Here is a 121,896-nt window from a genome sequence, read left to right on the forward strand (position 1 = left end):
ACTGGTCTTTTGATTCCATTTTAGGGTGTGCTGGATCCATCAAGTAACAGGGGTCTGGGTCTACCCTCTCCTGGATTACATCAACCCAGGTGCCAAGATAATTTTCTTTGCAACTGTCACCCTAGTACTTAACATTTTCTACTTGCTGGGAGAGGTCCTGAATAACTACATTTGGGATACACAAAAATGTAAGTATTGATTTCAGAAGCACTAACCAATAGGATTACTCTCTTAGGGCTTGATCCTGTTCCCATTGAAGTTAATGGAAGTTTTAGGATTAAAACATGGGGGAATTGACAAGATTTCATTGTAACTTTTCTTTTTTCCTCTTAAAAGAAGTCAAATGAATGAAATGTCTGCCAGGTAACATGATTAGCTATGAATATGTGTTCATTTTTATAATTTCTAATACTAATTTAAGAGCTGTTGGCAATTACCTGAAAGATTTACAACCCACTCTGTTTTATTAGCTGAGGAACCAGTAAAATCTAGCTAGAATAAAGTGCCATTCTATGGAAATTGTTATGCTTGAGGTTAGGAAGAGAGATTGTTTTTAAAGGTATTTTCAACCATAAGGTACTCATCTATTTATAAATCAATTTGTCCTATGAAATTAAATATATCCATATCCAACAGTCCAAGTAATAGCGATAACAGACAACCATGCTGCAGAATTCTACAGAATCAATATCACTAGCCTATTTAGATTACCCATCACTTGCAACTAGGCATATAAAATGAAAGGCACAAAACTTAGTGGATTCCTCATAAATAACTGCTAGATTTTTTTCCCTCCAAACCATCCAAATAGATGAAGTTACCCCCATGCCAAGTGATGAGCAGATCATGATTTGAACTACTTATAAAGTTCTTTCCCTGTTTGTGGCACACGAAGAATTCTCCAAACAAAAAAGGTCCTTTTTCCTCTCATTCCCCTGAGCAAGGGAGTCAAGAGTCCAAAAGGAAGAAGAAGGACAAAGGTGGTCAGTCTCTTAGGCAGTCTTTTTGGTTACCCCTTTGGAGTTTCGCTTATTTGCAGGTATAGTGTCTTGTTATGGCCTGCCTCCAGCTCCTCCTTTAAGGATACCCCCACTTCATATCTGGTTCATACAATCTTAAGGGCAGTCAACTCTGTAGCTATGTTCCTAGTTGCTGCTGTGTTCCTGTAGCCAGCAGTCTTCACACCTCCCCTTCATGTGGAAGTCTTTTCCTTAAGCTTCTTCCGTCAGGCAGAGCAAGCCCTATAGGTGCACCTGATTGGTGCTGGCTAAACTCAGAAGAGCTCCTTAGTCTCCTCTCTACCAGAGTGAGGGTGTGCCCTCTCACATAACCCAGATGGCCTTAATCATCCCGCTGGAACAGCACCAAATTGGGTGAAATCTTTGCCTCATTGAAGTCAATGGGCATTTTGTCATTAACGTCAGTGGGGCCAGAATGTCACCCTTAACTTCTAATTAGAATCTGAAACAAAGTTCAAAACCTGCTTTTCTGTGTGCCTCATGTGTCCCTTTTCAATATTAGAGTCCAGACATCAGGCACCTCTTTTCTTAACTGTAGAGCATCTGGTCATTTGGCACTGCATTTATGGCTGGTCCTGAACCTGTAATTCAATTTCATGTTAATGGCTATTTAAACCACTTACCTTTTCTTCTGATAATGCAGGAAAGGTGCTTTAAAGAAAGGTTATCCAAAAGATGATGGCTTCACTGTGAATAATTCCATATGATATAAAACATAATAATAATATGATGAAGCAGCACATGTTCTTATTGAATTCACAAACAAATAGCTCACGGAAAATCTCCCTCACTGTTCCATAGTATGTATGATAGAAACTTTATCTCCTTTGGTTTCTCATCCCAGAAGAATTGAGGTTAATCTTGCCATAGTTTCAATAGGCTCAGCAAGGCCTTTAGCTACTCTTCAATTTTCCCCCCAGTTGGTTAGGAGACATTGACCCAAATTTTTTCGGTTCAGCGACATGCAAGCCAGCAAATGGCATGAGTCACCTGCTATGTGGCCATGTATGAAGCGTGGTATATAAATCAGATCTAAAGTGTATGATAGGAACTCCACAACCATAAAAAATGTAAAATTATAACTATAAGTAAGATTTGGAGCAAAAAATATTTGGAAGCCAAACCTTTAAAAGAGGCCTTCAGATTAAAACAATCTGACTTCAGAAGGTTTCATATATTTCTGTGAGCCTTTTCCTCTGGGGGTGCATTAAGAAAAAACCCCACTAGTGACTAAATGATTTTGTAGTTAGTTTTTCCAAACTAAACCACAAACATGATAGGGAAGGAAAAAATTGCCCTTTCCTCAGGCCTTCTCTCAGTGTTGAAGATACCTGCATTCCTGCCAAATTAATTGATCCATCTGCAGTAGAATACCTCAGAAGAAAGGAAAAAGGCTCTTTTTAAAAGACAAATACAATGCTTTAATTAAAACCACTGGGTAAGTTCCTCGCAGCAGAGGACACAAGGGACCTGAGGTTGGCTCTAGAGCAGATTTTTAGGCCAATAGTGTTCTTTTGGAGCCAGCCCATTTGTTTTGTTTTTCAGACCTTTGACTTTGGCTATCCCATGGTTGCTGACAAACCAAAAATACAACACCCATTGTATTCAGACTGCTGGCAATGTCTAGAGCCATTTGTTTCCTTATGGCTTCTTTCAGTAAAGTCTCCTCTGTAGATATTTTCCTCCTACTCCCTATCTGGGTATTAAAAGGTACATTTTCAGAAGGACCCATGGGAAGAACTAACATCCGCACACATATTCCATTAGTAGGTAATATCATCTATGGTCGGATTTCCCTTTTGCTGCTTTCAGAATGACTTTCCATCGGCCTTATATTCTGAGAAATCTTTCTTCTGTGATTTGCAACAGTCCAGGAAACCTCCAAAAGAAACATTTTCAGACTATCTTTGATATCTTGAGCAGGGAGATTTAGTCAGAAGAAACAAAATGGACAAAAGAACTACACTTTTGCTAGATTATAATAATAAATTAATTGCCCAGGAACAAGCATCTGAAAGAGCTGACTTTTCATCACCAGGAGAACAACCTGTTGCCCAACCCAGCTGCCTTTAAGCACAGACAACAGAGAGCAGTTCTGCAGCAAAGACAAATCTTCTAAAGAGAATATATACTGTGCTCATGCTACCTAGATTACTAAAAGGAATGGACATTAATGAGAAAAAAACTCTATTAGCAATAATTGATTCTTTGTGCACTGTCAGGAAAAATGACTTCTACTTATGATTATTTTTTTTTAAATCTGACAATGGAAAGAAAGGGGAAAAAAACCTGAATGGAATTATCAATAATAGTTTTGAAAATGTACTTTAAAAAAATGTCAGCTGCTTAGCTTCTGCTAATGGTAGCCATAATAAAATCTGCTCTGTTTTGTCTGTATGTAAGCAATTGGAACCCCAGGAGACAATTATCTTCATTCTCCTGAAACAGTCAGAGTCAGAGCATGCTATAAATTCAGATTAAGATTCTAAAAAGGGTCCTGGGGAAGGAAAGGGTTAGGTAGGTCATTACCAGACAACTGCTGGTTTCAGGTATATAGATGTTCTTTTCCTTCACAGAAGGTCAGATAACATGACAGAGGCTGCTAGCAAAGAAGAAGAAAGATTAATGTATTAGGTTTCTAAGTAAATGATCAGTTTTTCATCACTCAGGTGTTTTCCATATTGTTTCAGGTATAGAAGAAGGAAAAGAAAAACCTAAAATGGACTGAAAATTGAATGCAACAAGGAGAGTTTGCTTTTTGCTCCACGGAAAACTTTTCAGCTTGAACAGATGCTGGCAGGGAAAGGAATCTCTTGGAAAAAAGTTTATATGGACCATGTACCCAATGCAAGGATGCTTTCACTTTTATTTAGAGGAGAATTGATTTTAGCTAAAAACATTAAATATGTGTTGATCCTCCTCTTTCCAATATTTGTACATATCATATCCATGGAGATATGTACATTAATTATCTCTACAATGTTCTCAACACGTATATCAGTGTAAATGTATTTCCATTTATTGTGAGAGGAATGATGGGTCCATTTGTGTATCATTTTCAGAAAGAGGTTAAGCAGATAGGCCTACTGTAGATAAATGTAATAATCCTGTATATTTCAGAGCATACTGTAAAGATCTATTAAAAGACCACTACACAAGCTTACCTGAAGAAATAATCTAATCAAACTATGATATATTAATGTACCAGTGTATAACACTTGCCTTAAGTAGGCAATGTTAATAGTAATTATATCAATTGAATCAAACCCTAATTGTAATTAGAACCTATGTGCATATGATGGAACTTTTCTTAAATATAAAAGCACATAAATAAAGACCACAATATGCCCAGTTTTCTGCTTCTGAATGCTGCTTCTCAGAATTCCAAATGGATAGATACAGCATGTACTGTATAATCTATTTCCAGTTTTTGTTATGTCACCTGTAGATGATGGCATTTCTGTGTTAAGTTCTTTCCTCACGATTTCTAATACAAAATTGACTGCCGTATAATATGCTGAAGTCCTGAAACTGGGTAGCCAAGCCCTGGGCTCTTAACAGATAAGTGGAAGTACATAGTGTACCAGAGAGAATGCATTCGGGCCCCTTAGGTGTATTGGAGCCTTAGTTCCTAAGTACTCGTCATGGTCTATGCTCTTTTGGATTCCAAATGACAACCAGACAATTAAAAGGGAAATGTTACAGCCAGGGGAAAGATGTGTGGGATTAAAATTAATGAACCAAATTATTTTTAACAAGAAAATGTACTTAAGAAAAAATAATCTTCCAAATATGCAAGTACCTTGATGTCCAGCTCACACACACTTTATAATGATATTGATTTTTTAAAATATACTAAAATGTATTTACACGCTGACGGTATAAAGTTGTACATGTTCAATATATATTTAATGAGAGGGACACCGTCGGGGGGTTGATTTAGAACAGTGGTCCTAACCTGGAACTAAAATTTGTTGGTGTGTCCATTCTGGATTTAACTGCAGAACATGACATGCAAGTTGCAATGTGATTTACTATCGACAGATTGGTATACATACTCTATGATAAGAAACATTGCAGAAGTTGGGGTTTTTGAGGGGGGGGTGTTAAAATAGAGATTTTGGGGTGTGGCGGTTGGTTGTTTAAAAAACAAGGATCTATTTAAAATACAGTTTAGGAGTACAATTGGCGACACATTCCAGACGGACTAAATATTAAAATACCATAGGAAAAGTTTTAACTCTTAAAACTTTCACAATGTTCCTTTAAATTTCAAAAACAGGGAAAATCCAAGTTAAATCTCCACCATACACTTGACCTACTCATACCTATTTGCACTGTTGTTGTAGCTGTGTTGGTCCCAGGATATTAGAGAGACAAGGTGGGCGAGGTAATATCTTTTATTGGACCTACTTCTGTTGGTGAGAGAGACAAGCTTTCAAGCTACACAGAGCTTTTCTTCAGGTCTGGGAAACTAAGGGCATGTCTACACTATAATCTTAAATCAACCAATAATTGCTGTGGTGGCTGATGTCCATACTACTCTCCTTCTGTCCATGGTGCATGTCCTCAGCAGGAGCACTTCCGTTGATTGAAGAGTGGCAGTGTGAGGGGCTGAGAGTCAGGGTTCTCAGCTCTGCGAAGCTCTCCACCTAGAGCACAGCTGCCTCCCAGGCTTCTAACCTTCCTGCTTTCAGCCAGGAGTAGGGAGGAAGCCACCCAGAGCCTCTTGCCTCTGGCAGAGAGATCCATGCCTGGAGTCTGTCAACTGGCAGGGAACCGAGTGCCCAGGGCTGGCAGCCAGGCTCCAAGCTGGGAGCTTCAGTGCAGCTCGGCTCCCTGTTGGAAGCAGGGAGCCAGGACCCCAGAGGACAGCAGGGTTCTCAACAGGAAGTGGGGCGCCTGGTGGCAGCGCAAGCCAGGAGCCTGGGTGGCAGCCCAGCTTGGAGTGGAGACCTGGCAGCAGCCCGGTTAAGGAGCTGGGCTTTCTTGTCAATTTCATGGCTCCAGTGGAGCTGTGAAATTTACAAGATGGCCAACAGTCGATGTAAGTAACGCAGTGTCTATATTGATACTGCGTCCTCCTAACTACACCAACATAAGCCCTATGCCTCTCATGGAGGTGGAGTTATGATGTTGGTATAGTAGGGCACTTACATCAGCTATAGTGACAGGTTTCAGAGTAGCAGCCGTGTTAGTCTGTATTCGCAAAAAGAAAAGGAGTATTTGTGGCACCTTAGAGACTAACAAATTTATTAGAGCATAAGCTTTCGTGAGCTACAGCTCACTTCATTGGATGCATTTGGTGGAAAAAACAGAGGGGAGATTTATATACACACACACAGAGAACATGAAACAATGGGTTTATCATACACATTGTAAGGAGAGTGATCACTTAAGATAAGCCATCACCAGCGGGGGGGGGGGGGGGGGGGAGGAGGGGAAAGGAGAAAAAACCTTTCATGGTGACAAGCAAGGTAGGCTAATTCCAGCAGTTAACAAGAATATCTGACAGGTTTCAGAGTAGCAGCTGTGTTAGTCTGTATTCGCAAAAAGAAAAGGAGTACTTGTGGCACCTTAGAGACTAACAAATTTGCTAGAGCATAAGCTTTCGTCAGCTACAGCTCACTTCATCAGATTCATCCGATGAAGTGAACTGTAGGTCACGAAAGCTTATGCTCTAATAAATTTGTTAGTCTCTAAGGTGCCACAAGTACTCCTTTTCTTTTTAAGAATATCTGAGGAACAGTGGGGGGTAGGGTGGGGGGGAGAAATAACATGGGGAAATAGTTTTACTTTGTGTAATGACTCATCCATTCCCAGTCTCTATTCAAGCCTAAGTTAATTGTATCCAGTTTGCAAATTAATTCCAATTCAGCAGTCTCTCGTTGGAGTCTGTTTTTGAAGGTTTTTTGTTGAAGGATAGCCACTCTTAGGTCTGTAATCAAGTGACCAGAGAGATTGAAGTGTTCTCCAACTGGTTTTTGAATGTTGTAATTCTTGGCGTCTGATTTGTGTCCATTCATTCTTTTACGTAGAGACTGTCCAATTTGGCCAATGTACATGGCAGAGGGGCATTGCTGGCACAGGATGGCATATATCACATTGGTAGATGCGCAGGTGAAGGAGCCTCTGATAGTGTGGCTGATGTGATTAGGCCCTATGATGGTATCCCCCGAATAGATATGTGGACAGAGTTGGCAACGGGCTTTGTTGCAAGGATAGGTTCCTGGGTTAGTGGTTCTGTTGTGTGGTTTGTGGTTGCTGGTGAGTATTTGCTTCAGATTGGGGGCTATCTGTAAGCAAGGACTGGTCTGTCTCCCAAGATCTGTGAAAGTGATGGGTCGTCCTTCAGGATAGGTTGTAGATCCTTGATGATGCATTGGAGAGGTTTTAGTTGGGGGCTGAAGGTGATGGCTAGTGGCGTTCTGTTATTTTCTTTGTTGGGCCTGTCCTGTAGTAGGTGACTTCTGGGCACTCTTCTGGCTCTGTCAATCTGTTTCTTCACTTCAGCAGGTGGGTATCGTAGTTGTAGGAATGCATGATACAGATCTTGTAGGTGTTTGTCTCTGTCTGAGGGGTTGGAGCAAATGCGGTTATATCGCAGAGCTTGGCTGTAGACAATGGATCGAGTGGTATGATCTGGATGAAAGCTAGAGGCATGTAGGTAGGAATAGCGGTCAGTAGGTTTCCGATATAGGGTGGTGTTTATGTGACCATCACTTATTAGCACCGTAGTGTCCAGGAAGTGGATCTCTTGTGTGGACTGGTCCAGGCTGAGGTTGATGGTGGGATGGAAATTGTTGAAATCCTGGTGGAATTCCTCAAGGGCTTCTTTTCCATGGGTCCAGATGATGAAGATGTCATCAATGTAGCGCAAGTAGAGTAGGGGCATTAGGGGACGAGAGCTGAGGAAGCGTTGTTCTAAGTCAGCCATAAAAATGTTGGCATACTGTGGGGCCATGCGGGTACCCATCGCAGTGCCGCTGATTTGAAGGTATACATTGTCCCCAAATGTGAAATAGTTATGGGTGAGGACAAAGTCACAAAGTTCAACCACCAGGTTAGCCGTGACATTATTGGGGATGCTGTTCCTGATGGCTTGTAGACCATCTTTGTGTGGAATGTTGGCGTAGAGGGCTTCTACATCCATAGTGGCTAGGATGATCTTTTTAGGAAGATCACCAATGGACTGTAGTTTCCTCAGGAAGTCAGTGGTGTCTCGAAGATAGCTGGGAGTGTTGGTAACGTAGGGCCTGAGGAGGGAGTCTACATAGCCAGACAATCCTGCTGTCAGGGTGCCAATGCCTGAGATGATGGGGCGTCCAGGATTTCCAGGTTTATGGATCTTGGGTAGCAGATAGAATACCCCAGGTCGGGGTTCTAGGGGTGTGTCTGTGCAGATTTGTTCTTGTGCTTTTTCAGGGAGTTTCTTGAGCAAATGCTGTAGTTTCTTTTGGTAACTCTCAGTGGGATCAGAGGGTAAAGGCTTGTAGAAAGTGGTGTTGGAGAGCTGCCTAGTAGCCTCTTGTTCATACTCCGACCTATTCATGATGACGACAGCACCTCCTTTGTCAGCCTTTTTGATTATGATGTCAGAGTTGTTTCTGAGGAGGTGGATGGCACTGTGTTCTGCATGGCTGAGGTTATGGGGTAAGCAATGCTGCTTTTCCACAATTTCAGCTCGTGCACGTCGGCGGAAGCTCTCTATGTAGAAATCCAGGCTGCTGTTTCGACCTTCAGGAGGAGTCCACCCAGAATCCTTCTTTTTGTAAAAAGAAAAGGAGTACTTGTGGCACCTTAGAGACTAACAAATTTATTAGAGCATAAGCTTTCGTGAGCTACAGCTCACTTCATACAGACTAACACGGCTGCTACTCTGAAACCTTCTTTTTGTAGTGTTGGTAAGAAGGTCTCTGTGGGTTAATATGTTGGTCAGAGGTGTGTTGGAAATATTCCTTGAGTCGGAGACGTTGAAAATAGGATTCTAGGTCTCCACAGAACTGTATCATGTTCGTGGGGGTGGAGGGGCAAAAGGAGAGGCCCCGAGATAGGACAGATTCTTCTGCTGGGCTAAGAGTATAGTTGGATAGATTTATTCATCTTCTAGTTTTTGTAAAGTCCAGCCACGAGGAAGTTTGTGTGGAAGGTTGGTTCTTTATGAGAGTATCCAGTTTTGAGAGCTCATTCTTAATCTTTCCCTGTTTGCTGTAGAGAATGTTGATCAGGTGGTTCCGCAGTTTCTTTGAGAGTGTGTGGCACAAGCTGTCAGCATAGTCTGTGTAGTATGTAACTGGATACTCTCATAAAGAACCAACCTTCCACACAAACTTCCTCGTGGCTGGACTTTACAAAAACTAGACAAGCCATTTACAACACACACTTTGCTTCTCTACAAAAGAAAAAGGACACTAAGCTATCTAAACTACTATATGCCACAAGGGGCCACAACAATGATTCCCGTAACTTACCCAGCAATATTGTTAATCTATCCAACTATACTCTTAAAAAAAGCTTCAAAAACAGACTCCAACGAGAGACTGCTGAATTGGAATTAATTTGCAAACTGGATACAATTAACTTAGGCTTGAATAGAGACTGGGAGTGGATGAGTCATTACACAAAGTAAAACTATTTCCCCATGGTATTTCTCCCCCTCCCACCTCACCCCCCACTGTTCCTCTGATATTCTTGTTAACTGCTGGAATTAGCCTACCTTGCTTGTCACCATGAAAGGTTTTCCTCCTTTCCCCCCCCTGCTGCTGGTGATGGCTTATCTTAAGTGATCACTCTCCTTACAGTGTGTATGATAAACCCATTGTTTCATGTTCTCTCTGTGTGTGTATATCAATCTCCCCTTTGTTTTTTCCACCAAATGCATCCGATGAAGTGAGCTGTAGCTCACAAAAACTTATGCTCTAATAAATTTGTTAGTCTCTAAGGTGCCACAAATACTCCTTTTCTACCAGCTATAGCGTGTACACTGACATAGTTAGGTCAACATAAGCTGCCTTATGTCGACCTAACTGTGTAGTGTAGACCAGGGCTTACTCAGGCCAGGTCTACACTACAACCAATATCATTATAATTATATCACTCAGGTGTGAAAAATCCACTGTAGCACTGTTCATGAAGCCAGCCCCCAAGAGTGTTGCAACTAACTACAATGTGGAACTGATTGTTTAGCATAAGACGTTAACATATATTCTAAGGAACCATTCAAGGTGAAGTGGCCCTGTGGCAGGGTGGACTAGGTCCGGAGGCCCCCTTCCTAAGGCCTCATGGCCCTGCATCACTCTGTCCCAGAATAGAGTAGTGAGAAGTCCTCCAGGCAGCCTAGAGTTGCTGCAGAAGAGCAGCCATTCAGAAAGGCTGCTGGAGCAGCCAATAAGGGGCTAGAAGGGCCAGATAAAAGGCAAGCAGTAGAGCTTCCAGTTGTTGTGTAGAGCTTGATAAGGGAAGATTGGGTGCCTGGCTAGTTAGAGGAACAGCAGGACTGTGGCTAGCTTGCTGCAGAGAGCTCACCAGACAGAACTGAGCCCATAGGAGGGTGCCAAAGAATGGGTAGCGGGCTAGCTAGCTAGAATAGCAGCAGAGCCATTGAAAGGTCACTGTGGGAAGGCTGAGCCCAGGGGACTGAGCATAAAACCTGGCCAGACCAGATGAGGGTACCAAGATGGGCCCTACTGTTCTGGGAGCAGACTGAGCCCAGGGAGTGCTGCTGAAAAGGACACCAGTTGAAGGTACCAAGAGGGGCCCTGGATAGGTGTCTGAAGAAGGCAGTGCCTCTGGTAAGAAGCCTAAGAACTATGGGCCATAGTTCTACACTACAACCAATATCAGGGTTGTGATCAGGACTCTGAACTGTATACCCTGGGACCGTGTGTGCAGCTTGGCTGGAGGGCTGAGCTGCTGAAGACTGGCTGAGAGAACCAGAGGCCGGGGGTGCTTGTGAGAGGCAGGTGCCACCCTGATGTAAGACCAAAAAAGAAAAATGATAAGACAAAAATATCACACCACCCATGGACCTAACCGAGAGGAAAGGGGGCCATCCATGAGAGATGAGTGTTCCTTCCCCCATGAAAAGACCATATTTGCAGGCACTATTGGCCAAAAAAGGGAGGTTAGTAGGTTACATATTGTTTAATAAGCTGTAAATCCAATGTCTTTATAAGACCATATTTTTACTGTCTTGCAAATTTATGAATTTAAGCATCAGGCATGTCTTTTGAAGTTGTTGTGCAGGTTTCCTTTGGGGACAAAGACTGAGAGGTCAGATCTGGATTGATCGCTTTGTGAAAAGTGTTTGTCCATGGGTGGTGTGACATTTTTGTCTTCACCTTTTTTTTATGTGAGTTCATTCAAGAGCATAGTGATTGTCTGGTTTCACCCACATAGTTGCTATTGGGACATTTAGTGAACTGGATGAGGTATATCACATGTTGTGACAGGCATGTGAAGGATCCACAGATCTTGAAAGGTGTGTTGTGGGGGGGGTGTTGATCACTGTAGCAGTGGAGATCTGTCTGCAAGTTTTGCATGTGGTGTTCTGGCAGGGTCTGGTGCCGCTTTGAGTTGGTGTGTCTGGTCTGTGGGGAGCTTGCGTCCGATGATGAGGTTGGGGATTGTTTGAAGACCTAGATAACTTGTCCCTTTCTGTAGAACCCTCATTAATGACTGCATTTGCCAATCTTGCATACTACAGTTAAGAATAAATTCTAATATAGGGGGAGTTGGTAGTGACCACCTACATTTAGATTTCCTAACACTTTTCAGCCAATCCACAAGCCAGGAACTGGTCTGGTGACTCTTAGGGCAGGTATATAAATGCCACAGGAGGACCAGCAGCTTAATTTGCTCAGTGTCACTCCAGGGCTTGCAACTCTCTCCTCCCCAAGTCTTAGCCTGCTCCAGCCTTGCTCTCGCTCCAGCTCTGGTTCTGCTCCAGCCTTGCTGTCTCTCCAGTCCAGCTCTGGACTCATGATTCTGGCTCTGACCCCTGACTCCAGACACTAGGGCCAACCGCCATGGCTCCAGCCACTAGGTCAGACTATCCCCATCATGGTTGCTGACAGAGATCATTGCTGTTAAACGAGTTAGATATCTAAATGCACAGTTAGGCACCTAAATCAAAGTGACCTTACTTTCAAAGGTGCTGAGTACACACAACTAGTATTGTCTGCTGTTGGGTCTGTAAGCATCAGCACCTCTGGAAAGTTTGAAAATGTTGGCCAGTAGCAATACATGCAGTGGAGACTGTCATAGGTTACAATTGATTTGGAAAATGCATGGTAGTCTGGCAAGGTTTGAACTTGGTTTATCCCCATTATCTCAAAGTTCTACTACTCCTGTGTGCTTTGGGTCATAGGCTTTAAAGAACAGAAATAGAGGGCAATTTAATTCTAGCCTTTAATACAAGACTTATGTTGCAAAATCTTTGCCTAAAGTACCCAGGTGTAGAGTACAACTGAATACAAGATTTTTTTCCTTCAGAAATAGATTTCATAATTCTTCTATAAATGGGCAGCGGGTATCCTAGGCCAGGGCAGGCTATGCCTCCACTGACCCAGGCCATGGCCCCGCCCATGTTGTGCCCTGAGGCCCTGCCCTCTCTCTCTACTGCAAGCCAGCTGGTGCTCAGCTCCACCTGGTAGCCCTGAGCTTGAGCCTGCCATGCCTCGGGCAGCTCTGGGGCAGGTGGGAGGGTTAGGCCAGCAGCTCGGCCCAGCACTGCGGGGAGGGGCGGCTGCTGGGCACCGGAGCCAGCCCACACTCGGTGGGGGCAGTGGCTTGGCTCGTTCCAGGTCTGGATCTGGCCACCAGAACTGAGAGCAGGGATCCTGACTCTCCATGCCCTCACTGGTGCCTAGACAGCATGGAGGAGGAAGCTACCTTAATTGAATGCAGAGGGAATAAGAGCTGGACTGGGGGGAAGGGAATTAAGTTTGGACAAGGAGTCGGGGTGGAGGGAAGACTGGGACTGGAGGCTGGCGGGATTGGAGGGAAACTGGGACTGAAAGTTGGATAGAGTGACTGCAATTAACTTGGCAAGGAGTCTGGGAGCTGTGGGGAGATTCTGTGGCCTTTTCTAAATCTTAAGTGCTTGACTTTTCAACCTTAATGTTCTTTTAACATGGTCTATTTCTCTACTACAGAAGAGAAAAAACTGAGATTTTCAAGGCTGACTAAGTAGATTTGGGCCACACAACTCAGATGACTTTCAATGGAAGTTCTGTGACTAAATCCCCTAGCTGGCTTTGAAAAATCTTTCCCTAATTTCTGAGTGTAGCTGGAAGTATGTACTATAAGCAGGTATGTGCAGTATTCATATTCCTTTAAATATTACTATGAAATTGCCACACATCTGCTAATTGCTACCAATATGTGAAGCTTCAGTAATTTGTGAACTCCTGAGAGATAGAAACCCATTTTACTGTTTCTCCATCTCCTCAATTGTCTAACCTTTGAGGGTTACATTATCAAATGTTTACCCCAGTTTGTCACATCTTTTTCCTCACCTTTATACTCCTCCCTTACGACCTAGCAGCAGCTACAGGTAAAAAAAAATGTTTGACCTTTTGATATTTGTCATGTCAATATTCAGCTTGCTGCCAAGAGGCTTTTGTTCTGGACATGAGTAACACTAGTGGTACTGATGCCAGTGCATGCCAAAGCCATGAGAGTTGACCAGTGATGGCACAGGCTCTTAAATGACAGTTCAGAACAATGGTGCATAAGGCTTCTGCTTTTCCCTTGGCTTTCTCTTTTGAATTTGCACTGAGACTCTTCCAAACTACACATATCAAGACAGATCAGCATGGAGAGAGACCTCAAAGGCACGCTCTGGTGTCCTTCCGTGGCTATCCTATCTTGTTAATTGGTGTTAGGTTCCACAAGTAGAATATGAGGAAGCAAATCAACTTGAAGATTCTCTCAACTTCACATATCGTTGCAAGGCATCAGGTTACAGTGATTGCGGGAAATCTAGCCTTTGGGTTAAATACACAAACTCTAATGTGTGCATTGGCGTGTTGTGCTATAAATACAGTTTGTGAAATGTGAGACAGTGTGAAACAATGTGTTTTACTGTACCCTCTGCTACAGCACAGGTGCAAGTGTTAATGCAAGAAAGCATTCTGCCAAAGATATATACAGAACAGTGTATAATGGGCCAGATTCACTGCCTTGTCCCAGCTGCTTTGTGCTGCTCCAGTGACTCCACACAGTTTAGCCAGCCATTGAAGCTAGGTTCATACTAGGTGCTTTGCCACACTGGAGTGAGATAAAATAACTGGCAGGTACCACTAAATCTGGCCCAACACATTATGTGTATGTGTAAAAATGTATATGTCACTAGTATGAGATGCATGCCTACATCTAATGATAGAGGTAGGGTGTGTGCATAGCTTTAATTAGTGCAAAACTCACAGAACATAACATTTACATTTTTAATTGAGTTAAAAAAAACTCTATAGTTGCAACAATCACTTTGGTGGGTGGATAAAAACCATGGAACTAGAAGGTAAAACTACCCAAGTGTCTACCTGTCTAAGGCCTTGATTCAGGAAAGCACATAGGCTTGCTTCCAGTGGAACTTGACCACATGCATAAGTGCTGTCCAGAAGAGGGATGTTTTCCTCAATCATGGCCTAAGTGAGCCTTCAGTCCCCAACTTTTCTATAATGCTAATAATAGGCAGTAGTAAAATGCAATGTCTTAAGTTTTGTCAAAATAGATCTGTGACCATAGCTGAATATTCTAATTTGTACTATTAGTAACACAAATAAGTATAGTGCAGTACAATATACAGACCGTAAACAGCAAAGATCTTATATAATAGTCTCCAAAGTAAGCTATTCTATTTTTAACTGCAATACACTCTCCATTTTATTCAAGTGACAGATGGAAATCAATTGATTTAATTTCACCAAAGAAGTAAGTTGTAGTCTTAGTCCAGTTAAATCAGTGCCACACAAAGTGGTGGTCCGCGGACCGGAGCCATCGGCTGCCGGTCTGCGCGCACGTTTGGGGGGAGGGGGGGAATTGCCAGTCCCCCTCATCAGATAGCTTGAGAAGCACTGCCTTAAGTGCCTTTTTTCTTTTTCAGAACACAGCTGTAAAGTCAGGATTACATTTTGAACCTCAACACACTAAATGCCACTATAGCAATGAAGAAACTAAGCCACATATTTCTTTGCCCATCAAATGATACATCTGCTGTAGCTTAAAATAAAACCATGCAAAAGAAAAAGAGCAGCTTCTTCATATAAATCCTATTGTAGCTAGCCATGGTCTCCAAGTTCAGAATTTTATAGATCATATGTATATTAAAAAGTAAACATTTACTGGGATTTTGCATAAATATTGTACCTCTTGTGGTGTACCTTCTAAATATAGAGAATATTGTGGTAAAATCAGCACCATGATACAATATTTGTTTACCTTTTAATATATAAATAGTACCCACTGTATGTGTGTAGATACTATATATAAAAGTTAAACAGCCACAAATATATATAAAATAGACCAGATTCTGTCTCAGTTACACTGATGCAAATCTGGCCTTTTATAGAGACATACAGAGAAATATAGCTAGATGTTAAAGATGCACAGTTACATGGTTAAAATGAAAAGGAATCAGGAAGTGTGTGTGGGGGGGGGGGAGGGAATGAAGTTTCCTTACCTTATCTTTAACTCTACCATATAGCAAATATGCAGTATTTTTTGTTCCTATTTCTCTTGTTAAATGTGATGGGGGGGGGGGACTTCAGATTTTGTCAGTAGCAGCTGAGCACTCTCATTTGGGATTACCTACATACACACTATTATAAGGTCTATTTATGTTGAACAGGCTGTGCAACTTCACTGAGTTAATGATGCTGACAGAAATTTACCTTCTGCATTTCTTGACTTTTTGTTTTATTTTTACTCTGTGTACATAACATTACCTGAATAGTTTTCTATATTTAATTGTCTTGGTTTGTTTAAGTGAAAATAAAATAACTTACTTAGCAATGGTCCCAATCTGGCTTTTAAATTGACACCTAATCAATATGAATAAAGTAGGAGAGTTAGGCATTTACAACTTTTCTGCTGTTTGTCTAGAAACAGTTTTCTATAGAGTTGGGTTAATAGGACAGCAGTAATATCCACCTCTAGATCAAGAAAAGGCTATCAAGTGCATAATACTGAGAGATCAAAGAGGCAGCAAAAATTATAATAATGAAGGACTTCAACTACCTGTATATTATCTGGTCAAATGTCACAATGGGGCAAGGTTTTTCTTGACATATTGAATGATTGCTTCTTGGAACAGCTAGTTCTAGAGCACACAACAGGAGAGACTATTTTCAGTTTAAAATTAAGTAAAATGCAGGAATTGGTTCAAGAAGTAATTATAGATGAGTCATTAAGCAACAGTGACCACAGTGTAATTAAATTCAATATCCTTGGGGAAGGAAAGGTGTCAAAATTTAGTACAGTGACACTAAACTTAAAGGGGGGAAGGGAAGAGGAAGCTAATTGAAAAGTCAAAAATAAAAACATTTAAAATCTTTGTATTTGGCATGGCTGTGTGAGGAACCAATAAGTCTGAAGGCTTGTCTTCACTGCAAAGTTAACCTGAGTTATAACTCAAATGTTGCCCACAGTTCCTAACATCTCCCACAGTGCTCCTCCTCTGATGGTTAGGCTTTGTTGGTACCTCCACCAATTGTCCCATCCTGTCAGCAGTGGCATTATGTATTTGTTACTCAGGTTTAATGCTTGCCTCTGACACATTTTGCAGAAACAATTCTACTCTCTTCAGTCTGTGAACACGATTAACTAGAACCTTTTGCATATGATCCTGCCTGATAAGATAATGATTGACTTCTATCAGATATTCAGTGAAAGTTGGGATATCAGCTGTGAGCCTTAACCTAATTGGAATTGAGAGATGAGTTGTTGTACTCGGAGGATTTACATCCAAAATGGAAGAGTTAGCAAGTATTCCACTACCACCAAGAATATACCATGGCCTGGAGAGGTGATTATTCCTTTTATAGTTCCTCTTCTTTTTCCTTGACCAGGTACAGTGTGTGGTATTACTCAAAGTCTGGGGCAGAGCTGGTATGTAGCCTAGAGATCTTCTTACACTTGTATAGCACTTGGTGTATCTATTTGTATTTTGCTTGACTTCCCCCATGGGTCCCATGACTACTCCTGTTACTTGAGTACTCGCATCATTTCCCACTGAATTGGGCAGCTGAAACATGCAACCCACTTCAGCCCATTCCATCACTGGCCCACCCAAACCTGTCCATGTAATACAGGTTTTGTTGCTGCGTCAGTCGCCAGGCTGCCATTTAATCCACCTGGCTTCATTCAGTGCTGTATCACCTATGATATCGCTTCTCAGCTCTATACCCAAAATCCAGGAGGCAGCTGTTTCCTCCGACCAAGGTCCCAGATCTTTACTTATAACTCTGATCTCCTCGGGAGAGTACAGTTTGGTAATGGTCTGGGAGATTACTTTGGTCTCGGTGTTCTCCCCATGTCCAACCTCCATTCAGCCTATGATTACTGGGGCCATGGGGAAGTTACCTCTTCTAGGATCTAACAAGGCCAATTGTTGTTTTAAAGGGGTGTAAGAAGGTGAGCCACAAGCAGCATTGGATCTATGATCCACTGTCCATCACCCCGATCATCCTGCCTGGAGTCCAAATCATCATTATCATCATTGTCATAAGGGTTTTCATCCCCTGATCCTGAGGGCAACATAAGAGGGCAATGAGCGTGTACCACACTAACAGCTTGGGCTGCCTGAAGTTGCTGCTGCAACAATGGTATTTCCAGCCTACATCCAGCATGATCAACCATGGCACCATGTACCTATGTGTCAAACACTACAACAATGGCAGCCTGTATTCCTCTGTTCTAGGCAGTGGTTCTGTTCTGTCAGCTTCTCAATTTCCTCTCAACAATAGCTGTTATTCTGTGCCAATTGCCCGATCTTTAGGGCATCTTTAAGTGCACTGACCTGCAAAATGGCATTTTCTCTCTGTAGCTGTTCACAGTGCTCCTGACTGGCAGTCACTTGTTTCAGCAACTGCAGTATATGCTCCAGCGCATCACCTAGACACTGGGAGTCTTCTTTTGGCAGCAATATGAAGTCCTTTAAGGCAACTCGTATTTTTATTCTTATTGGTGGGTTTAGGAAGACTCCCTGAGTCTCTTTTCCAACCATTTATCCCACTGATCACATAGTTGACCAAACAGGTCACTTGTAGGCAAGTTTCCCAGCCACCACACAGAGCCTCTGCTCTTGTGGATGTGGTCCTATAACCACTTTTCCCTTGGATTAAAGAAAGGTAAGGTACCAGTCAAAACAAAGGTTTGTCCTGCCAGGGTGGTGGCCTCACTCATAATCCACCCTGGACGCTGTGGGGAAGGCTGCAACCCTTCACCCAAGCAAGCCTATGTACTATCAGTTGACTGACATGTAGTCTCTTAGCCTGTGGGTCCCTGTTCAGGCGCCAATTTGTTACCCTGCTGATAAGGGTATGGTTCTGGGCCACACAGCCTTAGGTAGGAGACTACGAGACCAGCTCCATAAAACACATGTAGTTTATTGAACAATACTGTAGCACATATACACAACAGTACAAATGTGCTCTGTATGGTTTAACTTAATCCTGTCTGATCTGGAGGGGTCCTAGTAGCAAGAACAAAGCTAGGGGTTTCCTGTCTGCTGTCATCTGGTGTCTGAGGGGGAATTAAACAACTCCCCTCTCTGCCTAGAGACAGGTTTATTTTCAAGTTTGCACATGTGCAGTGGGGTTGTTTACCTCAGACTGTAAAAGGTGAGACAGACTTTTCCCATTTTTCTGCCAAAACATAACAGTAACCAACTACCAATCATAACTGTTGTCTATGAATTCTGTGCATGGCAGGACTGCACTGTCTCTCACTAGCTACGGTCTCTGCATGTTTAACTTACTCTACAGCCCTAGCATCATGCGTTCGGCTTGTCGTCCTATAAAGTTGGTCATGAACCTCCCTCAGTAGTTGACCAAGGCCTGCAGAACAATGGAGTAGCATTCTTTCCAGTTTACATAATCATGTGCATGTTGGAGGGGGAAGGCAGCTAATGGGTACAATTTGGGAAGTCCATTCACTGAAAGCCTTTTATTATTTCAGAGACGCTTTCAATCTTAAACACCTGTGGGTGAACCAAAGCTATAATTGCTTTGCAAATCTCCATCACTGCAGCACTGACTGTGTTTACTTCCTGACAGCAAACTGCTCAGCCACCAATCTATAACAGTCCAGGGTGACCAGCTTCCAGATGGTAACAGCAGCAACACTTCTGGACTAGAACAGAGTCTCATCTGAGTATTCCAGCATGGAAAGGCTATGGCAAGCTCCTTACTTAGCTCCAGCAAGGTGGCCTTCCTCATTCAAAAGTTCTGAGCCTGCTGTTGGCAGGGCTGGATTATGACATTCAGAGGCCCTAAGCTATGTCAAATGTAAGAGGCATGATACCATAAAAAAATAATTTATTATTTTCACAGAAAGGACATTCAATATATAAACACAAGTTTACTTGCATATATACAAAGGCAAAATTGTAAAAATAAAATCTTCATTTTCAGCAGCCCTCTCTGTAACGCTGACATCATGACAGAAATAAATTTTAGATAAATTCTTTGAACTAATTGCATATGTCAGTAAAGTAGCAGTAAACAATGCAATATAAAAAATACAGTAAATAATACAATTTACTAGAAGAGTTCTCAGGAAATGTTTCTTCTCTGTCGGGGCATTTAAATTGTGGAATTCCTTTTCTGAATACACAATGAAACTCTTAGAAGATACAAGATGGCAATTGAGAATACAAGAGGCAACAGAAGAGATAGGATGCAGATAACCCACAAGTTTAAAGCTCAACTATTAGTTATATTGATATGAATTATACCCAAGTAATAAGTAAACAATTAGAAAATTGTATGCAGGTTGTACTTTTCCAATAAATTGATTTGTTTTCTTTTTATAGAAGCTTATGCTGAATTACCTACTATTGGTGCTAAAATTAGTAGCAGAAGGCTTTTATTGAAACCAGTAAAATTAATTTTATATTATAAATATTGAGATTTATATATCTATACAACAAATAATATTTATTTAAATATGCCAGTGTTTCTCAAACTTCATTGCATTGCAACTCCTTTCTAACAACAATAATTACTACAAGACCCCAGGAAGAGGGACTGATGCTTAAGCCCCCCACCCTGGGTGGTGCTGAAGCTTGAGGGCTTCAGCCCTGGGTGGTGGAGCTTGGACTTTGGCTTCAGCCCTGGGCCCCAGCAAGTTTAACAGCCCTGGCAACACCATTCAAACGTGATCACGACCCACTTTGGTCCAGACCAGCTGATCATGATGATGACTCAACACCCCAAATGCGCAACAGCCTGGAGTACACAGGAGATGGTGGACCTTACCGGTCTGTGGGGAGAAGTGTCTGAGCAGTCACAGCTCCGATCCCGCTGAAGAAACATAGACATCTACATAAAGATTTGCAAGGGGCAACAATGAGGAGGACATTCAGGAGGAGGAGGAGGATGGGAGATGGGTGAGCAGTGGATCCATTCTCCCAGAGAGCCAGGAGCTGTTTTTTTAACCCCAGAGCCCAGCTGGTCACAGGACAGCATGGTGGTTGACTGTAATCCCAGGGAAGGCACCTCTGGTGAGTACACATTTCTAATCTAACAGTAGGGGTTACATGCTCTGTTTGTTTAATCTGAACAAAATGAGGAGCAATGGGTGTCTGCTTCCTGGTGGCTGCTCCAGCTACGCCGAGGGTGCTCCCAGAAAAGACTGCTTATGTGCACAGGCATGGCCTGGGAATCCTCCATGGAGAGCTCTAGGAAACTTCCATGTAGTTACTCTACAATCCTTTGCAGAAGGTTTTGGGGGAGAGCTGCCTTATTTGTTCCACCATGATAGGACACTTTCCCACACCACTCCAGTATTCACTCAGCTGGCATCAGGGCCGGCTCCAGCTTTTTTGCCACTCCAAGCGACGAAGAAAAAAGAGAAAGAAAAACCCGATTGAGCTGCTGCTGAAGTGCCACCAAAGACTCGGACGTGCCGCCCTAATAACACATGGAGTGCTGCCTCTTCCTAATGACTGCCCCAGGCACCTGCTTACTTCCCTGGTGTCTGGAGCTGGCCCTGGCTGGCATCACTGCAGTACACAGCAGAGCAGTATAAGGACCAGGTCTGTACCCAGATGCTTGTAGCATCTGCTCCTTTTCCAGTAGAGAGAGGTAAGTGTTAATACCGTTATACCAGGCATGCATGAGACCTCATGTGGAATAGTGTGTACAGTTCTGGTCTCTCATGTTTAAGAAAGATGAATTCAAACTGGAACAGATGAAGAGAAGGGCTACTAAGATGATCAGAGGAATGGAAAACCTACCTTATAAGAGGAGACTCGAAGAGCTTGGCCTGTTTACCCTAACCTAAAGAAGGCTGAGGGGAGATATGATTGCTTTCTATAAATGCATCACAGGGATAAATACCAGGGAGGGAGAAGAATTCTTTAAGTTAAGAGCCAATGTGAACACAAGAACAAATGGATATAAACTGGCCATCAACAAGTTTTAGGCTTGAAATTAGACAAAGGTTTTTAACCATTAGAGAAGTGAAGTTCTGCCACAGCCTTCCAAGGCGACCATTGGGAGCAAAAAATCTAACTGTCTTCAAGACTGAGCTTGATAAGTTTATGGAGGGGATGGTATGATGAGACTGCCTACCTGCCATTGTAGGCAATCTGTGATTACTTGCAAAAAAAAAAAAATAGCCCCAATGGCTGGTGATGGGACACTAGATAGGGAAGGCTCTGAGTTACTATAGAGAATTTTTCTTCCAAGTGTCTGTCTGGTGGGTTTTGCACATATGCTCAGAATCTACCTGATGGCCATATTTGGGGCTGGGTCAGATTGGCAGAGACCCTGGCATGTTTTTGCCTTCCTTTGCAGTGCGGATCACGGGTCACTTGCAGATTTAAACTAGAGTAAATTGTGAGTTCTCTGTAACTTGAACTCTTTAAAAATCAAGATTTGAAGACTTTAGTAACTCAGTGAGAGATTAGGGTGGGTGAGGTTCTGTGGCTTGCAATGTGCAGATCATGATGGTCTGCTGATTACCAGAGAGGTAAGGCTACTGCTGAGAAGCTAAAAATTCTTTGCATGTCTTCACCACAGAGGATGTTGGGAAAATACCTACTCTAGAGGTATTCTGATAGTACACCTTTATCACTAGAAAAGATTTCAGAGGTCAAAAGAAGAAACGGTGGAAGAAACTGAAATTAAAAAGCAACTGTGAAGTTGCACTCTATATGTATTATGGAAATATGCTGAGTGTGAATATAATGTAACTGGAATATGCTTTATGCAAAAGATCTCTTGTAAGGTATCATTACAAATCTTATAATCCACTGAGTGTGTTCATTCTATTTGTATGAATGTATCATTCTTGTATCTAAAACTAGAAATATGAAGTATTACTCTGAGGTCCTATTGTAATGATACAAAGTGTGGGCCATTAATGGTGGCTTAGGATCTTGATGGTTCCCATTGACTAGGACAATTCATTGTGAATGGGTTCATTTACCTGCAAGCCTTCCAGTGTATGTGACCTGGGTAATGAAGAATGAGGTCTTAGACCTTAGACCATGTCACATGATACTGGAATCCATCTTAAATCTGGTCCTTTTCCATTTAGAAGGAGGGGTGGGGACAAAGGATTCCCATCTTGTGCCAAAGCTAGAAAAGGGGGTGGAGCAGGACAAAGGGGTGCCAGTCATGAGAAATCCCCTAGATACCACCTGAGATGGAACTACAAGGACTGTACGAGGGGAAAGGATTGTTGCAGCAGGCTAGCATGTCTGGCTCAACAAGACAGGGTTCTGGAGTCCAAAGCTGGCAAAGAAAACAGGCTCAGAGGTAGTTTCAGCACATCAGGTGACAGTCCAAAGGGTGTCTCTGTGACCAAATCTGTCACAGCAACAATTCCAGGCCCAGATTGTATATAAACAAAATGATGCTTAAGAATGAAGTGGCTACACTGCTAGCAAAAATGTGCATTTTCTCATTAATATCAACTACTGTACCAAAGGACTGGAAAGTAGCAAATGTGGTTCTTAGATTTTTAGAAGGAGTGTTCAGGTGATCCAGGAAATGGCATACCAGTGAGGTCACTTTTTTACCCGGTGAGCTGGTTGAAATGACAATTAAAACTAGAATTATAAAATGGTTAGAAGATCATAATATGATTACAGTCTAGCCAGTATAGCTTCATGCCTTTTCTAACTGTTGGTTCTTTATATGTTTTGGTAAATTAGGGGACAAAGAAGAACATCTTGACATAATTTAGTTAGACTTTCAACAGGCTTTTGTTCACAAGAGATTCTAAAGAAAATAAGCAGTCCTAGGGTGAGAGATGAAGAAATCAAAGAGGAAGAATAAACAGTCAATTTTCATCATGGCAAAAGATTACCCATTGGGTGGCTTAGGGTTCCATGCTAGGATTGATGTTTTGTATATTTATTAATTATCTGAAAAGGTGGGGGGGGCACAGTCCAAATTTTACAGATGACACAATTCTGAAATTCTGTCAAGATCTAAATTTCAGGAACTTCAGAGAGCTAATCAGGGTAGGTGAATGGGCAGCCTGATGGCAGATGAAATTGACAAATGCAAAGTAATGCATGTTGGAGGGAATACTCTGCCTTGGGTTCTTTAACAGCATCAGCTCAGGAGAAAGACTTGGGCATCAGTGTGGACATTTGGGCAGGGGTCTTGATTCAATGTATAGCAGCAGCCAAAGAAATAAATACTAGGCTGTATGAGGAATGCTGGAAGGAGGATAATATTTTTTCTAGTAAATAAATCAATGGATAGGCCCTCCCCTGGAGTACTGTATACAGTTCTGCTCACCCTATATGAAAAAGGATAAAACAGAAATTAAGGGGATTCAAAGATGGGTGGTGAGTGTGATGGACATGGAAAAGCTCTCATATGAAGAGACTGAAAAGACTGACTATTTTAACTTAGACAGGAAATGCATAAGGAGGGCATGACTAAAAAATAAACAATACTATAGTCAGGGAACTTTTATTTACCCTTTCTCATAATACAAGAACAAGGAGAGATTCCACTAAACTGAAAGATGGAAAACTCAAAACTGATAAAAGGAATACTTTAATTATTAGTCTATGGAACTCATTGCCACATGATACCTTTGAGAAGCTTAGCAAGACTCAGAAAATTAGACCTTTATATGTATAACAAGAATATCTAGAGTTCTAACATTGACAATTTAGACTCCATTGGCTGTATTCACTAAAAGTGCTAAGGGAAATAAAAATCTTCCAGTGCCTACATAATTATAGTTCTGTTGAAGCATAGGGCATGCCAGTAACTCCAAATACAGATAATGGGGTGATCCTGCAAGATGCTAACCACATTCAGCTGCCATTGATATTAGTGGGAAGTGAGAGCACTCTAAAATGGACTCTTTACATAGGCTTAAAAATAGTCAAAGGCTCAACATTCATCCTGGAAGAAGCTGCAGCACAACAGAAGTATCCAAGAGTTTTTTTTGGGGGTAGGGGTTCTGTCTCACATTATCTTAATGGGAGAGGGTCAAAGATATCTGATGCAAGGAGGTTAATTGATCATGCCCTCTATTTTGAATATAAACATTTAAAAGCTATAATTAGGGTCAATCCATGAGAAAAATAGGGATAAACAATTAACTCCATTGAAACACATTGGACCTTTATAAAGTTTTTTCAGAATGAAAGACAGTTTTTTCTTTTCTTTTTTTTTTAAAGAAAGAGAAATTAAAAATATAAGGACTGCCTCTCCTAAATATAGTAGGTATGGTTGGCACATATGTCTGGAGATTTAAGATTAACTCCAATCCAAAAAGATGTAAGGCTTTGTTCAACAGAACTATAATTATGTAGGCACTGGAAGATTTTTTTTATTATTATTATTCCCCTTAGCGCTTTTATTCACAATTTAGACTCCACTGGATGTACTTAATTTTTTTAAAAAATCCTGCACTTTGCAGTTTACATTTGCATAGCGTAGGATTACTGTCAGGAACATATATCTGAAGATCCGGGGGAGGCATGAGCTGTTTTCAACATTTCAGTGGGATGGAGAGAAAACAATTTGAAGAAGGGTAAAGGGGAGGACTCTTTTTTTTTTTTAAAGGAGCATTTTAAAAAAAACAGACAAATGTGTCAATCATGAGATACTTTCTCTTTAATTTTATCATAAATACCAAAGTTCACAGTGTGTGTGTTGTGCAGATTATGCAGTCAAGGAAGCACAATGTGTCATAAGATGTGAATGTTGCCATGGTAATTGCTCCCTTTACTGAATATTAAGTTAATGAACAAGCCAGTTGACAATCAGGGATGTTAATTTATGAACTCACCTTCTTGGAAATATTAAACAATATTTATCTATTCCCTTGAATAGGCACAACATTGTTTTCTACCCTAGACCTCATAAGCCCCAATAAAATAAATTTCCCAGGCTCCCATGATGCAGATGTTTCTGTAGATAGATTTAATTGGATTTTGCATTTAGCTCTTAGTCTATCCTGCGTCCTTTTGAATTGCAAACTTGTTAAGGAAGCCCCAAAGACACAGGCAATTCCACTGTGTACACTTCTCCAAAAATCATTTTGCTGGTGTCAGGTTGCATGGCTTAGGTAATCCAGCACTCTTTACTTCTGCTTCATAAGGGAGCAATGTGTTCCCCTTTGACCTACTACCATTGGCAGTAGACACAGAGGGACTGAACCTGGGTGACTCCTTCCAACCAAAAAAGGTCATACCACGTTGTGGCCATGGAGCACTACCAGGTATGCTAACCAATCCCCCATTTAGTGCTCAGGATGCTCCAGGTTGGAATCCTGCCTAGGCATGCCAAGATAGGAAGAGGCTCCCTTCATATCCTACTACTCTAACTGTGCATGATCTTTACATTAGATATAATATTCAGCTTCATTTCCTGCCCTAAACTTTGGTGTACTGTTGCTTTTGTAATTAAACCAACAGGCCAGCTCCATGCCAGAGGTGGTTACATTTCAGTGGCAGAAAATATTGATTCCTGTGTTATAGGAAGAACTGGCAGCACCACCTATTATTAAGATTTCCCCAGATTTCCTGTTGTAAGTCTGTTTTCAGATGCTTATAACTTTGCCAACCTTTAACCGTTTTCCATGCCTGGTGTTTGCCTCCAGCAGCACTTATTTTTTTTAAGTTTTTTAGTTTAAAGTAAAACTAAAATGATGGTGATTTCCAAGAATGCAGTTAGGGGAAAATACATAATTTTGCCCATGTTAAAAAATATTGTGTAACTATTTCATTCAGAAGCTCTAGCACCTCAATGCTATGGAGCAAAGTCATGAAATCTTCCTCTAGCATTAGGCTTGTGCCTTCTTCTGATCCTGTGAGCATCTGCCCAAATTTGGCCAAGTTAGGAGCCTTTGAAAAATCTCAGTTCACGCACTCAGCAGAAACTTGCTAGAATTTGGTCCCTAAATTCTCCAAAGATTTCATCTGCACCAGACATTCACCATCCTCTCACAGCTACTATGTGTGAGCAGACTGAGCATGCACCATCCTTGAAGAGCCAAATGAGCATTTCCATCCTGGGGCTGAGCAGGACTTTTCCTGAACTTGTTCTTCTTGACAGCCAGGGACTGCTGTGGCACCAGGCACAAGAGCCGAGAGCAGGAAGACTGTGTCTCCTGTGCTATCAATGTCTTGCTGTACTGGTGCCCAGGCAGAATGGAGAAGGAGGAAGCCCAATGATGAAAATATAAAGGATGAGTGGTGAATGAGAGAGGTGCAAGGGAGAGCGTTGCAGGAGCCATAGGTGGAGAGGAGCAGAAGGGGTGGGGGCAGGAGCCAGGGTGGATAGGAGGAGAGAAGAAGGGGGATTTAGGAGAGGAGCTTTGGAGAGGGGCCAGGCTGTAGATTGGAGAGAAGGGACAGAGACAGGCTTGGAGCAGTGGTGGGGACACAGCAGAAGGATCTATCACCAGCAGAACACACTCCACTCAAGAATCTAGAACTGAACCCAGGAGTCCTAAGTCTCACCATTCTCTGCTATCAATACAAATATCTGTGAAATCCACTGGGAAAGTGTGTGCCTCAGCCCCCTCTAGTGCTGGTCCCCATAGAGGAAAACAGCCTACTACTGCTATCAGTTACTCCATTAACTCAAGTGACAGCAGTCTGTGCTCCTGGATCTAAAGGTCTGTTGATAATTCTAGTTGGGGTCAATATGATGCCACATGATGGAATTTTCCACTTAACTTCCCACACACACACAACTTTTAAGAAAGTACATAGTCTTAATTATTTGTCATATACACTTTTCCACAGTATCTCTAAATTTTTCAGTGAACAGAATGGAGTATGCTCTGAGGATGAATTAGGGTTCTATAGTGAAGGAGACTGGTGTTTGTAGGGCCCCTAGCTTCTTTGCTATTTGGGTGTTCCTCATTTTCCAGGTCCTCAACATGAGACACTTGGGGCCAGATTCACAGAGGTGCTGAGCATTCACAACTGCCACTGAAGTCAATGGAAATTGTGCTTTGAACATTTTTATGTGATATAAAACTGCTAAGCACTCTGGAAAATCAGGTCCTAAGTGTCTCAAGTTGTCACCAAAAATTAGTTACTCCTGGGGGAATTCTGCACTACTGTGTGTGTGCATAATTAATGAGGCCCTGCATATTTAATTTTTTTGCACAGAAAAAAGCTTCTGCAGAAATGTTGCTGAAGTTCTGCCCTTTTGCCCACCAAAGGGTGCTGTGGAAATAGAACAAAGCAGAAGCTCCCCCACCAGCTAGGGAAGAGAGAGAGCCTTCTTTGCAGCACCTGTCAGGCCAGGTGAGGAGACAGGGGCTACAGGGAGACAGAGTGGGGTGCTGGGGGAGGGGGTGTCAGACAGGCTTATAAGGGCTAGTGTCAGAGGATAGACTGGGGCAGGGGCTGAATGGGAGTGGAGGCACAGGGCTGCAGGGGGTGCAAGGCCACATGGTGATGGGGGAGGGGGTACAGGGACACATACGGACAGGGGAGTGGGTGCGTGGGGGCAGACACACATGGGGAGAGGGTGCAGGGCCACATGGGGATGGGGGAGTGAGTGTCTGAGTGGAGGTGGAGGTACACGTGGACAGGGGGTGAAAGGACACATGGGCGTGCAGGAACAGATGTGCCTAACTGAATGGGAGAGGCTAGGGTTCAGCCAGGGTCTGCGTGGGGGAAGCTCCCTAACAATCCCTCCCTGCCCCACCAAAAATGTGTTCCATACTTTTCCCACCTATACCCAACAACCCTCCAAGTTCACATCCACATCCTTCCCAGCAATTTGCTTCCCTCTCCCTCAGCTCCTCCATTACCACTGACTCCCAAAGCCTTTGCACTGCTTCTGAGGGGTGCAGGAAATATGGTTCTGTATGGTAGTTTAAATGAATTATTACTCAGAGTTCTATATTAATATGCCTAGTAAGGAATCTATTTATCAAAAAAAATTTCCTGAATCTTTTTTGTCTGTATTGTTACAGACATACTTGCTGACAGGTATTTTGAAATAAATGATCAAAAATAATTGAAACTGGTGTGATTATATTGTGTTGTTTTAACATAATTTGCAGAATTTTAAATTTTTTTGGTGATAATTCCCCCAGGAGTAAAATTAGTGGACATGTGCAAATTACTGTAAATGATGGCCTTGGAAAAATATATGTATCAAATCACTCACGTGATTTGGGTTGAGAATGAAAGATACCTATTACATGTGTTTGTTTGATCCTACAATATGCAGTTACTGAGTAATAAGATCAACAGAAAATTATAATAATCCTTCACTGGGAAGAAGTTGACCAAACTCAAAAGATTCTTATCAGATGCACACATTGAGGATAACTGTCATGGTAGGAGCTATTTGTATATATCAGAATGTTTTCATGATAGCAAGCCCATAAGTATGTGTAGGGCCCATAGAAATCCCAGGGTGCAGAATATCTTCTGAAATCACAGAACCAGCTACTCCCCACCGAAATCTGATTTCCGTATGTATTACAGGGAAAGCACTCATTTTCTGAAGAAAACCCTTAAATAAATAGAAGAATTAGAAATTAAGGGCCTAATTCTAAAGTTCATACTCAATTCTAATTTAGGCAACAAAACTATCACTGAATTAATTATTAATTTTGCTTCTCTTTTGTGCAAGGCCAGTCGGGACAGTAATACTTACTCTAATGTCTGTGGTGACTGGTCTGATGCAGAGACAGAGGTTAACTTCTGAAAGACGTGGCTTGGCAGTGAGACTTCAAAGACTTCACCTGGACAAAGTGTACAGGCCTCTGAAGTACTTACATGTTCCGGGGCACTATCACAGAATTCTGCACTCACATGCAGACCTCAAACTGTAATCTTCCAAATTTTTCTCTACTTCCATCCCACCTCATTTTGTTTTACAGGGCTTTGACAGATTGATTTCAAACACCAAAACTATTGCATATACTGTGTGGTTATTTTTGTTTTTGTTTTAGCAAAGTGGCTAGAAAAACAGGAGACCAAGAGATTTGTTTACAAAGTTCTTCAATATCTAGAAAATATAAGAAGTGGCTGCAAAAAAAAATTTTAAACTTGCATATAAAAATGCAGGCAAATCCATGGAATATGGATCGATGTTGTAGTATATGGAAATTGGGTGATAATTGGGTGATATCTCTTTTAATAGTGTGCGCTCATCTAATGGGCCTCCCTGTCTTCTGTGGCAGAGGACATCAGAACCCTGCCAGAGCAGCAGTATACTTAGGAAGCTAGGTCTTGCATATCTGTACATAGTTAATAAATGAAGTTATTTGGAATCCAGCTGTGCCAGTGTGGTTTCCCTATGGTCTCAATGTTGTGTAGGGAGCAAGGACAAAACAGAGAGTCCATTTTCTGATTAACATCATCAGATACTATTGCAGATTATCTAGGACAGTCCCAAAATTGGGAAGACCATGCCCCATGATGCACTGAGACGCTGACATTTCAGTTTCCAGAAAGGTTCTTTTCTCTTATCGTTGGGTATTTCCTGTGCACTTACTGCAAGCGGACTTCTTAGTCCATAGAATCCCCAGTGGTCCCAAACACTCTCCCTTCACTGCCTTTCCCTTGAGGTTAAAGGTTGTTTCACTTCTCAGAAGGTGTTTGAAATTCACAAATAACTGCATAAACTCACAGGAGCTGTAGTAAAACAAGCTTTATTAAGAGTGGGAGGTAGGGGGTGTGAATCTGATTAAAGCAAAATAAACAGTGCACACGACACATCAATTCTTCCGCTCTGCAGAAGCGAATCCCTTTTGTGTTACAGGCAAATAATCAATAGTTTGTTTCTAGAGAGTATCCTTTCTCCTCGCAAAAAGAAAAGGAGTACTTGTGGCACCTTAGAGACTAACAAATTTATTAGAGCATAAGCTTTCGTGAGCTACAGCTCACTTCCTCGCTGATTCTTTTGTGGGCAATAAGTCATAGACCCAGCTAGTGCCCCAAATCTATTAAGGATTGCATTCATTACTGTGGAGTAATTACAAGTTTCCGCCCTTGTTTTACCTATACCATTTGTACACCCTAAAAAGTTCTATTGAAGGTGTTTACCCACAACCACTGTCTACAGACCCTACTTCATTTCTTATTTCTAAATCAGCATCCCCCTTTCTACGGGCTGCCTTATCTTTGTTTTGCCCATCAGGATGTGAGGTTTCTAAATCAGATGTTCGGGGGGGGGGGGGAATCTTCTTATGTGCTCTTGAGAAAAGATAGTAACTCCTGTCAGAAATCTTGGCACTCTCACAGGATGCATTGACATCCCATGGCTTGATTTCTGAGACTGGAATGAACATGACACAAACTTACGAACACTGAATTCCTGTTTTTTCTTTTCCTTCACCTCAGTCCTTTACCCTTCTACCTCCCTCCCTCCCTCTCCTCATGACTCGCTGCTGTTTCCATCTCCACAAACTTTTGCTGGCTGGGAAGGCAAACAAGCACCTGCCCCTGAGCTGACACCACTGCTGCTTCTTGTCCAGCTGGCAGGGGCTGTAGTGTGCTGGGGAGCCTGACTTCACCACTTCCGTGACTTGCTCAAAAACCACCGACCTTGGGCGAAAGGATCCATCCATCTTTTTGGTATCCTGAGTTCTCCTCTAGTGAATCATTGCCCGCGAGTGAGGATGAGCTGTATTAACCCATCAGTGGGTGGAGTGTTATTTTAAATACTGAACATTTTTTTAACTCCTCCTTAAAAGGACAAGCAGATGGAAATCCCCCAACTACCCTGAATTCAGATTCCCTGTACTCCAGTTAAGGGTTGGGGTGCACTTTATACACACTCTTTTGAATGATGAGCCATAGCATGTTCTGGTTTAAAGCTAATAATATGATATTTCCTCCCCAGTCACTGATCATGTACATTCAATTGCACCCAGTACCAGTCACTAGTCACATTTCATTTTACCTCCACAGTGGGAATAACAGCAGGCTGTAATTTTTTAGCTATCACCCTATTTTCTGCATAACAGCTATTCACTTTGGGCTCTCAGCATTTTTATGAGATATTAGTTCCAGGGCTTGTGGTTTGGCATAAAGAGCATATTATTCACACACACACACACAACAACTGCATTAAAATAACATTAAGAATCTGGCTTAAGCTGACAAAAGCTAGGAAACTCAGAATTATGGCTGGAAAGTATGTCCTTAACTCACCCCAATGTGCTGTGGCTTCTGCAGCTTATTTAGTACGTTAAACTCTCTGGCTCCAATCTCTGAGTCCATCTGAATACACGACTTGGTGGAGGGGAAGGAAAAAGAGACTGTATGCCACATCTGCACTCCCCACTCACCCTTGTTTCTGGGAGTTGCTTCAACTCCTCGCATAAAATAGACCAGCCCCTAGGCTACTCTAACTGAGGACTGCTCTAATTAATGCTGGCTAGTAATGCCCCTCAAAGGGCTATTATCCCAGGTGGGGATTGCCAACTTCCCTTCTCCCCAGGCACCCCCCCCCCACATACGCTCCTACAATGGGACAGAAGGGGAATGCATAGAGCTGGCTCTACACCTGCTAAGGATTTCCCCATGCCAGCGGTGCATCCCCTTCATGCTGCTAGATTAGTGCAAAGGGGTTGTATAATGGGCCTGAATGAGCCCCCACCCCACCCTAATTTGAAGCTCTCCAATCAAAGGCCATATCAACTGCAACACCTAAGCACAATCGGCTGAGGTAGGAACTGAGCTACTAAGTTGAAGGGGCCATGGCATGAGGCTCAAAACCAAACTGGCTTCTTCCCACCATGGTGCCACTTTTGAGTAACATCTTGAGTTACTGCACCATGGTATGCTGCCATTGTGATAGCACAAAACTTTTTCACGAGGAGTTACATAGCTAGAGGTGATGGAAAATAATTGTCAGGTACCATGATGCCAGGCTCATCATGTGGTGTCACCTGCTCCATGCTAGAGAGGAAAGAATTTTTTAAAATGTAATGACCTCACCCCCAAAGCCTCTCCAGCACACCTAACAGCATCTAAACTTACCAGGCTAGCAATAAGACTTTGGTAGAGGTCTCAGGCCATGCAAAAACTGCTGAAAAAGTCAAGATGAGCAGAAACCCACCACCAAGAATGGAATCTTAGCCATGTGGCCAGGCATGAGGCAGGAGCAGGTATTTCCACTGCTCAAAGAAATGTCAGAGAATATGGCTAGCATGATCTCTGCTATGGGAGCAGTTCAGTTGACCCTGCAGTCACTGGCTACCTGGATGGCAGAGGCTTCAGACTGGATTTAAGATTGAAGGAGCAATCCCAGGCTGCACGATAACTGGGACAAAGCAAGGCAGCCTAAGAAAAGCTTTTCACTAGAAAGAGCTGGAGCTAGAGAACAGATCCCAGTGCATAATTTAAGGATCTAATGAGGTATGGCTAGGAAGTGTATCAGGGATATAGAGTTGGAGTTTGAAAGGGCATACAAATCACTGGCATTCACACGGGGGGGGGGGGGAGGAAGAGGAGGACCAGACCTATTCCTTGGAGGCGAAATTGTTTTGCAAGGCCCGTGAGCTGGGGAGCTGCATTCCTTGTAGTAATTAGATCTTTGCTCTTAAAACATGTCATAACATCCCATGTCCGAAAAATAAGGGAAGGCCTTGGAAAGATGGGTGTGGTGAATGAAGAACACTGTGGCTTTGGCAAACTGAATGTAACTGGAGGATGCTGACACTTTTTTTTTAACCATTTCATCTCTTGAGCCAGGGTGTTTGTCATCTTATTGACAGGTTTCAGAGTAGCAGCCATGTTAGTCTGTATTCGCAAAAAGAAAAGGAGTACTTGTGGCACCTTAGAGACTAACAAATTTATTAGAGCATAAGCTTTCGTGAGCTACAGCTCACTTCATCGGATGCATTTGGTGGAAAAAACAGATCTCCCCTCTGTTTTTTCCACCAAATGCATCCGATGAAGTGAGCTGTAGCTCACGAAAGCTTATGCTCTAATAAATTTGTTAGTCTCTAAGGTGCCACAAGTACTCCTTTTCTTTTTGTCATCTTATTGTACATCTTATAACATGCTGGCTTTTGTCACAGAACACAAGTATCAAACCTCCCATCTGGCACTGGCTTTCCACAAGACACATTTGATCACTGGAAAAATTACCTCAGCTGCTGAATCTTCACTGCACAACGAATGAATAAATAAAAGTAGCAATAACATCATGGGTCATATTCCAAGTATAGAATCAGCAGGTAGGTTCCTAGAACCCATGAGAAGGACCAGTGTGTCCACTCTGCTTCCTAGTGACAGCCCAGAGTGGTTGATTTTAAGGGCTTATTCCAAGGCCAAGAATTTGCCTCCAGACTGCAGCTAAATCATCTCCTCTGAAAACATGTTTGAAGTGAGTTTCACTTTTTCCCTCTCCTCATTTTTTTTAATGTGTGTGCTTTGCCATTTTACAGTAAACAGCCAAGAGGCTCAAGCGTGAGGCAGCTCTCTCTGATAAGTAACACCAAACACACCAAGCGTAACAGCCAAAAAATAGCGTGCATGGAAGCCTCATTGGGTATGATTTTTCCCTCTAGTGCAGGGAAACAGGTAATGTGTTATTCAAATACTGGAAGTAAAACAAATAGAATAAATATTACCTTTTCAAGCAAATGTTAACGCAGCTGGATTTAGTTGTGTTCTTTTTATTTGTATACTATAAACCAGCCCATTCCTTAGCAAATTGGCATTTGGGACAGACCACAACCACCACCACAGCTGGTACTTTCAATGGAAAGACCAAGGACTGAGTTATTGTATGGGCTTAACTATCTTGTGTATTGGGGAAATTCTATGTTATGCAAGAGGTCAGACTAGATGATCACAATGGTCCCTTCTTGCTTGGGAATCTTGGATCCTCCTACTATTAGCGGTCCCTCCATGTCAGGATTGAGACATACTGGGGGTAAAGAGATGAACACTGCCCCTGTCTTTGCTGTTCCTGTTCTGTAGATTAATAAAGGACTTCACCTTTAGTTAGGCACCAGGAGCTTGGCAGCTTTTCTGAACACTGAATATATTGTAGGCCAATGCTGAGTTAAGTGTTAGGAGGACTTTTACTGTGAAATAAATGTTTGTTATATTGGGCCACATTTTTCAAGGTATTAACAAATTTTTGATACCCAACTTCAGACTTCCAGGGCCTGATTTTCAAAGCTTCTGAGCACCTATAGGTCCCATAAAAGCGGTAAAGAGTCCTGTGGCACCTTTATAGACTAACAGATGTATTGGAGCATAAGCTTTCGTGGGTGAATACCCACTTCATCAGATGCATGTAGTGGAAATTTCCAGAGGCAGGTATATATATGCAAGCAAGAATCAGGCTAGGGATAACGAGGTTAGTTCAATCAGGGAGGATGAAGCCCTCTTCTAGCAGATGAGGTGTGAACACCGAGAGAGGAGAAACTGCTTTTGTAGTTGGCTAGTCAGTCACAGTCTTTGTTTAATCCTGAGCTGATGGTGTCAAATTTGCAAATGAACTGAAGCTCAGCAGTTTCTATTTGAAGTCTGATCCTGAAGTTTATTTGCTGCAGGATGGCTATCTATAAATCTGCTATTGTATGTTCAGGGAGGTTGAAGTGTTCACCTACAGGTTTTTGTATATTGCCATTCCTAATATCTGATTTGTGTCCATTTATCCTTTTACGTAGGGACTGTCCAGTTTCGCCAATGTACATAGCAGAGGGGCATTGCTGGCACATGATGATGTATATTATATTGGTGGATGTGCAGGTGAATGAACCGGTGATGGTGTGGCTGATCTGGTTAGGTCTTGTGATGGTGTTGCTGGTTTAGGTATGTGGGCAGAGTTGGCATCGAGGTTTGTTGCATGGATTGGTTCCTGAGTTACAGTTACTATGGTCTCTGTCTGAGGGGTTGGAGCAAATAGGTCCCATGGAAGTCAGCTGGAGTTGTGGGGGTCCAAAACTCTGAAAATCAGGGCCAAGCGTAGGTAGCCAAATTAGTGATCCTGGAACTAGATGTCACACTGTCAGGAGTAGCTCACAACTGAGTGCTTACCTCAGGGCAGACAGTCAGAGAACAGGGCAGACACTCCAAACTGGTGGTACCAAGCCAGTAACAAATGTGAACTCCTGGATCACTATGCCAGTCTTATCATGGAGTCACAGACAGTCCCCTTAGTCTCTCCAGTCTATCTTGCCAACCAGACAAACTGGACTTTGTGATAAAAGGTCACCTAAACCAAAAATCACATGACATCAGGTTGCTTCCCAGTTCCAAAAGACCAGTCACTTACTCCAGATCAGCTGGTACTCTAGATCTTACACCAAGGACAATGCTGGCAGCCAATTCTATAGTAAACGAACTAAAGGTTTATTAGCTAAGAAAAGGAAGTGAGAGTTACTGAGGGGTTAAGCAGATAAAATATACGTACAGGTGAGTCACAGTTTGTAATTCCAAATAGTACTAGAGATGTAGTAATCTGCCAGGTTTCAGAGTAGCAGCCATGTTAGTCTGTATTCGCAAAAAGAAAAGGAGTACTTGTGGCACCTTAGAGACTAACAAATTTATTTGAGCATAAGCTTCCATGAGTTACAGTTCACTTCATCGGATGCATCTGATGAAGTGAGCTGTAGCTCACGAAAACTTATGCTCAAATAAATTTGTTAGTCTCTAAGGTGCCACAAGTACTCCTTTCTTTTTAGTAATCTGCCAGTTTCCCAAAAGTCTGTTAGGGCTACTCAGAATAACTCTGGGGATCTCTGTCTTCTCTTTCAGTTATTCTGCCCTGTTAGAATCCAAACAGTGCAGAGATGCAGGATCTTTCCAGGAGTCCATACTTATAGCTACTTCTCACAGAAAATAAGCTGATAGGGTCACTACCCGCATGGGTTTTTCCTTTGATGATGGAGAGTGAGGAATGCATTTTGAGCTTTGACCTCTAGTCATCACACACAAGGACCATTTGCTTTGAAATTAACACTTTTCTGTTACAGTTCTTCATTTGCATTTCACAAGGCTTCTGTCTTGTCTGATGGGTTATTTCATTAAAGTGGTATTTACAATTACGTTATAACAGGATACAGATAAGTAAAAGCAATGCATGTAACATCCCACTAGTTTTCACGAAATTTAAACACCAAATACCCTCTTATGCATTTAACAATTACTTTCATCTATACTCACAGACAAGTGAATGCACCTGGGGCTTTGGCATGAGCTGTCACCTGATCTTCCAGTGTCACAGTAGGCCACAGTATACAGTGTATATCAAGAGCATCCAAGGGATGAACAAAGTGTCTGTGCATACACCCAGGCCCTGACCCTGACCAAAATGCCTCTGCATAAACCTAGGCACTAGCTATGCCTTCTGGCCAAGTCGTGAGGCAAAGGGTGAAGGTAGCTTTATGTCACCCTTGCATGGCCCTAGATTCACAGGCTACTGAGAGCCTCTAGTACCAGATCCAGCAGGAGCTAGAAAAACACAAGGAGCTCATTTAGCTTACACAGTCCCAAAGGGAATGCTTGGCAGCCCAGAATAGCCAGAGCACAGAGCAATATGGTCACATCCCCTCCTTCTCTGAACAGATTCCCCTCCCATCCCTGGGCTGGATCTAAAAGGAGAGCAAGCATAGCGCTGTCACAGTGGCCTATAACACTTGAGGAATGCCTCTGTACTGGGCAGACTTCCTGGATTATGAGATCCAGCTGTTTTAGGGCTCTTCTTGTTGCTGGAGCACTGTAAAGAGACCAGAACACAGCCCAGAATCGGTGCCATTGTTATGGTGTGTGTCATTACCATTTCATGTTCTGTGTAAAAAAAACCTATAAATGTCTAGGAGTCTGGGCAGGGACAGCTGCCATTTTGGTTAGGCAGAGTTGATGCAACATCTTACAGAAGAAACCCACAAAGCTAAGGAAAGTTTATTAATAGCAATTTAGCCGTGGGCCAATTACAATAAAACTACATCTAAAATTATAAAATGCTAAAATACTTATAAATAAAGATTACAAAGGACATACACCTTTAAATCATATATGATCCCCAGGCTACTTGCCCTTTCCTTTTTTTAGTTCAGTCGGAGCAACAGTTCTGGTCACAGTTACATTGTCAGTTCCTACCAAATGGTCTGTTTTCTGAGAAGTCATAGACAAAGGCATCTAGGACAAAAACACAGAAAGCCACTTTGACCTCAAATGGCAATACAAATTTCAATATAATAAGTAGTGGGGGATAGGTCTTCCATTTGCCTTAAGTCACATGAACAGAAGCAGACACATTTCTCTGTGCCAGTATATTACTGGCTTTCTAAGTAAGCTGTCTGCATAGACTGAAAATGGAGAGCTGTAAAGGCCCTTCTTAGATGTGATTATACAACAATCTAAATATCTGGCATACCCACGAATCTTTTTAACAAAAGGGAACCAAGGTGGAATATATTTGAAATGTATCTGTTTGCTTATTAATATCCAAAGACACACACTGCTTCCACTTCCATCAACTGCAAGGTGTGTTTAGCAGGCACCAGTAACTGCCACCTCCTCCTCTGCACATGGGTACCAGCATCCAGGTCTATGAACTCTTGTTTGCTCTATATTTTCTGGAGGTAAATTTACAAAGATGTCTGAGTGGCACGTGCAGAAGAGACAATTGCACATGCACACGCACTGCATTGTGCATTCTCAACAGATGGCCTAAATCAGAAAACAAAAAAGAGGATGGGCCTTTGTCATAAACATACAGCTAAGAGTAGCATAAAATCCCTCCTTTACCTGCAAGGAGTTAAGAAGCTCAAATAACCTGGTTGGCACCTGACCAAAAGGACCAGTAAGGGAAGAAGATCCTTTCAAATCTGTGAGGGGGGGGGGAGATTTTGTTTGTACTTTCTTTGTTTGTGCTCTCTCGGGACAGAGAGAGGGACCAGGCAAGAAAAAACCCTCTCCTAAAACCCTACCTGAAATAAGCATCCAAGATTACAAAAATTGTAAGTACAGCAAGGAAATGCATTAGATTATCTTTTGTTTTAGCTTGTGAATTTTCCCTATGCTAGGAAGCAGGTTTATCCCTGTTTTTTGTAACATTAAAGTTTTGCCTAGAGGGGAATCCTCTGTGTTTTAAATCATATTACCCTGTAAAATTATCTTCCATCCTGATTTTACGGAGGTGCTTCTTTTACTTTTTTCTTTATAATAAAGTTCTGCTTTTACGAACCTGATTGCTTTTTCATGTCTTAAAAACCCAAGGGTCTGGTCTGTGCTCACCTTGTTTACCTATTTGGTTGGTATATTATTCTCAAGCCTCCCCAGGAAAGGGGATGAAGGGGTTTGGGGGGATATTTTGGGGAAACAGGAACTCCACATGCTCCTTTTCCTGAATCTTTGTCTAACTCACTTGGTGGTGGCAGCAATACTGTCCAAGGAAAAGAAAGAATTTGTGCCTTGGGGAAGTTTTAACCTAAGCTGGTAGAAATAAGCTTAGGGGGTCTTTCATGCGGGTCCCCACATCTGCATGCCAGAGTTCAGAGTGGGGAGGGAACCCTGACAGCCTTCAGGTGTATTTCAGCATGCACAGGCACTTTCAACATAATGGCACAAACTCTGCTGTAAAATGTAGATGGCCATTTCCATATTAAGAATTTAGGAATGAGTGACAAGCTCTGCTTTTACCTTCTGATTTCTGCCAATCAAATTTCTGAGGGAGAGAATGGACGGAACATATTTATAATATGTATTTTTAAAATGTCACTTCTGCCAACGCATTCTGACGTTAAGAAGTCAAACACCAAAAAAAAACAAAAAAACCATCCAACCAGCTGTGACTAAGATATAGCAAACAAAATATAACAAAACAAGTAATCAGAATGAAAATATAGAACATTGTAGATAATTCCCAGCTAAAGCAGTTACGTTAGACAAACATCAGATCCATGTGCTCTCTACTAACACTTATGCAGATAAAAAAGAGCTTGAACCAAAGGGTGTGGTACATGCTCACATGCAAGGTCAACATTTATTCCTTTCCTTCCACCTTTGTTACCTCTCACTCTCCAGGCCTTTAATTTGGTGTGATTTGAGGAATTAAATAAAATTCTCTCCCTGACCAGGGAGTGAGGTCCCCATGTGTTTGTCCTGATTACAGAGATTACAGTAAGAGTGGGATCTGGCTGGTAAAAATTCCTCATTAGGATGAAAGTGCAAGACTTGGGTGAAGCCAAGCAGCTGCCTGAAGAGAGCTGTTCTCTAGACCAGGAAAGACAGAGATAGGCAAAGAAGCTGGCAGCAGGCTTATTTATAAAAAGATATTTATTGCTTTTTTCATGGTTTATGACTCAAAGAAGGTAGTACCATAAATGTGCATGGTGCTTTAAAATACAGATACAGATGGATTCCCTCGCCCCAAAAGCATATAATGTAAGGGCTGTATTGTGACTAGCCTAATGTGGCTAATCAGGATAGTAAAGGGATCTAAGACCTAATTTCATCCCCCAGCTCTAGCGCTACTCAGATCTTGGATCAAGGTCCTGTGCAATGCATGGGAGCTCTGCCCTGGTTATTCCTCTCATTAAGTAAGTGCATGAGGAAGGGGCAGGGAGAAAGGGCAAAGCCCATATTCTGCTTTGTGCCCCACTATGTGCCAGTGAAAGTGGACAGCCCTGGTAGCAGGGGAGTATCTACTGAGACCATGCAGGAGATGAGCTGACTTTTTGTATCCATGGGTAGCCTGTGACATCTGGCCTCCCTGGTCCTATCGGGAACACCATAAAGGGACACTGTTCCTATGTAAGTCACTATGACTAGAAACAGAATAAACCATCCCAGTAGGAGGTTTTAGATAGGAGGAAATAGGACACATAGCAATGAAAACAGCTGCTTGTCTCTAGGAGTCCCTACAGTCTCTGTGCTACAGTTAGACTATCAGGGAACCTCTCTTATCTGCATCTAACGGGGCCAGTGAAAATTAAGCAGGACTATGCTGCTGTTGTCCATAGCTGACTGAAATCATTGGGTCCCAATTCAGCCCTCAGTACCTCCATGTAATACCCTGGAAGTCAATGGAGATGTGTGTGCATAGCTGAGGAATAACTGGTTCCACTCTTCATAACTTCTGTGTATGGTTAAACTTGGCCTGACTCTTATTTGATTTTGTGCAATTAAGGAGTTGCAATGAGCATCACTTCCAGTTAAAATGCAAAGAACTCTGCTGTACATGCAAAGGAGGGCCGAAGAGGACCCTACTATAGTCTAATAATTGTATTTGTTTTGCTGCAGGGGCGTGCACAGGAATTCAAATTTGACCTCTTTTGACAAGAAGCTCACTGCACCCCCTCTGGCCCCAGGAGGAGCTCGCTGCCCCCACACCCAGCCCTGGGAGGAGCTCAATCTTCCCTCCCTCCACCCTGCCCCGACCCCAGGCAGGAGCTCAATCTTCCGTTCCACGCTGCCCCAGCCCAGCAGGAGCTCGATCTTCCCTGCCTCCATGGCCCTGGGGCTGGAGAAGTTCTGTGCCCCGGACGATTTGCCCCCATCTTGTGCATGCCCCTGCTTGATAATGATGGTAAAACAGATACTGATATGATCTTACTCAGTTTGGGAAACCCCTCCATCTTCATTGAGTCTCTTTATTCATGGTCTTGTCCTTATTTTACACTTAAGATTGATGGCCTATGCCAGACACAGCAGGGTTTAAACCCTAATTTAACACATTTATTATTATTTGTATTACTGTAGAGGCTCGGAGTCCCAGTCATGAGCCAGGACCCCATTGTGGTAGGTGCTGTACAAACACAACAAAAAGATAGTGCCTGCCCCAAGAGCTTACAACCTAAGCATAAGAGACAACAGATGGATACAGACAGATAGGGGAGTACAAGAAAACCAAGAGACAATATTGGTCAGCATAACAAGCTGTGGTCTCAGCACACCAGCAGCCTAGCAATTGTCATGAGCTCCCCAAGCAAATCTTTGTGACAAAGGATGTTATCTCCACTCCTTGATGCAGATGCTGGGCCAAAATCAGCTCTCAATTAACTCTGTTTCATCTCCTGTATTCTCAAGAATGGACCTGGGGAAAGAAGATTTTAAAAGCATATCAAATTAGCCTTTTTTTGTGTCTGGCAAAACACTAAAAAAGCCACATCTTAGATCTAGATCTAGATCATTTATCCTAGTTCAGCTGAGGGCATCGCAAATGTAAACAAGGTCTGAATGAGCTCTCCCCTGATGGCTACTGATGAGCTGCGGGGAAGGCTTCAGGACCAGACTATGTTTACATGAACAACCAAAGGCTATGGCTACACTGCAGCTTAAGTCAACATATGTCACTCAGAGGTGTGAGCTGTGTTGGTAGCAGAGCTGAGGCATTGCTTGAAGTTTCTTCCCCCAGGTGGGAGGTGAACTCACGTGAATCGCACCTCCGAACTCTGGGTCTTGGCTGAGCAAAGACAGCAGCTGTGAGCAGGGTGCAGTGGAGGAAGAGGGGAGTGTTGTGTTAGAGGGATGTTTGTTTGTTAGGGTATGTCTTCACTGGCAACGTTAAAGCGCTAACGTGGCTTGTTTAGTCGTGGCAGAGCACTGGGAGAGAGCTCTCCCAGTGCTCAGAAAAAACCACCTCCATGAGGGGCGTAGCTCCCAGCACTGAGAGCGCGGCTCCCAGTGCTGGTGCACTGTCTATACTGGCACTTTACAGATCTGAAACTTGCAGTGCTTGGGGGGGTGTTTCACACACCTGAACAGGAAAGTTGCAGCGCTGTAAACTGCCAGTGTAGACAAGCCCTTAGACTCTCACACCACAAGGTGAGAAACGGAGGCAAAGGCACTGCCCAATGTAGTCTAGGGTACAATTAACAAACACTAATGGACTGCTAAATTTCAGTGTTAACCCACCTCTTTCTTCTCTATTTCTTTCAGTGAAGGGAGGTTTTAAACCCTAATGCGGAGAACAATTATTATTGAGTCACTCGGATAACCATGAAACTGGTTTACTACCCCAGTCAGGATGCTGCACTCCTTGTATTTAAATGTGAGGATTGTAACAGTGAGTAGTGACTGTCACTCTTTACTCCCTTCATGCACCAGTGAACTGTGCTTATGGCAGCACCAAACAATTAAACAAACTAATCTAATTGCTAACAAAGCACAACTCACCTTATCCTTATGAACTCTCCAGAGCTGAGTCATACTCAAACCATAATCCAACTCTGGGAAAAAAAAAAGTCATGTTTCTTCCCTCCCTTCACTTGGCACTCCAGGCCAAATTCTCCTGAGTAAAGAGGCTCTGTGCTGTGTGTCCTGTGCAAGGACGGGGTGGGGAAAACATCATCATCGGGGGGCTGTGGCTGCTACTGTAGCTAGCATGTGCCACAAACTGCGCAATATTTGGGGGCAGTGAATCTTTGCTGTCCTAGTTGGTCACATTCCTGCCACTCCCTGAGCTGCTCATAACATCCCCTCTCTTTTGCAGAGAAGTAGGGACAGAGGGCAGGGAAATGGGTTTCTGTTTACCAGTAGCCTTAAGCAGAGGAAATGGAACACTTCTGCCTTGTGCACCTACAGAAGGAACCAAACTATGTTGCCATCAGTGACCGAATTTAATCTTTCCACATCCATCTCCAAACTAAGCTCGGCCTTTCTGTGGATTCATTATGGTACATATGAATCTATTTTATCGGCTGCCTTTCCCTAGAGATACTTTACACTTAATGAGAATCTCGTTGAATTGCTTTGCAAATGTTAAGTCTCACAACAACCTTGTGAGGTATTATCATGTGCATTGCATAATAGAGGGATAAACTGAGACTCAGAGTTGTTATATTATTTGCACAAAGTCAATAGCAGAAGTGGAAAGAGAACCCCCAAGTTCTACTCAACCACTCCCTTCCTAAGTAGCATAGCAATAAACAATAACCGTGTATGTATTGTTTCAGAGTAGCAGCCGTGTTAGTCTGTATTCACAAAAAGAAAAGGAGTACTTGTGGCACCTTAGAGACTAACACATTTTTTTGAGCATAAGCTTTCGTGAGTAGCTCACGAAAGCTTACGCTCAAATAAATTTGTTAGTCTCTAAGGTGCCACAAGTACCCCTTTTCTTTTTGTGTACGTATTATCAGGGTACTGGTACGTGCCTCTGCTACATTTGACTAATGCTTTCACTGATAATAGCCTACTGATGCACCTCCTGGTGTGGCTTATTCATATTTGAGTATGTTTAATAATTTAAATAGTAAACTCAGTAGGACAGGGATATTGTCTATTTCTATGTCTGGGAAGTACCTAATACACTCTGGGAATTATATAAAAATGGTCATGGGGTTCCAAAACAGGCATATTGAACAGTTTGGAATTTAGAATTATAAATGATAAAGGGCAGGGGGATAGTTTAAATCTAATCACCTTTCTCCTCTTACTCCCTCTGGCTGCCCGTATTATCCCTGTCTCTTAATTCACTCCCCCCATTTAGTATAAGGGGCATAGGTTGGTTGGTTGGGTTTAAGTTGTTGAGGTTGTTGTTGATAAGATCAATGCTAGGAGCTGGTGTACAGGTACGGAATCATCAAAAAGGCCCAGCCAGAATGTTGCTTTAGAAATGCTCTAAAAAAGTGTCAAGCATTTTCTTACCATATAGTAATTCTTTTCCAGAGTAGGGTCCTATGACAAAGTAGGGAAACTCTCTGTACAATTTATGAATTCCATGTGACATTATGAATTCTCTATATGTATCTTTACCAGACTATAGACTCTGTTTTGGATATGGGGTTCTTTACATTCTTTGTTTTCCTATTACCTACATGTTGGATTAAAATTCCAAAAGCAAATGGCAAAGGAATAACAGAAGAGGGTCATTGACTTAAGTGCCCAACCATTGAAACTGCTGTAGACAAAACACTGGGTCCCAACCAGGAGAACTAATTTATCAGGGGAGAGCTTGCCTAGCAATGAAGTCACCTGATAAATATCTGGGATCACCTAAGAGGCTGATACAGAAATCACCTGACAGAGGGACTGGAAAATCATAAAGGGTAGAAGCTGCTTTTGGTGGGGTTTTTTGGTGGTTGTTGCTTTTTGTTTTTGTTGGGGTTGGGTTTTTTTGTTTGTTTTTTGCTCTTTCCCTGGCCATTTTTCACTCTCTTAAGATGAGGGAAGCTGCTGCAGGAGCTGGATGAACCGGGGGTGGGGGGTGGGGGGGAGGAGGGAAGGACCCTTCCTATCTACCTACCTACCTACCTGAACATAGATCCCAAAGGACTCCCAAGATAAGGGTGAGCTATAGTGAGAGGAAGTGTGTGCAGGGTTTGTTTTTTTTTTAATACATCTGTGTATTTCTGGGGTGATTAAATAAAGAGCAACGTGTTTAGTTCTGTGCAAAGTGTCTGTCTGTTACATGCTACAGGTACCTGAGAGAGCTAAACCATAACCCAGAAGGCTGACACTTTTGATGGGATTTTGGAAGAGGATGTGTTTAAACTACAGAGGAATTTGATGGATCAGCATTGGTAGCATGAGCTGGATAGCTGGACTGTGTGATAGCAGCTGTCAGGAGGGGGTACTAGACAGAGTTGTCACTCTGACAGTATCCCAAGGAATCCCAAGCATAGGACAGTGCCCGGGGTCTGTTCAGAATCCAGAGGCTTAAAACACCTGAGTATCCAGAGGCTGGGATTCCTCCACGGCAAAGTGGTGGGCTGCGGACAGGGAGATTCTGACCAGATCTGTGACAAAGGCCCAGCCAGAGTGTGCCTTTGAAAATGTGTGCCCCATGCTAGACTCCAAATAAGTATCAAGCATTTTATTTTCTTACACTATAGTAATTTGTTTCCAGTATTGATTGTTTAGGTTCTATCTTGCAGCTTTTACTCCCTGTGAATAAAGGCTGCAGGATCGGGCCCAAGTTATTTGGGAGACTGATTGCCTCTCTGTTGATCTACAGAACAACTGTAGCACTAGCCGCAGCAGAGCAAACTTTTCCCAGTTCTAAGGCTACATCTACACTGGGAGCTAGACACATAGCTTATCAGCTCATCTAGACACACTCATGCTAGCTGTCATCGAGCTAGCATGCGAACAGTAGTCGTGTAGCTATGGTAGTACAGGCAGTGGTGAGCAGCGGCATGGGTTAGCTCTGCCGAGTACATACCCAGGAATTCCAGGCAGGGTTGTACTCGGGGTGGCTAGCCCATGTTGTTGCTCACCATGGCTCATTAAGAGCTCGTGCAAGGACATCTACATGAGCTGGGAATCACACCCCAAGCTCCAAGTGCAGACATAGCCTAAAGGTAAGAGGGTAGTTCATGCTCCGCTTATTCAGGCCTCTCTAGTGAGCCTATCAACAACTACACCAACAAATGCCAACCAAGATGATTTTTTTTTATTGGTCTCTTGTCGATTAGGAATGGGAATGAGACCACCAACTCATTTCACATGAGCCACTAAACAGCCAACAGATGGTAATAACTTTCAGTCACTGACAATATGGATTCAAAGCAGAAATATGGAAGTGAAAAATGATTCCATGGGCCATTTCTTGAACCATTCCTGACTTTACTAATCCTAATACTGATAGATTAAGGGCTTGGGTTCCTAAATCATCTAGGTGCCTTTGAAAATTTTATCCCATATTCCTCCTGGTTTAAATCCATTGAAGTTAATGGGGTTTCACAGGGGACTGAATCCAGCCAAATAAGTGTCAGTAGCTAGGAAGATTTAACTTTGATGTTAATTTTTTCTCTCTGTGGAATTCTAGTTAGAATGAGTGGTTTATTATTGATTTAAGTATATTATTGCCTGGTCTTCTGTTTCATTGCTCATGTCTGGGTTCTAGGTATTTAGAAATCTATATAGCTAAATTTACGGTTATATTGTGTAGTTGCAGTAATCTTACAGTATATTATATAGTGTGGAATAAAAAAAGGCATTTCCTAGCAAAGATAAGATGTTAATGAATGGTAAAATAGGCATTAATTTATTATCTACATCAAATTTATTTTTTTTCAGCTGGTATAATTGCTATAATATGTAATGTATGCATATGAAACAGTTATTATTTTGACAGGTTTCAGAGTAGCAGCCGTGTTAGTCTGTATCCACCAAAAGAAAAGGATGAAAGTGAGCTGTAGCTCACAAAAGCTTATGCTCAAATAAATTTGTTAGTCTCTAAGGTGCCACAAGTACTCCTTTTCTTTTTGCAGTTATTATGATATAAATACAGAATTGAGAGTGCTAGTCACCATCTATCTATAGCACACTATTTAGAAATAATTTATGGACTGTAGTTGTCTTTTCCTCCTTTTTCTTTTTTTAGATTAAATGTACTGAAGGGGAACACAATTTAACAAATGAACATGGAATTGATTTCATGTCAGCTAATTTTACACAAATTAATATAATGGTATTAATGAATTGCCTGGTCACCCCTTGCTGTTGAGTTGTATTGTAGTCTCTCTTCAAATTGCTTAGTATTCTACAGGGAGTAAGTATTTAATTGTTCAGAAAGTGACACGATCTACTGAAAAATAATTAAATATCTAAAAGGTGATTGTATGCTTATAAGGGGAGATAACAGACCTTAAATCACTTGTTTCCATTTGCTCATGCAAGACTCGAGTTCAAAGGTCAAATCCTTCTTTTATAGCAGGGATCGGCAACCTTTGGCATGTGGCTCGCCAGGGTAAGCCCCCTGGCAGGCCGGGCCAGTTTGTTTACCTGCCGCATCCGCAGGTTCAGCCGATCGCAGCTCCCACTGGCCGCGGTTCGCCACTCCAGGCCAATGGGGGCTGCAGGAAGCAGCGCGGTCTGAGGGATGTGCTGGCCACTGCTTTCTGCAGCCCCCATTGGCCTGGAGTGGAGAACTGCAGCCAGTGGGAGCCGCGATCAGCCGAACCTGCGGATGCTGGCCATGTGCCAAAGGTTGCCGATCCCTGCTTTATAGGCACTCATGGCCTAAAACACATCAGCACAAAGGCCTGGAAACAAAGTGACTCCGCTCTACCCTTGTGGAATAGATCTGGAGTGACAGTATGTATAGGAGCACAGAGGGAGAGGGATTCTAAGCTAGTAAAGTAGTGGTATGTCCAGTGGGTCTGCACCTGGCATGGATCCACTGTTTCAACATACCAGGGGAAACAGAAACTGGCCATGTCCACTACTTCTCACTTATCTTTCAGATGTAGCTTCAGAGCAGCTTTAAAAGGGCTAGTAGTGAGGAGTAGAAAACAGCCCCACTGTATTCCCCTGAGTGCACAGCTCATTTCTTCAACTAGTTTGAGTGCACAATATTTATTTTTTCTTCAGACCATTTCTCTCCTCTTCCCCTAATGATGATTCATTACAAACATGTTGTTAGCAAAACTTGTGGAAGCTTGTGGCCAATATATTAGAAACAGAACCATCTTCCTTTCCAAATGCTAACCTGACACAAATAGGTGCCCTGCACATGGAATATAATCTGGGCTTCAGTGAAGTAATACATAAGAGATGACTTTGGCTCACTGTATTTACTGTTCTATTAGAATTTTTCTGACCCACTCTCTACTCTTTTTCCCTCTGTCAAAATTTTCCACTTCCAACCCTATTCTTTCATTGAGAAGTAGGTAAGTACATTTCTATAGGCCAGACGGATACCCTTAATTGCATTGAATAGTACTTTATAATCAGTCAATGGGATTCGTGGAGTAAGGTAATACATCAATCTGGCCCCATTCATCTGAATTTCTGATAAAGTCGGTATTCTTATGCCACATCAATCATCGTGATATGTGAGAGCTTCTGAATTCCAATGAGAGCTCACTAGGCATCCTCATTCATTCAAATTACTCACCAAAGGAGTTTGAGTAATCTATAGGGGTGACTATGTGGAAATGATATTGAGGTGGGCGTTCTGTTGCTCACTGGAATCCAGACACAAAATTACATTTTATTTGTACTTACATGAGAAGTGAAAGCAAAGATTCCTTTCCTGACAAAATGGTGGATGTGGTTTTTCCCTATTATGACAAAGAAACCGTGAGCACAGGGAAATGGCTAGGAAGCTGCTGGCAGTGCAGTTTAAGAAAAAGAAAGCACAGTGTGTAATATCATCTCTCTGCTTGGTCATCTGGTGCATGAGTTACAAAACCTCTGGACCTCAGTGATGTCTCCTGAGTTCTAAAAATCTACATAATTAATCTGAGTCAGTTGCCACATCTGAACTGACTCAAGGTCTCTTAAATAAAATGGAAATATCTTTAATTCCTCAGGAAATTAGAGCACAGTTAGGTAGTCCTAAAGCAGAGGGAAAAAAAAGAAGCCATAAAATCTCTGGGCTCTGGAAAAGCTCTGGGTGAAGATGACTTTCTAATAGAATGTTATAAGCTCTTTTAGTGTCATTTGGCTCCTAATCTACTGAAATGTTTTTAGAGATGTAGAGGAAAAGGGTTTCATTGCAGCATTAATTGCAGCCTAGATTTTTCTTACCTCTCTCTCCACCAAAAATCTCAATGATGGACCATTTGCAATAATTAAATTACAGGCCAAAATCCTTTGATTAATATGAATATAAAGACACAGACCAAAATATCATCCAGAAAATTCCAGAACAGTACCTTTTATGGAGAATAATTTAGCATCTAATCTTGAGGTTCACATTAATCAGAAAAGTTGCTACAGAATCTATAGGCCTGTTACAATTTGCTATTTTTAAAATTCTCAAGTAATCATAAAAATAAAACCCAACAGCCTCTAAATGGGCTGCACCCCACCCATAAACCGCAGCTGACTTCTTTGTTTACCCAAAAACCATTTAGTGCTCTGCCTTCTACTCTGCCATACTACTATAATTGTATCCTTAATTTTTGTCTTGTTGCAAGTCTGCTGGAAAGCCAAGTGTGCGAGTCTTCATTAGTAGCAATTCATATGTAAATGGTTTAAGATGACGTAAACAAAGTTTTTTAAAAAAAAAGTTGTCCCAAAGACTTGCAAACATTGTGAAGGCTATTGCTCATCCTTCTCGAGTGTGATGCTGGCTCAGCTGGGGTTATGATGTTTGTTGAATCTACTGTGCAGCGTGAAGAATGCAGAGCACCCTCTCCATGCTATTTCCTTAGATGCTGGAGAAAGCATTTGACAAGAGAATACTTATCTCCTCAGGCTATATTGCCACAGATGCAGTATTGGAGGCACCTGAGTGGAAGCCTCATTAGCATAAGAGTAAGGGGCTGCAGGCAGGGTATTCTTCATTAGGTACATGAGCTTTTCGAAAGCATGTCTTCCCCTTGGTCTATACAGTGACCTGAATTTATTAATTTCCATGTGCATTTCAAGACCCATCTTTTCTTCCCTGACCATAAAGAAATGCGTAGTGATTGAGTGGGAGTCTGGTGGGGACCTCATCACTGCTAAGGCAGAATAATTTTGCAAATTCATGGAATGTGTGTCAGGTGTGTTGCTCTATTGATACAAAGGTGTATAAGGTAACTGTTAATGGTTTGTGTTAATGTCCACATTTGATGAAGTTAATGTTGCTTTTTGAGTATCTGTTGGAGCTGGGAATGAAAGCCTCATGGCCCGTTGGGGAGTGTCATTGATAGCACTATAGGCAATATGAAGGTTGAAAGGAACACACAATTCTTTCCCTTTATTTCCATACTTTTAGGGTGTTGGATGAATGGACATGAATCATCAGTTCATTCCAGCAAAAGTATTGTGATAACCGAGAAATTTGGGCTCCTATCCAGATTTTTAAAAAGTAGGATAAAAGCAAGAATACTCCTGTCCAGTGGCGAAAACCTATGTTAAAACTGATGGCATCCAAAATCTCCATTGATTTTGATTCTGATGGGGAGTTTTGCTTTAAAAACTAATAGGACCACATGGATTCAGATTTAACCCTTAAAATTTTTAATAAAATGGCAGATACATGATCCTGGAAAATGTAAAGTCAATCACGAGTTAATATCTCCAACTCCTTTTGGGCGAATCCTCTTTTGTAATTGGAAAAAAGATCTCCAATAGGAAGGTGCTAGAAATACATCAGACAGGACAGAGATTCATCACCTCTGATCCATAGACCAATGGTGCTCCATGGAGCACTTGTTGGTCACATGGTGCAGGTTCGCCATGTTTCCAACTGAGAGAAACAGAACAAACATGAGGCAGAAATGAAATGCACAGGAAAAAGAGAGAACCACATTCTTTAGTCTCGCTGGCTGTACTGAGTGCTAGACCAGACAGGGTGAGTGCAAAGATTGCTTTGAGTTACTTTTGCAGAATCCTGATCTTTGGCTGGCTCAGCACTGGACTAGGCTCACAACAGAGATTCATGTAGTCTGAAGGCTGCTGAAAACTGTGCCAGATAATGACTGGGGAAGACTGCAAAGATGGCCTAAAATGCGTAAGTATCAAAAAGCACAGGAAATAATATCCTAAACACATTATAGTGCTCCCATTTATGCATCTAGCCTATGATACGGGGAATTTAGCAGTAAGAATAAAGAGATGCCATATCTGCATTAAGAGCTGCCACAGTGAACAAGGAAACTATTGAAATAGGAGCGATAGTAAAACACAACACAATGAGATAAACAAACACTTAAAAGACAGCCCTGGCACAAAGCTAAGGTAAAGAATGGGTGGGGTGGGAATGGGCCAAGGAGTTAATTCACTGTGTAAGGCTCTGAGGCATCTATTGACATTCAGATCTCCAGCTGCCCCCTGGTGTTCAGGCAAGGTACAACACTGAACACTGCTAGAATATTTTTTTAAAAAATCCCCAAACCTAAAGATTTCTCAAGCTGCAGTTGCTAGACATCCCCCAAGATGGAAATGCTATTAAGGTATCTTCAAGTGGAAGTAATTAAGAGTCCTGTTGTGCAAGAAGCTAGGGCCTTTGCTGGTCAATGGGAGTGAAGGCTCCTAAAGATCTCACTGGAGGTGCTAGATGCCCTACTGGAAAAAGCCCCAAGTTAGCAAATTATTACACAACGGATTTAAATACTACAGAGCACACTTAGTAAGTCCATATGTGTGTGCATGTGAGCGATTCCTTCAGACTGCTATTGCCAATAGCAGCAGCCCTGCAAAAGAGGTTGGATATGAACTGTAGACTCTGCAATGTGGAGGATAAGCAAATGAATCACATTGAAATGAAGTAGCAGCTGTCTTTGTGGAGAGGATTAACAAGAACAGGTTTGGCCACTTAGGAGCTGTCCATCTCCTTTCAGAGCCTGGGGATTCTTGGCCTGATGACAGCATGAGTTTATGAGTGAAGCCAGAGAACACAAAGGTAGCCACACAATTCTGTTCAAACATTAAAGTGACATTTACTTGTGTAATGCGGTAAATCACAAACAACCTGGATTGATTTCATGTTTAAAAATAACATTTTTTAATACAAATAAAATAAAAACTACTCTTCTCTTCCCCTGGCAGCAAAATTATGCGAGATGCCCATATTCATCTTCACCCATTTTTGAAAAAAGTTTACACCAATTTGATGCACTAGCCTGACTCATATGGATCATTTGCAAAGCAAGGAGCAGGGCTATTACATGACTCTAACATAAGTGCTCCTCTCCACTTGTCACTGCTCAATTTGATGGGGACTTTGGAGAAGCAAATCAAAGAAAAATGCATCAAGTGCAAGTGCAGGCAGGAAAAAGATGGCACATGGAATATCCCTATACACACAAACATCTATGTAGTTGCTAATGACACCTGCACAAAAATTCCATGTGGCAGACAGACCATACATAGGGACAGAAGTCAGGGAGTAGAAGAACTGGAGAACAGATGCTCTTAGCATATGTTCTCCTTCTGTGTAAAATATTCTGGTTATTTAGTGATGCTTGGAACAGCATTATTTATTAATTATTATTTAGCTGTACTAATAAACACTCTCAGAGAAAGCTCTAGGTTTCCTAATTAATTATAGTTACAGAATGATGACCATCCAGCAACATTAAATAATAGTAAAAGGGGAACAAGCTAACTCAACCAGCCAGTAAATCAAAACAGAAAAGCCCCTTTCACTTCTCTCCCAAGGGATATATCCTCATCTTTTCCCTCAAACTGTGTCAAACGGGTAGCTTTTGCAGTATACCTGGAAGGTTCTGAAGTTTGAGCAATTTCAGACCAAGGTGGGAAACCAGTTAGAGTCCTGGGGCGCTTGCAGAGAAAACAGTACCAGCAGCCCCCTCATATTTATAAGGAGGAAAATCAAACTTGAGAGCCTCTGCTGATCACAGCTATGGCAGTATGTCATAGAAGAGATGAGGTCCCTCAGGTAGGCAGGTTCAAAGCCATTTAGGGCTCTATAGGTCAGAACTAATACCTTAAATTTCACTCAGAGACCAATAGGCAACCAGCTGAGATCCTGGAATTCTAGTGTTATGTGCTCCCAGCAAGATGCCTCACTCAGTAAGTGAACTGCTGTGTTCTGCACCGGCATGGTCTCTGAAGGATTTTAAGTGGTAGCCCCACAGACCGTATTGCAGGTGGCAAAGACATGGCTAGCAATAGCAAAATCCACATCCAAAAGTAAAAGTTGCAACATCCTGGTTAGGCAGAGTGTAAAAAGCCACCTTAGTTACTGCTGCAAGATGATCCACTAACAGCAGCTGGCAGTCTAAAATCACTCCCTAAGTCCTGAATTTTGGTGATGAGTGGTGAACTCACTTCCTCAATCGAAGAAGTTTATCTATTATCTCTGCTATTTCTTCTGCAGCTTCCCCAAATCCAGTCCTCACCTCCATTTCTGATGAGCTGAGCTTCAGCCAGCTTGTTCTCATCCACAGCCCTGTCTGAACTGAACAGTGGCTGAGGCACTGAACCACAATGCTATTCAAGCAAGACAAGAGAGCCATACAGTTGGATGTTATCAGCATACTGAAATGGCTTCCCTGTGCTACCCCATACATGAGAGCCTTTTGGGAAGGGGAGCCATAGCATTAGCTAATCTTAAAGTAGCCAGTGGCCACATGGCAAATCTGTCAACTGTGGTGACATTGCTAAGCATTCTTGTGTGAAATGAGGGAGGACAGTCTGGGAGCTAGGGTCACAATTTCCCATGAATCCTCAGTCTCCACATCTTTTATTAGTCCTTCGCCCTGCCCACACCCGTTTACACCTGGTCTATTCCCATCACCAGGGTATCTGAGCAACTAATATGTCAAAATTCAAGGCTTCTTTTTCACAGAAGTGGAATATAGGGTCCTGTGGACACCGAGTGAATTTTTCATAATAGTCACTTATAAATAAGCTTACAAAAGCCAAAAGCCTCACAACAGAATGGATTTTTAACCATATTAAAATGAAAAAACAGCAGGTGAAATCTTGGCTCCAACTATCCCAATGGCAGTTTTGCCATTGACTTCACTGTGGGCAGGATTTCACCCCATATCATTAAAATCTGACCAATTCCTTAATTCCAGAAATTGCCCCTATTTTACCCAACAGCATCATCAACACCTACATGTGCACATGCACACACACACACCTCTAAAAGGAGTGAGAATAACTAGCAGACACATTTTCTCTCTCTCTCTCTCTCCCTCTCTCTCACACCCCCCGCCCCCTAAAAGGAATAAGAGTAGCTGGCTTGCTCTGTCTCTCTCTCTCACACACAGACACCCACTCTAAAAGAAATAAGAATAGCTGGTGGACACACACACAGTCACTCTGTCTTGTTCTCTCGAAATAAGAATAGCTGGTGGAAACATTCATAGCAGAGGTCACTGAGTTGCTCTTCAGCCAGAAAGCAACAAACTCACTCCTTCTGTCCTAAGGCTATATGAGGTTAACAAACATAACATCCCCTAAGAAAGGCAAGATTAATCAAACAGCTCTAAACCTTCCTGTCCACAGAGTCCTAAGCTTTTTATTTTATTGTATCTTACCTTTTTCTTATTTTTTAATCATGCATATTTTGAAAGAGACAAAAGTAAGACAGCATTGAAAACACTTAACGTCTCTATGGAAACATAGGCTAACTCATATTTTATTGCCAAGTGACTACCTAACTAGAGTTTTACATCCTATTGGATCACTACAAGCCATCTGCCATACCAGAAACTTCTGAAAAAAAAATCAGTTAAAGAAAAAAAAAATCATCATTCTTGGCTTAGAACAATTTTGAAAAATTCAAATAACCTCACTTCAGAGGTGGTTCCTTAAAAAGATAAAGGCCTGCCTTAGAGAATTAATATAAAATGACCTATTTCTGTGTGTATTTTAATTATAAACTTGTATATTGGCAGCCACAAGGCAAAACAAATGATTAAACAGCTGTTTCTTGTTCTCTAGCACTAATTGCCTTCCTCTCTCCTTTCCTCTGTTAGTGTCAAAAGCATTTTCTTTTAAGATTTAACAGTTACTGCCTACACTGGCGCTCCTGGCTGCAGGCTATCTCCCCAGAACTTGCTCCAAATGCAACAGAGGAATAGGTTTCCTGCCAAGCCCTGGGAAAGTTTGAGGACTTTACTTTTAAAAATATAATCTTTTATCAGTGCTCGAAGCCTGCCAAGGTAATTATGAGCCATGCTGCATATACATCTCTGCAAGAGACCTGCCGACATTTCAAACACTTAATAGAAGAACTCCATAAATGTACATATTTAAATAAATAAAACTGTCACGTAAAAGTATCACAATCTCAAATAGTGGAAGGAACTCATAATGAGAATGGAATGGCTCAATAAGCCTTTCAAAGCCCCAAGTTGTAATTTAAATTAATGCTTTCTCCTGTCGTGCCAGTCACAAGACATACTTATTATATCTTTGGATTGTCAATCACAATCCATTTAGCACAGAAAGAGCCATGTAGCTTTGTGCTCTTGCCCTTCAAGTTGGTTCAACAGATATTCATGTCAAAATCTATTGACAAGCAAGCCAATGGCTGAAATAAGATCACAGAATTTTGTGATTTAAACTGGAGAAGATACAGTCCAAGTTAAGTCTGATGCGGCAGCATATTTGGGGGGGGGGGGGGCGCGGCCTGGGGAAGTCTGCATTTAAAATACTTAAATTAATTCTATGTCGTACAAGCTGTGGATATGTTTTCTGTACCTTTTCATGTCTCTTGGCCACACTGTAAGAAACAAACAAAAATAGAAATAATGAAGCAAAAGTCATTTGAAAATAATTTACATAATTAATAAGATTGCACTGAGATTTCCAGGTGGCATTGATAGCCAAGGATGCTCTGTTTAACATTCACTTGGGTCTTGAGGCAAGCCCAGTGAAGTCTAAGATTCCCATTGACTACAATAGGCTTTGGATGGGCCCCTGGTGAGGCTGTAATCAATTCTTCAGGATGTGGAACCTACCGGTTTTCCATGCCTTGGTTACCTCCACCTTGGTTTGCTGTAATGCTCTCTACACATGAAACCTACTTGCCACATTGTGGCTACCTGCCTTGGCAAAGATTTTTCTATGGAACACATTACACCTGTGCTCCAAAAGCAGCAACGGATTCCTATTTGTTTCCAGCTGAGGTCAAGGTTCTGATTTGGACCAGTAAATCATTATATGTTTTAAGTCCTGACTATAATATCCTGCGTTCCATACCAATAATTGAGGTAGGCTGTGGAGATCTTCATGATTCTTCCCCTGGAATTCTACTTCAAAGGAAGCAGGAACAGCATAGTCTGGCAGAGAGTTCACAAATCTGAAACCTACCTTCCTGATGGTCTGACAGAGTCTGGGTTTGTAGAGCATAAGAACGTGATGCAAGGTCTATCAATTTTATTAAATTTTTCATGAAATAATGTTTTGACTGGATGTTGGGGACATCAGAATTACTAGAACAGCCCAACAGACAATCTAATATCCTATCTCTGAGTGACCACTACCAGACAATTCAGAGGAAGGTATGCAAAAACTCATAATAGACAGTTATGGAATAACATGCCCTTTAGAGAAAGTTTCTTCTTAACCGCCATCTGTTAGTGGTTGGTTTATGCCCTAAAATATGAGGGTTTAGATCCCTTGTTAAAATAATAACTTCAGCTATGTAACTTATTGTGACTCTAACAGCATCCCAATGCCAGAGGGAAAGGGGCTCACGGGTACCTGGTAGTGAGTTTCAGTTGAACTGATGAGTTCAGTGTAGCCCAATTCACTTATGTCATAATCTGTATCTCTTAGGTGTTGTATAAGGTGTTATTGGAAAACCGTAACAACCTGGTCCTTAATATTCTTGTGTGGCGCAGGAATAGTAAATGCCCAAAAGGACTGTACAAATGTGAAGGAAACACGAGACTAAAATGTGTTTAGGGACAAGTCTGGGGAGTGGGTAAACAGATTTTTTTCCAAAGGAAAGGCCGACACCTCCATTCAAGCACAATCACAGACAATTGGCAACCAGTCAAGTGGTCACTCACTGGTATATCAGAGGCTGCAGAAAAAGATTAATCTGCATTGTAGAAAGCACCAGCAAGGAATAAACCTACATGAAACCTTCTCCATCAGACTTCATGGCACATTTCCTCACAGCAGGGGGACAGGACTTTGAGAAAGATACATTTCAAAATTTCATTGCACTATAAAAGAGAAGGGCATAGAACCCAAGTTCCCTTTCACCTAAGATGACAACAGAAACAAGTACTTTGGATATGGTGGGAGATCCTTACGGACTGGGTGATCAGCCATCTTGCTGGTAGGAAGCATGGTAAGAATCTTACCTTGAACCAAGACTGTAGTTTTGTTAAGTCTCAGTCACCAGAAAGTGGTGTTCACTTTTTTTTGCTTGTAACCATTTCTGACTTTATCCCTTATGCATGAACTCACCTAAAATCCTTTTTGTTAATAAACTAATTTTACTTTTAATCTCTACCAACCCAGTGCTGTATTTGAATTGAAGTGATTAACACCACTTAAAGCAAAATAACTGCTATGTGTAGAGTAGCAGACCTTATTACTTGCCTACATATTCCAGGTCAGAGCTGGATGCTTCAGGGCAGAGTTTTGGGAAAATTCGGGACTGGGGTGTGTGTTGGGATCACATAGCTAGTAGTAACCAAGACTGGTGGAGACCAGAGTGTTGTTGTAGTGTGACAAGCAGGCTGCTGGAGTCAAAGTTGCTGAACCAGGGCTTTTTATCACACACAGATTCAGTGCATGCTTATATGCTGCCTGGGAGCATCCAGACTGGGATGCTAAAGCAGTAGAGCATTTTAAGGCACTCAAGGTTACAGGACAAGTGGTGGCACAACCTATCGCTACTCTGGGTTGCACCCCAAAATGTGACACTCATTAGCCATTAATAATGCATTGTATTAAAAATTCTCTTTTTTGTAAATTTGATGCCTTTAATTGATCATTACCTTGTTCTTGTACTGAGATGATAAACAGGACATCCCATATACCTTTTCTATACCATCACTATTTTTAGACCTCTATCGTGTCCCCTCTTACTCATCTTCTCTATAAATTAATCCGTCCCAGCCTTTTCATTCTCTCCACATAGAAGTCTTTTCATTTTTGTCACTCACCTCTGAATTTCTCTTTCTACTACGTCTTTGAGATTGGGGGGGGGGAGAGGGGATACAAACTGAAGAGTTTTTCAGGTGTGGGCTTTTAACCGTGCCTCAGTGAGCCACAACTGAGAATGCCAAATTCAGGACAAACTGCTGGGAAATAGGGCAGATACATCCCAAGACTGGTGGCTAATTCCCCATAGGATATACCAAACCTGCAACAAAAGTAAACGTCTGTTTCACCTCACTGGCTAACAAGAAGTCATAAAAGCAGTTTTCTTAGCATTCCACTTCTTATATCGCCACCAAAAACACTGGATTTAGAGATGAGTGGTTCTTTAAAACCAATCTCTTCAAATAAAAGGTTATTCTGATCCCAAAGGACCAGCCACACACCCAGGTCAATATATAACTTAGATCTTACCCAAAAATCACACTGTTGCCAATCCTTTAGTATCTAAAATCTAAAGGTTTATTCATAAAAAGAAAAAGAAAGAAAGGTGAGTGTTAAAAATGGTTAAAGGAATCAAACACATACAATAATTGCCAAGTTCTTGGTTCAGGCTTGTAGCAGTGATGGAATAAACTGCTGGCTTAAGTCTAGTCTCTGGCTGCTTCCAAATCATTGGAAGGTCCTCAGTCCATTGGTTAGAATGCTCCCATTAGTACAAGTTCATAGTCCAGAGGCTTGGGCTAGAAAGAGGCAAAATGGAGGTGTTTCCACAGCCTTTTATATCTTCTGCCATGTGGAGAGAATCCCATTTTTCTTACTGTGGAAAATTACAGTAACAAGATGGTGTTTGGAGTCACATGTCCATGCCCGATTTTGCTCAGTCACAGCAGGAAATCATTACCCATACCACAGACAGCATGTTTGTAGGAAAATTCTATTAAGTGTAGATGGACGTCTCCCATGGTCCACTGTCAGTTAAGTGTCCTTTTGATGGGCCACTCAGTTTGAATCATCCCTCCAAGATGTGCTGGCTAACTACCTTGTGGGTATTACCCCAGAAGCAAACATTTGAAATCCGGGTATAGAGCCAATACTCGTAACTTCAAATACAAAACTGATACATGCATACAAATAGCATAATTGTAACCAGCAAATCATAACCTTTTCATAGACATCTTACACGCCACATTTGTACAAGATTTGTTGCAAATATGTAACAGTGGTTGCAACAATGATCTATATGGTCATATTTTAATCAGATAATGTCACAAGCCCTACCATTTTTTGCTATAAGAGGATCATACTTTCATTATCTTTCTCTATTCTGGTCTTCATGCATTGTTCCTGTTTGTTTGCTTTTCTGACTGCAGCTTAACAAGAAGCAAAGGTTTTTATTGAGCTTCCATATTGATATCTTGGTCTCTTTCCTTTAGAAAACTTAGAATCCAGCAATGTGCACAAGGAGCAAAAATTATTTCTTATAAAAGTACATTACCTTGCCTGTGTCATCTTGAATTGTATCAGTCATCTAGTTGCTGATTCACCTATCCTGTTAGGTCCCTCTGAAATCCCCCAGTCTTCTCTGTTCTTGACTAATCTGAAGAATTTTGTTTCATCTGTAACCTTTACTGCTTCATTGTTCACTACCTTTTCCAAATCGATAATAAACATATTGAAACAATACAGATCCTGATATTTCGGGTACTCCGTTGTTAACTTTTTGCCATGTTGAAAATGGCCCATCTGTTCAGACCCTTTTAATTTCTAATCAATAACAGAACTTCATCTCTCACTCCCTTTCTACTTAAATAGCCTTTTCTGAGGGACATTCAAAGGTTTATAAGAAACCCAGTAAATTGTGTCATCTGGTTCTTCTTTTCCCCTATATTGTTAATGCATGCAAAATATTGTAGTAGATTTGAGAGGCACAATTTTATTTTGAATAATTTTGCTTAGAGGGGTTGATTGGTTATTTTACACTGAAGGCTTCTTCTATGGTTTTATAAATGTGTTGTGTTAATTTATGCAGTTTTAACGATTAAGTAAAGGTACACTGAGCTGGTGAAAAGGGCATATTATAAAATGGAATATACATATTAATTCCAAGAGCAGCAAGAGTTGAGCCCAACAATTTTAGGACTAAGATTTTTTGTTTAAGGTGACAGAAAAACTAAAAGGTTGGTTAAGTCCCAGTTCTAAATGGACACACTATAAAGCCTCTAGATTTTTTACATAGCTTGATTTCTCTATTAGGTTAAACTTCTCAAACTCAGCTGCCTAAAACTCAGACACATATTTAGGTACATAATTTTCAAATATATTGAACACCTAAAGCCGCAACAGCAGTTAATAGGACTTGAGGCACCCAATATAAATACAGTACAATACAACAATGCCAACATTTTCTAACAGGCTTTGGGGGCATGTAGCTGTTAGGAGTATCTTTATCAATTGATCTATCAATGTATTTTTTCAAGTTAGGAGAGAGAGACTAAAATCCATGAATATTTTCCATGACAAAGAAATAGGTTTTGTAACCTAATTTTACTTTTTCAGAGGAGATAAATTGGTTCCTTTTCAAGTACTTCATCAAAGATTCATCAATACCCAGGAGAATCTGTTTTGGAACCCAAACAGACCAACATGAGGCTGGGGGACATGCCAATTTAGCATCAGTTCTAATGCTACAAAAAGTGTTGGTAATAGAGACAAAAGCCTTGATCCTGAAAACAGTTAAGCACGTGAGCGGTCCCACTGATTTCAGGTGGGTTAACGCTGAAAAGATTTTTAGGAGCCTGTAACTAGCCTTTTTTTCTTTTCTGCTTTACCTGTTTGAAGCGATAATCAACCCTACCAGAGACTTAAAAATGTCACCACCAGATTTAGTCTGGGTTTTTCACTTCATTATAACTTTGTCCTAGAAGCTAGAAACTGACCAGGTTAGAAAAAGCCAGTGGTTTGGGTAAGGCTTTCTCACCCCTGCTATCTGAAATATGACCCAGCAGTATATTTGGCCTGTCATAAGGATCAATATCCTGACAATTTTAGAGAAAGAAGAACCTCCCTCTAAGATGGGTTTATTCTAAAGAATCCCACATGCCATCTTTTGTCAAAAGTCCTAGATAGAATCTCACTGTGTCAACCAACTTCAGCTGTACTGTGTGCGTTATACAGTCCTGCTACCCAGCGGCTTGATTCTTCAGCCCTGGTTCTTGCTCAATTATTACTCATGTGAATAGTCCCATAGACTTCAGTGACTACTTCTCATGCAAGTAAGCAGTCCTCAATGTAAGTAAGGATGGCAAAATCAGGCATGGCTTCAGAAGTATTTAATTTTCCTATTAGCAGTGATCTATGTACTTAAATGGTTCCCATGACTAGTTTCAGTTTTAAATATTAATTAATTTGTCCTTTCAACACACTAGTGAGACAGGGAAGTATTGGTATCCATTTTACAGATGGAGAATGGAGGCAGAGTATAAGGCCCAGATTCTCAAAAAGTATTTAGGTGCCTAACTCCCATTGATTTCAAAGGGAATTAGGCACCTAAATAACTTTTGAGGATCTGGGCCTTAAAATGACTTGTTCAAAGTAATCAAAGAAGCTTGTGTTAAAGCCAGGAATTTAACTCGTATCCAAACCACTAGTCAAGTGCCTTAACCACTGGTATATCCGTCCCCACAGTGAGATCTGGATCTAGGCATTAAACCTGTTATCTAAACTGTGGATATTTAGGCAGTCTGTTTCAGGGTCCCTTGTAGCCCTTGCTTACTGAAGGAAGGGAATTGACAGAATCTCCTTTCAGCACTACATAATCTCTGTTGATGCTGATGAATCTACAAATGCAGTAACATTTTATTTGGTTATAGGAAAGAAAAGACTCAGACCAGCAGAAACTGAGGTCCAATGGGTCAGGAAATTCAATAGACTGAAAATGTAAACAAAAGGAATAATTTTAAAATCTTGTAAATAACAGTAATATTTAAAAATAGCATATAGGAGCCCAGCACAATTTTTATTTTTTTTAGTTCCTTTTCCCTCCATTCAGTAAACTATAAGCATTGAGAAAATTGTATAAAGAAAATAAATTCTTAGGTGTTGGGGGAACTGGTGGCAAATGAGTTTTTTTATTTTACCATAAAAAACAAAAAATTCCACTTTTTCAACATGTTACTCTAATTGTAGAAAATATGTAATTGTACCGTGATTTTGACTTTTGTATCCATAGAATTCTAATCTCTCTTCTGTAATAAAAAATAAGACATTTCTCAAAATTTCTGCAAATCAGCCGACTAAATCACAAGATGTTTTTTCCTCAAGATAAATATCCATCAAAAGCAATATAATCAAGGATTCAACTTGGACCTATATTTTTTATTCATTAGTGGAACAGTAAGGCCCTCTTCTGGATTATGAATTACAGCATGGCCAAGCAAAAGCATATGTAAGTGACATTTAAAATAACAAATGCTCCAAAAGGTAGACTGTCATGCATCTGGTTCTCTTTTTCTTACTGCCATTTTCCTTTCCTAGTTTTCACATTTGTGATTACAAATTTCAAATGCCATGATTTAGTAGTTTAGAATGAGTCCAATTGACTGGTGGATTTAATTCTTAACTGTAATCTTTTTCTATATGCTAACATTCAAGAGAGGGGTAAGAGGGACCAACTTTCATGGCAACCTCCAAAACCTTCATGTACAAATACTATGCAGGCAAAACTGGAATTTGTTTATGCAAATTAAGTAGTCAGACATGTAGTTTTGTATAAATATCTGCCTTTTCATATGTGACTTTTCAGAAGCTCTTTGAAAGTTTGGCCTACAGTAGATATACAGTGGAAAACAAAGAACTGTTACATTGATCTGATTTCAGTTTTCAAGATCGGTATAGTTGCTTAACTGTCCTTTTGTTACCCTCTTGTAACTCCTAACTGTATTCTAATTCAATATGCAGTACGGTATGTATATGAAAGTAATTTTCTAAGGGGCTTGTTTATCCACTTTTGGTACTGATCTAGTCTCTACAAGTACCTTCTGTCTAGCAGCAAGAGGCTGCTCCATAGACAAAAGGACACAGATATTCATCCATCCAACTGTACAGAACGGCAGTTACTCCAATGGAATGCTGAATCTACATGGCTGAAAAGAAGTTCAGTCTGAACTATAATTCAAAATATTCCCCACTAAACAGAAGCCATAAGTTCTTCATAAAGGCTATGTTTGGTGATTAGAAATCATTCAACCTACTTGCCATAGAAAATGACAGAAACCAATAACGTTCAACAAGTAAAACCATACAGATCAACATATTTGAAGTTCATTAATGTTTCCATTCCATACCCAAATGCTGTATCAAAGCGAACTCTGAAGAGATCTTTTCCCACAAAACATTATTTTATCTTTCAGTTTTTCATCAGTAGAGGACTATCACTTATTGCATTCCTTTTTCCGTACTTTTGATTTCGGTGCTGCCAGAAAGGATGGAGAGGAAAAAAGGACATGGAAAGTGAAAGATGACAATGCCTGTGCCAGAATTCTTTTAACTTATGATTAGGGTTATGGTAATTGCAAAAAAGGAAACTTACCATTTGGATTTTCTTGTCTGTAGAAGGTTTTTAACATGTCCACTGCTTCTTCAGCTCGATAACCAGCAATGCACTGTTGAAATTAGAACTCTGTTCATTAAAGCATCCAAAACCAAGATGCCTTGTGCCACATAACGACACCTGAGGTGTAGGATAATCGCACAGAATTTGTACTGCCTTTTCTGTTTACTGAGAGTACACCTCTAATTATCTGTGATCAGAAACCCTCATTTTCAGGATGAAGACCTTGTCTATTTTTAAAATTAGGCTGAGGCTTTGCATAGTAGTTGGCAGACCTGCTAATCCTCCACAGGAGTTATAACAAAAACTCTTCTGCAACCACCCTTCCCTCCTCCACATACTAGCAGTGTACTTTCCAATTACTTCTGTAAATCACACTAACTCTTGGGAATATAAGAAACATGCATGTGGATATTTGTAAATTAGGTTCCTATCAAGTAGCTCTTCTATGAGCCTATTCCTAGAAATCAATTCTGAGGCCTCCTTGACCCTTCAAAAGTAACACTCCCACCCACAAAACGTACAGTAACCTGCCCAAATATATGAATGGGAATGATAGGAAAAATAACGAGCTAGGATGTTTTCAATAACACCACTAATTGCAGAGAGTACTCCCACATAAGAAGGTGCTAACTTGTACACATTCATCCCTCTGCAATTCCTTGAAAAAAACATTTACAATAGAAATAGCCTTTTCCTTTACATAGTTGGGCATATCTGAGAGCTAATACCCATTTTCAGTTTGAATATCAGAATAATCTTTCAGGAGAAGACTGTAAAAAGCTCTCAAATTGTAGTCTCACAAGCAAGTTTCCTCTCTTTCCCACCACTGATCAGCAGGTGGTCAATCTAAAAAGCAGGTGCTTATGTTGTGATGCCATCTGTATGTTCTTGCTGATGTCAGAAACCCTTTTACAGCCTCACTATCTCAGATTCTCATCACCAACTGTAACTATATTCATTGTTTTAAACATTAAATACAAGAAGGAACACATCTTGATGTTTTACCTGAAATGGTTCCCCAGGGTCTGTTAAGTTAGCAGAGGAGATGTTCAAGACTGAGCCACAACCTCCAAATCGCTCATTTTGACAGCCATATACAACCAGTGGGATTTATATTGAAAGGGTTAAGGAACTAAGTTAATGAGAAAAGAGTGGCATGAAGCAGAGTATCCTGATTTTACTGGCCATCTGAGTTCAGTAAATTGTGCCTGTACTCTTAATAAAATTAGTCTGCACTCAACCCTCACTCCTGGGCTGAATGTTCTGGGTAACACATGGAGCATGCCTTCTGCAGATGGAAGGATGGGTCATCCTGCTCTAGCCTTTGAAGATGGGAGAGAAGAGATCCCAAAGGGGACACATTGGAAACAACATATAACTAGTTTGTTACATTTTCTAAAACTGGACACTTGCGTGGGATTAACTAATTGTATACAGTAACAGGCTCTTTCTGAGATTTACTTTCACACCCCTAAGAGAAAACAATGTATGTGCAAATTGCTTTCTCTTATCCTTAAATCACTCATCCTTGGCCATATGGCCTCCATATAGGAACAGTAGCATGGGCACATTCTCTGACCAGATAAGCTGGTACCCTATAAAGCTTTGTTTGACAACATCAAGCTCTTCTCCACTGGTTCATTACCAAATGATTTACTTGAAAGTAACATACTGACATATGGTTTCCCAGCTTGAATCAGAACCAAAGGATACTCATCAAGCGCAGGGCAGCTGCACACATAATACAAGGCTCTACAGTTACATACAACACTGTGTGTACAAACACTTCCGCAGGATCCTTGTCGTGTTGACGACACCAGTCGAGGACCTGATCGATTGCTACCATTTCTGCATGTCGAGTAGCCTGGGAATTTATAGGGAGACAAAAAAAGGCTTGCACTGATCTGCAACTTTAAACATATTACCCCATTAACCTTATCCACTCAAGTGAAATGAGAATACAGCACCATAAAATTATCTCTTTTTAATAAAAACAAGATGGGCTACACCTTATTTATTAAAAAATCAGTTATTTTCATTTCTATTATAGTGGCAATGTATCAAGTATCAGAGGGTAGCCGTGTTAGTCTGTACCCACAAAAACAACAAGGAGTCTGGTGGCACCTTAAAGGCTAACAGATTTATTTGGGCATAAGCTTTTATGGGTAAAAAAAAAAAAAAAAAAACCACTTCTTCAGATGCATGGAGTGAAAATTACAGCTGTAGGCATTATATAATGACACATGAAGAGAAGGGAGTTACCTCACAAGTGGAGAACCAGTGCTGACAGGGCCAATTCCATCAGGGTAGATGTAGTCCACTCCCAATAACAGATGAGGAGGTGTCAATTCCAGGAGAGGCAAAGCTTTTGTATGAGCCAGTCACTCCCAGTTCTGCTGTTTCTCTTTGAAGTCTGTTTCTGACTTTTTTTGTTCAAGTATAGCTACTTTTAAATCTGTTACAGAATGTCCAGGAAGATTGAAGTGTTCTCCTACTGGCTTTTGTGTGTTACCATTCCTGATGTCCGATTTGTGTCCATTTATTCTTTTACGTAGGGACTGTCCAATTTGGCCAATGTACATGGCAGAGGGGCATTGCTGGCACATGATGGCATATATAACATTAGTAGACGTGCAGGTGAATGAGCCTCTCATGGTGTGGCTGATGTGGTTGGGTACTCTGATGGTGTCGCTAGAGTAGACATGGGGACAAAGTAGGCAACGAGGTTTGCTATAGGGATTGGTTCCTGGGTTAGTGTTTCTGTGGTGTGGTATGTAGTTGCTGGTGCGTATTTGCTTCACGTTGGGGGGCTGTCTGTAAGCGAGGTCTGTGAGAGTGAGGAATCATTTTCCAGGATAGGTTGTAGATCATTGATAATGTGCTGGAGAGGTTTTAGCTGGGGGCTGTACATGATGGCCAGCCAGTGGTGTTCTATTATTTTCCTTGTTGGGCCTGTCCTGTAGTAGGTGATTTCTGGGTACCCGTCTTACTCTGAATAGGCTCGAAAGGGCTTGAATAGCGACTGGGAGTGGTTGGCTCATTACAAAAGCAGCTTTGCCTCTCCTGGAATTGACACCTCCGCATCTATTATTGGGACTGGACTACATCCACCCTGATTGAATTGGCCCTGTCAACACTGGTTCTCCACTTGTGAGGTAACTCCCTTCTCTTCATGTGTCATTATATAATGCCTGCATCTGAAATTTTCACTCCATGCATTTGAAGAAGTGGTTTTTTACCCACAAAAGCTTATGCCCAAATAAATCTATTAGTCTTTAAGGTGCCATCGGACTCCTTATTGTTTTAGTGGCAATGTAATGCTTCTTTGAAAGGGCTCTTTTTTGGCTGGTCCCAGCTGAAGAATTGACTACACGCAGAGTGCAATTTCAATTTTGCATAGATTGATTTGAAGTAATGGTACTCAGCCTCAAATTTTAGTCATGTACAACTCTCAAGGAATCCACAAGCTTGATCAGATCTCTTCTCATTCTACCTACTCCTTGGCAGAACAAGCAGAGGGCTCAACTCAGAAGCAAACCTCTCACCCTATCCTGCTTCAGATGTAAGGAAAATGCTGAGTAAACAGACCAGAGTGACCTTGATTCCTCTTTGCAACCAGGAAAGATGGGAAGATGGGATGGGAATGAGGAGGAGACACATGTATCACAGTGATAGGTGTGGCATAATGAACACAAACAGAATTCAGATAGATAGATTCAGAAACTATCTAATGGTGTTGCAGAGACCCACAAAACAATCCCAGAATAACGTCTTGATATTGCACTGTAATGTCTGCATCATGATATTGCAGTCACCATGAGTTTTGTTGACCTAATGTCACAACACAAACATCACAAGATAATGTCAAATCATCGTTCTGATTATTTTGTGGCTCTCTGTGACTCCATTAGATTTCAAAGTAGCTCTTCAAGTTTGAGAATCATTTATTTGAATGAATATTGCCTAGATAATTTTCTTTTTTTAAGTCCTTATTTAGGAAAAGGACTTTTTTTGTGGCCCAGGCACTGAACTGGAATGTGGGAGATCTGAGTTCAACTCCCAGCTCTGCCACTCACTTCTTGTGTGACGCTGGCCAAGTCATTTAATCTTTGTGACTTTATTTTCAATCTGTAAAATACCTTATTAGGGTGCCATGAAGCTAAATTCACAGTTGATTGTGATGTGCTTGGATATTAAGGTGATGGAGCGCATGTATACAGATAAATAGGTTACTAATAAAATCTTACGTTGCTAAAACTAATAATTGTAAATTCATATTTAGATTCACATTTAGAATCTACATGTGGATCTAAATGAATATTTAGATGCAATTCCCACATACTTAGTGATGAAATGTGACCTTAACATTGCCTTAATATGGTAGCTAAGGATTCCTCAGTGGAGGTTGACACTAAAAATGATTTGGGGATTCTGGTGCATAATCTGCTGAACATGAGATCCCAGTGCAATGCTTTGGCCAAAAAGACTAATGCAATCCATCAATGCATAAAAAGGGGACTCTTGAGGAGGAGTAGAGAGGCTATTTCCCCCCTGTATTTGACACTGGTACAACTGCTACTGGAATACTGTGTCCAGTTCGGTATCCAGAAGGATCCAATTCAAGAAGTTGAAAAATTAGCGAGGGTTCAGAGAAGACCCATGAGAATGATTAAAGAATTAGAAAACAAAGTGACAGACTCAAGGAGCTCAATTTATTTATCTTAACAAAGAGAAGGTTTGTTAAGGTTTATCAAGTGCCATGATTACAGTCTATAAATAATTACATAGGGAACAAATATTTGATAATGGGTTCTTCAATCTAGCTGAAAAAAGTATAACACGATTTAATAGCTGGACATTGAAGCTAGACAAATTCAGAGTGGAAATAAGGTGTAAATTTTTAACAGTGAGGGTAATTAACCGTTGGAACAATTGACCATGGGTCGTGGTGGATTCTCCATCACTGGCAATTTTTTAAATTGAGATTAGATGTTTTCCTAAAATTTATGCTCTAGGAAATATTTTGGGAAAGTGTATGGCCTATGATCATCTAGTCTGACACAACAGTCCCTTTTGGCCTTGGACCCTAAGAATCTATGAAGGCTGTGTGCATTGAGTGTGCCTGGGAGTTAGCTCACTGCACTCCATTAATCCCTGGCCAGCAGACTGATTCCCAGGAAACCATCATAGTCAATAAAAAGGAGTACTTGTGGCACCTTAGAGACTAACAAATTTCGTGAGCTACAGCTCACTTCATCGGATGCATTTGGTGGAAAAAACAGAGGAGAGATATATATACACACACAGAGAACATGAAACAATGGGTCCGATGAAGTGAGCTGTAGCTCACGAAAGCTTATGCTCTAATAAATTTGTTAGTCTCTAAGGTGCCACAAGTACTCCTTTTCTTTTTGCGAATACAGACTAACACGGCTGCTACTCTGAAACCTGTCATCATATTTTTAAAATTAGGCTGAGGCTTTGCATAGTAGTTAGGAGGCATGAAGATAGAGTCACTTCTGCTCACCCCCACACCAATTCAACTGCACCAACCATGAGCTGGATGTAGATGAGGATTGAGTCCTTATTAGTGGAACAACACATGGCCTTAAAATATGACTTTGTAAACAGGTATATTGAAACAAACCTATGTGTCATTTTTATATGGGTTCTCCATGTGGTCACTTTCATATTACATCATATGAGTCCATTTATAATCTCCTTTAAGACCCATATATAAAAATTACTGTTTGCATAGCATTTGTGTGCTACATATTAATTAATTATTGTATAAAAGGAAAAAACAGATAAACAGTAATGATGGAATAAGAAAATAATTATTGTTATAGAAGAGCAATAAAAGGTGTTGGAAGAATAGACATTACCTGAAGCTGAAGTCATTAGGAAAGAAACTTATGATGCTATTAATACAGTGCCCAAAAGTATCCTGCCCTGAAGAACAAAGAATCTAAATCTTATACAAGAATCAACCAGTGAGAGTGACAGGGCTAAAGCTGGTAGTTCTATTTTATCTCAGGGCATCATTAGTAATTTATGAGTGGAAACAATATTTCCTTTTCAGTGATTACATACGGTACTTGCAAGATGCTCTGGGCAAAGACACATGCTGGCATGACTAAACAGGAGATAAATAGAGAGGAGAAGCCTACATGTGGTAGCAAAGCATCTTAAATGGAAAACAGTTTAGTGGGAGGGGTATGCCTGCACATAAACAAATTCCAAAAATGTTTCTTGCTGGGCAGGGCCACATGTATTATTACAGAGGAAATAGTAGGGTTGTCTGAGGAAAGACTGAGAACAATCAGGCAAGCGTGGGAGCTGCCAGAGGGAAAACAATGCTGGCTAAGCCTTGTGCACCTATTGCCAGGTTGTTTAAAAAGAATGCCTTACAAAGATATTTGTTGCACTGTTGCTCAACGAATTCAAGTAATGACAAGCCTAACAATCTTGAAGGGCTGAATCTAGATACATGCTCCTACTAAGCAACATGAAAGATTTTGTAATATATACAGCCCTTCCTCCTATCCCCAACCTTAGCAAGAAGGATGAACCAGATAATAAAGAATTTTAAGATAAGGCTGGTAGAAGAGGTTGCCTCACTGGTTTTACACATATTGCTACTGGCGTATGGAACAGAAAGAGAGCATATGTGACAATATGCAGAATAACTAGAGATTTCAATTGCTGGCAAAATTTGGAGAGATTTCAGAAAATAAATTTTTCGACAAAAATGACCAGTTTTGGAATAGGGAGAAGGGATGTTCAGTGCCCTTAGCAGTTCACTTTGTGTCTAGTCAACTAATGCCAGAAAATGGTGTGAGAAAATACGAGGAGAAATATTGAAGACATTTTGGTCTTTTTCTGCTTACATATTTTCTAGTAAGTAATCACTGTCACTGTAACACAGGGTGACCAGATGTACCGATTTTATAGAGACAGTCCCGATATTTGGGGCTTTTTCTTACATAGGACCCTATTACCCCCCAGCCCCACCCCGATTTTTCACACTTGCTATCTGGTCACCCTAGTGTAACACCATCTTTCATTCAAGACCCAGACTGCTTGTAGTCACTGAAGAACAAGGGCGAGATATTCAGAAGTGCTGAGCACCCTCAGTTCCCAATTATTTCAATGTGAGTGGTGTGTGCTCAGCACTTCTGAAAATCAAGCCACAAAAATGTGAAACTTGGGTGCCTAAAGTTCCCTTCATGCTTTTTTTCCCTGTAGGAGTAGGGATGCTACTGCTGATTTTTTGTGATTGATTTCTACTGTTACATTCTGCCTCATAACAGTACATTCTCCCTAATTAGATTTAGTATTCTTCACTTTATTTTCTAAATAATGATGTAGTACTGATTAAATACTTGTTGTAGGTCATCTAAGAGGTGCCTGTATTTCAATGGTGGGAGAAGTGTTCATACGGATTTTCAACTGAACCCCCTAACATGTACTACACTTCTAATTTTCATTAACTAGAGATGAGAAGCAAAGCTGCTACAAAAAGGTTGTGCATTATCGTCCAACGCAAATGGAAGTGGGTCATTAGACTTACTACCATCTCTCTGAAACTGAATTTATAAGCCTCCTTTTTTTTTATTTTGTTTTTGGACTGGATGAGACATAATACAAATCAAAGACCTGAATCTGCAATCAGATCCATTTGGGGGCAAACCTTTCTACCTGCACAGAGCCCCATTGACTTGTATAGGGCTCTGTGGGGCTTAGGATCCACTCACACAGATCTGATTGCAAGAACTGGGTCTAAATGTTGAAAGCAGAAATTTAGTATAGCAAAAGTCTTTGTTATTGACATAACTTGGGTAAACAATATAGCTGAACTTTGCGAAAATGCCTATCCTATAACTTGCATACCAAAACTAACAGTCCTGGTATTGTCTTTCTTCCCAGGGAAGTTTTCACAGAAGAGTACTAGAGTTAGGTCTCAAATTACTAAAACTAACTTTTGAGAACACAAACTAACATCAATCCTATGACGTATTATTGTAAGTAAATAAAACCTAACTACACTTGTCAAAGTACATTTTGCAAAGCGATATCCTTGTTTTGTTCATTTAAATGCTAAACTAAAAAAATCAATTATTTGTCATCTATCTCCCAGTCATTAGTGTGAATTAGCAAGGCTCTCCTGCATAATTTATGTTGTCCACAAATATATGGAAAAAAATAAAAATTACCAGTAGTCTACATTATAATGCATTATCTTCAGTGTCCTATAGTCACAGGACATTTGGATGCTACTTTAACTGTAAATATGAATTCAGTAAAACATAAAAAGGTACAATATATGTATTTGTATATAGCCATGTTACATCTGTGTATATCAACTCCTTTTCTGATTTTTGTTTATTTCTTGTCATAAATAGCTCTACCTAGAGGAATTACTGATAAGTAGGTAAGTGGAAACTTCTGAAATCCATCACTCACATAAATTACAGTCAGTAAGTACACAAATGTCCCAGGTGATAGCAAAAGCATACTAAAATAACTAGACCATGCTCTGAAAAATAAAAATGCAAAAAGTGATAGCAAAAAAAAAAAGACAGGCTAATTTACTGAAAAGGGGGGTTAGGTGTGCAGAGATAGAAATTTGAAACATATATGAAAAGAAAACAAAATATGCACATATGGGGGGGGGAAATCCAGGCCTCACTGAGGTCAATCGTGAAATTCCCATTGCACGTAGTGTGTACTTTTTGATAGGGTTTTTTTTGTGACTTACATTCTTAGTCTCATTCACCTCATTCCTCCCCTTTCCTAGGATCTCATTGTTGTAGACCATAAGGCAGCCAACAGGAACTTCCCCATTTTCCAATGCTTCTTTAGCCTGCAAGACACACAAGAAAATTAGGGGTGGAGGGGGAAACGTATGATAAAGCGCAGACAAAATAAAACCTAATTGCTGTTTGCGTTTGTATACACTGTACATTTGATGGCAAAGTTACACTCTGTCACAGAAGCTCTTTCTGTATTTCCAGTATAGGTTTATAGAGGACACTGCCGGAGGGGGGGAGGGAGCTTGGGGGGGAAGGGAGAGTGGGAGGGGTACAGTTGGGGCTACTGGAGGGGGTACCTACAGCAGAAGTACTCACTGGAGGTGGGGGGCAGTGACGTTCCCTGTCATGGTAGCTACGTTACTGGCGCAAGCCCGGGGCACAGCAACAGCCATCAGTCAGTGCCTCCCCGCAGGACCCTCTCCCCAGGAATGGGAACTGGGGTCTAGGTGTGCGGGATCCAGCAACTGTGGCTGCAGGGGACCGAACCAATCAGCTGCGGATGCAAGGGAGGGACCAACTGGAGCTCTTTCTGAGCTTCTCTGCAAAAACCCTGGACATTTCCTTTTATTAGAAAAATCCACACAGCAGAGAAAGGAAGCTCAAAAAAGAGACTATGTCTGGGAAAACCAGGACGTATGGTAACCCTATTCCAGTAAGAAGACAGACCTGAAAAATTTTATGTCTTTTCTAAATAAAGGGCCTGTTTCAGCCCAGAAAACCTTGTGGCAAAAATCTTGTGCAAACAGCAACACATACACCTTCCGTGAAGCCAGCGTAACCACAAATGTGGGAGTGCTGATTGGGATGAGAGACTGACTGAATGCATTCAAACATCCTTTGGTATGGCTACTATGGCTCTCACTCTGTGTACAATCCACAAAGGCAGGCAGATGGTTATGCTCCCGCCTGCCCTCCCTTGGGTGAATCTCCTTCAGGCACAGAGGGCCAGCCTGTTGCAGAAAGGTGCTACTGACACCTCCCTAGTCCAGGAGACACTAACCCAGACACTTTGCTTGCAGTTTATGTCCACATCCTGATTTGTAAGCTCCGTAAGGGTAATCTTACATATCGGTGACCTTGACTGTACCCATGCAGTTGGGCCACTCTGAACTCTCTAGTGTAGCTGTGCCCTTCGATGAGGTGCTGACTTTTGGTCACTTGTGAGTAAACATACTAAATCCAGTGCCCAGACTCAGACATCTTCAAGCCTACATTCCCCTAGATGCTTCAACTAGATGGGGTACCTGCTGCCCTGATACAAGCAGCTGGGTGTTGCTGGGCTGTCCAGCTCTCTGCCTTCACTAGTTATTTTGCCTCAGGTGAACGGATTGGCCAATTAACTCAAATCAGCCAACTCTAGGGAAGACAAGCCCTGAGTGCTGGAGCCCACCACCCCGATGCCCCAGCTCCAGCCTAGGCACAAAGCTGCACCAGTCTAACCGCAGCGGTGTCTTTTAACCTGGGCCTGAAGAAGAGCTCTGTGTAACTCCAAAGCTTGTCTCTCCCACCAACAGAAGCTGGTCCAATACAAGATATTACCTCGCCCACACCCCCCCGCACCCCGATTTTAACTTAGTTATAAGGGGGTGCAGCAGCTTCCCCTGCAGCGATTCCGCGCTGGGCTTGTGTCGGGAAAGTAACAGGCGCCAACTAGCCTGTAAGCTCCCGCGGGGCCGGGACCCGGCCGCTGTCCTAGCTCCGTCCAGCGCCTAGCACGGTGGGGACCGGGCTGGGGGGCTCCTCAGTGCCCGGGGGCTACAAATAACAACAAGCGCCGCTCTCCAGCCTTTGCACGCTGGGGGCTTGGCCAGCTCGGGCTTTATCCCTATTTCCTGCGCCCGGCGGCCCCGCACTCACCATGCGCAGGGCTCGGTCCATCCAGCGCTCCCACGCCGCCTCCATCCCCCCGCCGGCCGGGCCCGGAACGCGGCGCGCGAAGCGGCTGTTTCCGGGGGAGCCGGGCGGCGGCGGCACCGGCACCGCGGGGAGGCGGCCGGGGCGTGTTGGTGTCTGCGCGGCCGCCTCTCCCCGCCCGGCGGCGGCGGCCTCTCTCGGCTGCTCCGGGCGCGGGGCCGGCTGGGGGCGGCCGGGCCGGGCCGAGGGCAGGATGCTGGGAGCCCTGTGGAGCTTCCTCAAGCGCCACAAGAAGAAATGTCTCTTCCTGGGCACCTTCCTGGGCGGTGAGTGACCCGCCTCGGCCTCCCCCTTCCCGCCTCTGTGCCGCTCCCCCCCCCCCGGCGTCTCTCCCCGCCGGGCACTTCCCTCTTGTAAGGGGCCGGTGCGGGAGCCCCAGCCCCCCGCCGTCCCCCGTGTGTGTGGTGGGGGGGCCCGGGGGCGCTTTCAGATCAGGGCGCCCAGGGTCAGTGCAGCGGCTCCTGCTCAGCTCGGGAAACACAAGTCCCACCCCGTCGCCGGCAGCCCCCGCGGCGCCCCCTGCGAGGGAATGGGGGGGCCGGGAGCCTAGGGAGCGCGCTGTATCCTGCCACCTCTCGGGCCGTGCCCTTCGGCTCAGCCTGGAGCCCCGGCGATACTCCTGCTTCAGGGGTATCGCCGATCAATAGATTGCTGCGTACGTCGGATGGACGTGCTTCCTCTGCGCTTCCACCTTGCAATAGGCAAAAGGCCCACAACCTTTTGGAGTATTAACTTGAAAGGCAGTTTTAAAAATATAATCTTCTGACTGGTTTGGATAAGACAATTACATGTTCCTATATAACTTTGGGGGCAAAATAACTTAAATGGCTTAATTGGGTTGCTGAAAATCGAATGAATGAATGAAATGCATAAAAATGAATACTTTTGGGATACAAAAAATCAGTGGTTTTAAGAAGCACAACACACCGATCTGGGTTTTACACGGTATTTATTCTTTGCAGTTATGTGGAGAGGATGATGGCACAGTAGCCAGTGAGGCAACTAGTATTTTAAAATATTTCTGTCCTGTTACCATGTTTTGTTTTCATTGTGATTGAGTTTCACTAAAATGTTACCAAGGACCATGATCCCCCTATTGCTTGTGGGGAAACTAAGAGGATCAGCTGAAGCAAACAATATCAATAAAACTTTTAGGATGTGCCCATTCATTTTGCTAATAAATCTGAATTAACTTGAAGGCCTTGAAAGCAACACATACCTTGAATTATTAAACTTTTTAATGATAGTTTAACAAAATTCATACTGCAACATTGGAAAGCCATTACCTGTTTTGTATCATACTTACAGGTACTAACTATTGCAATAATTCAGTAATCTAGCTGTGTATTTAGCTGAAATGCACCTTTGCCATCACTGATAAAAACATCCCTTGTGCTCATTTTAGCCCCAGTCTTGGAAAAGGCACTGCCCCAAAACTTAGTTGACTGGCAGTGCCATGTATGCTGCAAAGGTGTTGAATGCACCTATACGTAAATGTCTGAAAACTCAGGAAATACAGAGTTTAGTTGCACAGAATAATTTGTCCCTGCTGTGGGGATTTGTGCTAGTCTGTTAGCGTACCTATGCTATAGGGCAGAGGTAAGTATAGAGCTATAGTATGCTATAGGGCAGAGGTAAGTCTGGGTGATATTCCAGATGGAGTCCTTAAAACAAGGATTAAGGGCTGGTAATACCTGGCAGCAAGTGATCAAATATAAGCACACTAACCGTTTCTTTTACTGTACCCATGTGTTGTGTCCCCACAGGGTTCTATATTTATCTGGAAAGATAGACATCATCTGTCAAGGCAGATTGGGACACAAAGGGCATGTCTACACTGCACTTGGGAGGTGTGATTGCAGCAAGCATAGCAGTACCTGAGCCAGCTTTGATATAGCTGGATCTAGCAGGCCCTGGTCCCCGAGGACATCTCAGAGCTATCGCTGCCTGTACCTGGGCCTTATATCAAGTGGGCGTCTCGGAGCCACTTGGCTAACAGCTCTGCCTTCCTCCTGGCTCCTCTATTCCCCCCCATAGTAGAGCCCTGTAACCCAACCCAACCCAAACCCAACGGACCTGACTACAAGTGTTGGGGCTGGATCAATTGGGAAAAAAACTGGACCCTTTGGAGGTGTGGGGGGGTTGGCACAGTGACGACTGCCTGCCCTGCTCCTGCCAGCTGCCTGCAGTGCAGAGTGAGAGACTGTGGAGGAGTCGGTTCAGCAAGTGGTGGCAGACAGCAGGAGCCAGTCACACAGACTCCTGTTCTTTTTGCCACTGATGCAAGCATCCGCTGCTGCACTGACCCTATAGAAAGGAGGTGGCTGACTCCGTTTCTGGAGAATGGGTCCGGGTCAGGTTAGCAAATGACTCAGCCCTCTCAGGGTCAGGCCAGGTAGGCTCGGGTCTGAGTCAGATCTAAAGATTAGGGCCGAGCAGACCTGTACCTATAGGAATGGAAGGGCCATGGGAAGGAAACGATAACCTGTGGGCTGTGAGGAGCACATCTGCCTGCTGGAGAGAGCAAGGGGAAATGGATGGAATCCTCAGACTTCATATTCCACACTTCAGGAATAGGGTAGAGCTAGGGGAATCAGCAATATAGGAGGATTACTGAGATGTGAAGTGTTTCATCTCAATGGGATGTGCTTGGAGGTGGGAGGGTGCGGATCAGACCATCCCGTGGAGATGAATACAGCATGACATAATAGCTCTGAGACATGTGAACTGACCCATTTATCTCAGTGGGGGTTTTCCCTTTCCTAAAACCTGTCCTAGCCCCTTTTGTGAAACACCAATTTTAAGGACAGACAATCGCTATGTGCAGGTCAGTTTTAGAGCAGATTGAATATTAAAATCATCTCCTTATTGGTGGGGCAGGGGGAGGGAGGAGCCTGTGTCTAAGGAATCCCTTGACAAAATGACCCCAACTTACACCACTAACTCTGTCTCTGTCCCTGACATGGCACAGAAATATTATGGTGGGGTAGTGGGGCCACCACAATTAAAGTTTCACCAGGATTTCCATTTTAACAGAAGTTACAAAAAAATCTACAAAAATCTGACTTTTGGGTTAGAGTTTGATTTTAAAACATTTATTGTAGTTTGTATACTGCTTGATTTTTTCCATATCATTTTTTGGGGGAGGATATTTGACGTTTGCAAAGGCTGTTTTTTTAAAGGGTCATGTAACTAAATTTTTCTGTTGTCTGATATTTCCTGCAGATGCCTTTTTTCCCCCCCAGGAAGTACAGCCTTTCCAAGGGTGAAATTGATAGGGGTGAACCCTTGGTGTGTGTAGATTCAGGACTACTCTTTCTTGTGCTGGTTTATAACTGTCTCCCTGGGGACCATTACGCCAGCATGAATTGCTAGAGCACAGCATGATCTGGCTATCTCCCCTTCATCTCTGCTCAAGATTGTCCTAAACTGAGTGCGTGTAACAAGCTATGCTGGCTTTACACAGCTCGGAGCTTCCTGAGCTGCCCACTTAGGAGTGGTGCAAAGGGGATTTAGTGGGGCCATGGATTTTAAGGGTATGCAATTTATATTCCAGTTAAAACATTAATGGTTTCTGACCTAGGTAGCTTTTGACAAAGTATTAAATGGTTTTAAAGATGCAAGTATTTAATTTGTAATGAACAAATGACTGCTCATCATTGTTACACTGGGGAAGGCTCATATTTTTACTGTAAAGATAGCTAGATTGACTAAAGACTTTTAGCCGTCGGCAACCTTTAAATACTGTTTGGGTTTATAGTAGTAACTTGCTTACTCTTTCAAATATTTACTTTGTAGCCTGTGAATCTTGATTTAGTTGGAGAAAAAAAAAGTGTAAATTTGTATTTACAGCTTTGTAAGTGCACTGTAGCATCAAGAGGAATTTTGAGTCAATATCTAAACTTGTTCTGTGTACTGTTATGTGATTCTCTCCAACGAGAAGAGCTATATGAAGAGAATTAGTGTAGAAAAACACATGTATGTGGTCAAATAGCAGTGATGCTTATGGTAGTAAGGGTGATAATCCAAAAAAAAAAGTGTACTCTGGTAGGACTTGCAAACCTCCAAAACAGTGTATTAAAGATCTGAATGCTTTAGATACATATATGTCCTCTAAAACATAAATTTGATTGGTAGTCTAGGAAATTTTAACATTCTAAAATTGAGGTGGTGTTCATGTCCAAGCTCAAGTACAATGACTATAAAAATAACATTAACCATTGATCAGTTGGGGAAAAGTTACTTAGATCTGTCAATGTCATGACATGAAACAAGTGCTCAAAGTCTTTTTAATAGAAACATAGCAGGAATAGGCCAGGACTTCCCCTGAAGTCTGGAATCTTGTCTTTGCCATTAGTCAGTGCTAGATGTTTCAGTGGTCAGTGAACCTCTATATAATGTCCTCTGCCAATTATACCATACTACAATATTATAAGGTAAAGGGAGATTTCTTCTTGATCCCAGCTGCTGGTTATCTTAGGCCCCTGATCCTGCAATGTGTTGTATATAGCAGACCCCTGAAGCCAATAAGGGCTTATCTATGCTTGAAACGCTACAGTGGCACCACTAAAAGAAAAGGAGTACTTGTGGCACCTTAGAGACTAACAAATTTATTAGAGCATAAGCTTTCATGAGCTACAGCTCACTTCATCTGATGCATCAGATGCATCAGTGGCACCACTGTAGCTCTTGAATGTATGCACTTCCTATAGTGATGGTAGGGGTTTTCCCCATCAGTGTAGGTAATTCACTTCCCCAAAAGGCAGTAGCTAGGCTGATGGAAGAATTTATGCATTGACTAGCACTGTCTGCACCAGGGATTATGTTGACTTAACCGTGTCGCTCTGCAGTGTGGATTTTTCACACCCCGAGTAATATAGCCAGATCTACCTAAATATTTAGTGTTGACCAGGCCCACAAGTGGTTGATAGTCTTTGTGATTTTCATCCCAGTTAGAGATTTAATATCACTTCTGTATATTAGGACTCATCTACACCTTCAGATGCTGAGGAATTTATTTCTGACTTTTTTTGCTACCAGGCCCATACAAATATCTAAACAAAATATTTTTGTCTAAAATTGAGCTGTCCATTTTCTTTTCTTTTATATCTCGCTCTCTTCCCCCTTTCTTTGGGTTTTATGCATTTAACTTTTTCACTGACCCTTTATTTCTACCACACTCTTGCATTGTGCTTGCTTTTCATTCTCCAGTCTTTTTAAATATTTGTTGTTTGTACAGTAACTCCTCACTTAACGTTGTAGTTATGTTCCTGAAAAATGTGACTTAAGTGAAACGATGTTAAGCGAATCCAGTTTCCCCATAAGAATTAACGTCAATAGGGGAGGTGGGGTTAGGTTCCAGGGAAATTTTTTTCACCAGACAGAAGACTAATACACACACAGTGTAAGTTTTAAACAAACAATTTAATACTGTACACAGCAATGATGATTGTGAAGGTCGGTTGAGGTGGTGAAGTCAGAGAGTGGAATATTTCCAAGGGAATGCCTTACTGCTAAATGATGAACTAGTACTCAGCTGAGCCCTCAAGTGTTAACACGTTGTTAATACAGTCTCACACTCTCTCCAAGGCAGCACAAATAGAGGGAGGTGAGACAATGTGGCAGACAGACCCTGTGTGAGAGAGAGAGAGATGGGCATTGCCCCTTTAAGTACGCTAACCGCACTTTAAGTACATTGCCTTTTTAAGTAGATCAGCGAGTTGAGACAGCAGCTGCTGCGAGCAAGCTCCCTCTGTCCTGAGCCTTGTCGTGTCTCCCTCCAGCTCTATGGAGATGGGGTAAGCATGGGATAGGTGGATACCCTGACATTAGTCCCCCTCTTCCCTCCCGCACAGCTAGCAGGAGACTCCCGGGAGCAGCTCCAAGGTAGAAGGCAGGAGCAGCACATGGCAGTGGGGGAAGGGACAGCTGAACTGCTGGCAATTGATAGCCTGCTGGGTGGCTGCCGCACAGGGAACTTAGGGGAGAGGGGAGCTGATAGGGAGGCTGCCGGTCCACCCTGGTTCCAAGCACCCACCAGCTGGCTCCAATAGGCTGCTCTTTTGCAAGCAGTGGACGAAGCAGGCAGCTGCCAAACAACATTATAAGGGAGCATTGCATAACTTTAAACGAACATGGTCTCTGATTGATCAGCAACGTAACAACGTTAACCTGGACAACTTTAAGTGAGGCGTTACTGCTTTGCAGTAGCACCAAAAGCCCCATTGTCAAATTGTGAGGAATCTCTGCTTGGAAGACATTTCTTGCATAAATTCAAAGCATTATGTCTGGCATTTTATTTTCAACTTGAAGTTCCAGTTTTTAATAGTACTGTGGAAAATTCGACCCCAAATAGTCGATACCCAGATTCTTGAAGAAGAATATGATGTTGTGGTTTTGTTAAATAGAGAGAGAGAGGTCGGTAGTAAAACAGAACAAAGGGGCAGAAGTAGGAGGAGCTTAATGACATTTTGTAAATCTGCTTGTTGTTTAAAAAAATATATATCTTTATAGGAGTCTACCTACTGGGAAAATACGGGCAGAAGAAAATTAAAGAAATCCAAGAAAGAGAAGCAGCTGAATATATTGCCCAAGCACGAAGGCAGTATCATTTTGAAAGTAATCAGAGGACCTGCAATATGACAGGTAAGGCAAGCAAATACATTTTTCTGATAAGCAGAATCCTTTGGGGACTGAATCCTTGGGGATTTATTTAAACCCACAATATGGAAGGAGAAAATTAACACAGCAGCTAATTAGAACTCAGAAGCAATCAGTGCTGAATAATTGTCTTATAAAGGCATAGTTCAAATAGTTTTATTGGGGCTCTATAATAAATAGATTACAGTTCTTGTAGGTTCAAGATTCTCTAAGGTCCTTAAGCACTATCTTATTCAAGAATAAAGTGGTCGCCAAACTAAAGGGGGGGGGGTAGATTTACAGCAAGCCACCAAAATTATAATATAAACAAACTCTTATTAAGTTACATAGAATTAACTTGGCAGATAACCTTTAGTACATCCGTAAGAAACTTTGCAGTTTAATAATTCCCTAACTTTGAAGATAGACCAGTTAAAAGGTGGAACATTAAGGTGGTGGTGATTATTCTTGTATTACAACATAATCTATACTTTAGAGATGGGAATTATTTATTCACAAGTGGTTCAAGGTTTTTTATATAGCACAGGGGTGGAGCAGCATTTCTTTTTTCCCCTTTGAAGTGCATAACAGCTCTCTGGGTTGCTGAAGTGATTGAGGATACCAAGGGTGCTTGGAAAGCAGTCTGTACTTCCTTTTAACTCAACAGAAACACTTTTCCATTTCATAGTGCTGGGTTTACTCTACAGAGGAAATTAGGTTTTATTTATCCTGCTCATCCACCACAACTAAGTACCATCTCTCTGAGGGTTTTTTTTCTTTCTATGTGCATTATCATTATATACTGTGCATGTCTGTCTTTCATTTTATCCTCCTAACAGGATAGGAATTTGGCTCTGAGATCTTCAAAGAAGAAGGGAAGTTGGCCCCCAATATCCCTCTTATGTGTTTCTTGTTTTAAATATAAAACAGATCTCGCAGATATGCAGCATCCTTCCTCTTTAGAAATAAGATCAGTGTTTTCTTTTCCACTGAAGAAAGTCAAATTTTAGTTTTGGCCCAGTTACAATATACATTTTAAGATTTGATATATCAAATCATTAGATATCTCCTATTTGTATGCAAAAATAATGACACACAAGTGGCACTAACAATTTGTGTGCAAGTTGGCCTCCTGAGCACTTTGCTTGTGTTGGGTTCCATTCTATCACCTTCCTTCAGTTTTTGTTTTTTTCTTTCAGGTTCATAATTCTTTGAGGCAGTGACTGTTTTCTTATGTCTGTAAAGTACCTGGCATACTTTTAAGTTCTACTGCAGCATAAATTATAATAATTTAGGCCCTAAGAACTATATTTTGTAGTTTGTGTGTGGTAGCACAGTATTCAATTGTGAATCAGTTAAAAAGAGGAAAGATGCCTTAATGGTTGGGGTCCTAGCCTGAGATTTGGGAAACCCGGGTTCAATTCCCTGCTCTACCACTGATTTCCTCTGGGATCTTGGGCAAGTCACTCAATGCCTCAGTTTCCCATCTGTGAAATGGGGATAATAGCTCTTACCCATCTCATGGGGCATTGTGATGATAAATGCATTAAAGACTGTGAAGCACTCAGATACTACAGTAAGGGAGGCTGTCTAAGTACCTGAGAGACAGTAAAAGGAGGACTTGGAACAAAAGTCTAATTTGACCAGCCTGGCACAAAATATAACTAACTTGGGAACTAGCCTGGAGGTGAGGTTTATAGATTCATGAACTTAGCAAACAGCGGACAAGTGCAGACACAAGGAAGTAGGAAATACTCTAGCTGGAGCTGTTGTAAAGGCTGTTCCTAGACAAGCCGACCAGGCTTTGATATGAGCAGTTAGACGGGCTGGTGCAAATTTGTTTCTTCCCGCACAAATAGGAGTTCCCAATCAGTAAACAGAACAAGCCAGGGTTTCTTTGAAGCAAACCATCCCTGTGACTTTACATACTGTTAAAATGATGTAGTAAGTTTGACTGCACTGTTTCTTTTTTAATGTAACCTGAAAAGGGCCTGCCTTAACCTCTTAAAAATAGTGGTAACAAATGGGTAGTGGCCACCCCAGTTTGATTTCCACAAGACTTATTGAATTAATGTTTGCTTTTGTTAAACTATGATTGGAAACCTTAGATCTTATGGTCATGCTGTAGTATACTTTCAGCCCCTTCTGTGTATCTTGTCCTTGCCTCCAGTCACACACACCTACTAGGTATGTTGTAAATTAAGAAACAAAAATGAATTTTCTTAACTATTGGAGGGAGGGACACACTTAGGGTGGTTGTTTTTCTTTGTTTACCAATTTATTTTCTTTTAATGATAGTGCTGTCAATGCTTCCAACACTGAAGGATGCCCTAATGCATCAGCTGAATTCTGAGAGCCTCACATCTTTACTGAAAAATAGGTAAGATTATTTTGCAGGTGGTCTTAAAAAGTGTGCTAACTGATTTTGAGTCACAAATTTTCCCTGATTTGGGCTTTAAGTGATGCATTTGCAGTTTAAAGAGCACGAGAGATTTTGATTCTCTAGACCCTTTAATCAACAGTCTGTAATGGTATTCATTATATCATAATAAAATTATTATTTATTAAGTATGTAGTTTTGAGTATATGGCACTTCACAAACATTAGAAGAAAAGATCTTTGCCCTACAGCACTTAGTCTAAGAGCCCTAGCTTCAAGCACTTAACATGTGGCATTGCTGCAGAGAAAGTGCTTACAGAATCAGGCCCCATGTGAAACAGGACAGTGTGTCTTTCAATGAGTTGCTTACAGTGAATTGTAAAAATGTTTTAGACTCTTACCAAGGTCAGGCGTGAAAAGTATGCACGATAGCTTCCAATTGTAATCTCACATGGAAGAAGTGAGGTATTAGAAATTAATTTAAAGTAGAACAGGTAGGGGCACGTTCTACACTGATGAATAATGCACAGTTTTAGGGACATACCTCTACCAATTGTGGTGATGGCTTTTGTGGCTGTGATTCCTAACCCATTGAATTTAGGCTACTAAACAGCCATCATGTGGCAGTGACTTCTTTACATTTGATCTGGTGTGTATTGAAACTAGTGACCTACAAGTGAAAAACTACACAGCATATAGCCAATTTTGACCTGTCCAATCCCCTCATTACTATCGGAAGATGCTTTCACTTACATTAATGCTACAAGGAAAGCATTGTAGCTACCAAATTTCACCACAGCAACTTAAAAAAAGTTGGTTTTCCAAAAAAAAAAAAAAAAAAGCATCTGGAAATGCTATTTCAATAGTTCAGCCTTAATGAACTGATTAACTAGTCATTGTCTTACTTAATTACGTCGCTTGCTGATTTTTTTAATGCTATTTAAAATGATTATCAGCCCCTAAGAAATTGACTTATAGTAGATGTTCCAACAGTGTCTTAATTGTAGTTGTTAGCTGCCAAAACAGCGAAAAACACTCTGTTATTTCAGTGCTAATGTTTCAGTGCTGTGTTAATTTTATACAGCATATTAAATCAGTAATTTTGTCATAATAAACCATGACTTTAAAATGTATTGTAGAAAATTTTAAGTAAATATTTATAATTTAGGGGCTCTGCAATCAATCATGTTTATGTCCTGAACTAATCAGCAAAACAAGTTTGACTACAGTCCTGGGTGTCCTTTGCTTTAAGGCAAAGATGCACAGTAACTGAAGTCATACACTGTAGTATGTATTCTTGTATCAATATTGATCTGTTTCATCTAATAGGTGATTGTTTTGATAAGCTTGCAGGTCAAAATGTAAGTGAGCTCTGAGATGTTGGTGAAGTGGAGTTGGTTTTCTTCATGCAGTGGCAGTGGATGTGGGAAAGGTCAGGCCAGATAGTAAGATAGTTTTGTTTTTATCTAAATTTCTGAATTCAGATGTTACATGTAATTGCTAATCTCTTGTGGAGAGAGCTGGGTAGCCAGATCACAGATATTAAGACAATCAGGGATTCTGTACAATAGCTTGCAGGCATGAATAATCTTTTTGGATAATAATGCAGGCTAGGGTACATTCTGATCAATTGCCTCTATTTAGCTTACTGGTGCAGAGGAAGCATTGAATTTCATTTTGCTTGGATGTAGGATTGTGAGTTTTATTTTTTTGTGGAGAGACAGCTCATGAGATGAAGTGACTGACTGGATTGGATATAAAGCTGGAGTTTTTCAAGTAGCTACATATTCCTGGGCTCTGCCCAGAGATGCAGGGATGCTTTCTCACCTTCTCCTCTGGCAGAGAGGAATACTACTTCAGACCATGAGAGGTCATTTAGACTAAAGGAGGGAAAGAAAGTACATAGCAGACAGACAGACAGGATCACCATTTCCTAACATTACTATTTGTACCATGTAAAGGAGCAGAAATGGAGATTTCAGTTCTTGATGTCCTAGAGGATACATCATCTTTCTTATATTTCAGTGTGTTAAGATTGTGCCATGCCTTACTTAGTAAGTCTGTTGAAATACGAAAAGCTGGTCACCCCTTTTTTAGCATTGCTGTGGAAAAAATTTCCTCAGTCTTCCTAGGCAACTCGCTCCTATCTGATATGTCTTCTTCTCAGAGTATTCTGGTTCCATCTTGGTCTCCTCTCCCACACCAGAGCACTCCTGGCTGTTGTGACCAGGGAAGTGGTCTGCCACTGTATTCCTTATTCAGCACCTCCCATCTTTCAAGCTACTCTTTTACATTGTCTTCCCTAGTGAACAACTCCAGTGCTTGCTCCTGCTGCTAACTATGGCTTTCCAGAGAAATAAGAATAAAGTTGATGTGATTCTGGTCGGTTTTGCTGCCTCCTACAGGCTTCTGAGTAGCAACAGTGAAAACTCACATGACTGTGGTCACTTTTCACTCTTCTGTCACGTGATATTGGAGACTTAAGAAGACCACATCAGTTTACACTGAAAGGTTATTTTTATAATCACAAGCTCTAGAACAGGTTTTATATTAGATGAAAACATAGGTTCTACAAAGGTTGATAGCATTGGTTCCTCTTCCCCATCCCATTTGGCATGGAAAGTTTTGTGCCCATTATATACAAATAGAACAAGTATATTTTCAAGCCCTGTAATGTGCTGGCTTAAAGGAATGCTCTAGTATGTTTTTTTTTTTTTATGTAGGATTTTCTTTCTCTCAATTATTTTAAAACATAGTTTTTAAAATTGTTGATACTTTATTCTGTTTTGCAAAGTATAAGTATGAGTTGCTGTTACATATGCTATAGCATTCCTCAGTCTCTTCCTTTGTGTCTCCATCTGTCCACCAAAGTCATAGATTTGATAGCCTATTCTGTTTCATTCAGTCTGTTGTATTATTTCTACTAGAGAACTGAGCAGTAGATTGATATTTTAAACAAATACCAAATTCTGTGTGTTCCTTCCAAGAGGATGAAAATGGCCAGAAGTGTTGAGAGCCAGACCTTGGAAGAACCATTAATTGGGGAACAAAAATCGTAATTTAAATTTTATTTTTTTTTTACTGGAATTTCTTCCAGCCTGACTCAAGAGTAGATCGTTGTTTCCTACATAAAAACAGCGATATTTATGTAACCTTTCCAAGAAATTACAAAATACTTCCCAGATTATTTTCATGGATCATTTCATACAGCACTGAAATGCTGTCATCTCTGGAGTGGAACACAACAGCCATTCTGTATCAGCAATGCTTAAAGATAAGCATGGTTACATTATCTTATGAAAAATTAGGAAGAATTTAGGTTATAAATAAGGGTTAAATTTGGCCAAGACATTGAGGATAACATGCCTGTTGATTTAAAAAAAAAAAAAAGTGGGCGTGGCATTTTCTTTTCCACAGGTGTCCCAGAGGATACATCATCTTTCTGATATTTCAGAGCGTTAAGATTGTGCCGTGCCTTAGTAAGTCTGGTCAGTTTACTCTTTCGAGCTTCAGTTTCATCTTTAAAAAATCATCAACCGTGCTCCGTAAAGCCAAACTTGGCAATGGTTCGATTTGGAAAAAGGAGTATGACCACTGAGACTCTGGTCCTGCAGTGCACTGCACTGTGCCCACCAAGAGCCCCAATAAGTCAGTGGACTCCAGGTGAGCATAGGTGTCTGTCTGTGTGAAACAAATGATAGGATCTGGGCTCATGTCACCAACACTGCTTTCTGGATCATCAGGGTTTTCTCTTTAAATACTGAGTCACTAAGCTTATGAACTCAGACCAGATAATAGAGCTACAGAATCTAAATTGCCAAAAAAATTAATCTGGTACATGAAAATTGTTTTGAAAAACCTCCAGGATTTTGTAGTTCTTTATTATAGACACACTTTTTCCTGAACTACAAACAAATGATGGTGGACACAAACTTAATTTCAGTAATTATTGTAGTTGTATAAACTTGCCTTGCAACACTCTTATTTCTTTTAGTTTCTTTAATACTTTCTAGTTTCTCTTTGAATGTAAATGTTTTTAATATTTTTCATTATTTGTTTCCCAACAGGCCACCAAACAAGTTAGAAATATGGGAGGATTTAAAGATAATAAGTAAGTCAAAATGAAAGATTTTATGTACATATTATTGTAGCATAATAAGCCTAAAAAAAACTCTTTGTCTTCTCCTTTTAGAATATACATATCCATTTAGGTGCACAGTGTGGGTTGCTCTTGCTTTGGCAAAATATTGTTTATATAGTCACTATTCTACTACACTTCATAGCAACATTATACAGTATAAGCCATCACAGAAAGGTTCTATGGATAAGAGTTTTGTATCTCTTTGGAAAGTCATAGGGTCAGAGGCCAAGTTGAAATATCTCACTGAGCTTTGGAAGGCTGTAAGACCCTCATGAAATCTGAGATGAGTGGAATAACAATGTAGAACTATGCATGCCACACCTTCTGCACACTGTGAAGAATCTCTAAAATAGGTGCTCAGAAATGACTGTGATGGGCGCAGTATAAGAACGTGAACAAAAAACAAAAATACATCATTGCTACTAGAATGTTGGCCAGTGTACATATTATTAGCTGTTGATTTTGCTGAAGCCCAGACTCATGACAGAGTCTCATGTCAATGTCAACATATGAGGATTCAGCAAACTCTGTAGGCGAACACATATATGTGAAGCCAATGTGAGAATCGAAAACACAGTTACATGTGGACAAACAAGATTGTCCATGACCGACCAGGGCAACCTGTTGTGTCCTTGCTCTGTGGTGGTTGGATTTTTCACATAAGGTATTAAGGTGCCTTGCTTCAAAGCAGTTAATGACAACATGACAAAACTGTGCCACCTTGCTCTAACATGGGCTGTTGCTTCCCAGTTGCTGGGTCTGTCTGACATGTTTTCAAGTTTTTTAGTGTATCTTTATATTGTTTGTACTTGTCATCATGAAACTGGATACCTTGCTTTAGATGATCATAAAATATGGCCTTGTGTATTGAGTTAGCTTATGAATAAAATACCCAGAGCAAGGCAGCTGAACTTTTCTGAGCATGCCTTCAATGCCAGACATCCAACAGTGATTAAGGATTCCATTATTGGGAATCTCATCCCACTATTTCATCCTGCAAACAAACTGAACGCTGAGCATATAGAACTAATCAGGTTGCCTGTGTCTTACAACCATATAAAAGTATTGTAAGTACGATTGTCCAATAGACATATGGCTTAGTGCTTCTTTTGATGTCTCTGTCACTCCGTAGACGAAATGATAGCATTCCAAATGCAAACCTGGCCTTGCTTATGCACTGGGTAATCTCATAACCAATTATAGCATTCAATGATGGCATACTCCCTAAGTAGCAAAACTTCTCCACTGACTTGAGAGAAGCATGCTATCAGCTGTTGATTTTTTTTTTCTCAAGTTCATAGTAACCAATCATACCATAGGAGCCCCTTGTTTCATCCTTGTACGTGTTTTGGGGTAGAGGGAAAGGGAAGGATGCCATAGTGTATACATAGTTGAATAGTTGTGCAGTGAAATACCATTGGGCCAAGGTGGAATACCCCTTCCTGACTCCTAGCTACCATGTGTTGTTCTGTTTTTTTTTTAATCAGTTTCATTTTCCACTCCCTTTGGTTCTGTTTGTCTCTCTTCTACAGCTCTCTTATATACTTTGTTCATCTGGTCCCCTCCTTCTCCTTCCCTGTTTCCTAGTCCTTTTCTTCTCAGGTTCTTATTGCTTGCTACTCAAGCAGACTTACTGCCTAGTTCCCTCATGTACCCTTCCGTTCAGACATCCTCTCTGGCTCGTGGCTGGCTGCTTCAGTGCCAATGCTGGTTCCCGTTTCCTTTCTTAAGCAATATCAGCCCCTACCGTAGGTAGTTAGCAGGCTGCTGCTTGTTCCCAGACTGCTGTTATGCTGCCTTTGTCTGAATTGCATGATGAAGTCTAATGAAGTGTTCTAAATCTGTTTGCATGGCCTAATGAAGAATGGAAATTTCAATACGACACCCCATTTTATATTAGCCCAATAAAAGGGATCAGCTGGAAGTGCATATAGTTTGGGTAACTTGTGCAGTATCTTTTCTTTTTGCAAATTATTTTAATAGTGTAATTTAGCATGTTGCTTTATAGTGAATGATTGTGAATTTTATTAAGCATTTTGGCTATCACTACTGTACATATTTAGACTTATGTGATCATCTTGGTTGTGAACTTCTTTGCGTGGTGTGTGATCTAAGAAAAGAAATGAAAAATGGAATGACATGAAAAAATGACTAAAAATGAAAGTTGATACTTACTGAGCTCTGGAGAATGCTCCCCTTTGCCCTCCTAGTGATATAACTTCAAAATTATTTCCTTTTTCCTCTTAAAGGTTTTACCAGAAGCATTGTAGCTGTGTATAGTACATGTATGCTTGTAGTTCTTCTGCGAGTCCAATTAAATATTATTGGTGGTTACATCTACCTGGATAATGCGGCAATCTGCAAAAACAGCTCAGTAAGTATTTATTCATGGAAAAAAATTATTCGGTGAGAGATGAAAGGGTATATAACCAGGAATATTGGGATGAAACTATGGAAGGGAAAACTTAGGCTGAAATCAGGAGTCGGTGTATGAGAACTCTTCTGGCGGAGAGATGCATTAGTCTATGGAAGTCTCTCAGTGGAAGTAGTGATAGTCCTGTTGCTTGAAACCCTTAAAACTGGGCTGAACAAAATACTAATAACCTCACCTAACACACTTTCTGAACAACACAGGTGCAAATTGAGAGGGTTATTTGTTATTAAAGACCCAAATAAATACACATTTATCTTATTAATTTTCTGAGAGCTTGTCTACATTACTTGCTGGATTGACGGGGAGCAATCAATCCAGCGGGGGGTCGATCTATCACGTCTAGTCTAGACATGATAAATCAACTGCCGAGCACTCTCCTGTCGACTCCGGTACTCCACCAGGGCAAGAGTCAATGGAGAGCATCAGCTGCCGACTTACCTTAGCGAAGACACCGCAGTAACTAGATCTAAGTACGTCATAACTTAGATCGTTCCCCCCAACCCCTGTAGACCAGGCCTGAGATATGGCAATATCAGTATGGACAAATCAGCCTGTGGTAGGTAATCCAGTTGCAGGATTTTCGTGCCTAGTTCCTCCCAGCATATAGGCAGGCTGCCCCAAGTTACAATCTCCCACAATTGAAGAAAAATTGATTGGCTAATTACAACACTGACTGTCTAGTCATGTTGCCTGACTCCAGTTGTCCCTTGAGGCTTCCTGACTGGATATTCTTATTGGTGTTGCTAGATCATGGAAAACAGCTAGCAAGGTAAGAGATTTGGTTTTCTTTTCCGTGTTATGGCTCTCATCAACAAGAACAAATGGGCCCAACTAGGGTGTCAGATAAGATCTCAGTGAGCTACTGAATGGCTGCTCTAAAAGCATGAATTGTGGGCATTAATAGTTATCTGAGTGCTCTTCTGTATTGTTAACAGCTCCTTCCACCTTCCTTTCCAGAGTCATGAGGGGACATGCTGGTCTCTAGAGACAGGTCTGGGGCTTAGGAGGATCCACTTTCCAGTAAGGCAGCCAGAAGTGGTGGAATTCAGGGTCCAGTTGGTAAAATCTGAGGAGGTTCTTGGGCAGGGTGAGTGTAGAGGGAGAAGCGCTCTCTGTTTCTGCCATCTTCCGAGGAGTGGAGTGGATTGGCAGGATCCAGTCTGAGAGGTTGCCTTGGAGCAAAGCAGATGGCCTCCACTTCATGTCCTGAGAATTTGTTTCACCACAGAGAGTTTTAAGGCTTTTATGAGACTTGAGTTGATGTACCCCATTCCATCAGAGTGGCTTTCCTGAGGTGATCTGAGGAGCAGGAAGGTGGAGAGGGGACTGGTTCCAACTCTATCTTGCCCTCTTCAGGAGAATTCCTATCTGAGCAAAGGGTGAATGATGGATGAGGTTTTTCCTACCACTAGGGATGGAGAAGAGGTCCCTACAATACAGTGGAGGGGAAAAGATCAGGGAGCTTACCTGCAGAAAGCTCTTTTTGGAGGAGAGGTAAAAGGATCCTTTAGGATGGAAGGAAGCAGAAGCCATACCCTGATAAAGGGTCTCCTTTTTATTGGAGAAGGAGGAATGGCTGAGAGAGACTTGTCATCTCCCACCTCCAATGTGTCTGCTTGTGAGCTCCGGTTTGAGTTGATTTATTCTGGAGGTTCTCTTCTTGGGTGTGCTAGGACACATAGGAGCAGTCCTGCTGTTCCTCAGAGTCCCCGGTGGGGCAGGGGTTGCTAAATTAGATTGGCTGCTCCCATTCTTTTGCTCAGGCTTATGTCTAGCAATTCTACACAGGCTGGGAGAGGAAGGATGAGCAGAATGACCTGCTGCTAAAGAATGGATGTGCCACAGAAAGATATTTTTAGCTCTTCTTCTCAATTTTCCTTTGAAGAAGTCTTTGTCCTACCCTGTCCATGCTGTGAAACTACTGAGGTCTGGAAAGAAGATAGTGCCGCACCAGTGAGGCAGAGTTGGGAAAGCCAATGCATGATATTAGAAGGCTCTGGGGGAAATCCACATATGGTGTTGAAGGACTTGGGAGAGTAAAATCCACATCCAGAATGACTACAACCTCCATGAAAGCAAAGTAGGAGGACTTTTGCATTAATCTATACTAGTGGCTGGCACATCATTAATTGGGTTTGGTTTGGTTTTTTCTTTACAGGCACCTCTAGCTCCCCTGAAGTCCAACAGCAATATTTATCAAGTATTCAACACCTTCTAGGAGATGTATGACACTTGTAAACTTACTATTTTTATATCATGCCATTGTATGCAATATTTCAACAAATAGACGAATCATTTGGTACCTTTTTCTGCCCATAGGTCTGACTGAGTTAATAACTGTAGTTAAAACAAGCTGTGGCAGAGAGTTTTTGGAAGGTAAAGGTGACTTTTTTTCAATCTTTTCCCTGATAGTTGCTTCCAAATAGTGTCGGGGGTAAAAATATTAAAATGAGGAAACTTTTATTATTTGAAAATAGTATCTGAAAATGTCTGATTTATCTATTAATGTGCATTGGCAGGCTTAGCTTGTTGCAAACAGATTTTCTGGGTTGATCATATCTAAAAATGGTGGTGTGTTTTTGAATGTAATTTTGTCACAAGCAATAAATGAAATCTATGTTATTTACTCTGCAATTAACATTTTAGTCCTTTCTTTCCACAGTGTTTCTCTTAAACATACTCTGTCTCTTTTTGGAGTTGGAGCAGAAACTTAAGAAATCAGAAAGTTGATAGAAGCATAAGACTTGTCCCATTCAGATAATAGAGTGGATCTAGATCTCTGTTGTGTCATTATATGATGCCAGATGAAGAAAATCCATTAGCCACCCAGGTACTTGTTTAATTTTATGTGCATCATTTTTATTCTATTTTGTGCACCACATTATTGTTTTAGCATGGTAACTGTACCCTTAATGAGAGCCAATGCCAGTTATTTCACATTAAGTTAAGTGTCCTGGTTTCTTTAATCTAGGCAATGTAATGTACAGACGAGAAGAGTTAAGACAGAATTGCTTTTTATTCTAATGTCAATTTCATCCTCCAGCAAGGAGAACCAAAGATTAGAGAGGAGAAGAAAACTTCAGTGGCAATCAGTTGTTTCACTAAAACAGTTTTCCAAACTTCCTGAAGTTTGCCAGCATCATAGTTACATATCTAATCCACATCTCGCACTGAGAGGAGATTTAGCTCTTAACTTGATATAAAACTAGTTTTAAGGAATAAACTTTTCCCAGAAGGGGCGATAAGATACTCCTCTCATGTTAATGACTAAATATAAACGAGGGTTAAAGAGTACAGAATATCTCACTAAGTTACTCTGTTTCCCAGTAAACTTTCTGAAAGAAAACAGCAGTGATAAAATTAGTGAATGCTTCTGCGAACACAGAGATTATAAAGAGATTTGATAAGCACGATTTAAAACTTGGTTTCCAGTTGGACGTTTGTTACAATGATTTTATCTTATTACATTTTTAGCTTGACTTGTCTCCCTTTTCCCTGTTGCTCTTACGTTTTAATCCTTATTTTTGGTCGCTCATGGGATGTTCACTCTGAGGCTGCCTACCCTTCACATGAGGAAACCTTGTCTGTGCTTGCCATGGGTCAGCTCCCCAACCCCAATGGCCATTGACAACACAAGCACTGCCCTCTTGGCCTCACTGTCACTCTAGGATTAGTGATTGGCATACGCCAACCCCCAAGATCTCCCTGGAGTGTCCAGCCCCATGTCCACTGGACACTTGGAGTATTTCTAAATCCACTGCTTCCTTCAAACAAACGGTGCACTTCAGTTTACCACTTTCACCTCAGATCATCACTCTGCTTTACACACAGCACATAGATATCTTTATAATGACCTCAAGTACAGTAAAACCTCAGAGTTACAAACACCTTGGGGATGGAAGTTGTTTGTAACTCTGAACAAAATGTTATGGTTCTTCTTTGAAAAGTTTACAACTGAACATTGACTTAATACAGCTTTAAAATTTTACTATGCAAAAAAATTCTGCTTTTAACCATCTTACTTTAAATGAAACAAGCACAGAAACCGTTTCCTTACCTTGTCAAATCTTTTTTATATTTACCCTTTATTTTTGTAGTAGTGTATATTTGCTTTTTTTTTTGGTCTCTGCTGCAACCTGATTGTGTACTTCCAGTTCCAAATGAGGTGTGTAGTTGACTGACCAGTTAATAACTCTGTTTGTTTGTAACTCTGAGGTTCTACTGTATAAGTCTATTTACAAAGCATAGAGATTCAAGTAGCAGCAAGTAGTAGTTTTGGAAACAAATGATTACATGTAAAATAAAATCATAACACATTCTAATGCCTAGACTTACTTAAGATGATACTGTCATATCTAATAAAGTATTGCTCAACCAAAATCTTTGTAGCCCAGGCTGGCTGCAACACTTTTCATGAGACTAGAACACTGTCAGTTGTTTCCTAGGTGAAGGGTTCGGTATGTCTTCTTGCGCTCCAAGATATACTGGAACAGATATACCTTTGTCTTTATTCATAAACCAGACACTTCCCCTGCTGTTTATTTGTTCTTGTAGATTTTTGTAGTCTCTCAATCTGCACCTGATTCAGTATTCATGTAGATATATAATAATTAAAACGCAAATGGCCAGGGAGATAGATGTCTTGCCTCTTGCCTGAAAGGAACATTTCTGTGATATGTCACCTTCTGGCGACCTGCCTTAATTCCAAGACATTGCGAATATAATTTTCAGTATAGCTACATAGCTCTGTAAATATCTGTACATACATTTTTGCAATGTTTATGACAACCAGCGGGCTAGTACTGGCTCTTGTTAGAGATCTCACATGCCACCCTCAGTCAACTACAGATATTGACCCGGGGTTCCCTGTAAAGCATTTTGCACCCCCTGTGCACTCTGCCAGTTGGTACCAAGCGGTCCCTGGGTCACTTACTCCCATTTTATTAAATTTCTGAAATGAACGCTAGAGGAATGCCAGCCTGGTTCTGTAACAGTGACTTCAAAACTAGACCATTATTTTGTAGTCTAACTATATTCCAGTTGCTAATGGAGTTCCTATTAAATTTCATGTTTTGTTTTTTCCTAGGCCTGTGGACTTACCGAAAGAGATGTTGCTACTATTAAATTACTTAATGAAACCAGAGATATGTTGGAAGGTATAGAGAGAACCTGTATTAGCATTAAAATCTTTATAATAATTGCAATTTTCATATATGTACCTGGGTGGTGGTGGTTCCCCTCATAAAATTTGACCCTTAAATTATTAATTACTATATAAAATTTAATGAGGTAAAGGCTTTTAGGCTGCCATTTTCAAAAGTGCCTAAGGGGCTTGAGTGCTCAAATTCAGTGAGATTTTGAATATTGAACTCATTGGGCCTTTTGAAAAACCAAGCTTTAGCTTTTAAAACACAAAATTCTGATTAATCACTGTAAACATTACGAGACACATCACTAGAAAATATACTTGACAGAAGGAAATAATCTTGCAGTGACAAGCTGACATGACAGGTCTTTTTCCCCCTCATTTTCCTGTGGTTCTGCAATAATTTGGGCCAACTTCTCCTCTCTGGTAGATCAATGTAAGTCCAGAGTTAGTTTCATTGAAATCAGTGGTTTTTCCTCCACTCTTACTCTTACGTAAAAGTGGCAGAAATTTGGCTTAATTTTCATTTCAGATTCTATTTTAAATGGATTCCAATGGACACCTTTTATGCAGGGTTTTATCAGTTCATTTTAAATGTTTTTCTTCTACAAGGGAGTTATAAAAGCGAGGGGTTTTGCATGAAAAGGTGACAGACATTGAATATGGATAGCCTGAACTATGGCGAGGTTGTCTTTTCATTGATCTTCTAGAGGTATTGGGGATTTTATTGTTGCCCATCACCACAGTTTCTTAGCACTACAGTAAGATGATTATTGAAGTTCTAGTTCTCCTGGTATAGTGAAAATGCTTGATCGTGCGCTGGCTTTTATTCAGCTTGCAGGTGGATTTCAATGTGTTGGTTAGAACCTGTAAAGCCCTAAATGGGTTGGGACTTGGTTACTCTCTCTGTGGTATACTGCCTCAATTGAGAACAGCATTGGTGCTCAAGGTGGAATTGCCTCAATAGAAATAAGATGGAACTGCTGGCAGGGTGTTCTCTGATCCTTTTTTTGTTTTTTGGAACCTGCGTCTGCCAGAATCCATACTTGTTAATCTTCTGGACATGCTGCAAAGACCATCTGTTTGGTGGGCTGAGGAACAGATATTTTGAGCAGTCCTTTCTCTGTTGTAACCTTTAATTTATGGGATAGGCATCCAGATTGCCAGAGGGGTGCCTATGGGTGTATTTTAAAAATGTGAAGAACTACATACTAGGAACCAGAACAGCAATTTTTTAAAACTTTTTTTTTTTACAGCCCAGATTTTAGTACAGTTTTGAGCACGTGTTTAAACAGGGGATTCAGTCGACTTTTGGACAATATGGCAGAGTTCTTTAGACCCACTGAACAGGACTTGTGTCAGAGTGGCTCTGTAAATAGGTAAATATTACTTTGATGATATTTTATGAGTTTTTTCTGTCTTGATTATGCTTTGACTTACAGTAATCTCTGCACATGGTTATAGATTCCATGGCCCCGTTATAATGGAAGTAACTGGTGATGAGAAGAATTCTAGCACTTCATAAAGATAACATGGATTTTAGTATTTTACTCACTTAGTGAGGTAGAGACGGTACTAGCTTTGTCATTTTACAGGTGAGGAAACAGCAATATGAGCTGTGATTTGACTAAGGTCTTACATAGTCGTGGCAGCGTTTAAAGCTAGAACTTCAGAGTCTTGGCTCTCTGTCCTGTGCTTAGTCTGCTAGAGCATACTGATAATTATGTTAGCAATAGTTTTTACAAACCCTGAGTTCAGAGTCCTGCAGCCTAGCCACTGGGACCAGACTCATCCCTGTGTGACGCCGTTGTCTGTTTAATCCCCTACTCTTAACACACTCATCCTCCTTATAAAGCTTGTTTTAGCACTCTCTGATATGAAGTTTCACTCCTTGACTCCCAGATGCTTAGTTTAACCCCTTCTGAACTACGTTCCATCTATAATACTGTCAGAGTACACAGCGCTGTACAATAATTGGAGTGTGGCGGAATACAGAATAGGTCCTTCCTGGAAGAATGGATGCTGAAAGGCAAATGGATTTAAAAAACCCCCACACAGGATAAACATAGAATAATATGAGGTCATTTTATAGCTGAAATACTTAACAGAATAGATAAATTGTGGGCATTGCCAAAGGAGCTTGACTTAATTGCACTTCCCTTGATAACACACTCTTTATGCCCTGATCCTGCATTGGGGAACATATAGGCAAACTTCTGCATCTAGTGAGAACCCTGTTGGTTTCAGTGAGACTCTGCGTGTCGTACAGGCGTCTGCTTACAAGAATCTGTTTCAAGTGCAGGATTGAGTTTTTTTTGAGACGGACTGTGAAAGGGGCATGTGGAGGGGCTTTATTACTCTGATATGTTTAGTAGTAAGATGAAAGTGAAATATGTGTACTTTTTGGGTGAGATCCTGGCTACACTGAAATCATGGCAAAACACCTTGTTTGAAACTCCACCACTCATCCAGTTCTAAAAAATCATTTCAAATGGGGAAAGAGAAAGATTACTCATGTCAATAACAAAAAGCAGAACTGATTTTTTTTTTTTTTTTTTTATGCTTGATAGTCCCCCTTAAATATCATTTATTTAAATGGATACAATTACTGTACTATTTTGGATTCCTATTAATCTCCCATCTGTCCTACTTGACTCCTCATGCTACCTCCAATAGTATTTGAAAGAGGAGGGACTGCAAACTGACATCGCTAGTGATATGATCGGTACAAACTTTGGTTGAACTATAGTTCTTGCTACATGTGACACACCTATGTGTTGAATGGAATACAGTCACAACAGATCAGTTGCTGCTTGAGCTTGTTTCTATATGTGTGCTTTTAACAAAAGACCTGATAAAGACCAAATAAGTAAACTTCAAACCACATACAATGCAAATCTGAAACTTACTCTTTTAAGGGTAAAAGAGATGGAAGGACTTTTTCAGCTTTGTAACAATCCCAAAGAATTTATATATAGTTTTCGCAATGTAAAAAGGAGACTTATGCCTGCCTCTGATGTGTTTCTATTCCTTCTAGTCTTTCCAGTGTCAATCTTCCTTTGGCAAAGATAATACCCATCATAAATGGACAGATCCATTCAGTGTGCAGTGAAACCCCTAGTCACTTATTCAGGTAGAAGCCTTTGTACTTACTATCTTAAAAGTATCCCAAGTCTGCTAAAATATTCATTGTTAAATGCAACATTTTATATCAAAACTGTATTGCCCAATTCTCATGTGATGAGTTTTAGTTCAGTTTCTTTTAAGAAGTGGGAACACTGGTGGCCTTAAGGAAAGGCTCTCTCTCATCCCTGCTACCTGCAGTTGTCAGTGGAAGGGTAGGGAGAGCAGGGGGAGAAGAAAAGGATGGTGGTAAATGCAGAATGATTTCTTGATCAGACTGCTTTGGCAATTCTGATCACAATTTTGTTTTTCAAATGTGACAAACTTATATTTGAGTAAAAAACTCAACACTTTCTGGTATCAGACTCTGTCATGTTTAACCATGTGTAAGTACTTCAGCAAGAAAAAGGTGATGGTTCTTAAACTAGTTATTTTTTACTTCCATCTTCTTCAGGACCTGTTGATGATGGAACAAATGAAAGACTTGCTGCTAATGTGTATGAAGCTTTTAGTACTCCTCAACAATTAGAGAAGTGAACTGTGCATCAAAAACAAACAGATCATGTCTTTATATAGTACATCCCTTGTGAATACCTGTGGGAATTTAAGGATTTTGGTTAATTTTATGATAGTGTAGGATTGCTAAACCTTCAGAAAGAATACACTTATTGAAATACTTGGGAATGCACCTGCTATTGTTTTATATAATAGAATTCTGCTTACAACATCTGATTAAAAACTTGTTCGAAGAATCATTGTTCACTAAGACTTGTGTTAAGAAGGTTTCAGCTGTATTAACTCTTTAGAACTACTTTTATTGTACACAAAAGGCCAATATTAGGATACCTACAGTTATTGAAACTGACTTGCTTCAGATGTGGTGAATTTTGGAAGAAGCAATCTCTGATCATAAAACTCTAGAAACTGCAACAGACAGTAAGATGGGTGAAGTCAGGCTTCTCTTTCCTTCCCCCCACAAAAACTTTAAAAAACCCTTCTTTCCTCAATTCTATAAATGCCATCCTAGAGGATTAATATTCCAGAGGCAAAAGCAAAGTCTCTGCCAACTGATGCAGGTGCCTGACCAATGTTCTGGATGCTTGCCTTCTTGCTGAAGACTTAGAATAAATTGATTTTAAGAGGGTCTATTGTGTTTATGCTGTCGATGAACAGCTATCGATGTACACATTTGTAAATATTTATCTCACTTTGTATTAATTTTGATCCCAGCACACTGTCTGTATTGCAATAAAGAATTTTAATGTAAAATTTGTGTGCAATAACTTTACCAACATAAAAGAATGTCTGTCTGTACCTAAATAGGCCACCATTTTAAAACTTCACATATATTAAAATGTCTCTACATTTTAGTCTTGCATTTATTTTCATTGGTTTCCTACAGAAACTTGCAAAGACTAGAAAAATATAACTCTTTGGCACATAAGGTGGGACTACAGGAGAGCAATATTCATGTACATATGGATTTATAAGTCCACACGAGACACCTATTTAAAAACCCAATCAGCATAAATAAGAGAAACTACAGCAGCCCTACTGCCTATAAGAATAGCTAAATGAACCACACAGCACTGGTGCATAACATCAATTCACCACTCAGACTTTTAATACGCCCATCACTCTAGCATAAGTACAGATTTTGTAACTCGGGCCTACTCCTATTCGCAATCTCCTAAATTCTACACAGTAGATAATTTTACATGTTAAATTTAGTTAAGATTTTGTGTTAAATTCCTCACCAAGGGAAGCTGCTTGAAATAGTTACTACATGATTTTCCTAGTCTGTTACTTGCAGCCAGTCAGACTAGAGCCCTGATCTTGAAAAGACTTAAGCACATGCATAACCTTATATGTTGTGACTACTCCTATTAAAATCAGTGCAACTACTCAGTATGTAACCCTATGGATGTGCATAACTCCTTGCAAGATTGCTGCCCAGGATAGGATATACAATGGAATATTAGATGATGATGATTATTTCTGAAGTTGGATAGAAGCTACAGCTGCACTAACTTCCCCAGCTCTCTAGAAATGTGGCACTGAAGCTTCTTTACAAATGTCTTTGACAAAATAAGTTGTAGTAGACTTTGACTCTTCTGAAGGCTGTGAAAATAGCCTAGTTAATATTTCTTCATTTAGAACTTATACCATGTTCAATACTACAGTCCTGTTACCCAAAGATCAATATTGATTGGCCAGTTGGACTTTTTTGGTGTCCCAGCTGCACCCAGCCTCCTAGTCACTGAAACACAAATCTCTACATCCCTTTGGTTAAGTGGTATTGAAGAGATAAAGGGTTTGTCATAATGGACAGCCCATGCCATAGGAGGAAGGAAGGATTAGAATGACTTTTAAATGGCTTTCTCCCACAAGTGCTATTTAGAACAATATTTGGCCCTTTGTTACTTAACTCACTTTCTGCTGTAAAAAGCTAAATCTGGAACTGCTAAATACACAGCGAGTTGAAAACTATTGGGGGACACAATGCTGCTGAAAGGACAGCCCATGTTCCTAGAAGGCAACAGAGGTCCAGATATTTCTAGAAATATCTTTTCTGCTCTCTTGTATATCCTTCACTAGGAGTGCCTTTCATAGTGAAAAGATGTGTTGCACAAGTTCTCCATAACTCTTAAAAATTAATCATACCCCTCATAGCAATAACCTGCAGCATAGCGGAGATTCTGCTAGACTCAGTGTATTTCTAATGTGGCTGAAAGTGCCTTATTCATGATTTACTACATGATTTTTCAATAACAAACTTCTTCAAAACTTTGCTTTTGATTAATTTTATTTTTGGCTATTTTTCCTTTTTCAGTGGAAAAGAGGGAGAGAGGAAACAACAAATATTTCCATTAGAAAAAAATAAATGGTTTTAAAAAGTACACAAAATAACTTCAAAAAGGATGACTGGTTCAACTAACCCTCGCCCTATACACCTGCTTTTTGATCAACTTATCACTGCAGAATTTGGCTACAGTCACAACCTTGCTCCTGCTGGCATGGGCTGCTTAGGGAAGATGCACCATGGGTCAGTGCACAGAGTTTTTGAAGAGATCAATTGAAACTAGTAGATCAGAAATCTAATATTATGTTGCAAACAAGGTCCAATATCATCTTACAAATCCACCCCACCACTTAAAGCTAACCAGTCTTTCAAATCAAAGAGGTTAAATGCTGGAAGTGAAAGGCCAAATGCTCATTCCGCTGAATCTGGAACAGCATTTGTCTGCATTAAATCTGCTCCTATCAATCCCAATTTCAGCTGTACATGGAGAATTCAATAATCAAGTTAGAAATTTGAAGTGTTCTCAATAACATTTGTGAAGAAACGGCAACTGAAGTCTCCATTTGTATCATTCAGTTTACATTCATCAGCTGCAGAGTCCAGCCCCATTGACAGGGTAACTGACTAGGGGTTAGCTGAGGCACAGCCACCGTCATTCCCTTTTCTCCCAGTGAAACCCACTTCAATTGTCCTTTATATCCAATCAGCTTCACCTGGAAAAAAAAAATTAAATTGAAATCTATTCAAAGTGACTGTTGGCCCAGTAATTACATGCATATATTTTTCCACTACTTAACAGCAGTGATGAGCTTCCAAAATCTGAAGAACCGGTTCCTTCAGTCACTCCGGGTCTTTGGCAGCACGTCCTGAAGTACCAGCCGCCGAAGACCCAGAGCGAGTAAAGGGCCTGCCGCTGAAGACCTGGAGTGCCACCAGGTGAGTGAAAATTTAAAAGGGATTCTCAGCCAGGGGAGCCTCCCCAGCCGGGAGCTTAGGCAGACTGGACAGGACGGTCCTGCAGGCTGGATGTGGCCCGCAGGCCAGAGTTTGCCCACCTCCTTAACAACCGGTTCTAAACCAGCTTCAAACTTTAACAACCAGTTCATGTGAACCGGTGCGAACTGGCTCCAGCTCACCACTGCTTAACAGGTCCTTTTAATATAATGGATTAACTGTAGGCACCACTTTGCCAGCCACATGAATGGTCAGAGGCTGTCCAAAGGTTCTAAACATGCTTCTAAGGTGGTCATATAAATAAGCTGGCAAATGTAATGATGCTGTGTCCTACGATTTGGGCCAGACTATGGTTATTATGTTCTACATGCAGATGGCAATGGGAAATCAAAAGGATTTTGAGACACTTGCTCCCTATGTGAAGGGCTAGGTTTCACAATACAAACCAGATCATTATCTTACAAATAACGGCGTAGTTTACATTTTTTTTAATAAATACTACCACAAAAATAGAGCAAAGTGACTATATACAAACAATGTTCAGCTGATTAAGCAGAACATATACATGAAGGTGAAGAGGTTCCAGACATCATAATGCAATGTTACACTTTTGGAAAGTTAGTTAACAGTTTCTTAAACTTGCACTACTTCTTGCCTATAGGAAGAAGTCAGATGCCAACATGGGTATTTTATGGGAAGCAGGAGTATTTGTTTTTTTAAAAGATAAGATATTCTGGAATCTTCTTTTAAACTGAATTGTACTTTACTATAATGGAAATAACCATTCTGCTCAGCTCAGAAAAAATCAATGATTTTTTAAATACACTACTCCATCATTTAAAAAGCATATTAGAAAGCAGGAATTGTGGGGGGAGAATCACTTAAGTAGCTATATAGAAATTATACCATTGCACATAGTACTTAGGGTGGTATAAATTCTATTCTCAATTTACTCTGCTGTAAATCAGGAGTAATTGTTTGATTTAGTACAACTGACACTTCCATTACACACACTGTTAACAGTAAGTAAAATTTTGGCAGATTGGCCAGGGAAAAGGCGATTTGGGTTCAATTCCCAGCTCTGCCACAGCCTTCTCCTGTGACCTTAGGCAAGTCCTAATCTATGCCTCAGTTCCCCCATCTGTAAAATGGGGATAGCATGTCCTTTTGCCCATCTTTTGCCAATCTTGTTTATTTAGATTGTAAGCTCTTTAGGAGAGGGACTCTCTCTTATGATGTTTGTACAAGGGCTAGCACATTAAGGCTTCAGTATTGGTAGGGGCCTCTAGGCATTACCATAATGCTGCTACTAATAATGATTAAAAATGCAAAACTAAGAATGATCTATTCATTTTAAAATCTCCCCATTCCTTGCCTTTCATCTGAGGAGTGCAGGCTAAATTCTTCAGTGCCATGATAATTTAATTCAGTTGCCAACTGTAATTTGTGCTAAAGTAGCACTCTGTGTGTAACACAAGCACCCCCATTTATATACCAAGGTGTCATTATGGGGAAGTGTACTGAAGTGGGAACAGAGCTGGTCAAAAATTGGGCATGTCAAGAGGAAAGTCACATGAGGTTAGAGTAGTGCAAGCAGCCAAAAAGCTACTCACAAGAGGATGTAACACATCATCTCTTGGGGATGGAGGAATTACCACCTGCCCTAATTTACACTCCCATCCTTATGTTTTTTGGGGTTCTACACTAAGAAGAAAAAAGTCAGGGTCGACTGGCTCAGCAAGACACCCTTAGAACCAAGGAAACATACTCTAGACCAGTGGTTCTTAACCTGGGATGCACGCATCCCCTGAGGGTGCAAGATGACCTTTCTGGGGGTCCGAGACATACCAGATTTTTTTAGAAGGTAAATCATTGAAAACACCAGTTAAGCACAAGCAAGTACGTACAACTACTTTGTTTCATCAAACCTATGTATTTATTAACATTATACATTTTTTAACGATTACTGTAATATACAAACAAAAAATATATCTAGGTTTAAAGAACTGACCTACTTCAATGATTTTTGATAAGGGGTGCGAGAACATATTTTGAGAACCAAAGGGGTGAAGGCTGCAGTAAAGGTTAAGAACCACTGCTCTAGACCATCGAGCCACTCAGGGCATCATAGGCCCGGTTGGAAGCCTATTGATGAACCTATTTGCATCCATGACCAGTTTGAAAAAACAAGAGGTACTACCTGAGAAAGAGACACTCCCTTACGTCAGAAGTAGGCCTCCTTTATGCCATTCCTCCCTCAGCCACTCAGAGTCTCTCGACACAAACACCTAGTTCACAGCAAGCCAGGGTGTAAATCTATGTCACACTAGCCTGCCACACATTAAGTGGACCTTGCTGCCTGTGTGGACCTTGCTGCCAGGCACTAAAAGTTCCCTGCTGAGTTGGATCTACCCTGCTTTGAAATGGGAGTAGATTAAAGCACACTAGGGAACTTTTTGTGCACAGCAACAGGGTCCACACAGATACTTAATTTACACCTCACCCTTAATTTACAACTGAATCCTCCCCCTTCCAAGGGATGACTTGCTGCTTTTTGCATGCCACTGTGAAGGCTGTCTGACATGGAGGGGACTGGGATTGTCTTCACTATCAGTGTAAGTCGACCTAAGTTACGCTACTCCAGTTATGTGAATAACGTTTCTGGAGTCGACGTAGCTTAGGTCAACGTACCCCGGTGTCTTCACTGTGCTGCGTCAATGGGAGACATTCTATGATTGACTTACCTTATTCTTCTCAGGGAGCTGGAGTACAGGGGTCGACTGGAGAGTGCTCTATTGTCAATTTAGCGAGTCTTCACTAGATCCGCTAAATCGACACCAACTGCATCGATTGCAGCAGCGTTGATCTCCTGGTAGTGAATACAAGTCCTCAAATAGGGACAATTCTGTCTTACCTGTGCATTTTCATTCTAGGAACCTCCAGGTCAGACAGCCAGACCCTCTCTGTAGAGAACTGCATTAAGTTTGTTGGAGAGGGAAATCTGCTATTGCTTGCTTGTTGAGACGTTTGAAAGGCAAGTGGGTATTCCTCCAGGAAATCTCTAAATTTAATGTCAAGGCCTTGTGGGTGGTTTGACTGTTTTGAAAAACAGCACTTTTACACTTTGATATAGTTAGCATTTTTCAGCTTTGGAAGGTATCATCCTGGGCAGTTCTTCCTAAGAGGCGGTCCTAAGCCCAAGCTCAGAGCAAAGATCTGCTTGGCCCCCAGTTGTCATGGACCAAGAGAATACCCTACTATCAAGTCTGACAAGGAGGGTCCTAGACTGAAAGTTAGCAGTGACGACAGAATTTTCCCTTTTTCAACATATTCTATTCTGTTTTTACATATCACCAAAGGTGACAGGTATGTATTATTTGAAAACAAAAATGTTCGCAGTGTTGACGGCACATTTTTCAGATATTTTCTGATCTATCTTATGAATATATTCTAAGACAATGCGTTAGAAAGCTTACAGAAGTAGCAAAAAAGACAGTGGTCACTTACTTGTGTCGCTCCAATTTTGGTTTTTGGGTCACCAAGTACCAGAGAGTCTGAGATTGGCCAATTAAGGAAAATGGCATAGACTGTCTCTTCTTTAGGTTTGAACGTGTACCTGGTTGGAAATGGGAAGTCATATAATTTAGGTCCAGTTTGTTTGTTTTTTGTGATTATCCACACACTTGAGAGTAATGTACATGTAAAGATTTCAGGACTGGAAAAGGAATTTTAAAAGTTGATGGCAATTAGGGTCACAAACACCACAAGAACTGTTTACATCAGAACTACAGCAATGCAGTCCTCGTCCTGCCAAACTACTATTTAAAAAAGTTTGGATTCCAGCAAATCTGTTTTCCAAGTATAATTTATTCTCTACCAAACAATCGTGCAAATATTTGTAACACTTCTATCTCTCTTCTTACATATTAATGTTTCTCATGAATTTTACTTCTAGCTTTTTATTGTGTCTAGACGCGATATTTATATTTAATAGCCGATGATAAGGTCAGGAGTACAGAATGGCCCACGAGGGAGAAGAAGTACGGACAAAATGCAGATGAGGGATGGTTGTGGATTACTGGCACAGCAAATGCACAGAAGCTAAGGGATAGAGCAGGGTCCAGAGACTAAAAAGGAGTGAATCTAATGGGTGATTTCATCAGAAATGACATTAACATTATCTTACCAAATAATTTATCCATCATACTCAATTTGACAGGGCTCATGGCCATCCTACTCTTGATCAGAGTTGTTTTCTAGGAACTTTTTTAAAAAAAAATTCCAGCTTTGGAAGCTATTATTGTGGGGAGTTCTTTCTAAGGGTCCTTTAAAAAGTGGCTAATTTTAAAGAAGTACCTTAACATTTCTGTCTTTCTCATGATAGTGATATTGACTTATTTCTTATCAGCAGTTTTATATTGTATCGATCAATATTCTATAAAAAGAACAGGAGTACTTGTGGCTCCTTAAAGACTAACAAATTTATTAGAGCATAAGCTTTCATGGGCCCACGAAACCTTATGCGCTAATAAATTTGTTAGTCTCTAAAATGCCACAAGTACTCCTGTTCTTTTTGCGGATACAGACTAACACGGCTGCTACTCTGAAACCTGCCAATATTCTACAGTAATTCCTAAGTCCTGCTTTAGTTTTTCAGCTACTTTTGCTGAGAGGCATAAACAGGCCAAAGATACACATTGAGCCTTTGTTTCAGTCTGCATTGGAAGCATGCACTCTCTTGTCTCCCAGTTTTTTTCCCCTAATCATTAGGGTGTACCAACTTCACTAATGTCCAGTATATATATTCTTCCTTTAGGCACCTATCTTGGCTTTCCGAAAGGGTTCTTTTCTGAGACAGTCAAATAGCATACATATTAAGGTAGTGGTTTCTTTATTGTAAACACTTGTCCACTAGAAATTGCACAACTTCACAAAAGGGTCTCAATAGTTATATTTTCTGCGTATTATTTCACTAGTCTTACCACACTCCTGGTGTGACAGTGTCATTCTGAGTTCTCCATGGTTTAGTTCCGTAAATGGCTTCTCCATTGACTCGCAGCCAGACACCCATCTGTCTTAGGCGTTCTTGGAATATAACATCAATGCGACCATCATGGGTGGGCCCAATGTTCATCAGGAGATTCCCCCCACATGATACTGTTTCTACGAGTTGCTGAAACATTTAGAAAAGTCAGAATGTTAAGATTATGGCCAATGAAGGCATACACATTGTTTGGTGTTCTTACCAAAACTTAGAACTCTGCTCCAGACACATGCGTTGAAAGAGCTGAATCAGTATTTGACACTGCAATATGCAAAGTAGTACGTTAGTGGTTCCAATAGTTTCTACAAAATTTAAGCTTCCATTAAAAATGTTACATTTTTAGCTCGTATGGCTCAAGAAAACCTTCCAAATGTGATCTCACTCTGTGATGCCTGACTAACTCTGCATTTTTTCAGTCTGTCTGCATTATGAGTTATTTGCTTCCCATTTGTTTAACTGGGGGCTGAGTCTGAACCCTAATGATGACTGATATCAGTCCTTTTATATTGTAAACATCCAGATATTCTGAAATGGTGGTCAGATTCTGGGATTGTAGTTGGATACTGTGAAAAGCCCCTGATACATACACACACACACCTTACTTCTGAGAGTGGGTAACTATTACACGAAAAAAACTACTTGTACTGCAGAATAAAATGAAATTAAACAAATATCTTTTGTTTCTGCAGCTAAATACACATTTCTTTTCAGAACTATCTTGTATACAGTACAAGAGTTTAAAGTAAACTGCAGCACCAAAACTATTAAGAGAGAGCTTACACACTAAGACCTCATTCCTACAACTGATTTCAGGTGGGTGGACCTCTTGTGTCTGCAAAAAGCCCCACTGAACTCAATGAGGCTCCAGGCAGGTGCAGGGGTCCACCTGCAAAGAACCAGTTGCAGGATCAGGATCCTACCTTACCTTACTAATTTGTTTTAAATCACAATTATCTGCATGTCCAACTTTAATGAACAGACAAAATATTTTAATTTAAAATGCAAGTATAAGATTGGATTGCATTGGGGAAATAAACCACCTAAAAAAAAAAACAGATGCAAAGTAACAAGGAAGCCATTCCTGAAACAACCAAATATATCAAAGCCTTTTGCATTTCTCTCAGGCCAGAGACTGATGAACACCTGGAGCCCATACACTTTGAAATAATTCCCTACTGTTGTATTAGGTAAAATTCTCATTGATTTCAGCAGACATTAGAAGTGTTTAAAAGCTACAGCATCTCCTCCAAATTTGGATATATGAGGTACAATATGTACATACAGCTGTATGAATCTTTGTTTCTTTCCTGGACATAATGGTTTTGTTTGACATGCTGTCCATCAAATGACTTAACCCGTAGAAGGACTTAGTTGTTAATACACCAATTAAAAGACTTTGTAGGTTCATTTGGAACTCTCGAACTGGTAGGATGGAAACATCAATTTAATTATCACAAATTTTACAGGATTACCTGTGGGAGAAGTTAGAATTAGTCAGCAGAAATTCAACCCATTCCCTAGGAACTACTTCCTTTGTGATTAACTGTCACTGAAATCCCTAGTCTGTGGTCACACTTCTATTGGAAACTTTCCTAGCATGCTTTTCCGGCAACTGGCCCTTTACATTTGGAAAGCAAAACAGCTACCTCCATAAAGTTGCTATTTTGTAGCTGACTGCTGAGGGCTACATCTCACTTCCTTCTACCTGGCAAGTACTGATAGTTCTTACTATGGTTTACCTTGGTATTTCTTTCATGCCTCAGAAAAGGCCACCTTCATATTTTTATATCTATACCTGCAGATTTTTTAAGCTAGTGGGCACTGATAGCTTGCATTATACTTAAGGTTAGTTCCATCTTGCATTCTAACTTATTTAAAAAATTGTAAGAAATTACATGTAAGACCTACACCTAAGATAAAAAATTAACTCAGCTGTTGACTGTTAGATGTTAACTCTAACCCAGCTGTTAGACTGCAAAGTCCAGCCATCAAACAAAAGCTAGATTTGGGTTATGTGATAATATCAAACTATACACACCCACAAAATAATTGAGTGTTACAACAACTGAAAATTTCACTGTATTGTGACTACTCCTCAGAGATTAAAGTTTCAAGTTGATCTGGTGGCTTGTCTCTAAATGGGTGCAAGACGTGAGCTTGGGAGCACCCTTTGAACTCTGGAGGGCAATGAAAGTTGCCGGTGGAGGCAGAAGTGTATTTGAGTTCTTTGGATGAGTCAGCAATCTGTTCTCAGTACCGTCTGTTGTCAAACTCATAAGATGACGTTGAGGGTGAAATGAGAAAAGTGTCCCCTCAATGAAGAGGGACAGGCAAACCCAAATTCCTCAACATGAACCAGCCTTCAAATCTGGGTCAGATGCAGAGAATTCAGACTTGGATTGCTATTTCCACCAATCTGGAAAACACATTAATATTTCTATCCTGTCTTTGGAAAACTTTTATCCTTTTGTATTTATGAAATAGCAACATTTAATGTAGAGTATCGCTCTTTGCGTTGCATGAATGTAGACTCTTTTTTGGAAACAATTAGCTATATGCTATGTAAACAGGGATTCAGCAGACATAAAGCCCATCCACTTCTATGGAATTTAATGCGTTTTGCCATTGACTTCAGTAGCAGCAGGATTGGTTCCCCAGGTGTTGCTGGCAGAATATTCTGGGAGATATGAGTAGAAAACTACAGAAACAATAATGACTCTTTTGTATTTAAATGCCACAAACACTTAAAGTGTGTAATTTGCATAAAATACTTAGAAGAATACTAAATATCCATGGCTTATTATTACTTCATATTTGTCACCAGTAGGAGTAGGAGAGGAAGAAAGAAAGAAAGAAAGAAAGAAAGAAAGAAAGAAAGAAAGAAGAAAGAAAGAAAGAAAGAAAGAAAGAGGAAGTGCTTGCTTCTTTCATTTGCAATTAAAGTAACTGAGTGGAATTTATGGGCCTTCATCTTGCTTACACGTGTGTAAATCACAAATTATTCCACTGACGTCAAACTGGTGTAAGAGAGAGGAAAATCAAACCATAGGATTTGCACAGTTAAGGTAGAGCCATTACTGAACTTAGTTTGATAATATAATCAAAGGAAATGATCATCAAGAGGTCACATAATTAGTTATTTCTTACCATTACATTGGTGAACTATAATAATCAGAAGTACTGGCCAGATGTTGTATACCATATCTCTGTCTTACTGTACCTTTACCAGTTCTTCAATCGTGAGATAATCATTTAGCTGCGTATTCCTCCTATAACCCCAGGACCATTTGTCTATGGTCATACAGTTCTCCCACTTATGAGGCAAAAGTTGTCCTGGGTTATAGCGGTCGCTGCAGGTGTAGTATCCACCATGTTTACAAATGCTGCCAACTCCCCAACGATCATTTGTTACAACTGTATCCCGAACTGGGCTGAAATTACAGAAATTTTAAACAAATGGTTATGATTTTTAATTATTTAGACTAAATGTCAGCTCTTTCCCCCAGAAATTCACATTCAAGATGACTTCTGTGTTCCTAATTTTCCTCTTTACATAATGCAAATGGGTAAGAAATCTGGACTGAGATTTCTATCTCTGAGGTCTTACACAGAGTGAGAGTAGTGAATGGACCCGCTTCTGCACTCCTTACTCAGGCACGCCTCCGACTGTCTGCCATGGAAATAGATTGCAGTACAGATCCTTGAATATATACTCTGCCTTATGTGCAGTGTCAAAGGCACCGTCTGTGAAGAGAGTGTCATGATCATGGACTATTAGGTGGATAGAAAGCTGACTAGATCATCAGGCTCAACTGGTAGTGATCAATGGCTCCATGTCTAGTTGGCAGACGGTATCAAGTGGCGTGCCCCAAGGGTCGGTCCTAGGGCCAATTTTGTTCAATATCTTCATTAATGATCTGGAGGATGGCATGGATTGCACCCTCAGCAACTCTGCAGATGACACTAAACTGGGAGGAGAGGTAGCTACCCTGGAGGGTAGGGATAGAATACAGAGGAACCCAGACAAATAAGAGGATTGGGCCAAAAGAAATCTGATGAGGTTCAACAAGGACAAGTGCAGAGTCCTGCACTTAGTATGGAACAATCCCATGCACCGCTACAGACCAGGGACCGAATGGCTAGGCAGCAGTTCTGCAGAAAAGGACCTAGGGGTTACAGTGGACGAGAAGCTGGATATGAGTCAACAGTGTGCCGTTGTTGCCAAGAAGGCCAATGGCATTTTGGGATGTATAAGTAGGGGCATTGCCAGCAAATCGAGGGACATGATTGTTCCCCTCTATTCGACATTGGTGAGGCCTCATCTGGAGTACTGTATCCAGTTTTGGGCCCCACACTACAAGAAGGATGTGGAAAAAATTGGAAAGCATCCAGCGGAAGGCAACAAAAATGATTTTGGGGGACTGGAACACGTGACTTGTGAGGAGAGGCTGAGGGAACCAGGATTGTTTAGTCTGCGGAAGAGAAGAATGATTTGATAGCTGCTTTCAACTACCTGAAAGGGGGTTCCAAAGAGGATGGATCTAGACTGTTCTCAGTGGTACCAGATGACAGAACAAGGAGTAATGGTCTCAAGTTGTAGTGGGGGATGTTTAGGTTGGATATTAGGAAAAAAATTTTCACTAGGAGGGTGGTGAAGCACTAGAATGTGTTACCTAGGGAGATGGTGGAATCTACTTCCTTTGGGTTTTTTAAAGTCAGGCTTGATTTAGTTGGGGATTGGTCCTGCTTTGAGCAGGGAATTGGACTAGATGACCTCCTGAGGTCCCTTCCAACCCTGATATTCTATGATTCTATGATCATATTCTTAACAAAACAACCCTACTTGCCATCATGTAGATGACTGTTACTTACAGGAGAATAAAAATAGATAGAATGGCCAGACCATGTTAATGGAACAACTTATGGAGCTGCTTGACATTTTTCATGAAAAATGTTCATAATTTTTCAGCCATGTCTAATAATTTGGTTGTTAAAGGGAATACTCTTCCATGACTTGATCCCTTATATTGCAGGGAAATTAAGTGGGAGATGACATGGTTAAGTGCCCATTAAATGAAACAATGGATCCCACACAATATATGGAAAATGAGAGAGAAGCTATAGCCTGGCCAAAGTTCCAGTTTAAGAGCTAAATATATGATAAAAACAAGATACCTGTCATTATACAGCCAGGCTAAAAATCCAGTGCTGTTCCAGTAAGTATCTGGTGCATTACCATCCCCATCAGACCAGAGGATCTCTGGTTGGTATTTAGCCACAATCTCATAGAGCTCAGGCAATGACTTGGCAGTTGGAAATTGTCTTGTCTTGAATACATTGGAGGCATCATAAAGGAAGAGAGGATTGAACCATTCAAAGAGAGAGTGATACAGCCCAAAGTGCAAATCAGTCCTGTTTCTAATAGATGTTGCTAGTTCAGCCACAATGTCCTGTTTTGGTCCTATGTTGACAGCATTCCAGTTCCAAGAGTATTTGGACCCCCACAAGGTAAAACCTAGAAAGAGAAAGTTGAAGGATAAAAAGAGAATAAAAAGCACTGTAAGCATATTCTTATATATGCTATGCTATTAGTCAAACCACATGCTGATTGCAGCTCTCCAGAAAGAGGAAGTAGGATCTTCCCTCTTCTGCAGCTCCCCAGAAAGAAGAAGTAGGCTCTCCCCACTTCTGCTTGCCCTATCACTGAAATCTCTAGTTATGTATCACCGTAATATTCCTTCCTTTAGAAGAAGAATCCAATATCAAGATGTAGCTTAAAAATTGTTTATACCTTGTCTACAAATAACACATAACTCTCAGTTTCTGCACTAAGCAGACAATTATTCTTTCCACATATTAAGTGTTCATTCCACATAGATTTTCCTTGTAAATAGAGTATAAACACTGCCACTTTTGGGGGGCATCTTGATAATTGCTTGGATGCATTAAATATATCATCTCAATAACATCCAAGAATAGGAAAATATTTGACACATTCAGTGACTTAAAAACTCTCCCCTCTATCATTTTCATTCAAAGAGTCTTCTGGTCTCTTGGTTGGCATACCTTATGAAATGCTCCCTGACACATTAAAAAGCTTAATCAAGCACTCAATAAATTTATCTGAGCAGAGGGAAAACCTAGAGTAGCCTATAAAAAGCTAAACCTAACATTAAGTACCAGTGGCTTTAACTTTTCAGGTATCTGGATTTATAACACAGCAGCCCAGTGTAGGCATGTTCAATACTGCTGCATTTCAGCTAAGCCTAAACCAGAATAGACCAAGGCCAGAAAGGCTAGACTTTCATCTTCAAAGAGCTTTAAAAACATTATTTAACAAATCTTCTCAGCATTTCTGGGAACTGGGTCAATATCATTATCCCCATTTTAGTGAGACAAACAGGTTAATGTACTTGCTCAAGGCCACAAAAGAAGCTGCCTGAAATCCTGGCTGCTGTCAATGGGAGTTTTGCCCAGGGTTTCAGCCCATGTGTCAGAGCTGGGTTTACTGATTGCCAGTCCTGTGCCCACACCCTGCCTTGTTCTTAAAAACAAATCCTGGACTAATGACTGTGTTCAACAGAACTGATGGAGTGGAACAGCAGGTTATTGCTTTGATAATATCATTGTGAGATTTTTCTTCTCCTAAGAACTGGTGCAAGCCTACCAAGCCACTTAGAGTCTTAGGTTTTGGGCCAGAGAGTATCTGATATTCCGATACTAATTGCTACCTCTGTGGACCTGCCAAGATGTGGTACTGTGAAGCTTGATAGGATTTATCAAAAGGAGGAAGATGAAAAGAGTACAAAGGACGAAAGTACAGTCTTGCGGTACTCGCACAGGACCAAAGCTCAGGCAGTCTGGATTGGTTCCCTGCTTTGCCACAGACTTGCTGTGTGACCCTGGGAAAGTCACTTAAATCTTTGTCTCACAGTCTTCCAAATGGTGATGATAAATGGCAGTAAAATGGTGATGATAATACTGCTTTTGTCTACCTTTTCTATTTAGACTGTAAACTTTTGGGGATAGGGATTGTCTCTTACTCTGGGTATGTATAGCACCTATTACCATGGAGACCTGATCTTGATTTGGGCTTCTAGCTACAGCAGTAATCATAGGAATCAGGATACTAATGTTGAAATATAATTGTGCATATTTCAATATCTTAACCGACTCCCAAGAGCACATTGTACATATCTTGGAGAAAGGTACAGAGCTAACAAACTCTCTGCACACAGTAATGTTCCATATGAAACAGAACACGAGTTACTCTTCTGGTTCATTAAGCAATAAAAAGCCTAGAGCTAAATTACGCAACAGTCAGACATTAACAACTTCTGTGGCTGTTGTAGGAAGCTCTGCAGCACTCTTAACTTCAGTCATTGCAACCTATAGCAGGAGGAATAATGTGATAACAAATTCTTCCTTCTATCAATGTTCCAGCCTTTTATAGGGGATATGAGCTAACAAATACCACTTTTATTCTTGCCAGGTTTTTAGCATCTAGCCAGCTGGACAAGATAGCTTCACCTGGGTTTTTGTTCTGCTAGAAGAAATGAACCATGAACTGCAACAATTGCCAGCACTTGCACACGTTCTACTTACCTTCATGATGTTTTGAAGTCAAGACAACATATTTTGCACCAGAAGCCTTCAGAATATCTGCCCACTGGTTGGCATCAAAAAACTCGGCTGTAAACAAAGGGCCAAAATCTTCATAACTGAAGCCAGGAGGGTAATTTGTCTCCATAAATTTTACATAGGCCGGTCTCTTTTCCTTCTGCCAATACCACCTTCCAAATACACAATAAAAATATCCAATGACATTTTAAAATATATATAGTTATAATAATCAATTCCCGTTTTGCCATTCTAAAGGGCGGTGCACACTGTCACAGACATACTGTGGAAGTACACTGGAAATAACATAAAACTGCCTCAGGCAATAATAGCCTTGATATTTGGAGGCACCTTGGTCTACCTTCCTCAAAGACTTCATTTGAGGGACTCCCAGTGTTTCCTACTGAGCTGTGTTGTATACCAGCTAAAATTTGATGGGAGTGGGGAAAAGAAAGATAGTCTTATTTAGGGGCCAAATGCTGAAAACTTACTACCAGGCAGACAGGGCTAGTGTGGGACGTAGGCAGCTACGTTGGGTGCCAGTTTTGTAGGAACACCCCTGGTCTGGGCCAGCACAGGTATGGACTTCTTTAACTGTGTCCCTCTGTAGAAGAGTAAGAGCAGCCATACCACCAAGCACAGCACAGCTTTTTTGCTTCTGCCTCTTAAAGGGCATCCCCACTTTGCAGTAGCTACTTGAGATGACAGCCATCTCACTGCTCCATCTACTCCCACCCCAAGCACAGCTCTTAGGGAGTTTTGCTCCTTAAGGATGGGCCTCTACCCCACATCAGCAGCAGCCAAAAATTGCCACATAGACAGAAGCATGTCTCCAGTGTGGCTATCCCCCACACCAGCACAGGTATGAGGAGGTGTGACAGGGTGGACTAGATCTAGAAGCCTCATGGCCCTGCCATAGCCTGCTCCAGAAAAGAGCAGAGGAGAAGTCCTCCTAGAAGCCTAGAGTGGTTTTAGGAGAACTGCTAATCAGAGGGGCTCCTGGAGTGACCAATCATGGGGCAGAAGGGCCATATAAAAAGAAGCAGCAGAGCAGTCAGTTACTGTCTGGAGTTTGCAGTGGGAGAAATGGGTGCTTGGCTGGCTGGAAGAGCAGCAGGACTGCTGACAGATCAGTGAGGGCAAGTTGAGTCCAGGGCACCAAGCCCAGAAGTTCACCAGAACAGGTGAGGGTACCATGATGGACTCTGCTGGTCTGGTTGAAGGATGAGCCCAGTCAAGGGCTGCCAAAAGGACACCTACTGAGATGGACCCCTCTTGGGCTGTTAAAGAAAGTAGTGCCTTGGGGAAGGATGCCCTTGTGCTATGGCCCCATACTAGGGCCAGGAGCAAGAACTAGAGACTGTATACCCCAGAAGGGGGTTCAGTGTATGTGACTCAGCTGGAGGGCTAGTCAATGAAGACCTGCCAAAAGAACCATCAGCCAGGGGAGTGCTTCCCCATTCAAAGCTGAAGGATTGCAGGCATGAATCAGCCAGAGAGATAGATGCCAGCCCAATTACAGGTAGGAATTCTTAGGGCAGCAAAATGTCCAGCACCAGTCCTGTGGATTAGTGTTTTCCACAGAGAGGAAAAAAGGTGGGTGAAATCATATCTTTTATTGAACCAACTTCTGTTGGTCAAAGAAACAAGCTCTGTGTAGCTCTTAATCTTGTCTTTCACCAACAGAAGTTAGGCCAATAAAATATATTACCTTATGCACCTTGTTATCCTGGGACTGACATGGCTACAACAATACTGCTTACTACATAAACAGTTCTACTGTCTATGGGTATAGCATGGGATAGCATGAGTCTGTCACTGTAGAAATGCTATGGCCAGTAGTAAGGGTTTGTGGGGTTACAGTCATTAGGTTTCAGAGTTAGGCAGAGCAGCAAAGATCTAGGTAAGCTTAGGCGCACACTAATCATTCAAAATTGGGGAGGAAAATAAACTGAATTTTTTAAAAATGTGTTTAAATCCCAAATTGAGGATCAGAGTCTGATCTCAGCTATACTCATGTAAATCCAGAGTAACTCTGCTGATAGCGATAAAGTTAGCCCAAATTAACATGGACATAAGTGAGAAAGGAATCTGGCCTCTTGTGGGGAAAAATCTGGACGAAAATGCCCAGAAATCGTCCTGTGGAAAAATAGTTGCAATCTCAAGACATTTTAGTGTCTAAGGAAACTGACCCCACCTTCCCCTTTCTTCTCCTTTGCCATGCACAGGTTGCTAATGACGTTAAAATGGACAGAATTGAAATTCCAAAAGAAACAAACTAAAAAGTGATCTGCCGAGATCAGAGAAGTGGGAACAGCTGCAGGCCAAGGAAGAAAGTTGGTACTAACAAAGAAAAGGCTGTAATGACAGGGTAAATGAGGGTAAACCACAAGTGTAAATGCTATTTACAGTCAATAGTCCATATTAACACTAATGTAAGAGCAAAATATGGTACATGGCTAATAAATAACAGCTCAAATACAAAATGGGGGGACATAACCAAGCAGCCTCATCCATTGCATTAAAGTGAGTTTATTTTATTCTTGTACCACCTTAACATTTCTTTTTTGTGTAATCAAACACTGTAGTTTATCATAGGAAAGTCTGCAGTCAGGATTTGGGAGAGAAGAGGTTTACAATAATTTCTATTTTAGGGGGAAATTCTGCCCTTATTTACAGCCTGTACAACTCCATTATTTTCCAAATGACTGCACAGAGTGCCCAGCCCATAAAAAAAGATCCACATATAAAAGTTTGAGGACAACTGGCACTGAAAGTGTAAGGGAGGATTTGGAAATATTATACAATAGGATAGTTTTGCCAGTGCATGGATCTGTATGGTTAATATATTAGGAAGAAAAAGTGATTTTTTTTTTTGCAATGACACTTCAATCATAACCTTTCTTTTGGAAGGATCTGTATCATGGCCAAAGCTTTCTTTTCTATTTTTGGTACATTTGGTACATTTATGATTGAGGTAGAGCCCCTTTGCCCTACATCAGATGCATGAGTACTTTCAGGAGTTAATAGAATAGATAGCATTAACACTCTCAAAGTAGAGATGGCATTTCAGTCAAGAATATTTTACACTCTACTAAGACTATCCTATTAAATTGTAGTTGGTATCAAAGGCAGTCAAGACATCATCTTTATTCTTTGTCCAGAAAAATTAAGTAGTAAAGTGCAGCCCACATCAAAGAGCTGTTTAAACCCATCCCCTGCAGCTCTACTATGTGTTGTCAAAATTCTGCCTTCAGAAAATCATGTTTTGCATGTATATACCTTTACTAAAACTATTTAATTAAGCCTTATAATATTCCTGTGACAGATCTTATTACCTCAATTTTACAAATAGCAGAATAGATTTGTGACTTGCTCAAGATCACACAGGAAGTCTGTGGCAGACTATGACATAGAAATGGTAAATCAGTTTACCAGACAAAGGGATTGATTCTGTGAACACTCACGTGTCAAATAGTTTATGCATGTAAGTGTTTGCAGGACCTGAGTTTTCTCTTTTCTGTGGAAAGGATCACTTTAAAAATCACAACCATTAACATAACATTAAAAAAATCCAATTTCATTAGTTCACTAAATATGGGCTCAAATGTCAGACCTGGATTATGGATACCCCCAAAACTCCACAATTGCTCTGATTTGTGGTTTTTGGCCAGCCCGCTATAAACACAGGAGCACACTTGCCAAATATGTTTGTGGGGTTACATTTTTAAACACTGCCCGCGTTTAAGGCTGCTCAGATGTGAGGTTTTGGTTCAATTCACTTACATCATGGGGATCCACGTCTAGGTTTGGATTGAAAACACTCCCCAAATTAGGGAGCGGTGTTCAGACTAGTTGGGGCCAGATTTTACTGCTAAGAGACAAGGGAATAATTACCACCTACACTGGGGGAGGGAGGGAATGGAGAGCGAAAGGTGGTTTACTACAGGGTGCAGCTTCGTTAGGGAAAGAAGAACGAACAGCGGGCTGCTCTGTCGACGGAAAGAGCAAGGGGCGGGTAAAAAGGCATGAAGGAGGAAGTGAGGAGCTGAGAGTCAGACGCATGGAAGGCTCACCAGAACCACTCGCTGCCGAAGCTGGGCACGGAGAACAAGCCCCAGTGGATGAAGATGCCAAACTTGACTTCATCAAACCAGGTCGGAAGCGGTCTGGAATCCAGAGACTCCCAGGTAGGATCATAGCGCGCACGGCATCCCCGCGGGCAAAGGAGCACACAGAGGAGCAGCAGCGGCATAGCGGGCAATGCGCAGGGTGCAGCCGGCGTTGGCGGGGGACGGTGTGTTTCATGTCTCACGTGAGAGCAGTCAGATGACAGCCCGCGGCGGGCAGGGATGTTTCCTGCTCCTTGTTGTGACACCCAGAGAGGCTGCTGGATGCGGTTTAGTGCATTGTTTAGCAAGGGCGGGGCACTGGAGGACAAGCAGGTTACGAGAATGATTTCTTAGGCTCTGATTTTTTTTTGATTTTTTTTTTCCCCCCCCCAGGCTTGCTGAGCAAGGAAAGGAGGCTTGGAGGGAAGCTGAAACCAGGCCCTACGTGAGTGTCTCTTAGGGAACCCAGGATGAGTGGGCAGTGTGAAATTTGTAGCGCGCACACTCACTGATTTAAGGACGCAAGCTGGTGCTGTTTGCCCTCAGTTGCTATATGAGTCGATGGGATTTGAGTGTCCAGGCACCAGCCAGGGCCAGGACTTTGTTGCCCCGTTCCAAATGCAGTTGGTTTGAGACCGACCTGCTGTTACATTTGGTACGATCACGAGCACAGCGGGTGCGTAGAGATTGTTCGTGGGACTTTTCATAAGGCGCCGCTCAAATTTATCTCGCATTATTTATAGGAAAATTAAACTACAGGCCTGCCCACCTTGCTCCCTGGAACTAGGAGTTCTGTAGACCAATGGTTTTCAAACTGTGGGTTGTGACCCAGTCCTGGGTGGCGGTGGCTCTGGTCAGCACCGTTGACCGGGCCGTTAAAAGTCCTGTCAGCAATGCTGCCTGGCTAAGGCAGGCTGGTTCCTACCTGTGCTGTGCCCCCGAAGTGGCCAGCAGCAGGTCCGGCTCCTAGGCCGGGGGACGGGGGGACCTTCACGTGCTGCCCCCACTCCACGCTCCCATTGGCTGGGAATCAGCCATTGGGAGCTGGGGGGGGGGGGGGGGCAGCGGGCGAGAGCTGCACAGAGTCGCTTGCACGCCTCTGCCTAGGAGCCGGACCTGCTGCTGGCCATTTCCAGGGCGCCGTGCGGTCTGTGGCGCCAGGACAGGCAGGAAGCCTGCCTTAGCACCCTCTCTGCGCTGCTGACCAGGAGCCACCCAGGATAAGCCCGTGCCCCAGCCCTGAGCCCCCTCCCAAACCAGGAGCCCCTTCCTGCACCCCAAACCCCTCATTGCTGGCCCCACCCCAGAGCCTGCACCCCCAGCCCAGAGTCCTGAGCCCCTCCCACACCTCAACCCTCTGTCCCAGCCCTGAGCCCCCCCCAAACCTGGGCTTGATAGCCCCTCCCCCGCCCTGTAAACTACAACTGTGGAGGCACGACATAGACCATGAACCTCTGAATAAATGTCTGGAAAAGTCCTTCATTGTGCTTACTAGAGCTGTTGGAATTGTAAAAAAATTAAACTTCAGTACATTTTTCACAAAAAATATGCACCATTGTGACCAGCCCTAGTGCTAAGTTATCATTTATTTCTGAATTTTTATTTGAGCACAACCAAATTCAGGAAATATGCTCTGTGTCTGCCATAACTTTAAATTACCACAAAGTGGCAGTGTTTCAGAGCATTGCTGGTAGAAATGGAGGAGTTTCTGCAATGTACTTAGCATTAGTGCATAGTAGCAGAATTGCATGATTTTAAGTAGGACTGTCAATTAATCACAGTTAACTGATGCGATTAATTAAAAAAAATTAATTACGATTAAAAAAATTAATTGTGATTAATCGCAGTTTTAATCACACTGTTAAACAATAGAATACCAATTGAAATGTATTAAATATTTTTGGATGTTCTACATTTTCAAATATATTGATTTCTGTTACAACACAGAATACTAAGTGTACAGTGCTCACTTTATATTATTTTTATTACAAATATTTGCACTATAAAAATGATGAACAAAAGAAATAGTATTTTTCAATTCACTTCATACAAGTACTGTAGTGCAATCTCTTTATCGTAAAAGTGTAACTTACAAATGTCTATTTTTTTTGTTACATAACTGCACTCAAAAACAAAACTTAAAAGCCTACAAGTCCACTCACTCCTACTTCTTATTCAGCCAATTGCTAAGAGAAACAAGGTTGTTTACATTTATGGGAGATAATTCTGGCTGCTTTTTTTTACAGCACAAATATTTGTAATAAAAATAAATATAAAGTGAGCACTGTACACTTTGTGTTCTGTGTTGTAACTGAAATCAATATATTTGAAAATGTACAAAATATCAAAAAATATTTAAATGGTATTCTATTAACAATGCGATTAATTGCATGATTAATTGTGATTAGTTTTTTTAATCATGCAATTAATCACGATTCATTTTTTAATCACGTGACAGCCCTAATTTCAAGGTTTCATAGCACAATGCTTATATTTAAGCAATATTAAAATGGCCAAAACTCTGAGGGAAAGGGGGTAGTTCCTGGAAGGTGCAGGGGACTTTTCAGAAATGATGATTTGGCAAACTCACCTGAAGAAGAGCTCTGTGTTGTTCGATAGCTTGTCTCTCTCACCAAAGACGTTGATCCAATAAGAGATATTACCTCACCCACCTTGTCTCTCAAAAATCACAGGAATTTTCAAAGGTGAACATGGATATTGCTGGATTTTTGAAAAGTCAGCCCTGGCTCTGAGCATGCAATCTGCCTGGTCATTCTGTCTTAAGCTGTACATTCAGCCACCAGGCTTTTCAGTTGTCACATAAAGCTATGGTACCCAGCCACTGGAGTGCTCAATCATAACCAGGGTTACCAGATAACAACTGTGAAAAAATGGGATGGGGTGGGAGGTAATAGGCACCCATATAAGAAAAAAAATCTCAAAAAACAGGACTGTCCCTTTAAAAACAGGACATCTGGTCACCCTAATCATAACCAAATGCAGGGGTGACCCTATCCTCCTTTTGGACTCAGGCACCCATCTGGGTCTATATGGTGGCCTCTGAGCAATTGGAAGAACCCACACAGACCGAAGAAACTTACCACACATCAGAAATG

General features: G+C 41.2%; 4 protein-coding genes and 1 long non-coding RNA gene across 17 annotated transcripts in view; 2 read left to right on the forward strand and 3 right to left on the reverse strand.

Annotated features, from left to right (window-relative positions):
• The window catches only part of AIG1 (androgen induced 1), a 200,121-nt gene extending 195,749 nt beyond the window's left edge, over positions 1 to 4,372 (forward strand). For both annotated transcript variants that reach the window (XM_038397002.2, XM_043511122.1), the window contains 2 exons: positions 25 to 188; positions 3,710 to 4,372. In XM_038397002.2, coding sequence (XP_038252930.1) covers positions 25 to 188; positions 3,710 to 3,747 — 202 coding nt within the window. In that variant the 3' untranslated portion in view covers positions 3,748 to 4,372. The remainder of the gene's footprint in view (positions 1 to 24; positions 189 to 3,709) is intronic.
• Positions 4,373 to 30,340: 25,968 nt separating this feature from the next.
• On the reverse strand, positions 30,341 to 33,420 carry LOC122459372. Its single transcript, XR_006280016.1, has 2 exons — positions 30,592 to 33,420; positions 30,341 to 30,504 (listed from the first exon to the last, which is right to left on the reverse strand). It is a non-coding gene; the product is annotated as an uncharacterized LOC122459372 (long non-coding RNA).
• A 4,068-nt stretch (positions 33,421 to 37,488) lies between these two features.
• Positions 37,489 to 74,452, reverse strand: ADAT2 (adenosine deaminase tRNA specific 2). Of its 12 annotated transcripts, none has more exons than XM_043511131.1 (8): positions 74,329 to 74,452; positions 72,417 to 72,521; positions 65,369 to 65,519; positions 64,661 to 64,767; positions 63,632 to 63,704; positions 58,516 to 58,555; positions 55,681 to 55,702; positions 37,489 to 37,812 (listed from the first exon to the last, which is right to left on the reverse strand). In XM_043511131.1, the coding sequence occupies exons 1-6, from the start codon at positions 74,371 to 74,373 to the stop codon at positions 58,542 to 58,544; spliced, it is 495 nt and encodes a 164-aa protein (XP_043367066.1). In that variant the 5' UTR covers positions 74,374 to 74,452; the 3' UTR covers positions 37,489 to 37,812; positions 55,681 to 55,702; positions 58,516 to 58,541. The 12 variants fall into 12 exon arrangements, 10 of the variants coding, with proteins under 10 accessions (XP_043367066.1, XP_043367061.1, XP_043367065.1 ...); XR_006280018.1 differs by lacking the exons at positions 37,489 to 37,812; positions 55,681 to 55,702; positions 58,516 to 58,555 and adding exons at positions 60,507 to 61,972; positions 62,247 to 62,288; positions 63,387 to 63,514; XM_038394231.2 differs by lacking the exons at positions 37,489 to 37,812; positions 58,516 to 58,555 and adding an exon at positions 41,067 to 41,713.
• On the forward strand, positions 74,444 to 99,516 carry PEX3 (peroxisomal biogenesis factor 3). The gene is given in 16 exon segments (XM_043511134.1): positions 74,444 to 74,651; positions 80,899 to 81,030; positions 83,323 to 83,404; positions 87,471 to 87,514; positions 89,794 to 89,922; positions 91,667 to 91,673; positions 92,147 to 92,201; positions 92,297 to 92,335; positions 92,338 to 92,354; positions 92,641 to 92,756; positions 92,759 to 92,808; positions 95,065 to 95,133; positions 96,379 to 96,503; positions 98,162 to 98,250; positions 98,694 to 98,729; positions 98,732 to 99,516. Coding segments are annotated over 16 exon segments (1,116 nt in total). The 5' UTR covers positions 74,444 to 74,578; the 3' UTR covers positions 98,785 to 99,516.
• Positions 99,517 to 99,844: 328 nt separating this feature from the next.
• FUCA2 (alpha-L-fucosidase 2) lies at positions 99,845 to 118,986 on the reverse strand. Its single transcript, XM_038394230.2, has 7 exons — positions 118,745 to 118,986; positions 114,654 to 114,841; positions 112,224 to 112,563; positions 110,269 to 110,479; positions 106,987 to 107,177; positions 105,512 to 105,620; positions 99,845 to 101,763 (listed from the first exon to the last, which is right to left on the reverse strand). Exons 1-7 carry the CDS (start codon positions 118,921 to 118,923, stop codon positions 101,623 to 101,625), a joined length of 1,359 nt encoding a protein of 452 aa, XP_038250158.1. The 5' UTR covers positions 118,924 to 118,986; the 3' UTR covers positions 99,845 to 101,622.
• Between the last annotated feature and the right edge of the window lie 2,910 nt (positions 118,987 to 121,896).

This window comes from Dermochelys coriacea, chromosome 3, assembly GCF_009764565.3.
Source record: "Dermochelys coriacea isolate rDerCor1 chromosome 3, rDerCor1.pri.v4, whole genome shotgun sequence".
In the NCBI taxonomy this organism is placed as follows: domain Eukaryota; kingdom Metazoa; phylum Chordata; order Testudines; family Dermochelyidae; genus Dermochelys; species Dermochelys coriacea.

Coding starts and splice junctions, on each gene's coding strand:
- ADAT2 (XM_043511126.1), bottom strand. CDS start 74,373: ATGGAGGCGGCGTGGGAGCGCTGGATGGACCGAGCCCTGCGCATG. Junction 72,522..74,328: donor TGGACCGAGCCCTGCGCATG/GTGAGTGCGGGG, acceptor TGTGTCTTGCAG/GCTAAAGAAGCATTGGAAAA. Junction 38,347..63,631: donor CAGACAAGAAAATCCAAATG/GTAAGTTTCCTT, acceptor TTTCTGATTTAG/GCCATCTGTTGAGAATGCAC.
- FUCA2 (XM_038394230.2), bottom strand. CDS start 118,923: ATGCCGCTGCTGCTCCTCTGTGTGCTCCTTTGCCCGCGGGGATGCCGT. Junction 114,842..118,744: donor TTCGGCAGCGAGTGGTTCTG/GTGAGCCTTCCA, acceptor TGTATTTGGAAG/GTGGTATTGGCAGAAGGAAA. Junction 107,178..110,268: donor CGATTGAAGAACTGGTAAAG/GTACAGTAAGAC, acceptor TAAATGTTTCAG/CAACTCGTAGAAACAGTATC.